General features: G+C 34.6%; 1 protein-coding gene and 1 pseudogene across 1 annotated transcript; one reads left to right on the forward strand and one right to left on the reverse strand.

Annotated features, from left to right (window-relative positions):
- Positions 1-16,135: 16,135 nt before the first annotated feature.
- Positions 16,136-81,954, forward strand: Si (sucrase-isomaltase). The gene is given in 49 exon segments (XM_048424806.3): positions 16,136-16,294; positions 17,213-17,327; positions 18,315-18,406; positions 23,465-23,582; positions 23,864-23,973; positions 26,101-26,252; positions 27,771-27,942; positions 28,493-28,592; positions 29,253-29,365; positions 30,372-30,497; positions 32,127-32,258; positions 32,342-32,461; positions 34,428-34,541; positions 36,526-36,610; positions 37,979-38,096; positions 39,333-39,504; positions 41,959-42,075; positions 43,575-43,729; positions 45,090-45,174; positions 45,892-45,948; positions 47,539-47,663; positions 49,176-49,264; positions 51,147-51,196; positions 51,990-52,160; positions 52,400-52,555; positions 53,856-54,059; positions 54,268-54,422; positions 55,164-55,332; positions 57,344-57,440; positions 57,547-57,659; positions 57,746-57,871; positions 59,127-59,255; positions 60,217-60,324; positions 62,049-62,111; positions 63,701-63,817; positions 65,199-65,286; positions 66,602-66,740; positions 68,526-68,598; positions 68,600-68,660; positions 69,585-69,619; positions 69,706-69,822; positions 71,805-71,953; positions 73,828-73,912; positions 73,994-74,050; positions 74,602-74,726; positions 75,917-76,005; positions 77,093-77,142; positions 77,337-77,504; positions 79,433-81,954. Coding segments are annotated over 48 exon segments (5,430 nt in total). The 5' UTR covers positions 16,136-16,294; the 3' UTR covers positions 79,502-81,954.
- A 13,868-nt stretch (positions 81,955-95,822) lies between these two features.
- LOC125394128 (large ribosomal subunit protein eL33 pseudogene) lies at positions 95,823-96,180 on the reverse strand (annotated as a pseudogene).
- Positions 96,181-144,179: the final 47,999 nt, after the last annotated feature.

The following is a 144,179-nucleotide window of genomic DNA, read 5'->3' on the forward strand; positions in this document are numbered from 1 at the left end:
CCCTCTTTGGTTCTTCTCCCAGATCTTGCTGTTCCCCTTCCTCCCCTCAAACAGCCCCTCATGCTGCTTCCATGCCACATACATTCTGCTGCCCTCTCTTGTTTCCCTTTGCTCCCTCTCTTTTATCTGTCTTCTCCTCTCATAGTCTTCTTCACACTCTCACTGTAATACTTTTAAATTATCTTTACTGGTGTGTGTGCGCGCACGCACACACACACTCAGGTCACACTGCAGAACTACTTGTTTTGGGCTTGAGTTTCCTCTATTGTCATTACTTTAGAGGCAGTAGCACTCTTGAGAGTGGCTATTGTAAATAATACAGACTAAAGTTTCATGCAAGAGCCATCTTTATTCACAGCATCAGACAATTTATAGTTCAAGGGTTAAGAAAGGTCACATGAGTGAAGTTTTCCCAAGTTCAAGCTGTATACAATCACAACGACCAGCAACACTTGGCAAAACATGTTTTTTTTTCATAGAGGCATATAAAGAATAATAGCAGCAAGAAATAATGAATAATCTGAAATAAATTCACTTTTATCTGTTCTACCTGGGAGGAGCACAAAAACACATTCCAAGAACAATTCCATGGTTTGAAGAAACTGAGGTCAGAGGACAATTGTCTTGTTCTCTTGAAGTTTTCTCACAAGCACTAAGAATTCTCAAATGATTTCAACCCTGGACCATGTCTTGACACTTCATTTTCTCTTATAGGGTGTGCCTAATCACAATGCATTGAATGTGTCTCTGGTTATGTCTTCTTTACTTTGCCTCTATTTAAAAAATTATTAAAAATAAATTTAAAATTTAAATATATTTTGATCATATTCTTCTCCTCCTTTGGTTCTTACAGTTCTCTACCCAACTTTTCAGTTCTTCTTCAAAAGCAAAACTCCAATAGAACAACCCCAATACAACAACAAACTCCCCCCCAAAAAAACTAAAACAGAAAACAAAACCCTAGATGAAAAACAAAAGAAACAAAAATGAAAATAAAACAAACATAAACACACTGAGCTATAACCAAATAAAAGCACACACATACACATGTAAAAAAAAATGAGTTCATTATATGTTGGGCCTGTGTCAGTCCATTGAAGACACAGTTAGAATTGCTCTCCCTCTCCCATCAGTTAGAAGCAATCCTTACATGGTTAACATTTTCCCTAATAGCTAGTCTTTCATTACATTGATTGATTGATTGATTCATTCATTCATTTTAAATGTGGTGATCTGGGAATGCTTAGAAACTGAATTAGGAGTTTCAACAAGAATTTGGAATTCCCAGAGCCATTTCATCTCTTCTTCGTCAGCTACTACCAGCACAACTGGGATTAAGTACCACATGGAGCCTGTCTCAGAACTCTAGTTAGAAACACCCGAATCCAAACCCCCCACTCTTCACCTGCTCATCTATCTTTCACTCTATCAACAAGCTCTTCTGGGACTGCTTGGAGTCTAAACCAACTTGAAGGGACATAGTGGCTATTATTAAGTAGGTTGTTACTTCTGATTTCTAAATATCTAACAGGGACTTCTAACTTTTCTGCTTTACTAAACTCTTAATATCGAAGTTCAGTGTGTGTTATGTGCTTTTCCTTCCCATCACTGGTAGGTACTTATGTTCTGTGCTTCTGATGACTAGGAAGTCTCTTCAGTTGTGGCTAATGATCTTTAAGAAATCTTTGAGACTGTGATTGTTGAAGTAACTCAACTAGACACTGATTGCAAAAAAAAAAATCAAGACCATCATGTTTAAAAAAAACAATGGATAAAAGACTAATTTTCAGTATGAATGAATACATTTAAATATAAACACTTTTTTAAAAAAACAATGCATTTTACGTGATGTTTTCATTTTAACTCTGAAGTCACACTGAGAATTTGAAACTTTTGGTGATCATTATATGGAGTGAATCACTTTATATTTTCCAATATTTTCCTTAGTGCTTTAACATTGAACTTATGCATACATACTTAGGTCTCATTCCTAGCTTTTGCATGGACCCTTTAACATGCACTAATTTGGTTACTAGCATTATGGAAAATTCTGGTACTAGCGGAAACCCAGAAGGCCCTAGTTGTTTGAAGTCAACATGCTAAAGTCCTGGGAAGGACTCAGAATTCCACCCATTCTGCTTGCCCCACTGTTTGGCTTTTTCTGTCTGTCACAGTTAACGCTGCTGTTGAGAGAAAGGAGACTCTCTGGAATGTTCGTCATTTCTAAGGTCCCAGGAACTTTCTTTTACCAGAAAGGATTTTAAGATGCTAGAAACAATACTTTATTCTCGGTGTTTGTTTGAGGTATAAAATGCTATACTGTATACTTTATTAACATGGTGATATTAAATAATGTTACTCTACATTAGATGCTGTATACACTTAAAACTGATCTATGTCGTCCTTTAGAACCCTCTCTAATATCATGTTTAGTCGACTTTACACATGTTGACATTTGACAACCTGTCTTTTGATTTAAAATTGCATTTCTTTTGCATATTAAATGTGATTCAGTGACTCTTAATTGTAAACATAAATAACCCAGAATGTTCTCATGAACGCACAACGATTTTATTATCCGTGAAAGCTGGTGTTTTCTTCTTCAGTACCTAATAGTATTGTTTGTGTTTTGCAAGCCTCATGTTCATCCATGATCAACAACAGTTATTTATTTGACATCTGAATTGTTTTCAGAGGGGTGTACAGTCTAATAACATGTTTTTCTGGTATATCAACAAAGATATAATGAAAATCACAATAGAATCAAACTAAATTTGCATCCTGTGACTTTTGAGACAGACATGTTAGTATCCTTATGAACCATGAGTTATATGTAAAATGGAAATTATAAGTTTTACATAGAAGAATTTGATATGAACTAGTGGTTCTATGAGGAGGACAACACATAATATTTATAGCTGTAAGCTGTCGGCTTGCTGTACATTGCTTTTATTATATTTAGGTATGATCCTTGTATCCCCAGTCTCTCCAACACCTTTATCATAAATGGGTGTTGAATTTTGTCAAATGCTTTTTCAGCATCCAATGAAATGATCATATGGTTTTTTTCTTTCAGTTTATTTATATGATGGATTACATTGATAGATTTGCGTATGTTGAACCATCCCTGCATCTCTGGGATGAAGCCTACTTGATCATAATGGATAATTCTTCTAATGTGTTCTTGGATTCGGTTTGCCAGTATTTTATTGAGAATTTTCGCGTCGATATTCATGAGTGAGATTGGCCTGTAATTCTCTTTCTTGGTTGTGTCTTTGTGTGGTTTTGGTATTAGGGTGACTGTAGCTTCATAAAAGGAGTTTGGCAATGACTCTTCTGTTTCTATATTATGGAATACATTAAGGAGTATAGGTATTAGCTCTTCCTGGAAGTTCTGGTAGAATTCTGCATTGAAACCATCTGGTCCTGGGCCTTTTTTGGTAGGGAGATTTTTGATAACAGCTTCTAATTCTTCGCGACTAACAGGTCTATTTAGATTGTTCACCTGTTCTTGGTTCAACTTTGGTATATGGTACTTATCTAAAAAAATGTCCATTTCTTTTACATTTTCCAACTTTGTGGCATATAAACTTTCGTAGCAAGATCTAATGATTCTCTGAATTTTCTCTGTGTCTGTGGTTATGTCCCCCTTTTCATTTCTGATCCTATTAATTTGCATGTTCTCTCTCTGCCGTTTGATTAGTTTGGATAGGGGTTTGTCAATCTTGTTGATTTTCTCCAAGAACCAGCTTTTTGATTCATTGATTCTTTGGATTGTTTTCTCTGTTTCAATTTTGTTGATTTCAGCCCTCAGTTTGATTATTTCCAGTCTTCTACTCCTCCTGGGTGAATCAGCTTCTTTTTTTTCTAGGGCTTTCAAGTGTGCTGTTAAGTCTCCAATGTGTGCTTTCTCCGTTTTCTTTATTTGGGCACCTATTGCTATGAACTTTCCTCTTAGCACTGCTTTCATAGTGTCCCATAGGTTTGAGTATGTTGTGTCTTTGTTTTCATTAAATTCAAGGAAGTCTTTAATTTCTTTCTTAATTTCGTCCTTGACCCAGGGGTGATTTAGTAGTTGACTGCTCAACTTCCATGAGTTTGTTGACTTCCTGGGGGTAGCATTGTTGTTGAATTCTAATTTTAATCCATGGTGATCTGACAAGACACAGGTGGTTACTAATATTTTTTTGTATCTGTGGAAGTTTGCTTTGTTACCGAGTATGTGGTCAATTTTCGAGGAGGTTCCATGAACTGCAGAGAAGAAGGTATATTCTTTCCTATTTGGGTGGAGTGTTCTATAGATGTCTGTTAAGTCCATTTGATTCAATACCTCCAATAGGTCTCTCAATTCTCTGTTTGGTTTCTGTCTGATTGACCTGTCCATTGGTGAGAGAGGAGTGTTGAAGTCTCCTACTATTAGTGTGTGTGGTTTGATGACTGCCTTGAGTCCTAGAAGAGTTTCTTTTACATATGTGGGTGCCTTTATATTAGGAGCATAGATATTGAGGATTGAGACTTCTTCCTGATGAGTTGTTCCTGTTATGAGTATGAAATGTCCATCTCCATTTCTTCTGATTGATTTTAGTTTGAAGTCGATTTTGTTAGATATTAGAATGGCCACGCCCGCTTGTTTCTTAGGTCCATTTGCTTGGAAGACCTTTTCCCAAACAAGAGTCCCAGGTAACCTCGGGTGCATGGGGGGGGGGTGGGAGGGGTGTTGGAAGGGGAGAGGGTTAGGGAGGAGGGAGTAGGGGAGGAATGGAGAAAGCTCGGTTGACCGGGATGAGGGGGAGGAAGGAAGGTTGAATATGGGAACAGGGAAGAATATATTTCAACTAAGGGAGTCATTTTAGGGTTTACAGGAGACTTGATTATATATGGGATCCCAGGTCCAAGGAGAGATCCCCAGATTGTTCTCTGGACAGAGGAGAGGGTGCCTGAACCGGCCTTGGCCCATAACCATACTGATGAATATTTTGCTTATCACCATAGATCCTTCATCTGGGGATGGATGGCGATACAGACGGAGACCCACATTGGAGAACCAGACTCAGCCTCCCAACGTCCAAATGAGGAGCAGAAGGAGGAAGAAAATGAAAAAAGGAAATAATGTCTGCGAGGGATGCTATCACCCACTGATACAAGGGGACGGATCTAATGAGAGTTTACCAAGGCCAGTTTACCAAGGACTGCGACTGAACGAGGACGTGATCCAACCAGTTTCTCTGAATGTGGCCGGATTCTCTGAATGTGGCTGGCCCGGAGTCTTTCTGAAAAGCCATTGACAATGACACTGGGACATGTTTCCTCTGCATATACTGGATTTTGGGGATCCAGTCTGCTTGGATACTCACCTTCCTGGACCTGGAGGGAGGGGGGAGGAACTTGAACTTCCCACAGGGCAGGAAACCCTGACTGCCTTTAGGGACAAAGAGGGAGGAGGAGAGGGAGGGGGGGGGAGTGGGAGGGTGTTGGGAAGAGGGGCGTAAATGGAAACTTTTATAATTTAATAAAATTACTTTAAAAAAAATATTTATAGCTGGATAAATGTACAGATAATGAACCCCATACTCTGGAATCCCAAGGCAATAAAATAAAATGTATCTAATGTTAGATTCATTTTAAAGTATTTTTAAAGGAAATTTATTTTACCTGATATATTAAACATAAAAGGCCCTGAAAACACACACACACACACACACACACACACACACAAAATGATACCATGAAAATTCTAAGAAGGGAAAATTCCTTGAGAGCTGAGTTTTGTATATGTGAATGCAGCACGGTTGTGCATGGGTCTGGCACCCCAAATGAGGAGATCAGTGAAAGCTTGTGTGAATGAAATAGTTTCTTTTTCCTGACATTTGACATTGGATCAAACTCAGAATTGGCAAGAGACATCTTTTATCCAGGAAATCACTCTGTTGACCTGAATGATCAAATTCTAATGACATAATTAAACCTTGAAGGACAAGAAGTGGATCTGTAATGCTTTCTCTAAAACTGGTAGCAAAAAAAAAACTTCTAGGAATGTTTTAGGAAAAAAAAAAAGAGAAAAAAATGTTGTAGAGTTTGACTCTAGAACCACTGACCTTGAAGAATGAAAACTCAATCAAGGAAAAGTTTACAGGGGAATGGTATATCTTTGTGTTCCTGGAGCGAAGAAGATGAAAATAGAAATAATATAGAGGATAAAGTTCAGCATACTGTAGTTCAGGTGAGGGGAAAAATAGAAAACCAGGTTTAGCAGCTTTCAACAAAGAGATGACAATTGAAGGATGAGTTCTCCCAGGAACAGAATTGTAAGGAAAAGCATGAGTCTAAAGTAATTTTAAAAGCCAATAAAACTTTTTGTTGATCTGTCTTTTGATATCTAGCTCAATATTCTCTTGACAATCATGAAAAATATGAAGAGTCCATGTTCAGAAAGCAAAGCTGCTGCCTCAAATACCTTTCTTAAAAACAAAGGCTTATATCAAATTCCACTTAAAGTAACATACTTTTAACAAAGAAGCAAGTTGTATATATGTATATAAGTTGTATATACATATATATATATGAGTATATACATATATATAATGCTAGTCACATCTTTTCTCTTGAGAAAAAAGTATTTAATCTAAATACTTGATCCCTTTGGCATAGAAACATTAGAGAAAGGGGAAATTTATCTTTATTTTCCAGAAGGGGCTAGAAATAGTTTTAGCCAAAATCCAGAATTGGATTTGAACATGAATTTTACATTGCTATTACTAGTTTTTGATAAAACTGTATTGTTTAGTGAATTCCTTGCTCTCACAGGATCTTTTAAAAGTTATTTCAATTTCTTTTATTGTAAATTGAGTATATATGTGTGTCTCTGTGTCCATTGTGGACAATGGGTGGAAGTGCCCGTGGAGGCCGGAAGGTTGTTGTATCCCTGCAGATGAACTTACAGGCACTGGTGAGCCACAAAGCAGGGATGCTATGAATCAAATTCAGGACGTCTGCAATAGCAATAAGCACTCTTAATCACCAAGCTCTCACCAGGTCCTCTGTTATAATCACTTAATCTGAATTCTATTATTATAAAAGATAATCATATTTACAGACACTTCTCGATCTTCAGGTGGTTGTATCTGTCATGAAGATAGTTATAATAAAATGCTGACTCTGCTGTCATTACTTTTTAAACTGCATTTAGTTTTTTTTTTTTCTTGACGTGTTTCTTATAAATGATAAAAAGAAAAGTTAAACAATGGTACATTTACCGTTTTCATTTTTTTTTCCTACAACAAAATAATTGGTGGATATGGCTGGTGAAACAGCTCAGTGGGTAAAATTGTGCTTCATGCTTGAGGTACAGTATGAAGATGAGCAGTCAGATCCACAGCATCCGATGAATGCCAGGAAGGATGGACAGCCCATCTGCAATCTCTAGCTTAGGGGAAAGACACAGGGTATGCCTTCAGCAAATTGATTAGCCAGGCTAGAGGAGTCTGGAAGATGATGTGGATTCAATATATAAGAGAGCAGATAATGGTGATAATCAATATTACCCGATGGTAACTACTAGCCTCCACATTTTCTCACACTCATGAACACATGTGCCCCACATGTGAATGTGTACACACACAATCATGTATATTTCACATATATACTCAGACAAAATTATTTAATATTTTAATCGAAGTTACATGAAGTTATATGATTTTACTTGTTTAAAGTTTTCAGTAAAGACTTTCATCTGAAGTTCACTTATGGCAATTTCATCACACATCACAAGTATACTAGGGATTTTAAATTTCTTGTGTGCTGTAATGAGTGGAATATATTGATTCAAAATAGTTGGCAATATTCTGTTAAACAAAAAAATCACTCATGTTAATTCCTATAAATCTTTTTATTATTGAAGCAATCTTTTTGATTTTACATACCAATCCCAGTTTCCTGTCCCTTCCATGCTCCCACTCCCCCCAACTTCACCTCACCCCATCTACTGTCCACTCTTCAGAGAGGGTGAGGCCTCCCATGTTAAGTCAGTTCCTATCACTCTTGACAGATGAAAACTCTGTCTTGTTGATTAGTAGAGTACTATGGCAAAGAAAAATATTTTTAAAAATTTAGAAGAAAGTAGCTGCTTTAAATTAAAAAACATGGAAAATGGTGAACTACATTTGTTGATTAGTTAATAAATTATCAACATAGGAAAGAATTATAAATGTACATGAAAAAATTATAAATATACATGACATGGAACTGATCATAGTATTTACATAGTGATAAAAAAGATAATGGCACCAAACAAATTTCATATTGCCTAATGACTATGGTAACCAAATTTAGAAAAAGAAATAACTTAAGAGTTAAATACATTAAATAAAGAGATAGAAAAAAACTTAAGATTATTAGTAAAATATCTTTAAATTGATTAGTGATAAATATTATATTTTAAACACTTATTGTCTTTCTCCCCTGATAGACTCTGTGAGACAATTATTTTTATAATTTAAAATGATATTTTATTTGTCTGTACCTAAAATAGAACATAATGTTTGAAAATTGTTGAATAATTATCAAATAATAAATAAAACCAAAACACAAACATGTTCCATTAAAATAACATTTTACTCTTTATACATCCTAGGAATATTCTAAGAACTCAGAATATGCATTAGCATCACATGTCTATAATAAAATGTAATTAATATATGAAATAATTAAAACTTGGCCTATTAATTGTGCTGATTTCACACTCACTTCTAGTGAATATTTACTTATGTAAATGAATACCTACTCTAGTTTAGAAAAATGAAGGATACAGTGTGGGAGGATGTCATTAGCATGGAAGGGGCTAAATGAAATATTTTCTGAGGTGTAATTCCAAAGAGAATTCAAATTTTCTTTTTAAGAGGTAGCTCATTTAAGAGGCAAGCTCATTGCAGCTTTATTCAAAATAGCCAGAAATTGGAAGCATTTCAGATGTCCCTCAACTGAAGAATTAATAAAGATAATGTGGTACATTTACACAGTGTTATATTACTCAGATGTTTAAAAAAGACGTCAGAAAAATTCAAGCAAATGGTTGCAACTAGAAAAGAATCCTGAGTGAGGTAAACTCAGACCAGAAATACAAGTGCTTATTAGCCGTGAAGTAGATGATCTCTGAACAACCCAGGCTGAAGTGAGGACAGGTCACTCTGAAAACTGACCGTGGCGGCTCGTTGCTGAGGGCAACGTGTGCACAGTTCATTGAATGTAGAGCAGATGAGCTTGTGTAGGTTTGGAGTCCATGCCCTACGCTGCAGGGATGGGCGGGAACTTGACTGGAGAGCCCAGAAACCTAGGTTAGAATCACACATGACTGTCAAAATAAAAAAAAAAAAAATCAATGAAACGTTCATAATGATATTCTGCTATACTCCTAGATTGGTGCCTGGCGTCATGCTCATCAGCGAGGTTTCCAGTGACAGCAGATGGGAGTGGGTGCAGGGATCCACAGTCAGACAGTATGAGGAGAATGAGTGTAACCTGGAGGTCCCCATCGGGTCCCTTTTTCGAGCAGCTTGGGGAATCTCACGGAAGAGGGAAAGGAATTATTGCAGGAGTCATCAGGTGTGACACCAGTGAACACGGCCCACAGAATCAACCAAGCACCACACACAAGGACTCACAGAGACTGAAACAGCAAGCATGGGGCCTGCATGGGTCTGCACCAGACCCTTTGCATGTATGTTATGGCTGTAGTTTTGCTTCTGTGAGACTCCTAACAATGGAAATCGGGGGGTGTCTCTAACTCTTTTGCCTACTCTTGGGACTCTTTTCCATCCATTGGGTTCCCTTCTCGAGCCTAAATATGAGGGCTTTTGCCTTGTCTTATTTTATCATGTCTTGTCCCATTCAACTCTCTTGGAGTTCAAGTCATCTCTTGGAGGCTTGTTCTTTGCTGAAGACGAAATAGGAGTAGTGAATCTGGAGGAGAGGGAAGTGGAGGGAGCTGGGAGAAGAGGACAGAGGGGAGGCTGCAGTTGGAAGGTATTGCATAAAACAATAATCTATTTACATAAATAAAAAAAAGAAAATTTCAAAAAGGTAGTATCTTAATGTTCTATGTTTTAAACAGATGTCGGAATTTTAAATACTGGATAAGACAAACATTTAGGGAAATCATGCCAAATTCAACAAAATTATGTATTGTAGCATTTATAATGCATATTTATCACATGCAATGTAGCCTAAACCTAAAGTTAATCCCAAACATTCTAACTTTATGTTGCAGCTAGAGTCTCTCAACCATTCTAAGAAGGATAATTATGAAGTTAGTAGTATAAGATTTACTGTGTATCTTCCAGATGAAAACTATAGGGAAGCCACTGGTCACATAAAGTGTCTTTTCAGTCTTTGTTTCATTTAAATTGGAGAGTTTTCTTATCGTTTCATAAAGAATTCTATAACCTGGGGCTTTTGTTCCTAAGAGAAGCTGTTTCATAGCCAACAAGCCTGTGATGAGAGCCTTACTGCTCTCCCTCTCCTCCCTCATGAAGAGCTGGCCTTTCCTAACACATTAACATGTAACCATGGCCACAAAAACCTCAAAATGCGGCACTTATTAATATGTGACTGGGAGGTTTTCTTGGTCCAATAGACATTCATTGGCTTAGAAAGCATATGGGCTAAATGATCCTTTATATCCCTGGAAGCATATTCTTTAAATGACTGTTAATGTGGACATAAAAAGCCTGTGTTGGGAGCTGGTAGATAGAACGTTAGAAATATCATACAGATGTAGTAATTTAAAAAGATTCTCTTATGCCTGTCAATATTTTACTGGCACCATCATCTAAAATTTCCCTCTGGTAACAAATGCTAGCATATGAGTGTTTTACAAGTTAAATTCTGTCTCTTTTTTTTCTATTTCTGGATTAAAACATGGAAATCAACTCAGAAGAGGAAAGAGTTTATCTGAAAATTTATAATCTTTCATGAACATTGTATGTTGACACTCTTTCTATGCAAGTTCTCTCTCTGTGTCTAATATGTAACCCTTTCTTTTCATTTTAAAGCTGCTACTATATTTGCAAGTTTAAGGCTAAAATGCCTTCAAAATCCAAAAATTTAGATTACTTCATCTTTCTTAAAATAATCTCACTTACTAGTCCCATCCAAAATAATTCTACCAGCTATAATGATGGCATTGTATGTATGTCACTAATTATCAGAAATGCAGAAACATAATTTATCTCTATCTTTAATTATTCAAATTTTTATTCAAAATATATTTTTCCATACAATTTATTCCGATCATGGCTTCCACTCCCTCAGCTTCTCCCAAATTCTTCCCACTAAATTGGAATCTGCGTGAATTTGAGAAGAAGAGATATGGAGATAGAGAACTAGAGTTGGCAGAGTTCTATTTCATATGAATTGAAAATGAGTTATCTAGAAACTTGGGTATGAAGCTTAGGAGAACAGTCAGATACTGAGATTGAACCTTACAGTGATCTATCCAGTGCATCACTGCCCAATAATCTTGGAAACATTCCAGTCCCTTTTAAATGTTGTGTTTTCTGAAAGATCTTTTCATGACAGCCAATTTTTTTTCCTTTAAAGATGATGACTTCTGGTACCCTTGTTGTCTTGGTCTTGTACTCCTTTTTTTTTTTTTGTTTTCCTCCTCTTCCAACAGTTCCCCCTTACCCTCTTTTTTCTTCTCTCTCTCTCTCTCTCTCTCTCTCTCTCTCTCTCTCTCTCTCTCTCTCTCTCTCTCTCTCTCTCTCCCTCTCTCTCTCTCTCTCTCTCTCTCTCTCTCTCTCTCTCTCTCTCTCTCTCTCTCTCTCTCTCTCTCCTTGTTCTATGCTTTCCCCCCTACCCTCCCTTTATTTTTCTACTGAATTCTTGCTTCACCCTTTGTCACTGTGGTCCTCTGCTTGCTCTTCCTGCTCTCCTCCTGACCTATACTTCTACCTTTTGTTCTTACAATCCTCCTCTGCCCTCTTCTCCCTCCCTCTCTCTTTCCTCCCCCTCCTCCTCACCTTTTTGCTTTCGTCCTCTCTTTTTTCCTTCCTCCCTTCTGTTTGCCTGCCTCTTTTTTCCCCTTTACTTCCTTGTTTGTGATGGCATGGCCTCGTGCAGGATCAGTGTCCCTTCCTTTTAACTTTGATGTAGACCTCTGCTTCTGGCTTCTGTACATAAAGCTCAAGTTCTTCAAATGCTGGGGCCTCCTGTCAACTTTGCTCCACTCTGAAGCTGGTTATTTTCATTTCGTTTCTGGATCTAATTTTGTAAATAGGAACTTTCTGATAATTCAGTGTTTTTAAATATCTCTGCATTATTTCTGTGAATGTTAGAATTTTGTTGCTTAATCTTTCTACAACATTAAGATCAACATTTAACTCTAAAGATTTTGTAACTATTACTGAAATATGCATATTTGCTATACACTATTTAACTACCATAAATTTCAAATCCAGAAAATTAATGTCTAAGCACATCTACCTATAAAGAGAACACTTTAGTGTAAATCTGTGTTGATTATAGTAAGTGTCACTCACTGCTATTTAACTTTAGTGTTTCCATCTTCTACCTATTTTCTAACCCACTCAAATTTGGGTTATTTCAACTTAGAGCTTTAGGGCTGGAGAGATGGGCAGCAGATACTGTTGGAAATGGTTAGTTTTTGTTACCTGGACACAAATTAGTCATTTGGGAAGCAGGGACCTCAATTGAAGAGTTACCTACACCAGATTGGCCTGTGGGCATGACTTTGGCAGCATTTCCTTGTTTGATGATTGATTCTGGAGTGCCCAGACTATTGTGGGCAAAGCTCTCCCTAGGTAAAGATGATCTTTTCCTGAATAAAAAAGTAGTTGAGCAAGCCAGGGAAACAAATTGGTAAGCAGCATTACCTCATGGGTTTTGCTTGAGATTCTCCCCCCAGGGTCCTCCCCTGCATTCTTGCCTCTCCTTCCTTCAATGATGGACTGTAAATTATAAGCCAAGATAAATCCTTGCCTTTTAAGCTTTCTTTGGCCTCTGTTTTATCACAGAAACACAAAGCAAACTAAGACATTGCTGTTGCAGAAAGAACTGAATTCAGCTCCCAGAACCCAAATTAGACAGCCCAAAACAGACTCTAGCACCAATGGGAATGAACAACTCTAGTCGCTGGGGACAGCCTCACATACCCAAGTCCCCCAAGGGCACATAATCAAAATTAAAACTTAATCTTTAAAATTCATGTTTATATTCCATTACAAAATGTGCTGTGGTAAAAGGTCTTGCTTGATGACTGCAATTAATTTGTTTTTATAATTTTATAAATTATAAAAATTTTATAATTGAATAAGTATCATGGTTTTATATGGACTAATCATCTATTAAATTCTAAACAGATTATTTAAGGTCATTGGTAGAAGGGAGTAAGAAGACAGATCAAATAACAGAATAGAAACAAAAGGATTCAAAAAATGCTCAATTCATAATATCAGGCAGGCGGGAATAACAGAAGAGAATGTACTAAAATGCAGCCATATATGTTTAATGATTTAGTTTACTTTAAAAATAAAATTTTCTTAGCATGCAAATTTTAGATTTCACAATGATATTTATGAAACAAATATTTTGTGATTTCTTTTCGACTCCACTCTCTCCCTTTCCCTTTCTATCACCCCACACTTTAGTAGCTTCCTGTACTTCACTTGTGTCCTATTGACCTTTCAACTGTGATCCTTGCCCTCCTCCTACACACACTTCAACGTTAGCTTATCTAGTATCAGGGCCTCCTACACTCTCACATGTCCTGATTTACTACGTACACACAAACATTCCAATTAGGAGCCACATATGAGAGAGAACACATGATTTTTATGTTTCTAAATCTGGGTCAACAGAGTGCAATTGGAAAAGACAAAAGTTCCTAATTAAAATATGTTCATATACAAAAGAAAAATGAAAAATAAATAATTAAAATTGTCTGTTATTCAAATTAAAAATGAACTGGTCATTGGAAGGTGCTATGTAAGGGAGAAAAACAGCTGAAGATTCTAAGAAGAATGACCATTACTGTCATTTTTAACCCCCAAAGGTTAAAAAATGTCACTTTAATAGAGGGATAGCCAATAACTGTCTAATTGGATGTAAGTTCCATTAAGTGGAAGGGAATTCATGTCTCACACAAAACAAATAGCCAATTATCCATGACCAAAAAGTTTATTGGCCCTGAAGAGAACCTATAACTTCCATTTTTTTTTAAAAAAATATAGATTATAAATTTATTATAAATTTTTATCTTCATACACACAGATTAGTTTAGATTTTATTCCTTATCCCCATTCTATTCAGCAAAACATCCTCAACTGGCCAAACTACAGAAAATAAGTGACTATAGGGTACACAGTCCTAATTTGTTCATCTACATTAAAACACTTACAGCCAAGACACAGAAAGAGTAAAAATAAAATTTTACTACAGTATTTGAAAACATACATATTTTGGTAGAACTATCAACTTGACAATAAGCAAGAATTCTATCTTTTCCTTTATTTGACTCTTCTTTCATCAATATTTTTTTAAGTTTTCAGAATAAAGTATCTTCTTATAGTAAGAAAATAATTCTACCCAGGTATGTGGCTTTTGTTCTTGTAAAGTGATTTTTACAAGAACAAGTCTCTCTCTCTCTCTCTCTCTCTCTCTATATATATATATATATACATATACATATATATAATATATATTTATAATATATGTTTTATCTGCAGCTTCCAAATGGTCATTGTTACCTTGGAACTTCATAGACTACTATGTATCAGCTTTCTATACATTGGTTACATTTGTATATTTGCTTCCTATGGGATTTGGGGAGAACTGATATTTTCCACATATGTTTACACAATCTATATGTAAAGAATGACCCTCTCAAGCTTTCTGTTGTATTGAGCTTGTTTTTCTGCTCATGGAGGCCAGTCCAGGGCAATCTCATCCTGTTTCCTTGTAACTATGGTTTCCATCTCTCCCCAGAGTCTTATCTACTGCCTTTTGTTGTTTATGTTCACATTTGCACTCAGATTGCCTGGAGAGGGGATTGCTCTTTACTCTGTGATTCTATTATTTCAATATTTCTCTGTTTAAAATGAAGTGAGAATGTGTTTGCAGAATTCCAGCAGAATGCAAGCATTAAAGTCGACTGCCCTTGTGACGGTCAGGGTGAAGCAGTGGTAACATACATATGATTGTATTCTCTCATTGAGCATAACATTAGGCAGTTTCTTTAATTCTTTTTACATAAAGAAATATATTCTTCAATAAATTTGCCCACAGAATCTGTGGTCAAGTTAGATCTCTTATATCATGTCCTATGCTCTCAAAAACTATAGTAATAATATCTTCAAATAGCAGCATCAAAAGTTTGTAAAGTTTGCAGTATGAACAGAAAAACATTTACATCATGGTTTTTTTTTTCAAAAAAGTTAGTGTCCTACATAAAAGAAATATATGTTGTTTAAGCCCTACTTTTATATATTCTTCTTATGAAATTCCTAAGTTATGCAGTCTTTGGACTTGTAATATACATGATTAACCCTTATAAAATTATTATTTTCTAATATAGAATTATCTTTTATTGTTTTCATCCAGATGTATTTGAGTTTAATTATTTCTTTATACAGTGAAAAGCAAACATAAGAATGAACTAAATCAAAATCTGCAAAGAAACAGCTTTAGTGCCAAATATGAAGACAATGTCAAAAACATAGAAGTGGTTATGAGTCCACATACCTATTCCATGATTTTCCAAATCTTCTCCAGTCATTTGAAGACTTGTGATGTAAAATATTAGCTCCAACCTTTGATTTATCACAGTAAAGAAAATTGCCAGCTAAGTATTGGTCCTTGAAAATATTTTATAATCTACATTGGTCAAACGTTTTTAAATCTCATAAAATGAGATACAAATTCATAAATCCACATCCAAATATTGAAATAAAAACAGACTTTTTAAAGGGAAAAAGCAGTTTCAAACAGTGATAATGTGCTGTTTCAATATGTCCTACTATCTAAACGTCAAAAGCTATCTAAAAATATGGTTATTAATTAACATGGGATGGGAGAGTGGTTTATTTATGTAAACTACTTTCAGTACTAAGGCTTTAGCAATTGAATGTTGAACAGAAGAACATTAAAGGTCGATATGCTTATGAAAGTGCAATAAAACTTTATGAGTAGTCAATATATACCTGGGCAATTTTCTTTGATCATTACTTAAACAGCCTTTCCAGCTCCAACACAGCACAGCAAATAGGACAGGCTATGAGCTAAGGTAAGTCTCCAGGTCTCATTATATCTCTATGCTATGTTTCTAAACAAATATACATTTTCTTTAACTATCTTAGAAATATTTCTATCTGCACTTTTTGATAGCCAAATAGTAAATTTTTCATTCTAAATATGTCGCGTGTTCTAAAAGCAGAGGAATAAATTCAAATTTTGTAAGATATAAGCAGTTTTTTTCTAGCTTGTTCTAACGGTTTTAGTTCAAATACAGGTGGAATCTTGGTTTTGTTTAAGTAATTTTATAGTATAAAATAGATTTGAAAATCTAAAATAATACTGCAAAGCTTGAGGCATAGAGAAAGTATTTTTTAAAAAGAATATCTTCATAGGCAGAATAGATTCTAGATTTTACAGCATATTCAATTATTGCTACAAGAACCATTCATTAACACCATCAAACCACCATCTAATAAGGTATTTCACTTGTAAAATTGGTTGTAAATTGTAGCTTATGAAGTTTTGTTCCAAATTTGCATGATCTGTAACATTTTTGTTGCAACTTTCACTCACAAAATGGATCATTTTAGCCTCTAGAGTTTTTGAATAGTCATATATGATTTGATCTTTGTCTATAATTTTTGTTCTTGTTTTCTACATAAAGAAAGGTTGTTGTCATGGTACTATGCATTTTCACATCTTTTTTGTTGTACTGTATTCAATTTTTGGGTATATATATATTTTTTAGATTAAAATGTAACTAGGTTACATCCCCTATCCTTTCCTCTATCCCAAAGCCCTCATCCCCACCTCTTTCCAACTCACTGCAGCTTTGTTTTTCACTGTTGTTATAGCATAAATTCCCACAGCTTTGTTTGCTTAGAAATTAATATATAAATATTCATAATTAATTGTGCCTTACTGATAAAAAATTTATATTTCTGCAAAAATTCCTTTCTTTCCCCAGATGGCAAAGAAATTCAGCGCATTAGAGATCACTCTGATTGTCCTCTTTATCATCGTCACAATAATAGCTATTGCTCTAGTTGTTGTCTTAGCAACAAATGTGCCTGGCGTGGACGGTAAGCCAAACTATCCATTTAAGCAGCCAAGGGAAGTTAGGGGAATGTTACTACAGTAGCTGTGTGTTGACTGCTGGGAACTGTGAGAGGTGCCTGCGAGAGGGAAGCAATGGACTAACTTTCTCAAGTTACAAGTTGCCTTCTTGCTTCCATAACTATGTAAGAAGACCAAAGTAATGTTGCCTGGCCAGTGAATAATCTAAGGAAATCAAAAGTAGCTTTTAAGTAATTTATGAAAAGTGACATGAAACATGAAGTGCTCAGTGTATATTCTGAAATAGCTACAACGTTTTCTGTCCACTGGAGTCTGATGTTTGTAATAGAAAGCACTATAGTTAAGGGATCTGTGCACTTTTACATTAGTGGACGTTCCAGCATGCATTATTTAAGAAAGAGAAATGAGGCAAAGAAGTAAAACTTGAAAACAGGCGAGATAATTTGCCGATGGGTTCTCCCCCGCTTCACACCATCTCATCACTCAATTGTGAGGATGCCAAGATTTTATATTTGGTTTTCAAAAACTTGAATAATACATGGATGTTATAGAGAGAATTCTCTTTGTCCTTGCTATAACTGATGAAACAGAGAGTCCATGACTAAGTACAAAGATGGTGACTTGAAGCTTTGGCTTTCTATTCAGATTTTCCTAACATAATCACATTGTCATTTTCTATTGGTCAAATAGGAGAAAAGGATGTTATACATTGTACTTCAAACACTTGTTACAGATCTGACCAATGTCATTATCATATTGCTTACAGCTTTATAAAGACAATATTCATCTCTACTAGATATGAGATCATGCACACAATTGTAAAATATTATTTAAACCTTTTGTTTTACTGACAAATGCTTCAATTTATCGGTCTTCTAGAATCAGAAGTTGATTTAATTTTAATTAGATATAAAATGAACCCATCCATTTGTTAAACAAAATATTAATTACTTGAGAAATACATAAAATAATTTTTATATTTTTTCTTCCAGTAATAACTCCAAACCTTGGAAAGTGTCCCACTGAGCAAGATGATTCTACCAATGAGAGAATAAACTGCATCCCAGATCAAACTCCAACACAGGTCTGCCAAAATTGTTCTGGATGATTTTAGAAATATATACACCGTTATGTGCAGATAACTGTTCAATATAAGCTAATTTGTATTATTAAAGATCTAAACAAAAACATTACTTATGCTCCCATTATTTCTCTATATAAATACATAAAAGAATTGATATTAATAAGTCTGTTTTCGATTCTTTTGTCAATTCAAATTAAGAGGTTAATATCCATTCATACTTACCAAACTATTGTTGATATTATACGTCCTCATGAAAGTTTCATTGCTTTCTTAATGTATAATCATTGTTAGTACAGGGCCCTTAAATAACACTTGAGAATTGTTTAAACTACATTATTTGGTGTGTAATATTTCACACCAAGAAGTGGTGGCAAATATATTTAATCCCAATATTTGGGAAGCAGAGTTTTTCAATTGGATATCTGTGAGTTTGTGACTAGTCAGATCTATAGAGCGAGTTCCAGGACTGACTCCATAACTGCTGAGAAACCCTATCTCAAAAGTCCCCAAAAGGAAGAATTTCTAGAAAATTAAATACTATTCACTTTCTAACTATATTTATATGTTAAATCTATGACAATTAGCAGAGAAGCTGATAAGATTCATGTAACCATACAATGACCCAGACTTTTTAATTCATAAAATTTGTAAAAAGTCAATAAGTATTTGACTTTTATATCCATATTTGACAAGTTCTATAATATTTGTGTTTGAATCTCACTTCAACATTCCCTATCAAACAAAATGATAAAATATTGACAGACCTTTAATTTACACAAGATTTTATTTTTACGTTATCAGAAACTAAATAAATAAATGAAGTATTAATCATAATAGTACTTATATTACTATCTCCTATTGCTCACCAATGAAACAGCTAAATAGATCAGTGATTACTGTTACAGATGAAAAAAAGGTAATATTCTGATTACTATCTCAATACATAATTGAAGATTAACACTCAATCCTTTTAGGAAGCATATTGGTCTTCTAAGAAAGTATCATATAAAGAGGCAGTGATTTAGCTTCGATGCGATCTTTAGCTCTTTATTGTTATTCAATCCATTAAGTTGCTGAAGAATATTTTTATTTTCGTGTGTTTAGTAATGAAATAATAGTAATAAAACTAAGCTAATGAAGTAAACTCTACTTCAGCAAATATATTTGCATTTGTCATTAAAAAAGACAAAATGGGTCCAACATATGTTTCATGGCTGTAATTCCAGCTACGAGAGAACCGGAGATAAGATGATCATAAGTCTGAGGAGTGCCTGGGGAAATTAGCCAAGAATATAAATCCATGTCCTCAATACACCCCAGTGGGATTGTGCTTACATAGCATTGTAAGGTCTGGGCTTATCCAAAGTACAGGAAATGAAGTCGAGGTAGAAGGAGACAGCAACACAAAGACAGTTTCTTGACATTTAGATAAAAAAAAATAAACTCAAGCTTAGTTAAAATAGTTTAAAAGAAATTACATTATCAAAATAACTCTCCCTCATTGAACTTTAGACATAATTGGAAATTCGAAGAGCTTCTCAAGGCTAAATGAGTATGTCAGAGGAGTTCTGCAAGTGGGTGCAAAGTTCAGTCTTAGCTCGTGTTCCATAAACTCAGTAGGCATTAGTCATTAACTAGTATAATAAATGATTTCAATTAGATAATTTTAAAAGGGATTTTTTTAACTACAAAATGCTGATAAAGCAAATGATGGATGAATAAAAAATAAAATGTGCCAGAAATCAAGAATATGGCCTGAGTATTCTTTCTTCTTTCTCTCACTTAAATTATAATATACATTGTAAATGTAATATTTATTTAAAACTTATTATATGAATTTTTACAATATTATTTTTATTCACGTATTTCCAATAATGTTTTCTCAGTAATACCTTGTAAAGTCTTTAAGACACTTGAGCTGTAGTTTTCCACTCTCTTTAGTGACAACATAATACAGTAGTTTATTAACTTAAAGTCTATATTTTAATCTCTAAATATAAAAATTAGCATTTAAAGATATATTATTTAGTCCAAACAAGACATCTAAGATTGAGTTAGTCAAAATGATTATTTTATGTTTATTTCCATAAGTTTTTTCATTATAAAAATTCTTTTGGATTTTATACTTTTGAAGATATATCATAATTGACTCATACCTAAATTTAAAATATGAAACACTTTGTGTATACAAGGCACACATACTCATTGTTCAATAAGGACAAAGTATGGAAGAGTAAAAATGGTAACTCAACAGCTATCTTGTCATTCAATATTTTAGTTAGCTTAGGCTGTCATAACAAATATCTCAAAATTGACAGTTTCTGCACCTTTTTCCCATAACTCTGGAGACGAGTTGTCTGAGACAAAGTAGCCATTTTCTCTAGTTTATACTGAGGACTTTGAATTTTCTTAAGTATATATGCTTATTTACAACATTCCCATCCCTTACTTTCTTTCTACTAACAACATTCATTCCCCTGCCATTTTCACATTCATGCCTTCTTTTTCTTTAATTGATACATATATAAAACTAATTGAATGAATACATCCTCCTGGGTCCATTTAGAGTTGCTTGTCTCTGCATGTTTTCAGAGCTGATTGTTTGGTATTAGATAACAAATTAAGGGTCATATCCTTTAGAAAGACTCATTGCCCCTCTGTCAGCAGTTGCTGACTGCCTGTAACTTTTCATCTAGGAGTGGGACCTTGTGAGATTTTTTTGCATCCAAACTGGCATATCTACTGCTTGTATTACGTTCTTCACTTGTGGGGGTAACCGTATTGTCCAGATATCATGGGTGTGTCTTGCCTGTCATATTTAGAAGACATTGTGCCACAGTAGAGAGATCTTGTTCTTCTGGAATCTTAGGTGTAAGGGTTGGACTGTACATATATTAGTTGGAGCTAGGCAACACACCATTGTTTTGATAAAAGATGGCTTCCTGTAATGGCCTCTGTCTGCTGAGAAAGGACACTTAATTCATCAGAAGCAAATGATCTACCTCCCTGGGGGGTTATCTAGAGAGTACTTACTACTAGGTTTTTTTTAGATAGAGTTTCTTGCCATCCCCAAGGAACATTTCTTAGTATGCACACCAGAAGGAGGGAGCTGTTTTTATAAAGACACCAATATTCTTGAATGAGGCTCCATGCTATGACTTTATTGAAACCCCTATTCTTCTTTAAAAGTACTATTGCCAAATAAACTAATATGGGAAAAGGAGGTAAGGCCTGCCTACAGCATTTGAATTTGAGAACATAATTTTGTTTATACCAGTGATTCAACTAAGTATTATATTAGGCATGCAATAGAATTCTGGTTAAAGCATGTACATGTACTCAAGACAAATAATTAAAAAGAATTAAGGATTTTTTGCAATTATATTTATGGTATTTTACTGAAATTATGACTACTCATGGATTGTCAATGCTTTTTAACCTGAACTTGTCTTTTAAACAAATCAGAAAAAAACATGAAATTAGAGAAGTAAACAAAAGTATTGAAAAATTTAAAACAAAAGAAAGATTAAATTCCACAAATAAACTAAAATTAATAACAATTACCTTTAACGTTCTTATTGTTTTTAAAATAACACTATAATGTATGCATGTGGTTAGTGACATTGTGCTTGCCAAGGATTTGTGTCAACTTGAAGAGTCTGAAAACTGTATGTTAATTTGCGAAAGTGTTTTTAAAGATCAGTTTAGTTCCGACTGTAGACTTTATATGGAGAATCTATGCAGAGGGACAGGCAGAACAACTGAGTGAAGGTTAGAGCCAAGGGTTGTCAACACTTCCCAGAGTCACTGGGAGTCTTGGAAAAAAGGAAGGTTCTCCTCAGCACCCTCAGAGGAAGCATGACTTCATGGACACCTTGAATTAGGGGGGTCTAACCAGCAGGGCTTTGAAGGAATTTATTTCTGTCACCTTTAACCACCTTTCATTTCATGGCTTTTATGGTAGCCACAGGAAAGTAGTAATAGAGTGTCTTTTGAAAAATTTGCTATAATTTCATTTTGCTAACTTTTCACTTTGTCAGAATATTCTTATGCTGTGCTTGGTTTTTGTTTTTTAAGCATAACCTCACACCTTTTCATATTTTTCCATCTTTGTCTGGTTATATTTTTTGCTTGCAATTAGTTAAAATAAAACACCTGAATCTGCTATGATGGCCATTGTTCTAATCATTTTACAGCATATATAACTTTGTGTTGTTAAGGATGTTTCGATAGGTTCTGTAACTAGAGATAAAATTGTTCAAATAAAGGCTTACATATTTGATATTATGAGAAGTACCAACTGATACTTTTGCCCTCTTAGGTGTAACGTTTAAATGTGTGTGTGTTTGTCCATGGAACCATTTTAATGTGATATGAAGATAGGAATTTGATATAGACTTTCTGTTGATTAGATTACAGCACTTGAAATACTGTTTTCACAAAAATAATTATGTGAATATTATACCAGTATTCATTTTGCCAAAATGTTTCATAATTGAAATATGACTTTTCAATTCTGTTTTGACAATGCTCAATATTACCATGCCATTCAACATTTTATGTATGCCCGTACTTATGGCTTTTTCTAATTTTTATGTTTTTCTCATGTAGTTAGTCAAATCACTGTAAGTCAACATTTTGTAATGCTTATTAAATTACAGTAATTTGTTCTGACTTTAATATTCCTCAGCTACCAATATGTTTAACTAATTAATGGTTGACAACTTGTTATAAAACTTTGGGCTGATACTGTGACGAAGAAGCAGTAATCTAGCACGTACAAGATCCTGTTTGTAAGCCCTCGTCATTGCTATAAGTTACAGGGGCTTGAACTGAATCTACATTTTCATTCATGTCAATTCACCTGACTTTGATGTCTTGTAAACACAAGTATTCAAATTCTTCTTCACTGGTATAATGACGAAGGGACAAACATAATTATGAGAGGGTAAAGCGTTTTAAAACGTGCTTGCTGAAACTGATAATAGTTAGGAAAAACAGATACTAGTACATCTTATTACAATGCCATTCATGTTATTTATTAAAATATTTTCCCAGGCAAAATGTGCAGAGCGTGGCTGTTGCTGGCGCCCATGGAACAGCTCTGACATTCCTTGGTGCTTCTTTGCAAACAACCATGGCTATAGTGCTGAGTCAATAATCACAACAAATACAGGTAAGGAGTGTCCCTGTCATGATCGTTCATGGCATGTTCTGAGTAGAAAGAGTCTATTTTAGTTTTTCATGAAAACAGTATCTTCAATAGAGTTCCAAAAATACATACAGCAAAATTTTAAAAAATTATATTAAGATATTTTTATGGTTTCATCATGCAATATAAAAAAGCAACAGTTATTTGTGATACTATTAGAAAAATATTAAACTAGATAAATTAGTAATAAATGTTAATATTTATAACTATTCCAAACGTATGTGCTTCCCTCCATTTTGTTTAAGGACATGAAGCTACATTGAGCAGGATTGCTTCTCCTACTCTGTTTGGTAATGACATTACACGTATTCTCCTCACAACTCAGAGACAAACCCAAAATCGTTTTCGGTTCAAGGTTTGACTTTTACTATTTCTAAAAATTTATTTCTGTTCATTTCATATGTGCAAATTTTGTCTGTCTCCGTGTGTGTGTGTGTGTGTTCACTTGAGAGCAGTACCCATGGAGGTCAGAAGAGGCCAATAGATCTCTTAAAACTGAAGTTATAGAGGTTATGAGGCACCATGACTATTCAGGCATCTGAATTCAGGACCTCTGTAAGAACAACATGACATATTAACAAGAGTCATCTCTCGAGCCTTTGCTTTTAAATATTTCTAGAAAGATTTTTGACATAAAATATACTTGAAGAACACACTCCCTTACCATGTGTTGTCCACCATGGGAAAAGTTTATCTCTAAAAGATGACTACCAAACTAATTACCCTTTTATGTGTAATTCTCCCATTGAAGACAACTTCAATAATAAAAGTTTCTTCCGTAGTTATCTTTCAAGAATTCAAGTAACATATTCTATTTAAAATACTTATGTTATTGTCTTCAGAAAAATTTGTGCCCAATAAATGTTTGTATTAAAAAGGACATGTAACTGTAGTCTCTGTAGGGTTGTTATTAAAAGCATTTTCATCCTTTATCCAGTTTGTATGTATAGATGCATTGTCTTTGTGAATGTTTTTGCACTATGGGTATGCCAAATACTTACTGAAGCCAGGCATGTTTATCAGACCCTGGAAAAGGAGTTATAGATATCTGTTAACAACCATGTGGGTCCTGGAAATTGAATCTGGGTCCTCACTCTATGAGCACAATAAGTGTACTTACCCACCGAGAGATCTTTCCAGGATGTTAATTTAAAATTTGAGCTGATAGAAGTTAACAGTGCTTTATGAAATCAATGGCTGGAACTACATTCTTGAGTTTAAAGAGAGAGACTGCTGGCTTATAGAAGGGGGCTAGTCGTGGATGTATGTACTCACATACACACATATAATTTGAAGAGGAAAAGGATGATTGTGCAATTTTTTTAGGAAAACATTCAAAAATTTAAAAGACTTAAATTATTTATATAATATGTCAGTTTTTCACTGAAAAGATAGACCCCATGTGAATGAATATGCTGAAAAATGATATATTACCACAATGTATGTCAAACATATCATTAAAGATGTTTCTGTATATAGTGTTTTAGAGACAAAGTCTCTCTGTTTAGTTGTCCTCCTGACTGTCCTGGAACTTGCGTTGTAGAGCAGGACAGCCTTGAGAAATCTGCACTCTTCTACCTCCTGAATGCTGGGGATAAATGCATGAGCCCCCATACCCAGCTATTTCAAAACACTTTATTCACTGGGGCAAAAGATGAAATAAAACTAGCAGACAATTAACAGATGAATAGATAAATAAAATTTTATACCTTATATACATATACAATTTTATATATAATAGCATAGATAGATAGATAGATAGATAGATAGATAGATAGAATGCTATTCCATTCTAGAGAAAATAAAATCGCAAAATTTAAAAGGATAATGGGTGGAGTAAATACAGAACAGAAGTAATAAACAGCAGATATGAAAGAAAAAATACAACTATTTGTTTTCTAGTTCTAATTCTTTCAAGATGAGGATACATGCATAGAAAATATTCTGTCCCGCCAGCTTAAAATCCCATGAAAACCTTCCCAGCTTCTGTTTAATGGCTATTTATAGTCTAGAGATTCATTGAGATGCATAGATTTAGGGTGTGGTGAATTTCACTGTGTGATTTTTTTCATTTGTTGGGTTTTTAATTTATTAAAATATTAGTTATTTAAAAAATTAAAATAAAATATTCAGTCTTCATTGGAATATCTATAGAGATAGGTACTTAAGGTACTTAAAATAATAAGCTTTAAAGGATAGTTTTAAATTATACTTAGTGACAATATCTTTCTTATATTATCAATAAATATATTTATCCAACCATATAGAAAACATCTTAACCAATTAAATATAATTAATTCTTAGGAATTTGTATGGTTTATCCTTACAAAATCATTCAAATGTTACATTTATATTGTGGTATTAAATAACATATGTGTGTGTGTGTGTGTGTATGTGTGTGTGTGTGTATACTGCTTGCATGCAGTCAATCAGAATTGGGAGTATCTCTATAACATACTGTTTATATATAAAATCTTGACAGATTACAGATCCAAATAATAGAAGATATGAAGTTCCACATCAGTTTGTACAAGATGTTCCTGGAATCTCAGCTGACAATGCACTTTATGATGTTCAAGTCACTCGAGACCCTTTCAGCATCAAAGTGATCAGGAAAAGCAACAACAGAGTCTTGTAAGTGATAATTTCATTTTGCCTTTACATCCGTTCAAATAGGTGGCCAATCTTATTCTGTTGCCAGAGGATATGAACTTCTGATTGCCAGTGCCATTTCACAAAGGATATCCCAAAAGTGTCAGTAAGGATCTATAAATACTATGCTGATGAAATAGTTTTGGTTTCCATGAAAGAAGTAAACTAAAATACAATTTTGAAAATATCAGTTGACCCCAACTGAAGGCAGAGATGGAAGAAAGTGCTGATACAGCTTTACATTGTCAATATGACTCATATGTAAGAATGGCTGCTCTGTACGTTACGCTCATTATTTCCTCTTTTCTGACAGAATATTCAGAATTAATATTAATATTAATATTCAGGTTTCTATTCAGTTCGGTGTTAATTTATAAGGTAATATCCAAAGCATTTGCTTGCATAGATCAAGTTAAAGACAAGTTGAATACTTCCATTTAGAATGCATCATCTGGGTCAAGCAGTTATTGGTGCAAATAACTTAGTAATTTACTGTAAAAATTTCAGCCTTTATACAGGTAGCATTGCATACGATGTGCTCATGCACGCACGCACACATGCACACACACACACACACACACACACAATGTGTGTAACAAGAATTAATAGTAAAAAGGTACAGATTTTAAAGGAGGTAAGGAGAGGTATATGAGAAGGTTTGAAAGTAAGAAGGAAGGAATGATGATGTAGTAATTATAGTATAATCTCAAAAGAAGAATTGCTTTTAAAATAAAAGAAATAAGTTTTAAATATGAAAAAGTGTGGGTACAGGTAACGTTGAATAGTGCTGAAAGTCAAATCTTATGACTAAATAGATTTGGACATTTTTACAATTTGCTTTGTGATAGTTCCTAAAAAGTACTTAATTCTAAGCAGAGAAGTCCAACACTGAAAGAGAAATACTTTACTGAATCAATTACATGTGAACTCTAGACAATTCTAACCATAAAATTGAGAAACACAGTGATTCTCAAGTTGGATAAATGGTAGAAGATACGGAGACTTTGATAATGAGTGAGAAACGAATGATATGTTTTCAAAATTTTGACATGACATCTTTTATTGACTATCGAAACCCTGATTTTGCAATTAATTTTATCATAAATGAAATCAGTAGAATGGTGCAGTCCTAAACGCAATAAACACAGTTCGAACCTGGGTTATACTCTTTGAGAACAGGACTTGCATTATTTATGTATGTATACATCTATTATTTATTCATATGTAAGTTGCTTCTGGATAGCACGAGTGTTAGTGGTAGTGATATTCTGAGACCTGAAGAGGATTAGAGAGTAGAGTGCCTGGGAAAAACTGTATTGATGGAAACAAAGTTATGTTGATACCATAAACAAGTTAATTTGTGGGACAGTTTGGGTTTTCAATAAATGACTGCAGCTGAAGGCTGACGCTCTGAAAATCATGGATGATGTCTACCCTTAACTAAAAGGAGGAAATATTTCTTCTGTACACAAACTATTTCTTTTTTATTTTGTGGTTCAGGTTTGATACCAGTATTGGTCCACTGGTGTACTCTAACCAGTATCTGCAGATTTCAACCAAACTTCCAAGTGAATACATTTATGGCTTTGGGGAGCATATTCATAAGAGATTTCGTCATGATTTGTACTGGAAAACGTGGCCAATCTTTACTCGAGATGAACTTCCTGGTGATGTACGAGATTTTCTTGGCTTTATACATTAAATCATTACATTGGAAAAGCTGATACATTTATGTCATTTGACAATACTATTTATGTAAAATGGTTTATATATAAAACAAGCAAAAAAAACATAACTTTCCTTTTGCCATCATTTTTTGGACTCGCCTGCACCATCTCAGGTTCTCATGTTCTCTTTACAAACACACTGCAGAATCTAAGATAGACAGCTTTCTGTGTGTCCTGTAGGAAAAAAATTGGATCCTGACAAATGTATATATTTAAATGGCTTATTCAAATGTATTTAATTTTAATAAAGCAAAGAGAAGCAAGTGATCTATTAATACATGTTGTCTCTTTTGCAAACACGAAATTATTTACTGAAGTACATTATATTATTTATATACTATAATCCTTTATGTAATATATAGTAAGGGAAATTAGTATAGAGCTATAGGAGGATAAATTGAAAAAGTAAGCAAGTTTTATGTAAATCCATTTCAGCGTATTTTTTCTTAACTTTAGATTCAGTTCAAAATTTAATCTTTGAACTTCACCTTTCAGAACAACCATAATCTCTACGGGCATCAGACATTCTTCATGGGCATCGAAGATAACACTGGAAAGTCTTATGGTGTTTTTCTCATGAACAGCAACGCAATGGGTAAAAATAATTTATTTGATAATATGTTTACATGAAACTTATCTTAACATGTTCAACTACTATTTTGATTCCCATCATAGATATTTGACTTCAAAATAAACAACTTTGTAAATAGCAACAGCATGTGAAATTTAATTGGAAGGTTTTAGAATTAGGTTTTAATTGTGAATATTCCTGTTTGGGAAAGCATACCTTGTGTGCTTTGTGAACAATTGTTCAGCAAGAGAAGTGATTTCCATAATTATCCAGTCAATTATTTGTATAATGTTAAGTTAAAAAATTAGGATTTTTTTTAGAAATTAATGTGTGGTTATACAATGTTTCAATTAATCTTAAATTGCAATAATTAATTGAGATATGAATTTAGCAAGACGTTTGATCTTGTTAGGAGTCTGACCCTCTATGTTCTGCTCTGCATTTTCCAGAGCATCCTTGGCAACTCTGAAGAGGGAAACCTTGGCTAGCCTGTCACAGGCCTTACAAGCAGCATTCTGCTTTCCCAAATTTATTCTTATTTTCGGTAGCTTACTTTATATTAATAATTGAACATTATGTGCACTGATATGTCTAACAAGATGCTCTTAAATGTGTGTGACAGTTGTTTTACCATTATGGACACTTCTCAAATTATGTATATTTTTTCCTATTTCTACTTTGTAGAGGTCTTCATTCAGCCAACTCCAATAGTTACTTACAGAATTACTGGAGGCATACTAGACTTTTATATATTTCTTGGAGACACACCTGAACAAGTAGTTCAACAATACCAAGAGGTTGGTTTCAGACTGAGTTTGTCAATTATTTTCCTACAACAATTTGCTTTATAAGTTCTTTAATAATTTCTTGTTGCATGCATAGGACTTCTTCTCTACATGTATGTTTCTTAACAAAATTTAAAGACATTAGCTGATTATCTTCATTATTTCCATGTATAATGATATCTGAATATATGTAAATGTATATTTTTATTTAGATTAATTTTTATGATGAGATAGCTAACTTCACAAGTAATATTTATTTGAAACATTACAGAGTAAAACTTTATTTAGTCATGATATCTTTGATAAAATTTAAATATTTGATTGACTTAAATAAATCAAAAGAAAGTATAATATTTTGGAGAATAGAAATTGTCAATGAAAGTATAGGTCATTCACAGTTTTGATCAAAATAGAAAATGAATGAATGACAAAAAAGCATACTTTTGTGGTATAATTTCTTTTTTACTATGATTTAGTTCTTTTTTATTTTAATTTATTTTTAAAATTTTCATTTACATTCCAATCACAGTTCTCCCCCACTTCTCCCTCCCCTTAAGTCCACTTCCCATCTACTCCTCCCAGTGGCATGAAATGTCAACAAAGTCAGGCATTTTAAGGTGGGGTGGGACCAAGGCCTTTCCTCTTGGAGTGAGACTGACCACAGCATCCCCACATAGGGAATGGGCTCATCCAAGTTAGCTCATGCACCAGGGATACATTAATTCTTGTCAGTAATTTTCCATGATAGACAAATGTTTATCTTGCAAATGTTATTTTCCTGGGGGTTTCTTTAACACAAAATACAAAACTTAATGTGGGACAGAACAAAAACTTAATGTTTTATGAGAAGGTTCTTGGAGACTTTGAGGAGAAACAGAGAATTTAGAGGGGAGTCTGTATTTATAGCATATAGTTCAGCGAATACTAGAAGGATTGTAGAATAAAGAGCACATTATTATTAGTAATCCCAGAGACATTTCTCTTTGTTGAAACTAACTGACTGCCCTTCCTCCTCAAGCTCATTGGTCGACCAGCAATGCCTGCATATTGGAATCTTGGCTTTCAACTGAGTCGCTGGAATTACCAGTCACTAGATGCAGTGAAGGAAGTCGTCAGAAGAAACCGGGAAGCCGGCATTCCATATGTAAGGAGAAGGAAGGTTGCTAGGGATGGGGGATAAAGGACAAGCATTTTAACATAACAGGAAATGATGAAAAGTGTCAGGATACTTGAATACATAAAGTATGTTACATTGATGATCTAGAACATTTGTAATTATAAAAGTGATACATGGTAAATGTATTCTACATTCTTATATGATGTCCGTAGGTTGATTGAATTCATTTCCTTTTTTCTTTTTTGAAATTATAATATGTTTACATCATTTCTTACTTTCCTTTCTTCCCTCCAGACCTTCTAGTTTATACCTTCTTGCTTTTCTCAAATTAATGTCCTCTTCTTATTTGGTTAAACATATTTTTTGAAGATATTATCAGGAGTTTTATCAAAATGAAAATATTTGTTGTCAATTTTTAATACAATTTCAGAAAATTCATAAATGAGTGCTGTATTTAATCATTTGCCCCCTCCCTCTCAGTCTTCTAATTCCTTCTGTGTTCCCACCCTTTCTTCTCAAATCCATAATTTCTTATTTAATTACTGCTATGTACATAAAAATGTGTATACAAATACATCCTCCTGAGTGTATTTAATGTTCCTATGTGTATTTAAAGCTGATCATGTAGTATTAAACAACCTGTTCCAGGGCTTGTCCCTGGTCTCCTCCAGGGAGGAGGGAACTGATTTTCCCTCTCTCAGTTGCCATTTTTCACTAGAAATCTTCACTTAAGTTTGGGTTTTCGTGAGATTTCTACCATCAATGCTGATATGCCAACTGGCACTGTCATTGCGCAGTTCAAGCTTAGATGACCATATTGTTAAGATTTTATGGTGTCACATAGAAAGACATTATCTTACAGCAGATGTCCCAGACCTCGGACTCTTACAGTCTCCCTACCCATTCTTGTGCAATATTCCCTGAGTCTGTAGGGATTGCACTGTAGATGTATCAGTCTGGGATGGGAGCACCAACATCAGTTGTCCGAAGCATTTTCAATGATTGTGGATTGCTGCAAAGGTCTTCACTGGCTCCAAAAAAAAGGTTTCTTTGCTTAGGAGTAAAAGGTACTCTTATCTTTGGGTATAAGGAATGCAGTTAACAATTATACACATTTAGGTATATATATTTAAATGTGTTGAATAAAATTTTGTTTCTTAAATGTTTTATACACACACACAGATATGACATGAATGAAGCTCATAAATGACAAATGTCAGTTAATAGCAGTTTAAGCCTTTAACATGTGAAAAAGAAATAATCTAGGGCTAAGAGAGTGGTTCAGTAGTCGAATACTCATTAGCTTTTATAACCAGCACTAAAGAGAGGAAACAAACTAAATGAGCCATGTGAATGAAAGCAAACAGCTTTACAAAAGTGTTATTTCTTCTTCGTATAAAATAAACTATACATTAATTTATCATTTTTTGAAACAATGTCTCTACTCTGTAGTTCAGGCTGTCCTTGATTTTAAGGACTTCCTACTTTACCTTTCAAATTTTGAGATTAAATTACACTAGACTGCTTTCCTATGACCTTGTTGAGTTCGTTGTTATGTTACTTTCTCTCTGTATGAAGCAAATGTTTGTGCTTAAAGATTGACATTACCAGAAAGCCCTTTCAACTCTCCCTGAAGCACTCTTTGCTAATGTCCAGGATGCACAAGTCACCGACATTGACTACATGGAAGACAAAAAAGACTTTACTTATGACAGTGTGAATTTCAATGGGCTTCCTGAATTTGCTAAGGATTTACATGACCACGGACAAAAATATGTTATCATCCTGGTAAGGATAAATTAGTAAAATATTTTTATTATTATACAATTGTACATTAAAATATTGCCTACAGAATCTTATTAATTTATCAGGACCCTGCGATATCTATAAATCCACGTGCCAATGGAGCAGTATATGACACATATAGGAGGGGTAATGAACAAAACGTTTGGGTGAGTGAGGCAGATGGAACGACACCACTTATTGGAGAGGTAAGTTCTCAAATCCATTAAGTTCAATTGACTCTGCATTCCAATTTTGCAAAATTGTTCGTGTATGTGGAGTGTGTGTGTGTGTGTGTGTGTGTGTGTGTATTCTTCTTTGGATTTGAATTTCAATTATGCAAGGATATTTTACTTAAATAAACATGCATTAGTCTTTAAAGGAATCTAGTTGTAAAAAGTAGATAGCAGCAGGTCATTTAACGTGAATATTTAAAATCAAAGCCAATAAAAAACAAATCTGATACACTGTCTAAATATTTACAAATATTCAGTAAGGTTTGCATAGATAATTTAATATAAAATATTTGCAAGTACAAACTGAGTAATTGTATACTAGGCACTGACTTTTATGAATGCCTTTGAAACCTCAAAATAACATGCATTTATTGAAATTACTTCAAAGGAAGAAAACTGAAATTTAGAAAATTAAAATGAAATTTCAAATATCACAGAACCAGTTTTGAAGGAATTCAGAATGTGCCTAGCTTTTAGATAAATGTGTATTCATATATGCATCTGTCTGTCAGTAAATCTGTATGTATATGCATATGAGTTCAGGCTTATGTGTGCCAGTAAAGGTCAGAGAATAACGGGGTGTCAGTCCTTGCCTTTCACCCTGTTTGAGACAGAGTCCTTGTTTGCCGCACTAGCTCTTTCCAGGAACTTGCAAGGATTCTCTTGTCTCCTTCCATCTCACTTTACGAGTACTCGAATTTCAGACTGCTCTGGGAATCTAAATGCTAATCTCATGCTTATGTGCCAAGCACTTTACTGACATAGCCACCTGCTCAAGCTGTGATGCATATATTTTGGCAGAATATTCTTTATAGAAGTCTACTCTTAAGTCTTTTCAATAGCAAATATTGACTCTATATGTGGAGTTGGTATTCATTTCTGTGGTTTTAATAAAACGAAAGAAAACTGCAAGAGGAAATAGCGATTTTCAAATGTGTATTTATTAAAGTATTATTTATGATATTGACAAATATCCTACCTATCCTTACTGCAGTTACTAAGCTTAAATTTTTAGGGCAGCATTTCTTTCCAAGATTATAGGCTCCACAAGTGCCAAACATGACCTTGCTGTTGCTACCCCCGTAATGTTTCATTATGTTTTCTTAAAACTTTACATTTTGTTCCTGAGCAGATTAGCAAACAATTGTGTTTATATGGTCTTAACTATATTTCCTTGTCTTAATTAACAAAAATTCAGTTATTCTTTTTTAATGTTATTATTGAGTGAATATACAATAAATTATAGTTTGAAAAAGAATATATAATCAAGAGATAAAGTCTTTGATATCATAGGGTCTGGTCTTTGATGCCTTAAATGTAAATTCCTGCCAATCAGGTTTGAGGAGTATGACCTTGAACATCCTATTTGATTTGTCTGTGTGTCATGTCTCATCTGCAAGATGGATTTAATTAAGATACCTTATATGTAAGATGATGATAAAAATTTCTCTCTCAAATTTCCAGTGAATATTATATTAAAAATTATAAAAATTTTTAGAACACAGAAAATGTCTAGTGTATACTGTTATAATAATGAAATTTTCTTCTCTAGAAAGTAGATGTGTTTAGATATGTAGAAACATGTCTTCAATTAATGAAGCTTAGATATATTACAGTACTCTGGTTTATTATTCTAATCTACAAGGATATTAAGAGTTATGATTACCTCTATTCCTTATGGCATCTGTTTCCATTTTTTCTCTTCTAAACACTTAATGCTTCTCTTTTTATATTTACTTAACAATTTTCCATTAAGGGAGTTTAACATAATGTCCAGATAATTTTGAATGTGAACTGCACATGCGTCATACATACCTACTGAAGTACGCTACTAGAAATACAATAAGGATATGGTTATTAAGTACATGTGTGTGAAATACCACTTATGTTTTAAATTCTCTTTTATTCATGTGCTCATGTGGATGAACTTTTCCTCTAGGTTTGGCCGGGATTAACAGTGTATCCTGATTTTACTAAACCCCAAACCATTGAGTGGTGGGCAAATGAATGCGATCTATTCCATCAGATTGTGGAATATGATGGGCTTTGGATTGTAAGTAGCTATTGTAAACAAATAGTTCGATTTGGGGATCCCACAATGATTTATCCATAAATACACACACATGCTTTATATATCTTTATATAGAACGTATTCTAAATAAAATTTAAGTATTTTCTATCACTTTCTAAAACACAAACACTATCCATGTGGAAGAAAGGAAGCAAAAATTAAAAGTGTAAATTTAGATTTTTTTTCTTCCCAACTAGTGGATTTGAAAAAAAAATTAATTTTTATATGAGGAGTTATATCTTTTTGATCTATCATTTTTATCTAAGAAGACTGATTTGGGGACAGACCTAATAAAATTAGTGAAATTTCAAAGCGCATATGAAAATAACCAGTGAACAACTGCGCACGGTGTACCACTAGTGCCCACCTTAGGAGGCTTCCCTTCCAGTAAGTGATGGACAGGACCAATCTAAAATTGCAGTGGCCTGTATTTTATTTCAAAGCAATTAAAATTTAATTCCTAGATTATTTATACATCTATAAAGTCACTAAAGAAAATTATAATGTTTGGAAAATTCTTGGAATGATTATTTGCTTGTTTTCCTAATTTTATTTAATCACAGCTCGGTCATTTACAGATCAGCCAGATGAAATTCAAAGTAAACCTGTGTTTATTGTGACTTTAACTTTACCGGCGGACAATAATACATTCAAAACACTAATTTTAGAATAAAATTCTTATAAGCCAGAACACACACACACACACACACACACACACACACACACACACAAAACAGAGGTTTAGGAAAAGCATAACAGCTCTGTAAAGCCATAGCTATTGTAGATGGGTTTTCCTTGATTGTCTAGATCTGTTACCATCTTAATGGGCTCACTGTATATATAATTACCTAGTCATTAATTTACCTAATCTGTAGTTAATTTTTTAACATACTTGAATTATCCGTGTATAAGCTCATCTGAGGAAGACAAACAGGGGAAGTCGTCTGTGATGTCAGGATTCCTGTGCAGACTTTCATAGAAGCATATAGGGAACGTTTATTATAATTCTACGAGGTCACACTGTTTATACTTACTCAGCAGAAAGAATAATCAAATATCTACGAAGTGTTTTAGGTTCATTTTCTCACTAGTCTCCAAGTCAGTAATTTCCTACTACCATTCAGAAAACAATGCTTATTAGAAAGCAATTATGCGATACTTTAGTGACAAGGTTTGGTTGCCATCAGTTGTGTGGTCCAGATTTAAGGTGGATCTTAATTAAATCACGTCAAACAGTGTAATTAAGAAAAATTCCTCCCAGCTGTATTGGACTGCTTGAGCTTTTGTTACCTACAAGTGTAATCCAATTGACAAACAAGAATATCACATCACATATACTTTAAAATAATTTCTCAACACATTTTCAAAAATAAATGTGATTAACACTTTCTTAGAAGAAAATTAAGATAACTTAAGGCTCCTTGGAAATCTTTCAGGTTTTTTATGATTCTCCTACCATCCCATGCTTCCATGGTTTATGACAGTTTGCAAGCTGCGGACTAAGTGAATTATAGGTATCAGCAATAGGCTGAGTGCATGATGAAATCTAGATACCTGCCCATCAAAGGCAAATATGGATAAGAATAAATTTGCTGGGAAAAAGTTTAAATAAATCACAGTGAGAAGATTGAAACAACTCTCTGAAAGTTGTTTATTGAAGGCACGGTGTGCTTTGTGTAGATTTATAGTTCTGTAAAATGAGAGTAATTTTTAATATTAAAAAAAATCCTTTTCTCCAGTCTAAGGTTCCTGTCCTATCATATGAACCCTGTTTTTATGTCTGTCATGTATATGTATCTGTATATGCCGTATACACACATACATATACATGTATGTATGTATGTACATATGTATGTATGTATATAATCAATGAGATAAACAATTTTAATGATTTTTTTAAATGGCATAAGAAATCTGTTAGTATTCATTTTTACCTGATACTATTTTTCCTTTTCTCTCCACTTAGGACATGAATGAAGTTTCCAGCTTTATTCAAGGTTCTTTGAAAGGGTGTGCTGTCAATGAATTGAATTACCCTCCATTTACTCCTGGTAAGTTCCATTTTCTTACCTAATTACCCATAGTTAAGACAAAGCTTTTGTTAACTAACAAATTCTAAAATACATTTCTAAGTCATAAACTGTTAAATTTTTGAATACTAAAGTCACTGATTTTTCTTTTCCTTTATCAAATATAATAAGTTGTGATTACATTGCTATAATACTTATTTCTGTATATATTGTTTGCACATATACATGTTTTCCGGTTGACAGATGAAATGCTTAGGGTCTTGTTTACTCTTTTCTACCTTATTTATGTTGATTCTTTGCTTGTGTTTTACCTATATGTACATGTTTGTATATTTCCCATGAAAGCATGTGTAAAATAAGATTCTAATTTCTTCATCTATCATTCTGCATCATATTTTGTAAATTGTATTTATTATTATGTTTATATGAATGTTTGCATACATGTTCATGAGCACATATGCAACGGAGAAGAAGATTTTTGCTTTTCTCTCCTCTCACCCATTGTCTGTCCCATGGAGGAAAGGTTTCTCTTTGAAATTAGGACTCACATTTTCCCACATACCCTAATGACTCTTGCTCTGACTCAGTGAGTTGCAGATCTGCACTATATACATATATACATACACACACACACACACACATATACATATATGTAGAGAAAGAGAGAGAGAGAGAGAGAGAGAGAGAGAGAGCTTGCTATGTGGGTGCTGAGCTTTAAATCCCAGTACCCAAATTTTCATTGAAAGCCTTTTTATTTATTGAGCCAAACTTTCTCAAAACACATTTTGAGACAGAATTTCTTCATTAAAGCTGGATGTCACTGGCTGGCTGTGGGGAGGGGGGAGAAAGAGAGAGAATTCTGCAGACCCAACTGTCTCTACCCCTCAGTACTAGGTGGACAGCTCATCCTCATGTGTACCTTGCATGTGGGAGCTGGAGATTTGAACTTGGGTACTCATGCTTGTGTGCTGAGTGCTTTGTTGACTAACTCATCTCCCCAGTTCCTAACCAAAATCACATTTAAGTCAACTTGTGTAGTATGAATGACTAAAATTCATATTTGCGGAAATTCTCTATGTGTGTACATTGCAATTTGCTCATCAATGACCCTTTCTCATGGGTTTATTTATTATTAAAACCATAGAAGATTATTTAGTTAAATTAAATTGCATTAAACGTAATTAATGTGTAAAGTATTTCCACTTATTGTAGAGAAAATCATTTTCCAGTCTCTACAGGAATGGGATGCATGAACATAATTGGATATTGTTTAACTAAATGTAGTCTTCTGCTATTTTTGATCATGTGTGGGAGAACGCATTAGAAAATAAAGATACAAATGCCATCCTAAAATAACTCACAAGAATTTTTTATGTTGTTTTCTCAAAGATATTCTTGACAAACTTTTGTATTCCAAAACCCTCTGCATGGATGCTGTACAGAACTGGGGGAAACAGTATGATGTCCACAGCCTGTATGGGTATAGCATGGCCATAGCCACAGAGAAGTAAGTGAAATTTCATCAAGAAATGGAATAACTCATTTTGTTTTGATTATTTGTGTGTTTCTGGAAGCCCAACAATTTATATAGAAAGTTTCAAGAGTAAGAAATTAAAAAAAAAATCATGGTAAAATTCCATGGTATTAAAATATCTTTCTCCTTTACTAAGATAGATGTTACCAATATTTGTAAGTTAGCAAGATTCACGTAATACATGTATTGAGAAAAGATTGGAGAAATTCATAGATGTTTCCTGTAAAATTTTGGTCTGTTTACTTTTTACGGAAAACAGTAATAAAGTTTTGGATTTTTAGTAATCACGAAATTCTCAAGTGTCTTAAGAAAATGATGATGCAATAACTGCTCTCTAGTTGCCAAAATTAAGTGTTTCAGTTTACTTAGTTTCTAAGCAGTAGAGCATAATAGAATAAGAAACATGGCACTAAACACAACCAGGCAACCAGAGCTCATTGAATTCCTTTTCCTAAGCTAGCACTGTAAAAGGTTCGACAGACCAGTAACTGATAACACTCAGACCATAGCGTCAGTATAATATTTGCAAGTGGAAGTAAGGGCTCAAGTGTTCATGCTTTGCTGGTGGCAAATCATACAATGTACCAAAACTTTTTTTATATTTTCATTGTAATGTTTATACTCCTCTCTGTGCACACCCACAAGTAAGAATAATAACAAATGAAAAAGTAGTTTATTAACTTGAAGTGGGGGACAAAGGATGGTACTGGCTGGAAGGAGAAAACGGAGGAGGGAAACATTATAATTCTATTTTAATTAATAACATTCAAAATAAATTAATAAAAGCTAAATGCAGTGTGAAAGTAAATTATTGGAGGAATAAAACAGCTATATCTTATGGTTTGATATAATAGAGCTTATAATGTACAAAAAGCACATAAGGATACCATATTTTTATAAAGTGAGTCTGATTGACATCATACTTTGAAGTACTTCTAGCTTTTTTGTTTCTTTCTGATAATTTTCCTTTGAGAGAAAATTGTCTTTTTCAAAGATGTCCTTGTTATGTGTTTGATCAGAATTTGTTTAATTGAGCTGCATTGTGGTACCTAAATGCAAAACAGAGGCTAAAAATTTTATAAAATTTTCTAAATATTATGTCTTGTGTAAAATGATCAAACATATATTTGAAAGCAATGCGTTTTAAGTTAGTGAACTCAAATTTACTGTTGGAATAGCACTTATGTTTTAACTTGGTTATATTTTTAGGGCTGTGGAAAAAGTTTTTCCTAATAAGAGAAGTTTCATCCTCACCCGGTCAACATTTGCCGGCTCTGGAAGGCACGCTGCTCACTGGCTCGGAGACAACACCGCCTCCTGGGAGCAGATGGAATGGTCCATCACCGGAATGCTGGAGTTCGGTCTATTCGGCATGCCTTTGGTAAGTTGGCTTAATACTAGTCAAATGATAAGGACAAAGCAATGTTCAAAAGTTTTAAGGGAGAGAGAACACAGTAAATTCTAAATATGAACCATGGAAAGTCTGAAACTAAATCTACAAAATTAGCATAAAATTCAGAAAGTCAAGATTATATAAAGCCATCAAAAATCTATAAAGTGTATGTCTAATGATTGTTCAGTTTGCTTTCATATACATGAATAAAATGAACACCCCAAACCCAATGAAACAAAATAGCTTCCACACACAATATTGAATTTATAAGGTAAGAAATACATTATCATATATATTCAGCCAAAGCCAAGGTGAATTTAAGAAAAGGTAGAAAACTCAACTAACTTCTAAATGATAGTAATTTGGTGTTTCTAAATAAATGCTTGTTTGTTTTCAGCGTAAGAAAATCTTATATTCCTAAATACTAAATCAAAATCAAAATAGGTGAGCATAGTGGGCAGGCCTGCAATCTCAGCTTTAGGAAAGCTATAGATAAGATCAGATTATACTTTTGAATATCAAGTACCTTGAAAAACTGGACTACATAGCAAGGTGTTTGTCTTGAAAAGTAAAAATAAATAAAATGAAGCAAATAGATATAGGCAAATAAAAACAAAAATCAAAGACACAAATAGTTCAAATTCTAATTAGTGCATAAACTTAAATATAGGAAAAAAAAGCAATTAACTTAAAATGTGTAGTAATGAAAGACAGATTATTTCAATGAAGCAAAGTGAAATATAATAAAATATGCAAAAGAGATTATTAAAAATTCAAACAATCATTAACTCAAAGCATGTGCTATTTAAATAAAATTTCAACAGAAAAAAATATTTCTTAAATGAAAAATACTGATATTAACAATAGAAGACATTAATTTTGAGTTACTTTTATTAAATTTTCATATATGTTACTCTAGTTTGCTCTTATTCATTCCTCCACATTATTCTGCCTATTCTTCCCTTACCCCAATCTTTTTTATCATTTGAAAATTTTATATCTGCCTATAATGCCTTTTGGTCAAATCCACTTTCTATTTCTTTCCCCCTACTTCCTCCTCTATCACCTCCAACTTTTCCTTATATTTTTAAAACATAACCAGTCTATTTAGAGCACTCAGCATCTATGTTGGCGTAGGGCAATCTACGGAAGCACAGAGAACCTCTCACTGGTAACATCCCTTAAGAAAACTAACTCTCCCTCGATAATTATTTACCAATAACCCCTGAGGCAGAAGTGGGACTGCATGGGCCACTCCCTCTGTCCTGGGTTTTCTGGCTCAGTCTATCGTGTGGGCCTCCTTCCTCTTCTGAATAATGTATTGCTCATGTATTCCCATTCCTGCCTTCTCTTTTTGCCCTCTCGCTCCTCCCTGTTAAAAATTTATAAAGGTCAAAAATTGTAAAAAAAAAAAAAGTTACTAAATAAATTGAAGAGAGAGACCACATTTGCAAATATGTGCTATGCTAGAAACACAAACTTTCCCAAATTGAAATCCAAACACACTATACGTGATCTTGCTCTGTCAGATAAGGTAAGAGTCATGAACACACTGAATATAATCTGTGGGTTTTCAATCAGGCTTCCTATTTTTAAAAATGGCCCAGATTCATGTATATATACATACCTTATAAAAGCCCCACCAACTGTACCTATATTAGGAAAGTATCAAATATTCCTACAGATGATTAATTATACATTTGAAAAAATAACACTATGTTACTTCTTACATATTCTGTAAAAAATCAATATCAAGTAGATAAAAATATGTGATTAAGGTAAACTTTAATCATTTTGAAAGAAATTTGTAGGAGTTTAATTTATAACATGTTAGAAAAATAGTATTTAAAACAGAACAAAGTATATGCAATTGACAGAGTATTTTGCTAATCAAATAATATCTTAATGATTAAGAGTAGAAAGCAGCCAGCATACTACAAAATTATAGTTTCACTTTATTTAATCATAAATGATTAATACTGAATTTACAATGCCCAGGGTAAATATATAGAAATCAAGAAAAGAGAACTTTAGAAAGTGTGTTTGACAGGCAATACTAAAAGAAAAACCTCCACATTCATGAACACTTCAAAAGATCTTAACCTAAACAGAAACCAAATAAATTAAAGCTAAACATTAGTGAGACACATTTTAGGTAAATCAGTGATAAAAATTAAGCCTGGAAAACAAGTGTTCTGAAAATTAGCACAGAATTTAGAGTGGAGAAGTAAAGGAAGGAGGGAGGTGGTGGGAAGCAGGGAATAAAAATAATGTGGATAGATATAAAGGAGGATCAAACATGGAGAGAAGGTCAGTTCAGAGGATGTGTTTGAAAACAGTAGAACAAGCAGACAACAAGCAAAGGCAATCAGTTGGTGCATACCCTGGGATGTAGTAGTCAAAGTGGACTATCAACACTGAGTAAGAGACGCACTTCTCTAGGTTGGAGCAGACATCTGTGGGTTTGTGGCTGATACTACAGAAGAACTCTGCAGAAGATGGATGCAACTTGGAGCCTTTTATCCGTTTTCTAGAAACCACAATGCTGATGGCTATAAGGTAAGGGACACTCGTTCGGCGTGTTCTCTAACAACTCGATCTTTAGAAGGAACTGTGACATTTAGTGCACAATCGTCACTTTTACCAATCGTCACTGACCACAACTGGACTTTTAAACAATGTCTTTCCATCAATATAATGTGGTAAGAACAAAGTATGTAATATGTTTTATAAGTGAATATTTGAAATCCATTTCTCAACATCAATATATTTTACGTGTAAATGTAAGCAAAGGAGAGCAATCACAACACAAAGTGTAGTGATGCCTTTTGTCTTAGATTTTAATAGTGCACGTTTCAGTTTATTTTATAAGAAAATATAACATTCTAAGCAAGAGTTCTAACTGTTTTTTTTTATACAAAAGGAAGGCAGAAAATTCAAGACACTTATAATTTGAATCTTCAAGCCAGTTAGGAACATGCAATTTGAAAAAATACAGTGTCAATGTTCACATGTTGCTATCATACAAAATCTTAGTTCCATCCATCTGGGAAGCATCAACTGTACAGTTCATACTATAAGGAAACTTAAGAGAACAAAGGCAAAATGGTACAAAGGAGACTCCAAACAGATCTACTGTTTTAGGTCCGGTCCTCATGAAGCTGACAGAGAGTGGCAGTCATAGAGGGAAAATCATAGACCAGCTGGGTTCTAACAGACTCTGCTAGGTCACTGGAAAGATATTAAGGTGAACAGGATTCCTGGAAAAGCCTTGAATCTTCCCAAATGGGTCACTCACCCGAAGCCTACGGTGTATTATGTGGCTGGGATTAGTAACAGTAAGGGTGATGTCACTGTAAATTTACAGGGAAACCTCAGTAAATTCTGTAGCCATGTAGCAAAATGTAAGCAAGTTTTATTATTGTGGCCCTATTTGGTACAGAGAGGCAGTAATTTTCTAGGTAGAGGATCTTTTGGTCTCAGAAGGAGAGAAAAGCTGAAGTTTGCTAAGTGGCCCAGAAACTGTTCCATGTGGTTCTATACCTGAAGGTGTTTTCTGTCCCTTCTGAATTCAGGAGCTATAGAAAGGACAGAATTCTTTAGTAAATTTCACGCCTGTGCTTGAATGGGTTGTATACATCCCACTTGTAAATGTATGCCATGTAGTTGAGTACAAATTCAAGTTTAGACATGCCGTTAGAATTGGAACAAACCACAGATTGTTTGACTAAGGTTTAGAGAACAAGAAAAGTGGAAAACATCATAAAAGAATGAAGAGTTTGAAAGTTTCTATTTGGTCATTTTTCACCTTTTAAAAAAATAAGTTTAAGTGAGAAATGTATACTTTAAAAGAGAGTTTAATTAAAATATAAATGAGGATACAAACCCTGAAACATCCAATCATAAAGAGGTTATGATATAATAGGAATGTGTTTAATTTTTCATAGAGGAGCTCACATATAAACAATTTGCTTTAAACAATAATCAAAATGCTTCAATTTCAAATGTTTATTTTCATTTTCATTTCTCATTTTAATGTTTTTTGATATATCATACAGGAGCAGGATCCTGCAGTTTTTGGACAAGACTCTCTTTTGGTAAAGACATCAAGGCACTACCTGACCATCCGCTACACCTTACTTCCTTACCTCTACACTCTGTTCTATAGAGCCCATGTGTATGGAGAGACAGTTGCAAGGCCATTTCTTTTTGAGTGAGTAGTGGGAATTTTGAGTGAGAATTGTGATTTAAGGGGTTGGAAAGCGATCTCAGAGGGTTAGAGACCTCACTCAGCAAACGGGGAATATAGTTCTAATCCCCAGCACCTATGCAAAAAGCTAGAGACAACTGCTTTTGAAAGGATCCACATTATTAGGGGCCACAGAGAGAGGTGATTCTCCAAGAACTAGCTGGTCTGCCTCTAGCCTATTCTAGAGGGTGAGCTCGGTTCAGGGGGTACCTTGATCAAGGCAAAAAGGAAGACAAATTTCTCGCATCTCTCCATGTAAGAATGAACATGTGCACTTTCAAACTCACACGCATGCACCACATACACATACATTGCACACACATGCATACACCCACAAAGCCCGTACACACATCATAGCACATCCACACAATCCACTACATATACAAGCATCATACACACACATGACTTATCCATGTCATAAACACAACACTTTCATACAATTTAACACATACATACACATTTATGCATGCTACCACACATGTATCATAAAACACAAATACATTACAAACATTTATCACAAGCACAGACACATAAATACACATAAATCATAGTAAAAAGAAGGTACATTTGAACACATAAGAAAACACTAACAGAAATAAATCAAGATGCAATGTGGATCTGTGATTATTTTTCCAATTGTATAGAAATGTTTTAGATATATGCCATGATTGTGATAAATATAATTAATATTCTTGGAAGACAAGAATAAGCTACAAATGGCAGAACTTATAAAGAAAAACACATAAAAGTACATCAGGAATACCAGAAATATTTAACGTAAAAAATTACTGAAAATGTAACAATCATGTATTGTAAAAAAAAATCACCTAAATGCTAAGCAATAATGTGGTGTAAGTATAAAAATGTACATTGTCTACATGTTTGTATGTTATAAACAAATATAGTGATTCTTAGGGAATGACCTAATGTTTCTTATAAATCCATATTAGATTGCTTGGTAAAAATATTAAAAGATCATGAATTAATTCTAGAATTTTATAAACTTTACTAATAAGAAAATAAAAAGCAAATTGCTTATTAAATATTAAAAGTCACCAAATATCTGTGGTAGACTTCTTGGGTTTTTGAGTGTAGAGCTGACGCATGCCTACCATTCCTTTCTCCCTTTCCTCCCCCTCCTTTCCTCTTTGCCTGTCTTCCTTATTGCATGTTGTATGAACTACATTAGAATTATTGCTTAAGAATGACAAATTTAACAAATTTAAGATGATGATTCTCAGGGAAGAAATAAAAACATAAAAAAATAATTAATTTAGCTTTTTGCTTCATAATAGTATATCTTGAATGTTATCATTGTTCTTAGATTTTATGAAGACCCAAACAGCTGGATTGAGGACCTCGAATTTCTCTGGGGCCATGCACTACTTATCACCCCTGTTTTGAGACAGGTAGGCCTCATGCATGTATTATATTTATCGCTTAAAGACACTTTTGCATAGCAAAAATTTTCCAATGTTATGATGAATCTGAATAACACTTACTACTCATTGAACTGTTTCAAGCTCAGAATCCCTCACTGAAATTTAAAATGTCAAAAGATTCTGACACTTATGAAGTTATTTGATACCTTATAAAATATGGAATAAAGAACGTAGCAAGGCTGTGTATGTGATCAGCTTTGTATTGAAAAGTTTATATTTATTGCATTACCTCAAGGCTTATCCCAATGTTAGCTTATACTTAGGGAGACATAAAAACATTGCAGCTTTGCTAAGACCTAAGTAAAATAGCCATGGAAAGTAACTGACCTTAAGAACATGTAAAACAAAAAAGTGGAGCAAGATTTATGTGTCTCCCATTTCTAAGATCTGGTGTCCATGTGTCTATTTAGAAACGAGCATTTTATATCATAGCAATCATGTGGTTTATTGCACAAGTGCATACATGAATTATAATTGTCACCTAGAATCCATATGTTACATTATGATGTAACGCTAATAGTTCAGAACTACTGAAGTATAAAAACAGGGAAGTACTTTTTTCCTCTAGAAAATCTAAAACAATTCTTGACCAGAATTTTAAAAATTTTAATTTCAAAAATGTGCATAATATCTTGTATATAGTACTATATATTGTATATTTACACCGATTTTTTTTTAATTTAGGGAGCAGAATCTGTGAGTGCATACATTCCTGATGCTACCTGGTATGATTTTGAAACAGTAAGTATCCTAAATATGCACTTATGCACATTTCCACACACACAGTGTATCTGCATATGTTTGGGGGGAGTTCCCAGAGTATTATAAAAATGTTTCTGAATTCTAGAGCTGTGTAAAATTTGGTGTACTGTTACTCTCCATCTAAGAGCCAGGTTTTTGATATGAAGCTATATTTTATCAAACAAATACATTTTTTGTTTCAATAAAATTAAAGGAGGATTATGGAAACCTATCTAATTCTGCTCTCCTAATTTACATTTGCCTCCTTGCCAGAAGAATTGAGCAGACTTACATGTTTTTAAATAAACGAAAAAAATATAATCATTATAAATGTTTTTTATGATCAACTAGAAAGGCCAAAATAATAGCATCCACAAATTCATATATACAATTCTTTTATTTATTTTTCGGAAGTGAGTGTTCCTAAGACATCTTCAGCTTTAGAAATATTTACTTTTAAAGTGACTATATTTCCCGTATTTGTTTGACTGATGAGGACTTTTGTTCAAACAACATTTGAAGAAACTTTCTAAAGGCAAAAAAGCATCATATTGTGTATATCACTTTCCTGTTATTTATGTCTTTATTATTTTAATTACATATATTTATGGTGTAACATAATGACTTAATGCGAATATGCAATGTGCAATGAACAAATAAGTTGATACCTGTATCTCAAGTACTTTACATGACATTTTACTTGAAACATCAACAAATGTAACCATGTATTAGTTAAGTGTAATATTTCATAGATTTTGTTCATTCGATACTGGTCAAACCAATGCCATTACCATTTCCACTTCCTTACCCTTCGTTACTTGCTGTGTACTGCCTTTGAACTCTCCTGTTAATAATTGTTATTGCTGTGAAATGGTAAATTTGTAATTCTGATCCTTATTTTGGATGAATTTATACTACTCTGGAAAAGAAAAATAGTACCCATTTATTACTTACAATTGTGTTTTGTTATCTTTTACAAAACCTCCTTCTATTTTCCCTTCTGTAAAACCACACAGAAGTTCCTCTAAAATCTACTGATAGGCTTGTCTTATAATCCAATTATGTTGCTTTGGAAGGTATACATGGCAGTGTCAGGAATGTTTCAAAATGTACGCTCACTCGTGGAAGAATACATGAAGAAAACGTGATATATCTACAACATATCATCATTCACACATTAAAAGAGTGAATCCTGTCTTCTGCAGAACAATGCGTGGGTCTAGAGTGCAATCTGTTGAATGAAAGAGCCACGCTAAAGATAAATGCCACACATTCTCTCTAAAATTTAGATACCAGTCTGAATGATGAAACATGATTAATTAGAAGCATGATAACTTTAAAAGAGAATAGAAAATAAAGGCATAATGGTTAATTATTGTAGGCAGGAAAAATTTTCTCTACATCCCATTTTATATTTCAGAAGAAAATGAATGTATTTTTATACGCACTGAAAACTGAATGAAAATTATTTTCCCCATAATAATAAATGAATACATAATAAGTAAATAAAATGTATAAATTACAATTGTTATGAAGTAGAATTTAAAACATCCATTAGCAATAAGAATACTGTTTATTCTTTAACTACAGGGTGAAAAAAAGCCATGGAGAAAAGAAAGAGTTGAAATGTACCTTCCAGCAGATAAGATAGGATTGCATCTGAGAGGAGGTTATGTCATCCCAACCCAGGAACCCAATGTAACAACAACAGCGAGGTAAAGTGAAGAACCATTGCATAACCTTAGGACTCCTAATGCTTTATTTGTTGTATGCAGTATGTCTGGTATCCTAGACTACAAGCTTCACGTATGCACCGACTCACATTTTTATAAATTTATAACTCAAGTGTCTGGCCTCTATTTTCTCCAACTGTTTATTGAGAAAATACAAGTGAGTACATCACTTACGCTAGCAGTTTCAGAGTTTGGTTTCCTGAAATTGATTATTTTTGCAACTGTTTCAGGACAGTGTTCTCAAAAATCAGTCATCATCCAGAACTTCCTCAACAAGAAAATGAAACTTTAGGGAATGTTTGTAACATATTCTGTGTAGAGCATTTGTCAGGACCCTATAGCCTCAAAAGAAGCATCTTATGGTAATAGAGCATGAAAAAGATATGTAATTGACCTCATGATTAATTTCCATTCTAACCAAGCTTACATTTGAAATTATTACACACTTCTTTTAAGATTTAAAACTATAACTCTTTTAGTTAGGTTTACTATTGCTGTGATGAAACCCCATGACCAAAAGCAAGTTGGGGAGGGAAGGGCGTATTTGACTTACATTTCCACACGGTGGTCCAGCACTGGAGTAAATCAGCAGGTCAAGCAGGGTTGAAAACTGAAGGGAGAAACTAATGCATAAGCCATAAACCGGAGCTACTAACAAGCCTGCTCTCCATGGCTTCTTAAGTCTTCTTATAGAACTCAGGATCACCAGCCCAGAGATGGCTCCATGCACAAGAGAATTTGCCTTCCCACATAAATAACTAAATAAGAAAATTCTTTACAACTATCCTATGGAAGAATCATTTGGGACATTTTCTCAATGGAGTTCCCTCCTATCAGATGACTCTAGCCAGTGTTAAGTGGGCATAAACTTAACCAGCATAGCTATATTTCCATATCTGCAGGATAATTAATGTGATTTAAGGTTACATTGGTTGAAATGAACTTTATTATTTACTTTTAAATTTTATTTGAGTGTATACATGCTTGTTTGTAAGTATATACAACCTATGTGTGCAGAGCAGAACACACAGAGACCTGAAGAGGGTGTGGTTTTCTGATGACAAAGTCACGGTTCTTGTGGCTCCCCTAGATAGGGGTACTGGTGACCAAACAGTGGTCCTTGTGAATAGTAAGAGTGTTTTTGAAACTGAGCAATCCTTTCAGAATCCTATACTGAATATTAAACACATTTAATTTTTTTAGTTGTAGTTGGAATGTCACATTGTTTAGATTTGGCAGTTGTCATATCCTTCGGTGATTATATAGCATCATAATTACATATTACACTTTTGTTTGTTTACATGTGTATGAAGTATGTTTTTACTCATAATCGAATATTTCCATCACAAATTATAAATGCAAAATATATAGAGAGATGTCAGTGCTCTTAAATTAATCCACAACCAAAAATTCTTCAGTTGAAATATATTTGTTATGGTATAATTTGATTACAAAGTTATTTTTAATTCTATACAAACCTCATTTTACCTGCAGCCGTAACAATCCTCTAGGCCTTATTGTTGCCTTGGATGATAACGGAGCAGCAGTAGGTGATTTCTTCTGGGATGACGGTGAAACTAAGAGTAAGTCTTATTGTCATCTATTCTGATGATTTGCTGATGTACCTTAATTCATACAGAGTGCATTCCTAATTATGTTTTTATGTTTCTTTATGAGATTTGACATCACTATTTGACTTGTATGGGTGGTTAACCTATCAACGTTCTGAATTAGGGCAAAGTAGAATATCTTTGATAAATGCATGCGATTTCTATGTTACATTAATACTTTTAATTTGATGCAATTTGCCAAATTTTCAGTGTAGAAATTGCATCATGTCTTTGAATATTTTGGATAATTCATTGTAATCTTTAAAGATAAAATTTTATTGATGAAAATGAAAATAAAACCAATAATTTCAGATGTAGTTAATTAATGTTAGTGTCAAATAATTTAAGGTAAAAAACATCCTTTTCCATTATTCAGAATTCTTTAGTTTACAGTTTGAGAATTTAGTACAAACAGAAATCAAATAATGAATAAAAAACATGAATCTGTTTTTATGTTAAGTAAATCATGCCTATTAACTTTATGTTTTAAGATTTAATTAAACCTTTACAATCCTGTTGATATTACTATGATTTATTTATTCTAATAGTTTTATTTTTCTATGAATATAATCACATATATTTGAATTTATTACTTTTCAAATATCATTAAATTTTATTATCATCAGTTTCCTTCAAACTTGGATAGTCCTAGTCTTCGGTTTCCTTCTAACAATGCCTTAGGATTCTTTTAGCACACGTATGATACAGGTATCATTGCTTTATTACATTTTCCTCATTAAATGTTAGTTCATTTACAGGTTAAAATTAGGTTTCAGTATCTCTCTACATTCGTTCCATATTCCAAAATAATGAAAAATAATAAATAAAATGATGTGAAATAGAATTTGCTATATCAGGTCTTCACAGAAAAAAATAATCTTATACTTGATTATAGGATATAAATATCACTTGAAATAGTAATTTATAACAATATATCACTCTCTATAATCTTTGCTATTGCTTTATTAGTGGAGACAGGCTGGCTGATATTCTCAGTCTCCTATTCTACCTCTGCCTCTTAAGAACTGGGATTATAGGCTTCAGCTAATACATCTGATTAGGATAAGTTCTGTTTTCTTCTAAATTTCTAGTATTTTACTATTCATGGCAAAACTAAATTATATAGTATATTTAGCAATTTTATTGACAAGAAAATGAAATAACAAAAAATTATATCATTTTTATTTGAAAAATATACATCTGTATATTATATTTTAATTATTTTAATTTTATATTATGATATATCTACATCATAATTTCAATTTTTTTCTTTTTTCTACCTCAAATCCTTCCCATACAACCCTTCTGGCTTTCCTTCAAAATCATGGCTTCTTTTTTCACTAATTTTTGGGCATTTATACTTAACTACATACATAAATGCTTATGTATGTGTGTGTTTGTGTGTGTCCATATCTTCTGCTCATTGTGTGTCTTTTTACTTTGCATACATGTTTTTCAGGGATGACCATTGTATACAGGATAACAAATTAGTGTCTTTTTCCATGGGAGAAACCTTTCATGCATTCTCAGCAATCTTTAGTTGTCTGTAATTCTTTGTGTAAGGTTGAGTCCTCAGAAGCTTTCCGCCACGTACATGATATACGTTAATTATATTCACTATGCATTGTTTTACTTCAGTTCCTCTTGGAGCTGCCCAAGTAATTTCCTTCTAACCTTACCTCTGTTTATTCTTCTTATTACAAGCATTTACATTTATTAGAAATGTAAAAGTAAACAAATTCTTTACAGTGCTTCGTTATTATAATTATAAAATAACTAAGTACTATATAAATGTAAAATAAGAAAACAAAATTTAATTCATTTGAGCTGATCACTACTTATTTTTCAATTTCAGATACCATAGAAAATGGAAACTATATATATTACAACTTTGAAGTTTCCAATGTAAGTTTTTTAAAATATATGTATTTTTAATGTCTAGTTTATAATTTATTATAGAGTACTTCTGGGAAGTGCTTATGTTTCTCTTCAGTTTTCAACAAAATTCAGATATAATAAATAGTTGAATGAATTGTTAAATTTAAATTATTACATTATTAACAAAGAAAACCTATTTTTCTAATATTTTGTTACTTTAAAAATAACAAAGAAAACCTTTTTATTAACTATATTAGATTAAATTTTTAATGAAACTGTGCATTGTATCACTTGTACTTTTTAAAGCCTATTTTAACATCGTTTTGAAGTAGTTTCTATGTATTCAATATGACTTAATACTTAATATGTCAATCAGTGATAATTAATGTTCATTTGGCAATAAGGATAAGATTGTGCACAAGTTGGGAAATAATTTTATGTCAATATGTCTTGAAACGTCAGTCAAAGTGAAAATTCATGTTGACTTGGCAATAAGAATGAAAAATATTTGCACATTTAAATTTCTAAAATAATCCTGAGTTTTTACACAAAGGTTATATTTCTTCATTCTTTCAAAGATTTTGCATTATCTCTTATCAATATAAGGGCTAGATTATGAGCCATTATATATCAGTGATCTCATATTCTATTTCATTATTCTAAGTTTTGTGGCATGTGCAAAAAATAAGTTACATGCGCAGTGGTAACTGGTGGGATGGAATGGCAGACAACTCAGCCATTTCCTTTCTCCTATTCTGTCCATCAGACTGGTCAGTATCAAAGGACTTAACAGCAAACATTGTATACTGTTTTTCCTCAGAAAAACTTGGTTGCCACTTGCAATCATTCATCATATGAACAAGGCATATTCCTCGCGTTTAAAACAATCAAAGTCCTTGGGTTGACCAACACTGTAACCGAAGTTAGAGTGGGAGAAACTGCCCAGCAAATGAACGTTCATACAACTTTCACGTTTGATGCTTCCAATAAGGTAAACTGGTCAATTTAAAATGTTTGCTATAATTTCTACCTTCTCAATACTCATTATGAAGCTCTGGCTACTCAAGTCACATGCTTTTCTCCCCCTCCTTACTTTTCTGTTCTTCAAAAAATTTATCAGAGTAGTAAATAATTTCAAAAATTTACTGGGTTTCTTGTACTTCGGCATCCTTTTAAGTTTACACATCATCAAGGTCAAGAATTAATCATTAATGTTTTTTTTTCCCACAGGTTCTCTCAATCACAGATCTCAACTTTAATCTGGGAAAAAGCTTTGTAGTAAGCTGGAATGATATTTTCTCAGACAATGAGAGATTCGGGTGTTATCCAGACGCAGGCACAGCAACACGGGAAGTTTGCCAACAGCGAGGCTGCATATGGAACGAGGTAATAACCGTCTTTTGGTGAACAAACTCGTGGTTTTCATATCACTTATCAGGGGGAAATTTACACATAAATTTTAATATCAGCAACATATGTGTTGTTCATTTATGAATCATTTGACATTTGAAATTTTCACACTTGATAGACGATCAAACTTTAGATAAATTATGCTGAAAGACATAGCTTAGCAGATGGCAGACAAGGTGAACAGATACATTACTTTTCTAGCAGAATGGATGATAAGCTTCTTCCTTACCTAATAGCATATTGCGGACCTTATAATGTAATTTGATAGGTGACTGGCTAAACTGGCAAGGCATTTTGTCAGTAGTAACAAGTATTTTAAAAACAAAATTTCGATCTATAAAACTTTGAATATGTGACACTACAGAATGCTCCAGTTATTTTGGCCATTCCAAAAATGATGGCCATGCCTTGCAGGTGTTTTAGTGTCTTAGTCTGTGCTCCAGGACAGAGGGACCTCACTTGCTACACTTATTACTCAGTTCTCTGCCTTTTCTAATATTTTTTTGAGTTTTGAGGGCAGTCAGCATTTACTCCATTAAAACAGGTAATTAATTTTTTTGTTATATTACTAAAAATAGGAAACATCAATCAACTTTCCAGGGGCTTCTACTTATGTGAAATAAGTCATAATTTCTGCTTCCAGACAAATCCTCCCTTCCCTTTTTGTTTAACAAGAAATGCTTAATGTCTAGCTTTAGAAATAATTAGACACAGGATAGGTAAAAAGAAAAAAGATGAACCACAATTATTTAATGTTCATGGCTATAATTATTATTTTCCTTTCGGGTATCTTTACTGTCTCAAAGAACAGACACAAAATATCTTTGTTTAGAGTTCTGTTTAAAATCTTGGTAGGGATGCCACCTGCAACTTTCCAATGAGCCATAGAGGATACTATATTAGTATCGACAGAAATGGGAGAGAAGAAACTACAATTTTGTATTATATAGTTTTCAGAAAGAGAAAATGACAGCATGATAAGCCTAAAATTAAATACAAGCAAAACTTGTCATAATTTTTATAAAACTGCATAATTAATTTATATTATTTTGTATTGAAAAGCAAGTATTTGATCATTTATTTCTACTGTTCTAACGTTAGAATCATTATGCAAATGTGTGATTTAATTTAGAACACATCTCAAATGACTGGTAGAATTTTTTGTTATGAGTCACATGAATTGTTTCTAAGCTCAGGTGAGGTCTTCCTGATTTATTTTCCAAGTTCAAGGACATAATGCTTACACTTTCTGATGTTGATCATATATTGCTTTTAGGTTAGTATGCCATCCATGGCACCTGACTGCTACTTTCCGACAGACCACAATCCCTATTTGTTAACTTCAATTCAGTATTTGGCAACGGGTATAACAGCTGACCTCCAGAGGAATCCTGCAAATACTATAAGGCTTCCATCTAATCCCATCTCCAATCTCCGTTTGGAAGTAAAATATCACAAAAATGACATGTTGCAGTTTAAGGTAAGTTTCATATAAACTTTATTTTTGGGAAAGATTAAGCAATTTAATATTATACGTGTCTTCATTAGAACCTGCATATGCAATGTTAGATATAAGACAGAGTTGAAGAATCAGTTCTAAATGCTTTTTTTAACATATTATTGAAAACATGCACTCTATTAGCAGCAAGAACAAATTCTACTGTGATGTCACTGTTTCTTTGCCATAGATTTATGATGCCCAGAATAAGAGATATGAAGTTCCAGTACCAATAGACATTCCAGAAACCCCTACAAGCTCTTATGAAAATAGACTCTATGATGTTGAAATCAAGGAAAAGCCTTTTGGCATTCAAGTTCGAAGGAGAAGCACTGGAAAGCTTATGTAAGTGACTAAATTATTTAATACAAAGGATGAAATTTTTAGTTTAAAATAGCAATGTAGCAACAATTGGAGTTGTATTTTCCAATTCTAACACTTTTTAAATAACATTCTCATAAAACCATATAAAAATTTCTCTAAAATTTTATTTATTCTATAGGTATGATTGCTTTGGTTACTAAATACTAGATTCAGTATTATAATAATGTATAGCAGGTTTGTCTTAAAATACATAATGAATGTATATAAAAATAAACAATTAGGAATGTGTTATGTAAATGTATTTTAATATAAAATGTAAATGTCAAACTGTAAAATGCAAAAGTATAAAACTGTTTAGAATATGAGATCTGTAGCCTGACACTTATTGATGAAAAAATATGAGAAACATCTGTGTTAATATTGTGGTGAATAAATGTATTTAAAATATCACCCTGTTTTTACCAATTTCATCAAAAACAAAAGCATTTGCATTTAAGCTCTCAATGAATTTTTTTAAAAGATATCAGGATGCTATCATGTTGTATTTCACTCAATAGTGCATAACATATTTTACTTATTAAGCCTTTAACTTGGTCAAAAGAAAGTATAAATTACAGTAGTTGTGGAAATTCATTTGATACCTGGATGTAATTAAGGGTATGAGAAACAACTCCTTTTTGGATCGCAAAGATAGAATCAACATTATCGTCAATTAATTTTGCACACATTTGCACTGACAGCCTTGTTTCTTTTTCCTTTCAGCTGGGATTCTCGCCTGCCTGGATTTGCCTTCAATGACCAGTTCATTCAGATATCTACCCGTCTGCCATCACAATACCTGTATGGTTTCGGGGAAGTGGAACACACAGCATTCAAACGAGATTTGAACTGGCACACTTGGGGGATGTTCACAAGAGATCAACCTCCTGGTGTAGGTACCAATCTGTGGCTACCTGATGAGGCAGAGAAGACAGGGAGGGGATCTAGTTCGCTCCTTTACCGGGTAAAAAGGTCAAGATTGAAACGATGAGAACGGTGCTAGAGATTTGCAGAGCTGCTGCAGTGGTTTTCTGTGATATATTATAAACTGTTTATAAACAGTGTTATGATAAATCTTTGGAAAGAGTAGAGAAGATACAACTTGTTGAGTATTTGGAAAAATCAAGTTGAACGATTTTTAAAACTTATACTCAATGGTTTTGTTTTTTTAATTTTTGGAAATGTATTTATTTTGAATTTATATATGTTTAAAAAAAACTGGCTGAGGCTGATTAGTGCTTTCCATATGCACATGGGCGTGGGATCATCTAGTGGAGCATGGGGAACCTACTAGTGGCCTTTTGTAAAGATTGATTCTCCCTTCCTGCCACACATTAATGGCCACTCCCTCTCTAAGCTGAGGGTGGCAGACTTGGGCTCCCCTGCCTGGTCCATAGATGGATCCTTTGCAGACAAGGGCAGCCACTGTGAGTTCATGTTTGTAGCACGCATGTTCTTTCGAGAGGACAGCATGTCACAGAACTCTTCTCCATTCTGTCCCTTGCAGCTTTTGTGCCTCGTCTTCTCAAATGTGATCTGAGTCTTCTAAGTGAAGTTAGAGCTATAGATGTCCTATTTGTGACTGAGCAGTCACAGCTGCTTACAATAACCATCTTGAATAGTGATACATTTGTGCAGTAAACACAGCTACCCGTCATGAATGATAAATTTCGATGACCAAGATTGGTAGCAGCTCAAATATATAGATATAAACATTAATTTAAAAAGCAATTTGACAGCATGCTCATTAGAAAAGCAACATCTCTAGGTTCTCTGCTAGAGCCTATGACTTTTCTAGCCCTAATTTTTGACCATGTCTATAATAATAGGCCTGAAATGCTCCTGTGGGCAGACCTCAAGGAAAACCAGGACAGCACCTGCTCACTTCCATATACTAGCTTGTTGCTATTGTCCAATGTGTAAATCTTGCCAGGTGAATCAATATTGTATCATGTAAGTTCTAGCAGTGGGCAAGACTACTGATGTCTTTTGTAACCTCAGAAATCTGAATAGTACCTTTCAGCATATAGGTACTAACCAGTTTCTTACCTTACCAGCCACATAAAACAGAACATACTCAATATTCTGGAAATAACTGCTCACGGTATTTATTTATTTGATAACAAAACACATTTTCTTAATAGTTAATTCATTGAACAATAAATATTAATTATAACCATTCCAAATATATCATAAATAATTATGTTTCAAACATTAGCTCACCTTCATTTTTACTTGTAATTGCTGCTTGAAAGATACTTTTAGGAACAAATAAATTGATGTTGCATTTATTTTTGTGGTGATGTGCGCATCAGTTGCTACCTTTACTGTATTGAAATTGCATCAGCATCTATTTGAAGGAAGGCTATATTAAAATCATTTCCAAAGAACTCTTCAATATTAATATAACAATTATTTGATTGATAATTTTATCTTGAATTCACATTCCAGGAAATTACTAAAATTCAAGTTTGGAAACAAAAATTACACAGAAGTTTGTTTCTTTATAAACTTTTTCTTCTTGACAGGTTGAGTATTTTCATCAGTTTGATTATTTCCAGGATGCTTTATTTTGGGAAAAATGCTAACTTACAGATAAAGTGAAATATTTAACTTTTTGAAAGAAACATAACTACTGTAGCATCAGGGTTTTTTGTCAGTTATTTTTGCGTAGTCTATAGATGTCCATTTTTTCATATTCATTTGCATGCTCTATGAGAATAATAGTTTAAACAAAAAAGTAATATATTTAGATGAAGAACTACATTTACTTATTCAAGTACTGTAGCCTACTAATCAGGAATACCTTAACATCCAAACTCAATCATAATAAATTTGAACAAACTTTATTTATTTTATACTTTATTTTTCCTAAATAGACATTATGTTTTTCTATGTTTCAGTACAAACTGAATTCCTATGGATTCCATCCTTACTATATGGCTTTGGAAGATGAGGGTAATGCTCATGGAGTTCTGTTACTGAACAGCAATGGAATGGGTAAAGCTATTTTTGTTGAATTTCCTATATTAAAGGGGTAAATGTTATCCAGACAAATAGGTTTCTCACATATAAAGAAAAATTAAGTTTTATTTTGTATTTTCAGATGTTACATTCCAACCAACTCCTTCTGTAACATACCGCACAATTGGAGGAATCCTGGATTTTTACATGTTTTTGGGACCAACCCCAGAAGTTGTAACACAGCAATACCATGAAGTATGATTGTATATGCATTTAAAAACTATAAACTTTTATTTATACTGTAAAGTACTTCTTTCATATCACTCATAATATTTTTGTAGGTAATTGGCTATCCATTCATGCCACCATACTGGTCTCTAGGATTTCAATTATGTCGTTATGGATACAGAAATACCTCACAAGTTGTGGAATTGTATGAAGGGATGGTTGATGCTCAGATTCCTTATGTACGTATACCAATAAATATATTCTTTAAAGACAGAAGAAAATACTTAGACGCGATATTCTTTAGAAACAAATTAAAGATTTGGAAATAATAGTCATGTTTTGGTAGCATCTTAACAGTTGCATGTGGGATTTTTATATATTTTTGTTGGACACTTAAGGAGTTATAATAGTCCACCTTTATCTACTTTGCTACTTTAGTGATATCCTGTCTTATTCTAAGCAAATAACTTCACATTTTCCCCTAAGTTATGGATTGTATAGTTGTACATAGTATCTTTATGTTTGAGTAATCTGTAGTATCACTTAGTGTAAGAAGTCTGAAAGAGCTTGACTTGTCACTGTGTGATCTGAGCCTTAAGATATGTAACTGAAGCACACAGAGCTAAATGGTAGGCTTTACAGAATATGTTCTTTCCACACTGCTTAGAAATCAGTTTACTTTTATCAATATAAAGAATTCTAGTAACACATAAATATTGCAGGATATAAAGTTTCTATGTAAGTGATCATTTTACATTATGAACCTTACTATATGAAATTGACATTGATTCTATGTTAGAATCTAATAGTTGTAACTGCATTATTATCAGAAAATTAATTGCATACATTAAAGGGTCAGTGTATTTGAGTTGATATTTGAAATTGGGGTTTATCCAGTATTATCATACAGGGTTTTTTTTTTGCAAAAACTGAAATAATTAAGGGTAATTTTGATTAAGAGAAAATGGTTGGAAAATTAGTTGAGATTCATTTGAAATTTGATAGTTTAAATATATTTCCAAATATTTAAATGTAAGCAATGCATTATTTAAGCAATTTCAAAAATCAATTTGATGTATTTGAAAGGAAAATTTTCATAATAACTGATATATTGTAAATAATTTTCCTTTTGTCTCTGATATAATTATCTTAACTTTTTCCCACATGATTTATGGTTAACATGGGTACAAAAGTATTTCTTTGAGTATGCATTGAATTTCAGTTCTTAACTGACCATATTACCATAAAATCATAGCCTTAAAATATTTTTGTGTTTGCTTCACATGGAAACCAATATTGTAGTCTTGCTGATTTATAAGGTTTACTTCTCCAATTAAATTATTGTTGAAACATTGACAAAACCAATCATCTCTATAAAATTGTTTTTAGTCTATGTTTTCCTTTTCCTTCTTTAATACATATCTTTATATAAAGGTGAAACTAGGCATAACTTCCAACGAGCTCTTACCAAATCATCCCTGTTACCTATTTTAGGATGTTCAATATACAGACATTAATTACATGGAAAGGCAACTAGACTTCACAATTGGTGAACGATTCGAGGGTCTTCCTGAGTTTGTTGATCGAATAAGAAGTGAAGGAATGAAATACATTATTATCTTGGTCAGTATTTATTTTTATATGAATTATATTCTTTGTTTATATTTTCTCTTCTAATATGAGGGTATAAAAGCTTTTCAAAAAGAAAAAAGAGTATAACATTGAACATCTTCAAGACCTGGAGATGACTTAGTAGTTAAGAGAGTTGCTTCTTTTTAAGACCCAAGCTTTGATACCATCACCGTCTTGGGCAGCTCACATTTACCTGTAACTTCAGCTCCAAGGGAAGTTATAGAATACAATAGAATACTCTATTACGTGTATATGTGGCACACATTGTGTGCACACACACACATACACAAACACACACATACAAGCACACACACATAATTTAAATTATAAAATAATAAAAATATCTACTTTTGAACACTCCTCCTACCTATTGATTTTTTTGTATCAAAATTTTCTTTTATTTACTTAGGTTCTTACCATCTACCTTGAACTAAGGTAGATGTGTAAAGATTTATGTCAAGTGATGGGTAGTAAAGGCAAATTGTGTTCCAGTTACCACCCAAGTCAAAAATTGGCTTTGGTTTCAAAGACTAGTAGTAGATAGTTTTTGTCCCGAAGTAATTTCCAGATGTTCTTTTGAATTTGTTCTGTTGTTTTCTTACAGTTTGGCTTTCTCTGGGTTGAATAAAAATACTCAGTGAAAAGAATAGTTTGTGATTATATTTTAGTGGGCAAGCCATACAACCAGGCAATAATGAAACCAAAAAGCGTTCAATAAGCTTGCTTGAGTTCCTAACAGATTTTTTTTTTAGAATTTCTTAGAATATACCTGTGGTATTGATGTTTGGTCATTTCCTCAATTGGTGGCTGAAGATTATAATAGTACAGAAAGATACACTTCTCTGAATACAGAGAAAGATACAGTGTCTCTGAATAGCCACCCAACAAGCTATAGGTTAGCCCAATACATAGTTTGTTTTGATTTTGTTTTATTATTTTGCTTTGATTTTAGGATCCAGCGATTTCAGGAAATGAGACAGATTACCCTGCCTTTGACCGAGGAATACAGAAAGATGTCTTTGTCAAATGGCCTAACACAGATGATATCTGTTGGGCAAAGGTACTTACTATTTTTAACTTTAATAATTTTTGAAATGCTAAATATATTATTTCCTTAAATATGTTAAAAGAATGTTTTGTGTGACAGAAAAGATTTTATAGCTAAAATATCATAAGTACAATCAGATCTAAGTCTGAATTATTAGGCATAAATATAGAACTCATACAAACCCTAAAATCAAATTTTTTCCTCACTCAATTGCAATTTATTAAATTGGACAAATATTTTGTGTTTTATGATGAGACTTACAATAGTGGAGTGACTGCTCTTATGCTCTGCTGGGACAAGTGCTTATGCATTTTTACTTTTGTTAAAAACATGTGCAGCAGTTTGGGGATTTGCCATTGTTTTGCTTTGAGAACTGAACTTAGAGGTCAAAAACGAAGAAGGAAATTCAATCATTGGACACTGAGATCGGAGTGAAGTACGGCAACATCTGGATTTGGTTTCCACTTAATATTAAGCAAGCAAAGGGAAGTGAAGGGAAGAAAACTCTTAGTGACTTTTACAGCAAGACCAGACTTTCGCTGTTCTGTGAAGGACATGTCAAAACCAGTGGGACAGCAATGAGGATGCAGAGTAAAGGGCTGTCAAAAATCACCGGCTGTGTAGCTGCCAGTGGGAGAGAGGGAAGGCAGGACTTGGCCACACCTGGAAACTTTTCCTGTGTGAACTGTGGGCTGGGATAGGGAGAGCTAAGTCAGAGAGCCTCTTTTTGCAGCCTTCAGGACTTCATAGCTCATTGTAAATGTTAGGAGTTTCCTGGGAATTCTATGAATAACATATTTCCTGGAAACTTGGGCTTGTTTTAGGTCACTGGGCTTTGGCCATTTTTCTTTAATATTCAAGAAAAACATTCCCAACTATACAAAAATGACATTTAGGAACAGAATAAATTTCACAAATTCTTGTAATTGTGATATAATCTACAGTTTATATTTTTGATTTTTGGGCTCTTTTTTTCTAAATTACTAATTTCTGGTTGTTGTTTTTCATTGTTGTCACTGGATCAAAACTTATGTGTAGTGATATTAATAAAATCCCAGTGTCAGATATTGGGGTTCAAACTGAAGACCAGAAAAGTAAAGCAGTCAGCCAATGTCTCTTATCTCTATACCTCAGTCCTAAAATGAGGATCCTGACTCTAGGAATCCTCAGAATGAGACTGAGTCTGAAATCTGTCCCATTTAATATTTCTCTTTTATGCTGGGATTATAGGCATGCCCCACTAGTGTCTGGCTTCTATGGCAAAACAGTGTTGCTACTGGAATTAAAGGTGTGTGCCACCACTGCCTGGTCTGTATGGCTCATCAGTGTGGCACACAGATTCTGGTCTGAGGTAGAGGTTAGAGCCAGAGGTTAGTTGCTTTGCTTTTCTGGTCTCCAGGTGGAACCCCAGTATCTGTCTCTGGGTTTTTATTAATCATGCTGCAATTATATTAATTATGAAAGTGGTGGAGTTCAAGTGCATTCTAAACACAAATTAATCACATTGCACCTATGGTAGTTAAAGGGGAGGCAGATGAAGGAAATAGACTAATTTTCATCATTTTTTTCCATTAATTCTAAAAGAATTGTAAAATGAAATGGGTATGATATAACTATAGAGATTGGAAAGTCAAGGATTGGAAAGATAGAGTATGCCTCTAATAACATATTCCTAATTTATATAGCAGTCATACATTCTTATTTTGAATTATTAATTCACTTATACGTTTTGACAGGTTTGGCCAGATTTACCTGGTATTGAAATAAACGAGAGTATATCAGAAGATGACGCTGTCAATGTAAGTTCTGTGTACATTATAGCTAAAAAAAATCAGAATTTGGAATTTAAAGGTCATATTAGCATAAGATTGAATTTGAATATTTTCCTTTAAGAAGAGGAAACTTTAAAATATTTTCTATTGAATTAAGTTTAATCAATTAATTTTTAATCAAGCTTTTTCAAGATATGAAATTTTAGTAGTAAATAGATGAATCAATCATATGTTTTATATTGTTTTCATAAGAGTAATATTTAAGATTTTTATGTTACCTTTTAAAATGGCCTGCTCTCTTCTCGGGCAGTGGGACGCAGCCTGTCCCTCCCGAACAGTTTTCATAAGACAGTACTATTTAAGATTTTTATCTTACCTTTTTAATCTTACCTTAGCAATGTTTAGTATTAAGATACATCTTATATGAAAAAAATTTTACATACCTGGTTATTAGATTGATATCTTACTTTTTTCCTTGGGTACCTAATATCACACGGCATAATACTCCTAGATTCTAGGTGATGACAAATAGAAGCATTATCATGTTTATCTCAAAGAAAATAGGTTTTCATACACAAAGGACAGAGATTTATCGGGCTCCCCCATTCCCAGCAGATATCAGTTGCCAAAAGCTCCAGCACGTGGTTGGACTTGGTGCACATTGCCCCTCACTATGTCGGGATTTCATCCGACTTGAACTTGCACAGAGATTGTGTAGGCTGTCAGCACCCCGTGATTCATATGTGGAACTGCTCTATTTAGTCTAAAAGGTTTGGGTACCCATCTACCACCTCTGAGACTTCAAATCATTCTGCTTATCTTCCACTGTGATCCTTAAGCTGTGCTCTCTCTCTCTCTCTCTCTCTCTCTCTCTCTCTCTCTCTCTCTCTCTCTCTGTGTGTGTGTGTGTGTGTTAGTGCACGCGTGTGTGCGTGCATGTGCTTGTACATATATGTGTCCGTGTGTGTGTTTGTGTGTGTTTCAAGACAGGGTTTCACTGTGTTGTGTAGCTTTGGTTGTCCCGGAACTCACTTCATAGACCACCCTGGTCTTTTATTTATTTATTTATTTATTTATTTATTTATTTATTTACTTACTTACTTACTTACTTACTAAAAATTTCCACCTCCTCCCCACCTCCCTTTTCCCTCCTTGTACCCACCTCCCCCTCCCTCTCTAGTCCTTAGGGCAATCAGGGTTCCCTGCCCCAGGGGAAGTCCAAGGTCTTCCCCCCTCAATCCAGGTATATAAAGGTGAGCATCCAAACAAACCAGGCTCCTATAAGTCAGTCCATGCAGTAAAATCAAAACCCAGTGCCATTGTCCTTGGCTTCTCAGTCAGCCTTCATTCCCAGCCACATTCAGCCTGGTCTTGAATTCTCAGAGATCCACCTGCTTCTCCCTCTTGAGTTCTGGGACTAAGTGTATGCGTCACTACCTGGTAAGCTGTTCTCTTATCACATAAGTTTGGGAGATGCTCTCTCTCTGGGAACTTTTATTCCTTTCCTAGTATTGCACATGTGTAACTTGACAATCTGAAGACAGCGTTCTGTTCTCAAATTCATGCTCTGAGACTTTTCAGTTGCTGAGTGTGCCTCTCAATTTTCTTTTATTCAGGCTTCCAGAGCACACGTAGCATTTCCAGACTTCTTCAGGAACTCCACATCGGAGTGGTGGACAACAGAAATTTATGACTTCTACAACAGTCAGATGAGGTTCGATGGCTTGTGGATTGTAAGTGAGCTTTTATGATTTTATTTTATATTTATTTTATAGCAGTTTTGTATCTCTGATAATTATTATATTTTCCTGTGCAGGTTAGCTCACTCTTTTTTTTTTCAATCTTTTTTTTTTGCTGAATTTTTTTATACAAAAGAATGGTTAAAATATACCTTTACTAGTTTAATATATATATATATGTATGTATGACTGTAACTTTCTGGGCTTCTCAACTTGAATAAGCAATCAAAATTGCCTATGTTTCTGGTTACAAAATCATATTAATCACTTATTTCATTCTTACCTAATGCAAGAATGTCACACTCAAATATTAAGCTTTTTTTTTTAAAAAAAGTGATGCCTTTCAAACAACTTTCTTATCTTTGTCAACGCTTAGCTGTATAGTTTTGAGATGGTATAAAAAGAATCTATTTCTCTACAAGTAAATATTTAATTCAGGAGAACATACATGATGCTTGTCTAGGTTTCTAGAATGCCATCGCTTGCTCTGATGCTTTGCAAATGAAAACTTGAATTGTTTTAGTTTTTAAAGGAGGAAAATGTAATGCAGGTACTGCTGTGAGCATATGCATGGGATACAAAATTGCCTAATATTCGATTAAAAATCAACATCTTTTTGATATTCAAATATTTGACGTATGAGGAATGTTTTATAAATATAAATAAATATAAATTATTCATATAATAAAGAATTATACACTGATCAGTGAAGACTGTTCTCAGGTGTGGGAAGTCATTTCATAAAAGTTATTCAGGTTTGTGTCCATTTTTCAGGATTACAGAGACTAATCCATGTGCTCAGTAGAGAGACTTTTTGTTTCCTGGCTTTTGGGCTGAGATCAAGCGTAGAGAGGCCCCTTGACACTGTCTACATTTTATGCTACATCTTGTATTTTAAATAATCAAACAGCTGATTTCTCTTTGAAGAATGGTTAGAGGGGGGAAGGTTTTAAGATATATGATATTATAAATTTATATCATGGAAGTATTTTAATCAATTCACTCTTACATGCATTATCTACAGTAAGGAATACAGTATTTTATATTTTTAAAAATTAGGCAGTTTATAGAAATCACTTTAAGGATTCTGAACTAAACAATTCATCTTGATGAAATGTATTATAATTTTGAAACGTGGAGCAAACAAAACACTTTTCAAACCCAATTAGTTTATTTGCACTCCAACACTCCAAGTTGATTTTCTGGAATATTCCACCCCAGGTATCCCACTGCCTCAAGATCACACCACTTCTGTTTCAGTCTCCTGAGTTCTGGAATTGCAAACTTGTGTTACCTATCAAGGTTTTCAAATTACAGTTTTCAATAGATATATAGTAAAATGCTTCAAACCTCTTATTTTGTTTTTGTTTTTCAGGATATGAATGAGCCTTCAAGTTTTGTAAATGGAACAGTTACTAATCGATGCAGAAATGATACATTAAATTACCCACCTTATTTCCCAGGTAGAATTTGATGACTATACTATTTTATAATATGGCAACATTGTTTTTATTGTGTAGGTAGACTTTAAGTTGCAGTAAGTGGAAATTAATTATAAATTATCAGTAGTCAGTCTCACAGTGAAGTATGCCCAACCTCAGGTCCAATATTTCATAATTCCACACTGTACTGAGTAGAAAAGTAAATGTTTTCTCTGTACTCATGATTCTTAATTTAATTTTTTTGTTATGGTTTCTTCAGGATATTCTATCTGAAATAATTGGATACATGTTGCTCATTAAAAATTGTTTGCAGTAATTATTCATAGGAATAGGAAATGGAAAAAAAAGTCTCTGTTTACCTCTGGTATGGTGACAGCTGATGTCTGAAAGGAAGGCACAAACAAAATTTGTTGAAGACAACAGTGGTTTTGGTTCTGAGATTTGTACTTCAACTGAATTCTTTTAGTGAAAACATACTGAATCAGTATTTTTTTATTTAAGTGAATAAAAAGCAGTAGACCTTTCATGGATAGAGGTGGCTTAAAGATTGAGTGCCTACTGTTCTTCCAGAGAACTGCAATTCTATTCCTAGCACTCACCCAGGGCAGCTCAGACCTGGCTATGAAACTCCAGATCCAGAAGATCCAATGCTTCTTCTGACCTTCATGGGCACTTCTACTCATGTGCATATGCACATATACACATAACTAAAAATTAAAAAAATAATCTTAAAGATTGTATGTAACTGAGCAGGGCGGTGGTGGCGCACACCTTTAATGCCAGCACTCAGGAGGCAAGGTCAGGTGGATCTCTGTGAGTTCGAGGCCAAATTGGTCTACAAGGGCTAGCTAGTTTCAGGACAGACTCCAAAGCTACAGAGAAACCTCGTATCAAAAAAAGAAAATTCTATGTAATTGACAATGTACTCATGTTTCAGATTTTTATACAAACATAAGACTCAGTTATTACTGCACAGATCACTATAGAAACTTAAATTAGTATACACAAAGTGTACAAATGATTAAAAATCAATAATTATTTGAAAGCTCATAATTTGTTTATCAAAAATAAATGCGTGGATGCGATTTTATCATTGGAGGGAAGGAAAGCCTGTTTTATTGGGCACATCAGGTAGATCACAGTGGTGTATTGTGTTTCAGAATATTTATAAGGACAGGTTTTGCATATATTCACCATAGCAAAATATTTAAAGTTTTGGGCGATCATTACGCTAAAGACTCTGAGTTGAATGTGAATCAGTTTACACCCGATTAGAACGTTATCTCGCTCTTCATGCTCTTCAAAGTGTTATTCTATTTTCCTTGGTTTTCCCCAGAGCTGACGAAAAGAACTGAGGGGTTACATTTCCGCACCATGTGCATGGAAACGGAACAGATTCTTAGTGATGGATCATCAGTTTTGCATTACGATGTGCACAATCTCTACGGATGGTCGCAAATGAAACCCACCCTGGAGTAAGTAATGTTCATCATTTTCCTCTCTGGCTTTCTCGTTCATTTTTATATTGATGATATCAGCTTCAAGGTTTCATATTTCAAGAGTCTTGCCAAATTTCTCTCTTTTCCAATTGTTCTTTGTAAATTACTTCTTTCTTCGTAAGTCTTAGAAAAAAATCATTTCTATCTATCAATCCGTTGAGTAATCAATCAAAATCTGTCTTTCCTCATTATATTCTTACGGCTTTTTATTTCCTTCATTGTATTCCAAAGAATACTAGGCTTTATTTATTTATTTTGCTGTCCAAAATATGCTTAGCACAATATTTGGAGAATAATGTTGAAGTACAAATGAGTAAAATAAAAGCCTGAGTAAATTTGTAATTTAAACTAATTATTAACATAATCCAGTTAGTCTCCCATTGGCATTCAAAGAGTCCTTCAGAACATACTTGATCATGTCAAGTTGGTAGCTAACACTAACCATTACATGAATAACAAAGCAGCATGGTGAATTGTTGGAGATAAGCAGATCATAATAATCCCTGTGTTCCTTGCTGTAACCCAAAAGATATTTAATTCTAATAAGGAATTTAGTATTAAAATCTAGTTATGCATGTGGGGTGTCAACTTCTGAATTGTTGTTTGTTTGTTTGTTTTGTTTTCAAGACTGGGTTTCTTTTTGTATCCCTGGCTGTCCTGGAACTCACTCTGAAGATCAGACTAACCCTAAACTCACTGCCTGCCTCTGCCTCCAGAGTGAGGTGATAAAAGGCATGAACCACCTCTGTTCATCATCCTGACATACTTTTAGAGTTTTCATTCATATAAAGATTTTTGAGTATCACCAATTTTTTTCAGTTAATCGAACATCTATGTATATACATGTTAGTCAGAGAAAGGGAGAGAGCGATGAGAAACAAATTGAATAATGACAGAGAAAGGAAAAGTGAGAGAAAGAGTTGCAGATAAAATAAACTAACATATTGTAGCATTACACTTTAAACTAGAATATATTTTAATATGCACAATTCATCAAGGCTACTCTCTCTAAGGCTAGAGAAGAAAGAAAAGACTTACTACAAACAAATTTGTATAATGCATTTTCTTGGTAAGATTTCGCTTGGGATAAATTCCACTAATAAAGTACAATGACTCTTTTTTGAAAAAAAATCCATTAAATTTGTCCATTCATCATTTACTGTAAAGCAGGGGAGGCCTTAGCAAATATATTCTTCAGATTGATACATGTAATAAAAGTGGCAGGTTTTAACTGAGGAGAGCCGCAATGACTTATCGCATCTATACTTCTATTAAATGATACAAATTTAAGTAGAATAAAATTCTGTATTTGATTAAGTTGCTTAATTGATATAATGTATAGTTAACTTACATGGATTAGAAGGCTTAGAAAGGAAATTTTTACATTACATGTGTATATAACTCTAGCAAATGTTAGGAGGGAAGAAAATGATCTGTCGTGCCTGGGAGTATTTTAATACAGAGTGAGTGAAGACACAGCTGTGAAGAGCTGGCTGTGATGGGAAACCTGACCATAGAGTAGATACTGTGCTTTCATGGAAGTCGTTTGTGTGGAAATATGCCAGATGTAGTAACTCAAGCCTCTAATCCCAACATTAGGAAGACAGATCTCTGAGTTCAAGGTCAGTTTGGCCAACAAAGCAAGTTCCAGGACAGCCAGGGCTACACAGAAAAACTCTGTATTATAAAAGAACAACAACAAAAGAAATATTTCAAGAAAATAGCTAATGTAAACATGCAACTTATGTCTTCACTGTACAGTGCTCTACGGAAGACCACTGGTCTGCGAGGGATAATCATCTCTCGGTCCACATATCCCACGGCTGGTCGATGGGGGGGGGCACTGGCTTGGAGACAATTACGCAAACTGGGATAATTTGGAAAAATCACTCATTGGTATGTAATATTTATCTTCTATCATATCATTGTTTTTTAAAATTTTTAATAAACATTGCTTTGCTTTGTGCTAGATACATATCACAGATAAATTGTAAGAAGCAAAATAGTCACATAATTTTATAACACAGGACATCAGGGAAATATCCCTAGACAGGAAGGTATAACAACCAATATAAGTGATCAGAGAAACAAATGACTGATGAGACTCAGCTAGTTTGTTTGGATAAACATCATCAACCATTTTGGACCCTCTTTCTTAGTTGAAGAAAACATGATGTTGAAGAAACACTATTCTAAAGCTAAGAAGGCAATCTTAGACTTCATCTGCTAGACAATAAATTACTGAGAAATGTTCCAGAAGGAAACCCATCAAACTAAAGTCTTTCTGAGAATAGATACCCAGAAAATGTCTACATCATTTCAAACCACCAATAAATAGTTGCTGTTTTGATTCTCTACTTAAATATCATCGACTAATGAGAGATTCATTAAAAGCATATTTAGAATAACTCTTTACCAGAGAGCTGAGTAGTTACATGCATTCTCTTTTGTTGAAGACATCATTTTTAATATTACTTAATAAGAATAATTATATTTGTTTTATATGGTATATCATGGTTAAATAATAGTAGAAAGACAATTTATTTTTCAAAATGAAACTGGGGAAAACACTACTGTTTTGTCTTGATTAACCATGGTGTGCTTATATCTTACTTGTGTTTAAGTTATGTTATAGTATTACTGTCTTAAAGCATATGCTCTCTTATTTTAGAAAATATAATTAACACCACTGAGGTCAACAAGTATGGTTATTAGGGAATAATCCATTATTATAACAAAATGTTTCATTTAATAAGCACTTACATTGAAGGGAGCATCTTTATTAGTAAAATAAAAATATATTTTATTCTAATTTTTTAGGCATGCTGGAATTTAATCTCTTTGGGATACCATATGTAAGTAGATCTTTCCAGTTTACATTTGTAGTCTATAACTATTAAGAAACAATAACTATTATGCATTAAATATAACTATCTTTTAGGTTGGAGCAGATATCTGTGGTTTTTTCAATGATTCAGAATATCATCTCTGTGCTCGTTGGATGCAAGTTGGAGCCTTTTATCCATATTCAAGAAACCACAACATTCAATTTACTAGAGTATGTAGTTACTACTTTGTCTTTGTTTTCTTGTATTTGTTTTTCCCCTACACAACCTTAGATTGTTTGTTGTCTTTGATTCAATCATATTTTACTTGACAAAGTTTTAAATGAATTCTTTAAATATTTTCATATTATGAAATATTACTTAGTTCATCTTTAACTTTACATCATTTAAGACCTATAGTATATACAGGGCACATGCTTAGATCTGGAACACACATACTATAGCTGGTCTATAAGATTTTGGAAGAGTTAGGAGAATATCCTACTGTAGAACTTATTCCACACTCGGACAGAACAACAATCAAAAAATCAGCTTGAAACTAAATTGATGAGAAGCGTGAGACATTTGCAATAATGAATGAAATGGGAAGAATTAAAATCATTTATTTAAAGAACAAGTTCATAAATTGAGAAACAAGAAAAGATAGCATGAATTTTAAGAGCAAATTTCTGTGCAGTGCCAAACACTGCGAGTTATTAACTTATTGGAGGCTTATTTTGAGTGCATAATACAGAGCTTAATTTCATGGAGCACTGTGAACAGTTAGAGCCAATATCCTACTAAGTACTAGTTTGTATTAAACTTTTAGTTAATAGTGCAGAGAAAAAGGTAAACTGAGCAGAAAACATATCAGTCAAGGTGGACAACAGACATAGTCCAAACATATTTCCTAATCAACAGATGTGTGCTGTGCTGAGAAAATTTTGTGCCATCTCGATTTTGCTTGAGCTAGAAGAGGTGAATTTATTGTCTAAATAGTCAAAAGTGCAAGGATACAAAGCAATTTAGGACTACACTTTAAAGCAGTTTGAAAGATAGGCAAACTGTGAAGAAATATTTTGAAGAAATTTGAAAAATATTGTAGAAACTTGTTACTAACATAGAAGATTAAGACACTAGAGGAAAAGAGCAGGAATTTTAAAAAGCCCAAGTCAAAAAGAAGTGATTTAGGGACTAAATTATTATTTAGGATATTCACCTTGTTTAAGTAAGAATTAATGTAACAAAAGTTAACACTATATGACATATATATCAACAGAACAAAAGTTGAGATTAAGTAACTTGACAATAGCCTATGATTTTTGTCTCTTTCTACTTACATGACTATGAAATTACTAAAATATATTATGTATCAATAACTAACAGATTATACATAGGATCACACAAAATTTTATATTTGTTGGGCTAGTGTAGTTTTAAGCTTTTGTTTGTTCTAATAATGTATCTGCCAGGGATAACACCAGGTTATCATTTCAGCTTTATTTCCCAAATCTAATAAAATTGGAATCTTCATATGCATGAGGTAGCTCCAAAAGGTTCCCCAATGATTGTTATCAACAAGCATGAGAGGTGTTCTTGGCAGTTGTGAGGGACTGCAGTTTGTATACAGGACAATTTAACTGTACAACAATCACTGTCCCTTATGTTTTCCTTAAATGAACAATAATATTTTTATAAATTCTTGATACTACTTCACCAATATTACTCTTTTGAATTGAAATGTATATACCAAAGAAGACTGAAATGTTATCAATCAAGATTAGTATACATACTCCTCCTGTATTATTAGTACTGTAATCTATTCATTTCACATATGAATGAATGGCATGTAAGGCCAGCATAGTGAACTTGACTTATACCTTGGTGTTTCAGGTCACTTTTATGTAACAAACCATGTAATTTCCTTGCACATTCCAGCATTGAGTATTACCATTAGCTGACGATGCATTTATTATCTGTTAAAATATGGGCTGTATTTTGTGTATATTTACTTATGTTTGGCTTAATTTGCATTATCTTTTAAAATACTAATATTGCACCACCTTCATTCGATATAAATGATGTAGTATTTAGGATTTTTGTAAACACAGTTCTTTGCACATGACATTGCTAATCATTTGTTATTTTTATTCTTCAGTTTGACTGTTAAGGTTTAAACAATGAAACATGGCTGTTTCATTATGTTTTCTTTCAGAGGCAGGATCCTGTTTCCTGGAATGAAACTTTTGCTAACATGTCAAAGGAGGTCCTAGACATCAGATACACCTTGCTGCCCTATTTCTACACGCTGATGCATGAAGCCCATATCCATGGTGGTACTGTCATCAGACCCCTAATGCATGAGTAAGTACAAGACCTGTTTGATTCTTCCACAAGCAGCTTTCATTTGCTTCAATCATCTATCTAAGTACAATATTTTGTAGTTGCTTTGCTATATATTTTGAGCTAAGAGAGCATTTATAGAATAAGTATAATAAACCTTCTAATGTAGACATTTCTCAGAGAAATTGTCCTAATGATTAAAAAAGTAATACTTATTTTAAGAATACCTCTTTAACTTATTCATGAAGCATTTTGCTTCTCAGCTCTCCAACAATTTTAACTGAGTAGTTAAATGTAGTGGCCTGCCAAATTTTATTATTGTCAAAGTAATAAAAATCACAACTGGGCAATATAATTAAAACCTAGTACTCAAAATGAACTTATCAAAATAACAATTTTCACTTGTAGGCATTCACTTTGGTTAAAGATTAAAAAAGGTGCCAAATAAGAAACCGTGGGGGTGATCAGCCATTAATGGGACACTGATATAGTACCTAACCTTCCCCAAAGCTCAGAAATTACTGTAGGAGAGGTGAAAATATTGCAAGAGCCAGAGGTTATGGATAACTACAGCAAAACACACCAGCAAGGCAGCTGTGCATATGAACTCACAAGGCTGGGACAGTGTGCAGTAGGCTTGTTCAAGCTCCAGACAGACCAAATCCAAGCTTGGAATGGGAAGGTAGATAGGAAATCCTACTCTTACACTTAAGATTAATCCCCTTGGCATTTTTAAAATTTGAGAGTTTGGTTATGGATTCTGAACATTTCCTTTGTCCTACTGAAAGTACTTCAGTCTTTGTCTCATGGGGACTACCAGAAAGGGTTAACCCCAACTGTTATTTTACCACTTCTCTTGGTTGCTAATAAAAGAAAAAAAAAGCAAAATTTAAAAAGGGGTTAGTTGTGTGATTTCACTAGCATGAGAAATGGAAACATTTGCTAGTGTCTATTTCCAAATTTGTAATGTGTTTTTCAATGTTAGAAATCAACTCACATAAGGAAGAATCTTTAATGACATAATGACATGGCATACAATATGAAAAGCTCTAAGGCAGGCAATCTCCCCTAGTCCACCACGCTGACATTTTAATTTTCATTATTTGGACTAAGTACTCCCTACCCAGCAGTGTGTCTCCTAGTTTCTAACGTCACATCTTAGTACTTTAGCTGTTGAAGTGGCATTTCTAAATCACTGGGCCGCTCTTATTTTTGTTATTTTTGTCTTAAGAATGTTTACACTTTGGAAACAGGATTTTACTTTGAATACTTGGAATTCATTCTGTAACTTAGGCTAGTCTTCCTCTCATGGCCATCTTCCTGCCTCAGCTTTCATTATCGGATTATATATGTAAACCTACAGAGCTTGTCTTTAAAAATACCCTCTTGGGGAGGGATGAGGTAGGGCGGGGAGCAGAGAAAAATGCAGAGCTCAGTAAGAATCAATAAAAAAAAACCTTCTTTTAAAATTTAGAAAGAAATAATAAACATCCATATAGTGAAAGTTTTATAAACTTTTGCAGGCTGTTTATCATCTCTGCTTCCAATTTTGCTGATCCTTTACTAGACAAAATGGATACTTAAATACCTGTATTAACTCCCCTATATAAACTCTCCATTATAGTGACATGTTATTATAGTGTTCAAATACTTCTTAACAATCCTTTTAATTAGAACATTTAGATATAATTTGGTTTTACTCAGAAGTAAATACTGTTTCACACTGTGTTTCAAACAACGAAGAAGTTCTTTGTTTTAACTATATATGAGCATAGTTTTTAGTTGAATCCACGAAAGCCTTTTGATCAAACTGGTTTCAGAATAAGCATTTTAAGGTGTTCAGAAGAGAATCAATTCCTTGGCTTAATTGAAAACTTTGTTATTCTTTTGTGAAGGTTCTTTGATGATAAGGAAACCTGGGAAATATACAAGCAGTTCCTGTGGGGTCCAGCTTTTATGGTGACCCCTGTCCTTTATCCTGTAAGTGTGATCATGTATTTATTCATAAAATGATTTGATTTGATTTCAGATGATTTCAATGACTTTCTTCTTCAATTCTAGGACAGGACCACTGTGGACGGCTATGTACCAAATGCTCGGTGGTTTGACTACCATACGGTAAGTTTTATAACAATTCTTAGAAGTTAACTAAACTAAAATGTATATTTGAATGATTATATGAGAAGCTCTGAAACTGTTTATTTTCCAATAAAAAATTCAAAGTTGGTAATGTGCTGTTAATTATTACTGACAGCAAATTAACATATCATGGAACAATCATTTATTATACTCTAGTGTGTTACAGAGGTATTGTTTTGTTTTAGCAGGAAAACACAAAAATTTATACTATATTACAAACCTTTGTTGCTCTTTTGCTTAGAAAATTTGGCCACCATAATTAATAGAGTGTTTCATATTTTGTGACCTTGCAAAATTCACACATTTCTGCATTGGAGATCTTGAAAACAAATAACAAGATGAGGATGAAAATGTAACCAGGATCTAAGGATACACTTTTTAAAAATGATTTCTCCTTTAAAAAAAATCATGTTGTGTTTTGTTAGTTTTTAAGTAGAAAACTGTAACACTTGACTACATGAATGTATCTTCTTACATTCTTGCATTACTCTTTGCTTCATGTCCATTCTCCCCATCCTTCTCCTTACCAGGGGGAAGATATAAAGGTCAGAGGAAAACAAGAAACCTTTGAAGCTCCTTTTGATAAAATAAATCTACATGTCCGAGGAGGTTACATTCTACCGTGCCAAGAACCTGGGCAGAACACATATTACAGGTAAGTGAACTGGTTTCAAAACGGCCATTTCATTCTGTAATATATCCTTCTCCAAAAGTCAGTAGTTAGAAAGAATCTGCCCTTTTCCCCTGTGATCCTTCTGCAATAACACAGGTGCTTAATCATAAGCAGGAGACAAGGCAGAAAAAGAGGCTTTTGATGAACTTGAGTTTTCCCTGCTCCTTAGTCCCACTGGGATGCCCTAGTGTCTTCCTGGTAGATCCTGCGGTTACATACCCATCCTTAGCTTGGACAAGGGCATTCTTTCTCTTTAGTATAATGAGCAGTAATATATGAATAATGACAGTGATTAATAACATTTCAAGGTCTGACGCTATCTTCCAAAATCACCTACTTAAAAATGTATTTAAAATGTAATTCCAAAAGAAAATTGCTAGTACCTCTCCACATGCAACATGCATAAATGTTGAACACTCATTAAAAAATGGTCTTCTAGTGACATTTCCCTTTATAAATAAGCTTTTCTGACGAAACACAACTAAATCTTCATGACTTGGTGTATGATATGCAGAGGTATTTGCAAACTAAAACTTGATCTTTTGGACTACTGCCTAAGAAAGATCATTATATCTTTATTTTCAAGTATGACATGAAAATAACACCTCATAAAAACCTTTTTCTGGGTTTTTTAATTAATTTATTTTTTATTTTTATTTTTTGTATTTGAGGTAGTATCTCATATGTAGAGAGACATTGTACTTTACTTGCTATTTAGCACAGGATAACCTTAATCTTCTGATCCTACTGTCTTTTCCTTCTTGAGTGCTAGGATTTCAGGTGTATTCCACCTTTCCTAGCGTCTGTAAGAACAGCGTCCACACCCAGGGATTTATATGTGTTGGGCCAACTGTCTAAGTGAACCATAATACTAGAACTAAAAACAATATTTTCCTAAGACTTTCTAGAATACAAATATGAATTAAAGAAAACTAAAAGGATGGTTTAGAGGTTTCAATGTATTTGTTATTTCATAGCCTCTTTATTATAAATACCCCCACCGTATTTGATGAACCTGCAAGGACATATCACTACTATCCAGTGTCTTAGTTTTCTCTGTTTAGATTAATGTTTTCTTAACTTCTATTCAGTTCATATTCTTATATGACTAGGATATCATAAAATATCCTATTCTGGAAACATGGATAGAATTACTTATTTCTTTCTTGTAGTCGACGGAATTACATGAAGCTCATCGTTGCTGCAGATGACAATCAAAAAGCACAAGGAACTCTATTTTGGGATGATGGGGAGAGTATAGGTGAGTTTCCCATTCCCCAGATGAATGGAGCTGACAGCATGCATCTTCCCTACTTTGTGTTTGCTGTACTTAAAAGCTGAGCACAAAGCTAGACAGATCATTTACAGTTAAAAGTATATAATTGCTTGAAACTGTGCACACAATTATAAAAAACTTAAAGGCTCCTCTCTTACTTTAAAACTCCTTAATTCCTGTATTGAAAGGTAAACTAAGTGAAATGTGTGGGCGGGACTTACTTATAGCAGAAGTCAACACAGTGCTGTTTACATTGACATGGAAGATCAATAAGCCAAACATGCCATGTTCTGTGTGCATAACTGATGCCCAAAACTTATCTCTAAAATCAGCAGATCTCTGAAAAGCAGAATGAAATGTTTAGTCTCTTTGCTGTGTAACTATTGATTTTGTTTTGTCTTTCTTTTTGCCTTTCTTTTTTGATATTCAATAAGTTTTTGTTATCATTATTTCTATTTTTATCATAACATAGGAAATAATCTAAATTTTTTTTCATAATTGTGTCTCAACATCTCAAGAAATAGCTAAATCTTCCAGCATGCTTTGCACATATTTTGTTAAGAGTGCATATTCTGAATGCTGTGAACATAACTGAACATTAAATGTACTTATCTTTAAAACAGGAGAATCTGATTTCTGTCCCAAGAACATACCCCTCTTTTTCCCCAATTCATGGTATTGTGTCCCTGAACTCCTACAGTGAAGAACTGATTTCTTCATGTGTTTGTCTTATGGCAGATTGCCTCTTTCTACAATGAGAACAGCAGCAAAAGTAATGATCATTATGATAACGACAATACATGTCTCTTACAGTGTTTCTGTTACTGTATCTAAAATTTGCCACACAAAAAGTCTTTTGTAAGTGTTAGCTATATTTTTATTGTGGTTTGATGGACTTCAGATAAAGTCATGGGTCTAAATAATGTTTTTTATGTTTTGTGTGTTTGACTTTAGCTAGAAATGCATCAGTAGAATATGGCTCCATTTTTAGCTAGAAAGAAAAATAAGAATGCTAGTATTTACTACTGTTCTTTGAAAAATAAAATCACTTCATATTTCTCTCTCTCTACAGACACTTATGAAAGAGGTCTATATACCATGTTAGGATTCAATCTAGATCAAGTACGTAATACCTTCTATAATCAACTGTACTAAAAATGTGTGGAGTTTTATTTCTGTTCATTATATAAAACACATGACTTAATATACTCGAATCACTGATTTGCTGCTCATTTTGGTTCACAGCTATGTATTTTTCTGACTATTTACTTGAATTTTTAAATGAAGTATTTGTTTCTTTGTCTTTGCCTTTCTAGACAACGTTAACAAGCACTGTACTGCATAAAGGGTATATAAACAAATACGAGATGCTACTGGGAGACATCTATGTGTGGGGGAAAGGAACTGCCAGTGTCTCTGACGTTACTGTGATTTATGATGGAAATACACTAAAGGCTAATGCCACTCAAGACGCAGCCAAAGAGGTGAGTGACAGAAGCATGCCTCTGTAAAACATCTGTGTCATTGCCAGGACAAAAACAGAATGACAATTGTTTTTTCATTTTAGTTTTTGAGACAGGGTTTTTCTGTAGCTTTGAAGCCTGTCCTGCGGTTACAATGGCTTTTTATTTTCCACTATAATTTTAGATCTTTATTCTAAATTTGGCAAATATGTAGAAGTATGTAGTCTCTCAAGTTCCTTCACATCCTAGTTGTATGAATTTGTGACTCAAAAGTGTGGATTTAATGCAATATATTTATTTAAGAAATCAGTTAACTGTGTTTCCTTTGATTAAGGTCATGTCTTCATGACTATAACTGTGAAGAAAACATACTTTTCAAATTTGATATTGTACGAAAAGAGCTAGCAATCAATCAATCACTTGAAGTACATTTAATTAACGAAGTAACAGGTTGCACAACCTCAACTTAAAGACAGACAGCTATGGACAACCTTAGATGAGAGTTTAATGCACCGTGGCTGTAGCTGTTGTACCTGAGCCTGAATACTCAGTGTTGATAGTGAGGTCTCCTTTACATTCTGGATTTCTGCATCAACTTAGAATTTAGTTTTTCTACTACTTTGACATTAAACTATCCTAAATTTCTTTATATTAGCATGGGGAGCAGTTTGGAGTATTTGATACCCTTTCTTTGTAAAAGTTGATAATTTAGTCCCTCAAACATATTTTGCTTGTAAAAATTGTACTTGCTTATAAAATTCCAAGTCAAAATGATACTACTTTAATAATCCTTTGGTCAGTAGTAGAAAACCAAGAAACAGTTTCCCTTCCAAAACAAAGTGTTTCTCCACGGTACAGATTTTAATGGTCATTAATTACAGTTTAAAATAAATTGTGTTGTATTTCCTATTTTTAGTTACATTGAAAAATGATGATGTATTTTTTATATTTTCCTGGGTTTAATTTAGTAATGGTAAATAAATTTCATATTTTGATACAAAAATTAAGGGCATAATGACAGTTGAACAGGACCAGAAGAGGGATTATAACATGTGCCATTTCAAGTTCATTTGGGACAGTTAAACTATCTAAAAGCATACTCTTTCAAAAGAAGTTTGCTTCATTGATTACAATTCTTCGAAATAATAAGTTTAAATGCTAAGAAAATTACTTCAATAATTTAAAAAAAGACATTCATTTAAAATAGCAGCTACCAACAGTTCCTTATAAGTCTATGTCAATAAATACCATGCATGAATATGTACACCAAAATTACAAGTATCGGTTATCCACTACCAAATAGTCATACCTGAAAAAATACATATGAGTGACATTATACAGACTGTGAAAATTTTATGTAGATATTTAGGAATATTTTGTAAGTAACAACAACTAATGAAAACAGAGGCCATGAATTTGACAAAATGGATGTTATCATCAACTAGACAGATCCCAGAATCACCTAAAAAAGAGTCTCTATGAGATATTGTCTAGACTAGGCTGGCCTGTGGGCATGTCTGTGGAGTTAGTCTTGATCATGTTTATTATATGGGACGACACAGTACACGATTCCATCCTGAGCCTCTCTGTCTTAGACTGTATGAAGACAACGTGAGTTGATCACTAGAAAGAATTCATGTAGCCATTATTGCTACTATTTACTGGGAATGGGATGTCACTTGCTCTTTTAAGTGGCCAACTTAAAAAGTTCTATTTTGACTTCCTGGCTATGATGAGCTCTAAACTGTGCTGTGAATTAAAACACCCCTGTCCTGTGAGAACCACACACACAGAAAAAATTATGTATGATTACTGTTTTCAATCAAGGAAAAACTGTAACTGTTAACTTACAGATAACCTGAGATGGAAACAGTGTTTGTTTTAAAAAAATGACAGGAAAAATAAAATTGTAATTAAGCATTAATTGTGATTTCACTTTCTGTTTTTAGATACTGATAATTAACATGAGGCCGTTGAATGTGTTCCTTGATGAACCAATAACTGTCAGCTGGTCATGAAGATTACCGTCACTTCGAGTTCCTGAGGAGGAACAGATATCAGATTCATAGTTCAACTTCAAACATGTCTCTCTTCCTGAATTCTTACATATTTTAAAACAGAATTATAGTAGTCAGTATCTAAATATTTCTGTATTGTGTACATCAAAAGAAGTGCTAACCTATTCTATTAATGTGAGCTGGATGCCACTGTGTTGCAGGTTTAACAGGATCTGAATAATTATATTTATGTTTTAAGCAACAACTAAACCTGTAAACTTGTATGCATGTAACTAGGATATGATTAAAGAAAGTAATTTTTAAATTAACAATTTCTGTAATATAAATTTTATATGATATATTTAATTACATTAATGACTTATTTAACAAATTACAATATTTAATTTTGTATTATGCATATTTCATTCCAAGACAGAAGATAAAGGTATATAAATACATTAAGATGTGTTTTTTTTTCCCCTTATTTTTCTAAGAAAATTTCTCAGTCGTTTTGGGATACTGAGTTAATATAGCATTGTGTTTGAATCAAGAACATCAAATTTTCACAGTTCTTGGGTACCTATAAATCATTCTGTGTAGAGAATCATCTTACAATGACGGTTGAGAAAGGAAGCATCTTCTCGACCTCTTCTTTAGTGGGCATTAACAATTTTATGAGAATTTCATCTTCATGACCTACTCCCAAAAGATCCATGTCTAAATGTCATCACATTGATGTTTGGAGTACACCAATGTTGAAACTCCTGTGTTTAATACAAATCCTTTTCTTTGTTTAGTTTCACTTCAGAGACAAGGGAAAAAAATAGTGTTGTCTATTCTTAGGCATTCAGGCTGTAGGGCTCTCATTCTTAAAATAGATTTCCATTTGTCTTTGAGTTTTCAGGTTTTAATATAGCTACAGTAATCAACACAAAGACTGGAAATGAAAGGATAGAAATTAAGTCAGTGGAACAGAAGACAAAAATATCACAGAAATCTGGAAATTGTAGAAAGACAACTTGAATGAAGATTTGCTTTTCAGTTTTTTTTTTTTTTAAAAAGAACCCATACCTGAAATTATGGTGTGTTTTACTTAACATGTTACCTCAATAATCATTATTCCTGAGGAGCCGACTCAAGGAATGTAAGATGTTATAAAACCTTTTCAAACTTTTAAGGATATTTCTTCTTTTATTGTAAATAGATTCTTTTCTCAAAGAACATACCGAAGTTATAGTTTTCCTTCCCCACATAATTACAGTTACTTCTCCCAGCTCCTTCCCATACCTCTTCTCTCCAGGTCCACCCCTGTTCTGTCTCTCATTAGAAAAGAACAGGCTTCTAAGAGACAACATACCAAACATGGCAACATCAATGTAATAACATGAAGCAAAAACTATCATACTGAAGTTGGACGTGACAACCTAATGGGAGGAAGAGTCTCAAGAGCAGGCAGAAGAGACGGGGACCTACTTATTTTCAAAGTTAGGAATCATATAAAAATAATTAGCTAATAGCTATAGTATAAATGCAGAAGACTTGATGTGGACCCATGTAGACCCTGTGCTTGCTACTTCAGTCTCTGTGAGTTCATATGTGGCTTTCATAGTTGGTTCAGAGTCCCTTGTATTCCTGGTACCCACCATTCTCACTAGCTCTTACTACCTGCTTCCTATTCTGTTGCATTCTCCATGTTCTTAGGGTAGAGATTTGATACAGATCTCAAATTTAGACTTTCTCTTCACGTAATGTCTGGTTTTGGCTGTGGATATTTACAGTTAGTCCCATCTGCTGCCAGAGGAAGCTTTCTGATAATGAACGGATAAGGAATTGATGAGTATGGCAGAAAATAATTTGGAATCATTTTCTTGATTATTATTTATTTTTAGACCAGTAGTGTTGAGATTTTACCGTAGTTCGCTGAGCTATCTAGTCTTAGGTTCTTGGGTGCGCAAGCAGTGCCAGGTATAGATTCTTTCTCCTGGGATGGGCCTTAAGTCAAATCAGAGAGTGTGTGGCTAATCCCACCAGTTCTGTGCCAGCATTGCCTGAGCATATTTTGCAAACCAGTATTTTGTGGATCAAAGGTTCTGTGCCTGAGTTGGTGTCCATATTTCTCTTTAGCTATCCTATAGAGTACCTTCCCATACCAAAGAGACTATAACGTTAGGGTTTTTATACAATTAACCTTAAATCTTCCATGAACTATTTAGCTGAAAGTTGAAAGCTATTGTGACTATGTGATATTTACAGATAAGTAAATTCTAAACACTTGAAAGCAAGTTTATTTTTGAAACAGACATACCATGTCTCCAATTAGAGGTATGTAAATTAAATTTAGACATTATATATTGTTCTCTTTTCAAAAGATTTATTTTAGCTTTTAAATACTATATATTGTATTGCCTTAAAATTTGCAAATGAAATATTTACACATACATTCCCCTTACAAAATTAAACATACTTTTTCATTATGTCTATGTGTGATTATGTGCATGTGTGTGCAGCTGCTTGCAAAGACTAGAAGAGGGTAGTACATTCTGGAGAGCTGGAGTGACAGGCACATTTGAAGCTTCCAAACTTGAGTGCCGAGCCAACCTACAATACGTAAATTATACACTTTAATTATATATTTGTGTCATCTTTTTTCCAAGTCCCAGACTGAACACTTTCTGGGAACATGAAGTATTCACAGGTGTACCCTTAACACTTTGAAGCGCACTAAACACTGGGTAAACAAGCAAAACAATTTTAGGAGTGACTTAAATGGCCCGTTGAAAGGTTTGTAGTGCAAAAGTTTGTAGGTTCACCTTAATTTCAACAAAGACCCACGTTAGTAAATTCAGTAAAAAAAAAGTATCACAACAAAAATGAACATTTATTTTTGCTTTAATGCCTTTTTTTGTACTTGGAAAAGTTGGGGACAGCAAAACAAAAAGTATTTTCTTTAACCAAAAAAAAAAATGTATTCACAGAAAAAATCATTACTTTATGTAGACATTGCTCCTGTACTCCATTTCTCAGCTTCCTCTAGCTTAAATGATAAATATTGGGCTGGAGAAGAGACTTCAGTGTGCAAAGTGCGCTGGTGTTCTTCTAGAAGACCAAGATCCTAATCCCAGCACTCACTTGGAGGCTCACACAGTGTGTATGTCTGGTTCCAGAGAATCTGTTGCCATCTTCAGATCTCTGTGAGCACTGTATGCATTTGGTGTATGAATATATATACAGGTAAAAGACCATACACATACATTTTTAAACTAAAAGTAAAATAAAGTTTAAATGATAAATATTGAAGAAGTAAAACTATTTCTGTATTTTTTCAAAGATGAAGTTCTCTCCTCAGTTAGTCAGTGGGTGGCTAATCCCACAGGTTCTGTGAAACCATAGCCCTAGTATATTTCTCAGAGCAATATTTTTGTAGTTCATAATTTTGTGCCTGGGTTGGTGTCTCCATTATGCTTTTGGTAGCCTAAAGAGTACCTTCCCATGTCAAAGAAACTAGAATGTTGAGGCTTAGTTATATGGCAATTCTATATTTCAGCTTTTGGAGAAAGCTTCACACCGATTACCATAGTAATTATGACAGTTTAAGTCATATGCATATATACATATATACATATTTCTATATCTATATTACTTTATTTGTTGAAATTCTTACATATGTATGCAGTGCATTTTAATATATCCACCCGCATTCCAACTATCCTGTTCTCTCACTCCTCCAAAACTTTCTGTTTTAGATTCAAATCCACTTTAATTTTAAAATTTAATTTTAATTTTTAATATTTTATTAACTATATTCATCCTCTGCTTCTGCCTCTATCTTTTTTCTAAATTAAGTACTGTTTTCCTAGACCTCTACCATTTTTTTTTATCTTTTTCTATTTTTTACTAACTCAGTGATTTTAAGTTTTACTATCAATATACTCCTGGGTATAGGGTCATCTAATAGAGTGTGGTCCATCTATCAGTAGGCACACAATCACAGAAACAGGGCTATTTCTTGGAAACAAAACATTAACTGTTCATAAGTCCTCATTTAGAGATGGGAATTGTAAACCTCTTCCTAATACATGCTAGAATTTTGACTTCGTGATCCCGTGTAAGCAATCACAACTTCTGTGAGTTTATAACTAACAAGATCCTGTCATGTCTAAAAGACAGTTTTTAGCTGTCAACACAGGGGATCATGCTCACTTCCAATGTTATAGGTTGCTAAAGAAAAAGCCCAGTGGTAGATCCAATATCTTTTTCCTTGGATTGTTGGCCAGATGTATCCTATAGGACTCCCCATTCTCTGAAACAATACATCTTCAAAGACAGAACAAACCCCGACCCTAATAATGAAAACACGGTCTATTTCCATTGCTCTAAGTTTACCATGAGAACTTGATAATGAGACACTATTGCTTCAGATACAACATACTTTGAATACAGGACATGGGGAAATTAAGTTGGTATTAATCAGGAAACAGTCATCAAGATAGCTTTCACAGTATAGGAAAGTGTTGTGCAGGCTTCTGGATGCACAACATGAACACAAGTCTTATTCAATAATGAACTACAATAATGGCCTTCATGGCAAGATATGTCCATGGGTACAACAGTAACATGAATGTTATGTGGACTATTACCTGCCTTCTCATTGGATTTAAGTTAGATTATACAGGAGAAAGCATAAACTTTGTCCTGAAAACCTGGTCAAGAACATATGATTAAGAAGCTCAAAGAACCTAACATGAGCCTACTACTAGTCTGTGATGTGTATCTTGTATTAAACTACTCTCTAACTTACTCTTTATAGATTAGTGTAGTTCCTAGACCTCATCAGAGAAATTCATTATGATAATGAATCAACTCACAACTCTCCAAAAGACCAGAAAAGAAATCCCCAATGCCTCCTAATTATCAAAACTCTAAAAATACTGGATAAAGAAAGAATGTTAAAAGTTGGAAAGAAAAAAGGCCAAGAAACATACAAAAGGAAGATCTATTAGAATTACACCCACTTCTCAATGGAGACTCTAAAACCAGAAGGGCTTAGGGAGATCTCTTGTAGACTATAGGAGACCACAGATGCCAGCCCAGATGATCCCCATCAAAACTTTCAAACACCATAGATGGAGAAAACAGTATATTCCATGATAAATAACACTTAAACAATCAATATCTATCCGCAAATCCAGCCCAACAGAAAATAATAGAAGGGAAACTCTAACCCAATGAAATTAAGTACATCTGTGAAATCACAGGGAATAAGTACTATCACACCAGCAAAACCAAAAGAACAGGAACACACACAAACACATAAACACTGCCACCACCACCACTTGTAGCATGAATAATAAAAACCCAGAGATAGAAATTGGTGTTCAACCCGCAAACCAGAGAAGCAAAGCAGCCAAGTCATTAGGGAAGTCTTACTTCTACCAAGGCTGCGTGACCACAGACTAAGCAGACAACCTCTTTCTCCTCCCATTTTATATTCACTCTAGTGCTGTGATTAAAGGTGTGTGACTCCCTAGGGCTGGGATTAAAGGTGTGAACAGCCACCACCCGGATTTGTTTCTGCACCAATTTTGTGTAGCCCAGGATGGCCTTGAGCTCACAGGGATCCATCTGATTCATCTGCTGCATACAAAGAGCAAATCTCAACATCACAGGTAGACATTCTGTCAGAGCAAAGGGTTGCAAAAAGATTTTCCAAGAAAATTTCCCTAAGAAATTGTTATAGCTGTTCTAATATCTAACAAAATGACTTCTAACAAAAATTAATCAAAAGAAAAAAGATTTGCTTGCCTCTGCTTCCTCAGTCCTGGAATTAAAGGCATGCACCACCACTGTCTGACTGTTAATTTATTTATGTGACATGTATGTGTGTGCAAGTATGTATGTAAAGGTGTGGGTGAGTGTAGGTCAGAGGATAATCTCATCTACCATTCCAACGCCATTCATTTTATCTTTAAGACAGTGTTTACCATTGATCCCAAGAGTATCCATTAGTCTAGAATGGCCGGCCAGAAAGTACCCAAGGAACCTTCAATCTCCACCTATCTGGCGCTAGAACTGAACTGCAATTGCCTACTACCCTGCTTGTCTTTTCTATATGGATTTAGCTCCCAGGGCAAAGAGTATACATACCTATGTGATCATAGAAGAACACAGTATGGTAGTTGGATGAATTTCACAATGTAATAGATGGATGAGTTTTAAACTGAAAGAGATTAGATTAGATTAGATTAGATTAGATTAGATTAGATTAGATTAGATTAGATTAGATTTTCTTCTAAAGATGGAGGGATGGCATATAGGTTACTGCCCCTCCAGAGGACCAAGATCAATTTTCATTGTCTACTCTACAGTTCACAATTCCAACTCAGGGAAATCTGTTACCCTCTTCTGACTTCCTCAGGTACCTGCATACATAGGACATACATTCTCTCTCTCTCTCTCTCTCTCTCTCTCTCTCTCTCTCTCTCTCTCTCTCACACACACACACACACACACACACACACACACACACACATGCTTTATAAGTGAGATATTTTTAAGACAGCTTGTCTTCTCATCATTACAGGGATATTGTAGTTAATGATAGATACTTTAAGCTGTAGAGGAAAAGGTAGACAGTCTTTCTAAGATTAAAAATAAAACAAAAAAACTAATTCTCTCTATATATAATATATGTATGTGTAGGGAGTTTTTTGTACTCTATCCTCAGATGAGAACGTTTAGATACTTGCCTACAGGTATCACCTTGGAATTAAAAAATGGTCTCAGTAGATAAAAGAGAAGTTTATCTATTAAGAGTCTTTTTACAGGAGACACTTGGCAATTTCATACAAATGTCTGTCATATAAACACGTGGAAAAGGTCATTAGGTAGAGTGTAACATCAAATATTAGTGGGAAATAGTTTTACAAATTTAGATTATTTTGTTATTATGCTGTTTCCAATATAACAGTAATAACACAATTCTCTTCTACGTTATATATGGATTAAAAGCAATGATGATCGAAAAGTACTGAGGTGGGAGTCTGAGAAAATGCCCTTGAAGCTGAATGTATCTTTGTCATATTCACAGACACCAAAATTTAGATATGTACAATGAGCTCAATGAAGATTAGATGTTCTACTTTAAAAGAGTTCAGAATGTAATGCTAATAATAAATATAAGACTCGGGTTTATTTCTATTAACTTGTTTTATCACTTTCAATCTAGGTGAATTTGTCTAATTGCTTGGTCCTGTGTCTCTAACTCTACCAGAACACACAGGCATAGTCACCTGTTAATTAACAAATAGCTGCCATTTTAAGTGGTCAATGAATTGTGGTCATTCTCATTTTTAATATGTAAGTGTTATTATTAATATGGGATATTAATTCAATGGCTGGATACATTGTCTTCTTTTGCTTGCCATAGGTGAGAAGGAAATATAGAGCGTAGTATACAAACCCAAGATGTTTATTGCACTGTATGTGTAGGGTTAAATGGAGAAAAGAAGATGAACTATGTGCTAAAACACTTGCCAGAGTATTTTCTCATGATTTCCCATTGTAGACAGAGTGCACTGCACACCGTTCACTTGAAACCTGGATGAACTACTGCACTTTGAGCAAGTTATTAATATGAACACACTGATGCAATCTTTAAAATGTCTTATATAATATTATAAAGAGAGTAGGAGGCTTCATTAATGTATGCTTATTTTATTACAAGAGGTTTTCATGCATCTCTGGATGGTTTAGAACTGTAGAACCCAGCATGGCTTCAGAGTGGGAACGATCTTTTTGTCTGTGTCACTAAGCAGCTAGAATGCCAATTATGTGCTACCATGCAGAGCTGTATTTAGTATTTGCCATTATGTTTGTTACTTAAGGAAAAGTTAATGCATTGCTTCTTGCAACTACAACTAAATTGTGATAAGAGTATTATTTGTGATCGTTGAAAATCATAACACTCAGAAATGTTCACTATCTAGAGAGTTCAGTATTTATAAATTCAGAGGACATAAATGTTCTTAATATATTGTTTAACTCCAGCAATAGTATGTGAGCAGAAAATAGTAATATTATTTACTTACAGTTTGTTCTGTTTTTCATACAGATACAACTAATACAAAATGTGTGTTACAATTCTTAGGAACTGTACAGACTTGTAATTGCAACAGTGAAGGTGTTACAGATTAATAAGAAATGGTCACTGCAACAGTTTACTTAGCTTATTTCTGTTATACAATATTATTAGGCTATCTTTCCCCCTCTAATAAGAATGCAATGTGATCCTTCCATCTAACTTTAATTTTCCTTTGAAAACTTTGAGAACTTGCTTAATTTTTACCTTTAATAGTAAATGAACCTCAGGAAATCTATTCCTAAGATTCAAATTTTAATATATGCAAATTATAATGAAAATGTAAGCTGTATTTTTCACACCCACAAGAACACTTGCTCAAGCCCACACTAAAATCACCAAAGGAGCAGCTCACATGGAGACACCAGAGACAACCTTAAAGATGAGAATGCATTACAAGCTGGTCTCTATTCTGAAATAAATGTGACCCTTCCCCCATAAATGTCCAAGAATGTATGTGACTGGGATTTATGCCACCATGGAATGGAAAATTACCATGCCAGAGACTCTTCTTGTCATTTCTGAATTATCTAAACCAAAAATGAAGATGAGAGTTTTTATGACATTTCATTTCACATATTTACATTTTCCCTTCTGGTTTGAATTTCAAGGAGTTGCTCTGAATTATTTAAATGCTATCAGGCTGTCGTTTTAGACTCTGAGGAAGACAAATTCCCTCTTAGTCACTAACTAGAAAATATTCTTCTAAGGCAAAAGATTTGAGGGCAGGTTCTGGCATCAGGGTTGTTAAACAAGGTAGCAGCAAAGGGTAGGTAGATACTCATTTCTTTGAGACCTTCCTCCCCATCTCTCTCCTGTCTACAGAGATATAAAAGATCATCTCTTTGGATGTCAGTGTGGCGATTTCTCAGAAAATTAGGAAACAACCTTCCTCAAGACCCAGTAATACCACATTTGGGTATATATCCAAAAGATGCTCAATCGTACCACAATGGCATGTGTTCAACTATGTTCAGAGCAGTATTGTTTGTCATAGCCAGAACATGGAAATAACCTAAACGCCCCTTGATTGAAGAATGGATAAGAAAAATGTGGTTCATTTACACAATGGATTACTAAACAGGAAAAAAAATAATGACATCTTGAATTTTGCAGGCAAACGGATGGAACTAGAAAACATCATTTTGAGTGAGGTAACCCAGACCCAGAAAGACAATTATCACATATACTCACATATAAGTGTTTATTAAACATAAAGCAAAGAAAACCAGCCCATGAATCACAATCCCAGAGATCCTAGACAACAATGAGGTCCCAAAGAGAGACATACATAGATCTAATCTACATGGGAAGTAGAAAAAGACAAGATCTCCTTGGTAAATTGGGAGGATGGGGACCTTGGGAGAGGGCTGAAGGAAAAGGGGGAGTCAGGCAGGGGAGCAGATAAAAATGTAGAGCTCAATAAAAACCAATAAAAAAACAACAAAAAAAATCATTTATATTTTAATATCCAAAACTACCAGATAAATTATCATAGTATGAGAGAAGATAGTTGTTGAGTCACTAGCTCTAATATTGCTTGTCTTTTGACTTAATAGTAAATGAACATCTGGAAATCTATTTCTATAATTCAAATTTCCATGTGCAGAAATTATAATGAAGATTTAAGACATATTCTTCAAATTCATACTAAGATCACCAAAGGAGCAGCTCATGGGGAGATACTGGAGACAACCTGTGTGACAAAGTGGTCAGCCCTGAAATCACCCATATAAAAAACAATTCTTAAATAAATATCACTTTCTCTGTCTGTGTAATGTTTACTTGCATGTATATGATTTCAGGTTTGTTCATTGATGTTAGATAACCATTCAGCAGGCTCTTTCTTGAAGAAGATTGTTATTATTTCTTCAGATCTCAGCATTCTTAATTGCCTTTTGTTCTTCACCAACAATTGGGGTGAATAGAGAGCTTGTCCTTCCATTTTAGCTTATCTGTTATGTCATATTTGTTCAGGTCTTACTTAAGCATCACTGTTTGAACTTCATGGGTGTTATTTCTCAAAGATGCAACCTGACAGGAGATTTAACTGCTCCTTTGACTCTTCCATTGTGTCTCCTACTTGCCCAATATGCTCTTCAGCCTTAAGACCTTTTAGTTTTTCAACATTCAGTGAACTTTTGCATTTTTATATCACATTTGTTTGCTACTTATTTGTTTTAGTGACAGAACCCCTGTAGCCCTGGCTGCCTTGGTGCTTAAGATCCTCTTGCCTTTGAGGTTCCCATGCACCACTCTAGAAATTATATCCAGGGTACTGCAAAGTCCAGTTTTACCATCTAAACAAGGGGAAACTAAACTGAAGAAAAGCCAAAACTATTTTTTTTCTACCTTTGCTTAGGTGATTAGTTTGTCAGTAAAATCCATTGGAGATATTGGACTTCATGAGAGCTGATTTTTGTTCTTGAAATATAGAAAATTATTTGAATAGATAGGTAATAAGTCACAGTATAAAAGGCAAATTTCAGGCGCTGTCAGTATGCAGCCACGTCATGTTGAAAATTGTGGTATAATAGATTGCTCATTTTTACCAAAAGTGAGTTAGTAGTTAGTACGTTGGGATTTAAAATACCTAGTTTTACAAATTGGGTCAAATTAAAGAGATATTTTTGTTTATTTCTAGTTAGTCTTTCTGGAGGCCAAAGAAATGCAGGCCCATTTCCATCTTGTCTGATGGTCAGTCAGAGAGTTTGGAGAATGACAAGCTTAATTGCACATCCCAACTCAGGATGTGATTACTTGGTTCTTTTGAAATTAAGATAGCTGCTTTCCATCCTGACAGGTGGTCAGGATATGCAAATGTACTTCTGCTCCTTCTTTTGTAACTATGAGGTCACCTAGGGAAAGGCAGCCTTCAGGGTGTGAATAAATGATTCAGAGCACCTTTGCTACCTAGACAACAGAATGCTAATGATTTGATGTCTCGGAGTGATAAAGCGATTGACTGTGTTGAGTTATCCTTTGTATCAAGTTAATAAAGCCTTTGGTTACCTTCTCCACCCCCTCCCCCACCCAATTTATACTGGGTATAAAAGTTGTGGAAAAATAAAAGCTGCTGATTTCAGGATTTCAGTCACTGGAATACCCTCTCAATACTTTCTATGGCTTCTGTCATTTTATTTTTTTTATGCTTTTTCATATTCTTTACTAGTATTTCTAAAATTCCCACACCCCTACTCTGATAAGAAGTATTTGTGTCAAGACCAGGCCACAACACTCTTCAATAAAATCTGAACAGTAGTTTTGTATACTTCTTTGTTTTGTTTTCATTTAGTATTTTTTTGTCATTTTTGTTGGATTGGAATTGTGGTGTGTGTGTGTGTGTGTGTGTGTGTGTGTGTGTGTGTGTGTGTATTTTGCCTTTTTGAGAGAGAGAAAGAAAACTAAGTTGTGTGGGCAGGCAGGTGATGAAGACCGGGGAGAGGTTAAGGGAGGAAAACTATATTATCAAAAAATATTGTATGAAAACAAACGTTTTAAAAGACAATAGCAGCATTGTGATGAAAAACAATGAGAAACTGTATAAATTATAGTTAAAGATTCCTGCTAGCTCTCCAATGAAAAATCTAGGAGTCTAAAATATGAAAGACTGTCTGAGAAGAGGATCGACCTGTTGAATAACATGGCAAAGGGTACCAGGTAGAGGGAAAAGATAGATAAGGAAAGAAAGAAGAAGGCCCCTTGCAGTGATCTGAACGTAAGTGTAATTATTTAGCCTCCCATAAGGCCGCACTTCCGGGTCCTAAGGTGGACCCTTGGGATCAGGGCCCACGCGACCCACGTGGGTGCATGCGTGGTTACCTTCATCGGCGACTCATTTAACCCCCTCGTGTGTGCATAAGTGGGTCACCGCCATCTGTGTCATCAGCGTCTGACGTGTTCACACAAAACCCCTGTGCGCATGTGCGAGGCGTATGGCCAGACCATCTTTACCCCAACACACACCGTATCCTCGGGCTTGTGAGCACACCTCTTCTTTAATAAACTCCTAAGTGTGTTTGCTTTTGTCTGGTGTCCTTTTCTCACTCACGTTGGGCATTTCAGTAAGGCTCCCATAGGCTCATGGGAGTGGCACTATTAGAGGGTGTGACCTTGTCAGAGGAGGTGTGGTCCTGGGAACGAACTGGCATTGTAGTATAGATGCTCAAGGCAGGCCCAGTGTCACTCTCTCTTCCTGTTACGTTTTTGATGCAGATGTAGAACTCTCAGTTACTTCTCTAGCACGGCTACCTAAATGCCACCGTGTGTCCTGCAATGATGACAATGAACTAAACCTTTGAATTGTAAGCCTACATCTAAGATCCTGTGTGATCCTGGTGTCTCTTTATGGCAAGATAACCTCCTGCCTGCCTTCAAAACCTCCCACTAATGATAATCAGCTTATTAAAATTATGTGATTATGTCTTTTATCTGTTTGTGAGAGTGGCTTTCTTGTGACTTTTTTTTCTTAAAGGATTTACTTCTTGGTAGTCTCACAGTGACAATCATTGTCAAGTGAAGTCAAAGCTATACTGAATTAAACAGATAAGTTTTATTTTTCAAAATGATTAAAGAAAAATTATTTTTTATAATTTTTCTTCTATAATCAAGCATATTTTTTCATTTGAATTTAGAATGTAAGAACAACTTAACTTAAATCTTACATTTTTAATGTAAAACTCTCAAGCAGCTGTTAGAATGCTGATTTCATAAGAACATACATAAAAATAACTGAAAAAATTTCTGAATACTGAATACCAGTGTTTATTTAGATACAATTTTTTTAACCTTTGAAATTGTCCCCCATATTTTGAAATAGTAAATACTACAACAATAATATGTTCTGTTTTCTATATTTACCAATTAATGGGTTCCTATTTTCTTTGTAAAACCTTTTGTCTTGTATGGGAAAAATTGTTTTTTCTTAGTTACATTTTTATTGCTCTGATCAGCCACCATGACCAAAACAACGTACAGAAGAAAGAGTCTATGTGGGGCTTACAGTTTTAGATGGTTAGAGCCTGTGACCATTAGGGCAAGGGTGCATGGTGAAAGACAGGAAGGTTTGGAGTAGGAATGATAGCTGAACCATTTCAAAGCACAAGGCAGAAAGAACTAACTGAGAATGTCATAAGCTTTTAAAAATTCAATATCTATACCCAATGACATACCTCTTTTTACAAGGCCACACCTCTTAATTCTTTCCAAACAGTTCCACCAGCAGGGAACTAAATATTCCAATATCTAAGACTCTGGCACCCTTTGTTAATCAAATAAATGCTGTCTTAAAGACATAAAGAACAGAGACTATTATAGTTAGCTTCCTCACTGGCTGGTTCTCTGAAGGTCAGTGGTACCTGGCAGCTCTGGAAAGTGAAAGCAGCATGCTCTTCAGACAGGGCGGATAGGCCCATCCATCTCCCAAATCATCCTCTTCTCCTCCATTCATATACAGGCTGGCAATCCATGGATATCATCCAACCATGGGATATCAAACTGCACTGAGATCAGGCACCCCCTTCTTCGCCAAGGTTGGATGAGGCAATCTGGCAGGAGAAATGGGTCCCAATGTCAGCAAACAGAGTCACATACATCCCCCACTTTCCCTTCTGTGGATAATAGTGAATAGAAGTAGTGAGAAAGGACATTTTTATGCTCTCATATAAATAGAAAATATCTAATTCCAGCTAAAAATGGTTTTTCATATTCTTATACTTTATCAATCTGAAGCTGTTTTTACATATTATTATATTTGTGGAATATTTTTTAAATCTGAGTGTTGAGTAGAGCATATATTTTCTTATTTTCTTAAGCCCAATCTGCAAATTCTGTATAAATGGAAAATTGAATCAGTTTAAATTTGGCTTTCAACTATACATTTGACCATCAGCTGATAACTAGATTAACAACAGGTTTTAGAGTCAGTTGTCAAAGGACAAATCTAACTCACTGGACTTCCGCATTGTGAAATCATGTAGAAAGAGACCGTACAGGGACATGTGCTATGTGCTTCTTCAGGCAGTTCTTTGGTCACCCACATCATTTTAGTTTGGGTAGAAATGTTGTCCCCAGGAGCCCTTCATTTCCCAACTGAAAATCTTCTGTTGGGAAATCTCAGATCATTTCCAGTGTTCTACCACCAAACAAAAGGAACACAATGAAACTCAAACTCAGAAAACTATAGAGGAGAATGAACATACCTCGGTAGGCAGATGGGGTGACAGATGAATTTATACATCCTCTTGGCTAGGCTATATTGTTTGGTCAAATCTTAGTGAAAATATTGTTGTGAAGATATTTTGCAGGTGTGATTAACATTGATAATTACTTGATATCTGTATTCTATATTTGGGTAGATACTTAGTTATTCTGCATGTTCTTATGAGTGGATGTACATAACCACAGCATGCTGCCAGGGAAGTTCATGGAACAGCTTTGCCATCCCTTTGACCAAATGGATAACAGTGCTTCTATGAATAACAATTTCAGATTTAATTGCCTCTGTGATTTTTACCTGCTGACCCATCTCACCAGCTCTTTTACATTAAGTGAATATTGTTACTTTCATGAGACAGGTAAGATTCATCCAGCAGTGTTAAAGTTTTAAATTCTAAAACCGATGTCGACAGAAAAGGAATTCTGTCTCAGATTGCCCATAGAAATTTGTTTCAATTTTGAATTCAACCTCAAAATCACAGAGGTAATGTATAAATTCAACTATCACAGTTTTAAATTTTTAGTATTTTGTATTTTCATTATTACAAGTTTGAAATTGGTGACTTCTTTCATTGATTTCTTTATGTGAAGGAGAGTATTTTTAATTCATTTAGTCCTCTTAGTCCGATGTTTTGTAGAAAGTTAGCAAATAGTGGCAATTCTATTAAAAATAAGAACAAAATTAAGTTCACATTTTGAAAGCTAATTTGTACAAATAGTTTAGCTTGAAAACTACTGTACACATTAATCTTTATTCCTATTCAAAGCAATTTTCTTAAGAATTGTTTTTGGCTGGTCAAGACAGGGTTTCTCTGTGTAACAGCTGCCTTGGAACTTGCTTTGTAGACGAGGCTGACCTCGAACTCACAGCGATCTGCCTCCAGAGGCATGAACCACCATGCCCAGCTCAGAAAATATTTTTAATAAAAGCAAAATTTTTAAATAAATTTTATTTATGGTTCATCCAATTGGATGCATATTATTTTAGATTCTTCAATAAAATTATAATTTTGGTGGAGAATTGAAATCTTTTAACTAAATATGTTCACAAAATAAATAATTTTAGAAATTATATGAAAACTAGACTAACTCACTGTGCTGCAGGTGATTCTGGGATTTCATTATTTTGCATATTGCAGGTACCACTAAATTCTAGTTTGACAGTGTAACTGGAGTTTTATGTATTTTGCATGACAGAAAATAGGGCACAGCACAACTCTCTAACACAGATGTCATGAGAAACAGCAAGATGTGCCTTCCCTTTCCCACCTGAGGACATGCAAACATCTCCCTCTGTGGAAAATTCACTTCTGGCAGTAGATATGTGCTCGGTTTGAAAATGTGGTGGCTAACTCATTGTATTTAAAAAACAAAAGAAAATTGATTAGAATTCTGGATGGCCATCACTCAGACTATAGCTGGTATTAAACTGTAAATGCAGCTCACTAGTTAGCAATCTCTGATTGTTCTACATAGAAAAAGATATTTGCAAGGGGGGGATGGGAAAAAGACAAGAGAGATCTAAACACCTTGCACCACAAAGGAATTAAAAAACACATTATTATAATGTGAAGTACACTATAACACATAAATTTAACATGAACAGTCGAAAAGAGAGCACCTCATGTTGAAGGAATGAACTGAATGAAGAATGGAACTGAGAAGTATAATACCATTCATTATACCATAATGTTGATGTAATTCACGCTGAAAAACAAAGGACAATCATCTAAAGTTCTAAATAAAATTATTTTTATAGAACGTTAGCTAAAAAAGATTAGTAAAATGTTCCAATAGAAAAAAAGGATGATTTCATTTTGTAAAACTCACACATTTAATTAAAGTATCAGTTTTGTAGACTTTATACCAAATGATCACAAATATCGGCTTCCAACAATACCAATTTATTGTTATGAATTCTTTCCACTTAATCACAAAGGCTGATTCTCAAAATGTTACAAAACGTAGACTAAAAGATATAATTTTTTTTTTACTTTTATTTATTTACTTTTCATTAAATCCGGGATGGGTACAGCATCACACGGTTTCTGTGTCCAATGGCCTTTGCCGGAAGGTTGCTTCGGAATTTGACACGGACCATGCCACTGTTCCCATGGGCCCGAGTGACTTTCCCCCAGACCACTCTGGTTTTGTTTGGTTTGCCTCCAGGTGTCACTGTGTTGTTTTTCGCTTTATACACGTAAGTGCATCTCTTGCCCAAGTAGAATTCAGTTTCATCTCTGGTATAAACGCCTTCAATTTTAAGAAGAGCCGTGTGCTCTCTCTGGTTCGGGAGACCTTGCATACAGCCAGCAAATGTGGCCTTGCACCACAGCCTTCCAGACATATTGTCTTCTAGAAGTCCTGTTCCCAGCAGGCCTCCACAGACGCCAAGATGGCCGAAAGCACAAGATATAATTTTTTTGCTTTGTAATGTCATTTCTGATAGTCTCTATTTTCACTGCCCTCAGCGAGTTTGTTGTCTAGTAGGATATAGGGCCTAGAGGGGCAAAAACTGTATCCCTCTATGACTGATATATAAAGGTTGTGTGAAACAAGCAAGTGTGGAAAATGGAATCTTCCATCACATAAGTTCCCCTTTTCTCCCTGCAGACCCCTTAGAAAACACTCTCCACTCTTGCAGGAGACCTCTGCCTTTCACTGTTCTAATGAAAGTGGAATCTGTCTCCTAGGAGGCGGTACTTCTCCTTCTATACTGCCTCCATCAATCCCCACCTAAGAGGAAGTGTATCCTGTTTGTCCCAAAATAGATCTTCTGACCTTCTGACAGGTGCCTTGGTGAGTATTTTCAGCCTACAGGGACCCCAATAATGGAGAAAATGGTTCACAAAGATTTATTTTTCTATCCCTAGAGCTGTAGAAGCCCTCTTCGACCCATCATATTCTACATTTTTTATAGGGCGCAGAGAGTAGTGTCTCTGTTCCTATATATGTAACACTTCCAACAGTTAGTATATTTTTACCTCAGTTAAAAGGGAAACTTTTAACAAAGGTATCCTTTTTCAGGTCATTAAAAAAAAAGTAGCAAGCATTTACGTGATGAGAGGAAAGAAGACACAGCGCAGCTCAGACTTAATTTTAGACTTGGATCTGATTCAAATTTCTGTACCTTTGATTTTCTTATTTATTGCAACTTATCTGAGTCACTCAGTAGTTTATGTTTACATGTTAACATCTAAGATATTTCTGCTAAAATCTTGTGAAAAGTTAAAGTACTTTAAAGATATAAATTAGCAAACTCCTGGAAGGACAGAATAATAGGAACAGCCAAATAAAGCACTGGTACAAGATTGGAGTTATGAGCCTCAGGAGTTGAAGTAAGATCTTTGTGCTTTATCTTCAACATCATAGATGACTCCTGAATACTTTCATTATTGTATGTGCCTATGCACACACAAAAAGAAAGACAGACAGACAGACACACACACACATGCACACACTCACGCAATTGTATGTGTGATTGCAGATGTGTGTGATGTGGGTCTGGGATATGAGTGGAGATGGGTTGAAGAAGGAATGAAGTTGGAGGACAGCAGTCAAGAGTCAGTTCTTTCTTTCCACCCCGAGTTCCAGAATGGATCAGGCCACTAGCCCTGTGGATATAAAGGAGAATTCCTAAAAAGAAATTGGTGGCTGAGAAAAACTTCAAAGATTGAAAAGTTCAACATGTTGTCGATGGCCTACTGAGGATTTCCTTGGGGCTCTCTCTAGCCCTCAAAAGAGTCATTATCTGCCCTTGGCCTAGCCAACTTAAAACGAAAGAGTGAATAATGCTATGGAATGGTATCTGGACCTATCTGCCTTGCTGTGACCTCCTTCTCTGATATACCCACCAATGTGTTTTCAAATCGCCTTGATTTATGACTTTTGTTTGTTCTACTCCAATATAGACACTGTGAAACTGCCTCTATGCTAGAATTTAGGACCAGAAGCAATCTCATTCCTTGCTTCCAGGGTCATGGCCACTCAAATCTGGATCCAGAATATACTTTATTCCCTTTTAGGTGAGACCTGAGTTTTGCCTCTGATGTTTTTGTGTGCTTTGCATAAGCAATTTTCTATGCATAGCAAGTAAACACTTATAAATTTTGGTCCTATTATACCTCTTAATAAATATATTTAACACAAAGGAATAGTATATTTGTGTATCAAAGTGTAGTTTTCTTGTAAAGATGAGATATTTTACTAGTTTTCAAAGGATGAGAATTTTTTTTTACTATACAAATATAAGGAAATATATCTGATAAAAGATAACTTTGCCACAATCCACAGACCCAGAGAGACTAGGTAACAACGAGAGTTCACTGGGGAAGAGGGTGCCCATATATCCCTGGGAAGGGGAAATAGAAGAGATTTCTCGAGTAGGCTGAAGGCAGGTAGTGGTAGGAACATAAGCAATGAAACTGAGACAGGGAAATGCTGAGGTGGATTGCTGGGGGTGGCATTTTGTGGTTGGTTGGAAGCCTCATATAAGGGAAACTCCTATGAATCTATGGGGAAGACCTCAGCTTAGACACTTAGCAATAGTGGATCAGTAGGCTGAACTGGCTTATTGTCGGCAGAGCTTCATCCAGCAACTGATGGAGGCAGAGGGGGAGACTCACAGCCAAACATTAGGCAGAGTTCTGGGATTCTACAGAGGTGAAAGAAGTGTTGGAGCCAGATGGCTCAAGAACACCAGTGAAAAGCTCACACAATCAACCAGCCTGGGCTCATAAAGACTAAACCAACAATCAGGGAACATGCATGAGACTGGCCTAGGCACTCTGCATGCATGTAACAGTTGTGGAGTTTGGTCCTCTTGTAGGACTCCTAACAGTGGGAACACTATCTGTCTCCAACACTTTTACTGGCTTTTGGGACCATACTCCTCATACTGGGTCACCTTGTCTAGCCTTAATACATGGGGAGGGGCTTAATCTTACTACAACTGGATATACCATGTTTATTGATTTTCTACAAAGACTTACAAAGATTTCTCTTTTTCTTCACAGAGTGGCAAACATTTTAGGGAAACGTATCTATGAAGTAAATATTTCACATTTTTACTATTTTGAAATTTCAAGAATATTTGTGTCTGTATTCCTAATGTCATTTTAATGGATCACTATTAGTTTGAATTTATTCACTTGGTAGGGTCATATTTTATTTATAAATTTACAGCAGTGTGCCTACTTAAAGCTGTAGAACAAATAGACTGCACCCTCTGTATATAATATCATTTGTTAATAATTTGTAGAAAAGTATATATGAAATATTTCTATCTTTCTTACTAGTCATTGCCACAAGTGAGTCAGTTGGATGGTGGCCTTTCCTTCTCTGAAGATCTTTCTGCTCCATTAACAAGAGGAAAATGGAGATGAGAGTTTAAGTATCTTTTCTTCGGAACAATATAGAAAAGCTTACCTGCCACCTATGGTTTATATTCTAACAGGTTTGTATTTAGTATTTGAAAGCAGTTTGCACACAAAGTTTATATAAAGTAATTTCCAGATATCACATACATATGGTTCATGAAGCACATTTTAAACAATACTAGGCTGCTATACTCTTTTCCTGATTATGTAATCTAAAAACAGTGCACGCTTATATGATTTCACTGAAAGTCGGCACCAGTTAGCATTATAAAGCATGTCAACTGCTGTAGTTCACAACATTTTCTTGCTTAAATAATTTCAGAATCATTTTATACTGTTTCTGAGAAATACTCAAATGAATGCAAATATTAATCCAAACAGAAGTTTTCTGTTACATACTTTACAACCTGCAACAAAATTCTGCATACAAATGAGATGTAAGGGAGTTGTATATAATTTTGGAATATGTGCAAAATACTTCCGTTAGTGGGTTTTAAGTTATTTTTCTTGAGGGTAGTGAAATCAAGAATTATAAGTAATGAACTCAAGAATTAGGAATGATATGAGGTATTATCTTTGACAGGTTCTTGAACTGTGATGTCATAAAACCCAGAAAAATAAAATAATATTTCTGACAACTAGTGATATCTCAAAAATATAATTCCTTTATATTTACTTTGAGCACTTAGTACAAAAAAATCTGAAACCTGTCACCAGTACTTTAGTACAGATATATGCATCTGTGGATATGGGATTTAACCTTATTACAAAAAGGAATTTTAGTCACTGCTCTCTGGAAGCAATTGTCAAGGCAATATACCATATCCATAATGAAGTAGATTTAAGCATTAGTGTTAAAGGGATGGTGGTTGAATTCAAAGGAAGAATTAGAATTAATGATCATTAATTCATGCAAATATAGTGAATTTCAGGATGTCATTTCATTCTTAAACTACATGTTTGAGAAGGTATTTTTTTCTTTTTTTTATCAATTTATAAAAATTTCAACTTCCTTCACTCCTCCCAATACCCTCCCATTCCCCCCCCCCCCCCCCCCGACTCTCTCTCCTCCTCCCTCTCCAGTCCTAAGAGCAGTCAGGGTTTCCTGCCCTGTGGGAAGTTCAAGTTCCTCCCCCCTTCCTCCAGGTCTAGGAAGCTGAGCATCCAAACAAACTAGTATCCCAAAAGCAAGTACATGCAGATGAAACAAGTCCCAGTGCCATTATCAATGTCTTCTCAGACAGCCCCCATGTCAATTTTTATGTCGCTATTCTTTTGAAGGAATCAGAGAAGACACAGGGTTTTCTGAGTCGATGTTCACAAAAGCAGAGAGAAGACTATTTTATGATAACAAATGCCACTACAAAGGACACATCCATGTCTCCATTCATTTGTCATTCACACTGGCTTATAGTACATTCTGGTAAAGAGTATCCAAAAACTGACTTCTCAAGAAATATACGAGTATGCTGTGATAGCCAATAATTATTCAGATTGTCCTAAGTACCCTGTGAACATTTATGATGTTATTATGTTTAATACTCATTCTAACTCATCAGGATAACTAAAATCAAAGTATTCTTTACATGTGATAATGCGGGATCAGGCACTTTAAACATTCATTTGCTAGCATGACACATTTACAGTTCTAACCTTCGGCTTTCTTCTTAACAGGGGAATTTTCCTTCCCACTTATTTCTGTCAGTTTTCATAGTAAAGCTTATTTTGTGTGTGTTTACATACATATATATTTAAATAAGAATTTTTTTGTATGTATATTTGTGTATTCCCATATGTGTATATATGTAGTGTGCGTTTGTGTGTGTCTCTCTCTGTGTATACAGCAGTGAAGATTTTACTTGTAGGAGCCAAATTAAGTACTATTAAAACCTGAGACTGGCATAATGGGAAGAGACAAAGATTGCAAATCTTTGTGGGTCTTTCACAGGTGGTCTCTGCACAGTAAGGCTGCTTCTGGCACTTATGGAAGTTATGGAACTTCCCTTCCCTGGTGTTTCTTTATAGACAGTCATGACCATAAAGTTGACTGAATGACAGCAACCCATGCTGCTAAGGCAGATTTCTCTCTTTATTTCTACAAGCCCAGTGAAATCCCTTGCCTGTGTCCTTAGATTTTCCACTTTTAAGAAATTAAGCCCTTTAATTCGGGTGAAGTTAACCAGAGTAAATTCTCAGAAGCATTATAATATGGTTCTCTCTCTGAATTTCTGGCAGAAAAGCATTTCTGCTTCAAATCGGCATTTAAAGTATCTAAGTTCATCTTTGTTACATTTGAAAATTATTTATAACATAATTTATACTCTCGATCAATAACTTTAATTTAAAGTTGAGAAAGTGTATGAGCTCCAAAACTAAAGTGAATCAAAATTTTATAAATAAAATCTGGGAGTTTTCTATTTTCTTTCATCATTGACAATGTGGTAACTTAATAACAAATATATACTACTTATTACCCTCCACAAAATGCATGCATAATGTAGATTTGAACTCCATTTATGAGCATGAGTAAAATGCATTTAAGGAAATATTCCTGAGTTGGGTGATACTGAGCTCCTCTTTTCCAGATAACTTCAAGAAAAGAAATAAAATTCCATTGAGTTATGTGTTTATACTAAGAATCACATTCAATATATAAAATGTATCTGTATTTTAAATCTAGACTTTTTACTGTCATTGGAAAAATATGTATATCACTGTGAATTATCCACAGATAGAGTGTAATATTCATATAGGTCTCAAAAGTCTGCTTTATTAAATATGTGTGTTTTCTAGTCATTTTAAGTATTGGGTGATACTTTTTGGCATCTTATTTATGCTTTCTAGAAAATAAGCAAAAAATTAGACATAATAGTATCAATTTTACATAAGCTATGTTGCTAACATCTAAAAGTATTTTATTAGCATATTAATAATCTTTCCATTCTGGGATTAAATTATATTTTCAGCATGCATAAAAGGCAAACATATTTAATTAATCTTTTTGTCCCCTAAATTAGCAAGTAAAAATGATCAAGCTGTGCTTTTAAAATGTCAAATTCTATGACACTTATAGAGCATAATAAGTCAGGTGTTTACATGAAAGAAATTAAACTGAAAATAAATAAAGTTAGTGGAGTGAGAAAAGCAATTTACATCACTATATTTAAGCATTTATGAATACTTCAGGCAGCAGAAATGTCAGTAATAAAAACTGCATGAATTTTAGATGCAAGTGGGATATTAATACAGCGTCCTAATGTTCATAATCTTGTAACATAATATGAATTTGTTATTATCTCTCATAGTAATATGTATGGGAATTATTTAAAATAATCTACTAAGGTGATTCTATAGTTTTCAGTTTGTATTATCTAAAAGTAAAGATACTTTGGTGTATGGTGTGGGAAAATTGTCTGTATTCTGTCAATCATATTTTAAATAAATGCTGATTGGCCAGGCAGGAAGTATAGGCAGGTAAACCAGACAGGAAGTAGAGGTGGAGCAAAGAGAACAGGAGTATTCTAGGAAGCAGGAAGCTCCCTCCACCAGTTCTGCCCAGACCACCGGAGAGGAAAGGTGTAAGCTGCCCCGTTGGAAAAGGTACTGAGCCATGTGGCTAACGTAGATAAGGATAATGGGGTAACATAAGTTATAAGAGCTAATAAGTAGCCTGACCTAATGGGCCAATCAGTTTATAACCTAATGTAGACTCCGTGTGATTTTCTTTGGAACTTGCCGGTTGTGGGGTATTGGTCGGGACAGAAACCCCAACAAGCTGGCCCTCATGCTACAGGTGTATCTTTACAATTGAACTTACTGCTGATTAACAGGATAATTGGAAATACTGTCACCCTTGAAACTTTTGACTTTATAATGGTTTTATTATTTTTAATATTGTTTTCTTACTTAATGTTTAGTATAACTTATGAGTTGTTTACACAAATTATATGATATATATTTGTATTCTGTAACTAATTTGTCATAGGCAGCATTATGTATATTGATTTCTTATGGATATAACAGTCATATGTATTAATGAATAGATTGTAATAGTAGGTAATAGACATTTAAATTAGTTACTTTCCTTTCTCTTCCTTGTTTCCTCCTTTCCGTCTTCCTTCCTTTCTTCCTTCCTTTCTTTCTGTTTTATTTATTTATCTTTTTGAGATAGGGTTTCTCTGTGTAGCCCTTGCTGTCCTAGAACTTTGTAAACAAGGCTGATCTTGAACTCAGTGTTCTGCCAGCCTCTACTCCCAAATACTGGGATTAAAGGTGTGTACCACCACCACCCTGCTTAAATTAGTTAATTTTCACTTTAAAATTTAGTAAAGATACACTGTTAAATGCACAAATGTTAACCATTTCACATGAATAATTTTCATATATGTTTATATTCATAGAGCAATGCAAATTAAAATAATGGAATCTCAACCATCTTTCACTAATATAAGTTTAATGATGCCTGGAAGCTGTAGTGAAAGATCAATTGTATTGTACAATTAAAATGTAGTTCATATAGTTGCTCCTTTGAGGTATAAAACTTGAATTAATTTACAGGGAAGTAAGATCCCTTAATAGGTAATATTGATGAAAATTAGGCAGTTAAATTTGGAAGCCCTTATAAGGGTAATATGTAGTTGTGATAGAATTTGCCTTTGAGAATAAGATTTAAGATATAGAATATTATTTACAGAAACTTAATTCAATTCCTTTCTAGTAACAGTAGATGAATAATAAGAGATTATGTCCAATCAAAGATTCATAGCTCTAAGGTCCCTTCTGAATTAAGCAGAAGCATTTAGTTTTGAGCAAAATCTGATTTTACCTGATTAACTTTCAAGAGGAAGTACTAAGTGAAAATAATGGGTAATGATTATAGGCCTTCTAACCGCACTGGGGAATACTGAGCCCTTAAGCAGGAGATTCTATTTGTAAGATGAACTCTGGCACGATAGTGAAGTGCAGCTGTGATATTCGTTAACTGAAATGAGGAAACACATTAGGGACAAAGTTTGAATTCTCATTATGCAGCTATTAAGAGAAAGGTCTATCTGAACTCCATAAAGGGTGCAGACGGGTATATCATGGAGTTCAGAAGGAGAGTGCTTGCCTAGCCTGCATGAGACAAAGGGAACCTTCCCACATAATTGGGAGGGCAGAAGAAAAGAACAGGAAAGGAAAGATGAAAAACCAGCCATGGTGATGTTGTCTTAATCTGACTCCTTGACAACATCCCCATGACTGATTTTTCATTCCTGTTTATAAACATTATTTTCCAGATGTTTCCAACAGAAACTTTCAACACCATCTCAAGGTTACCTTCTACATGGAACATTAGGATGCCTAATGGTGACGGAGTCAGGTTTGACTAGGATGGGTCAGGTAGTTCTAGCGACAAAGCCCTTTGTTCTTGCTATTCTATAGTAAAGTGTCAGGACAGATGAGGGAGCTTAGATAAGATCATTTCCTCATTTACAAAATGCCAAATCAATTATACTGTAAGGTCTAACATATAATGTAGTCATGATATTTTTAGTGATAACATAGCTACAAGTAAAACACAGATGTTTCTTTTCACTTTCAGATTATTAGAGTATGTGGCACCATGTTCAATCAGATAATGTTAGTGATTTTTCAAAAGTGAAGGGTTCCTTAAAATGAAACAATCTAATATTTTATTTTTTAAAAATTACTATTTACATATTGATTCACTGTCTTCATCACATGAAAGACTTGAACCTGCTACTGAAGCTCACTACAAACTTTATTTCCTGCTCTCATGCCTTGTTTCGTGATGTCTTATATGAGGGTAATGGATCCTAATCCCATTGTTGGGTAGCATGTTTGTGTTTTAGTCCCAGTGATCTGAGGGTGATGGGAAGATGCCTTTTAAGTCCTGTTAAGATAGATGATTATATAAAAAGCAGTGGCAAACTCCTCCTTCTCTTCTTTAATTTTTCTTTGTATTTCAGTTCAGTTGCTATTTTACTGGGCAGAAAACACATAAAGTAGCATCTACCTTCTTAACAGTTTTAAGTATTCAGTACTTTAAGTACGTGGACATTGAGAGACAACTCTCTCGATGATTTCCTGTTGTAGGCTTAGAATTCCAGTCTCATTAGACATCAAATACGTGTTTTCTACTTCCACATCCATTCTTTGCTAAAGCGTTACTTTAAGTAGTAGAAATCTAAATATTTGTCTTCCTGTGGCTAACTTTTTACTTATTGTCATATGTTAAAGGTCAATTCATTGTGTATGAGAGGAGAGAGAAAGTGTGTGTGTGTGTGTGTGTGTGTGTGTGTGTGTGTGTGTGTGTGTGTGTGTTACTGGGATTAGATGTTAGTTTATCACATAAGCTAGGCAACCACTTGACTAGTGACCTCTATTCACAGTCAAAGTTTCTGTATTCAGTCTTCCATCAATGGATATTTAAGGTTATGTTATGCAACATTTTTGTCATTGTCAATAATGCTGAAATGAATATGAAACTGAGAGTATCTTTCTGATGTCCTGAATTCAAATATTTTAAATAAAGATAATTATTTTAGAAAGATAATTCAATTATTTTAAAGATAAAGATTTATACATTTATACATTACCCATTTTCAAAAATTCATTTACTATGACTGTTTGATTTTACTTTGACTATTATTGTTAATTCTGCTATCTTCTATACATAAAATCATGCTCCTTAGACACATTTTCTTCTTTGTATAATGTTAAGTACCTAAGACAAATCCTTATTGACTTTTCTTGAATAATTGTTCTACATATAACAACTTTTAGTGGTACAATTTGTCTGTCTTAAGTGTCTATCCATTTTCTAAGTTCTTCACGGTACAATTACTCATAAAGCCTTGATAACATTTTTATTTCCATAACACCAAGTACAATGTCTTGTCTGTTACCACTGATTTTATTATTGATGCCCTTTTCTCCTGTTAAGGCTAGTTAATATTTTGTATATCGATTTGATATTTTAAGAAAGAACTCATTTACTGATATTACCTATTGATTTTGCAAGGTATAATTAATTTATCTTTACTTTGAAACTTACTCTTTCCCTTCTGATAAATTTATGGAGTCTGTTATTTTTCTGGTCCTTTGAACACCCAGGTTACTTATTTTTCATAATCTTTTCTACTAACCCCTACTGCTATAAATTCACTCTTAAAGCTGCCTTTCTCTATTCAATCATTTTGGTATTCCATGTTTTTATTTCTTGATAAGCTGCATTTAGTTTTTCTTTCTCATTCTGCTTGGATCCAATGAAACACGTGCTGTTTAGTCTACACATATTTTAAATTGTTAGGCTATTCCTCCTGACATTATTGGCTTCACATTTTATCAGAGACCTTTCCTGCAGAAATCAGCTGGGGGTACCCTGAGTGAGGGTTCTGAGGCTGAAGGAGGGAGAACTTGAGCCAAGGAAGTCAGGACGAGAGGAGTGCGCCCACCCACTGAGACAGCGGGACTGATCTAATGGGAGCTCACCTAGGCCAGCTGGACTGGGACTGATGGAGCATGTGATCAAACCGGACTCTCTGAACGTGGCTGACAATGAGGCCTGATTGAGAAGCCAAGGACAATGACACTGGGTTTTGATTCTCCTGCATGTTTTGGCTTTGTGGGAACCTAGTCTGTTTGGAAGCTCACCTTCCTAGACCTGGATGGAGCAGGGAGGACCTTGAACTTCCCACAGGGCAGGGAACCTTGACTGCTCTTTGGACTGGAGAGGAAGGGGGAGGGGGAGTTGGGGGATGGGGAGGGAAAAGGGAAGAGTTGGAAATTTTTAATGAAAAATAAAAAATTTGCTGAAAAAAAAAAAGAGAAACAAAGACAGACACATAGGGTAGGGCAGAAGGTCTGAAGATTAATACTAAAGAGCCCCGAGTTTATTTCTCAGCTAGCATATATACTAAATATAGGCACAAGGCATAGCAAAGAGCAGAACAGTCAGTCAGTCACCTCCCTGCACCGTCCTTGGAAGGAAGCTCAAGCAGGTGCATTTTCGCAATAGAAGAATTCAGTTAGTAGCAAGCAGCTACCAGTCACTAAACACGAGAGCCTCCTGCTGGTATCTTAATTATCTATTATTATAGATATACCTATACCAGCCCATATCTTAATAGATAATGTGTTCTTTCTCATGGGCACAAATGTTCTTTCCCGTGGGCTTAATCAGAACTTTCTCACAGTACTCAAGGTTACTGGAAAAAGCAGAGGAGGCAAGCTTGGACTCAAATGACGTTTTAGAGTCAGAAATGACTCCAGATGGGAACTGAGTCACCTGTGGGCTCCCACATTATTTTAACTCTGATGTGGCTGGAAATGATATTTGAGAAAACTAAATCTTAATTTTAATGCTAATGCTTCCTGAAAAGTGTTTTGGATTATAAATAAAATAAACTCTTCTATTGGGTGGGGTTCTCTGTATCTCTTAGTTATGTTTGGTTTATACTTCTTCCCTTGATCCCCCTGCCCTCATTTAATGATTCTCTGGATACCCCCATTCATTGTCAATAATGAGTTTTTAAAATCTCCTATTACTGTGTTACAGAAATCTTTTTAATTTTACAAATGTTTGTTCTATGTATTTGAGTCCTATAATACTAAAAATGTACTGGTTATTAATCTATCTTCTATAAATCTGTTCTTTTTTCTAATACCATATATATTTGTCATATAATTATAATATATTGACTTTTTATAAAATTCTCACTTTTTTATCACAGTTGCTTTAAAAAACTGTATTGTCTACCATTTGTATGGGATGTATTTGTTAAAATATCTCATTTCCAGCTGAAAATGTGTTTTAAAAATTTTTATATTTAATTTTTATATATTTATAATCATAAATTTATATTAATAATTTACACATCTTATATTTAAAATTGTAAATATAAAGGTCTTATTAATGATATGTAGTAGAATTATTTTTCTTGAATGTTGTTTTTTATTACTTCTTTGAGAGTTTCACACATGAGGTTCTACAAATTCACAGTCCCAACCCCTTCTGATCTCACACCCTTTCCTGAAATGTCATGCTAAGGAGTCAGAATTTTACAATTTTCCTCTCTATCTATCAGTTCGTGCATTCTCTCACCCTATCCTCCTTTATTTTCACTGTTTTTTGAATGGAAAGATATGCTCCATCCGACTCAGCTGACAAAGAAGAGAGTGATTAGTCTCCCAACCTGACAGCCCAGACTCTTGACCCTAGGCCTCAGGACAAGTCTCTAGAACCCTCCTCTACCTATCTCAGCTACACTAACCAATTGGTAGGAAAGACTCCTGTGGGCAGGTTACTCCACCTCACACCAATGGGTATCCTGTAATCTAAAGTACCAATCTGCCCCCAAGTATGTCAATTAGGAAGAAAAGTCAATAAATCACTTGAAGAAAGTAAAAAAAAAAAAAAAAAAAAAAAAAAAAAAAAAAAAAAAAAAAACCACCAAGAAAAAGCAAATAAACAGGTGGAGGAAACAGGTCAAGATTTAAAAATTGAAATAGAGGTAGTAAAGAAAACACAAATGGAGGAATTCTGTAAATGAACAGGAGCTACTGATGCAAGCAGAACCAACAGAATGCTAGAGATGGAAGAGAGAATATCAGGAATTGATGATGTGATGAAGGAAATACGTTCATTAGTCAAAGAGAATGTTAAATCCAACAAATTCTTAACAGAAAATATCCAGGAAATCTGGACACCATGAAAAGACCAAATCTAAGTATAATAGAGATAGAAGCAGGAGAAGAATACCAGACCAAAGGTACAGAAAATATATTCAACAAGATCATAGAAGAAAAGTTTCCCAACCTAAAGAAGAAAATGCCTATGAAGATAAAAGAAGCTAACAGAACCAAATAGACTGAACCCCTCCCAAAAAAAGTGCCCGTGCCTCATAATAATCAAACACAGAATATAAAGAATAAAAAAGAATATTAAGAACTGTGAAGAAAAAAGGCCAAGTAATATATAAAGGAAGACCCATCAGAATAACACCTGACTTCTCAATTGAAACTCTAAAATTCAGAAAATCCAGAACAGATGCTATACAGACCCGAAGAGACCATGGATACCAGCCAAGACTACAAAGACTACAATACCCAGCAAAACTTTTAGTTACCATAGATAAGAAAAAAATATTCTGTGACAAAACCAGATGTAAACAATACCTATTCACAAATCCAGCCGCACAGAAAGTAACGGAAACCCCAATGTAAGGGAGTTAGTTAGCTATGTCCACATACACACAGGCAATAAAAAAAAAATCCCACAATAGCAAATCCTAAAGAAGGGAAACATATACACATTACCATAAAACACTCCAGGAATTAACAATCAGTGATCTAATATCCCTTAATATCAATGGATTCAATTCACTTATAAAAAGACACAGGCTAATAGAACTGGATACAAAAAAAAAATACATCCTTCTGCTGCACACAAGAAACACACCTCAATTTCAAAGACAGACATTACCTCAGAGTAAAGGGTTTGACAAAGGTTTTCCAATCAAATGGACATAAGAAACAAGTGGGTGAGGTTATTCTAATATTTAACAAAATAGGCTTTAAACTAAAGGTAGTCAAAAGAGATTAAGAAGGACATTTGATATTCATCGCAGAAAATTCCATCGAGATAATGTCTCAATTCTGAACTTTTATGGCCCCAAATACAGAGGCACTCACATATGTAAAAGAAACAATACTAAAGCTTAAATCACATATTGAACCCCACACACTAACAGCAGGAGTCTTGAACAACCCATTCCCACCAATGGGTACATCTTCCAGGCAGAAAATTAACAGAGAAAAAAGGGGACTCAAATTATATCTGATTTGAGTCAGATATAATGACTCAAATGGACTTAATAGACATTTATAGAGCATTCCATCCATACACAAAAGAGCATATCTTCTCAGCTTCTCATGGATCCTTCTCCAAAATAAACCACATACTCGGTCACAATACAAATCTCAACAGATACAAAGAAATTGGAAGCAGTGCATGTATCTTATTGGATCACCATGGCTTAAATTTAGAACATATCAATGCAAACAACAGAAAGCCTGCAAATTCATGGAAACTGAATGATGCTCAACTGAGTTATCACTGGGTCAAAGGAAGAAATAAAAACATTAAAGACTTCCTAGAATTTAATGAAAATGAGTGTACAATATACCCAAAAATATGGGACACTATGAAAGCACTATTAAGAGGAAAGTTCATAACACTGAAGGTCTACATAAAGAACATGGAGGAATCTAATACTAACAAGCTAACAACACACCTGAAAGTTCTAGAACAAAAGAAGCAAACTCACCCAGGAGGAGTAGATGCCGGGAAATAATTAAATTGAGGGCTGCAACACATAAAATAGAAACAAGAACAATAAAAAGAATTAATGAAACAAAGAGTTGGTTCATCAAGAAAATCAGCAAGATTTAAAACCCTTATCCAAACTAACCAAAAGGCAGAGAGAGAATATCCAAATTAAAAAAATTAGAATTGAAACAGGGGACATAACAAAAGACACTGAGGAAATACAGAGAATCATCGGGTCACACTTTAAAAACATGTACTTCACAAAATTGAAAATTTAAAAGAATGAATATTTATCTGGATAGCTACCACAAACCAAAACTAAATCAAGATGAGATAAGCAATGTAAATAGACCTATAATCCCTAATGAAATGGAAGTAGTAATTAAAACTCTCTCAGTCAAAAAAGCCCAGAACCAGATGACTTCAGCACAAAATTTTACGAGGATTTCAAAGACAAGCTAATACCAATACTCCTGAAATTGTTCCAAACAATAGAAACAGAAGGAACATTGTCAATTCCTTTAATGAGGCTACAATAATCCTGATACCTAAACCACAGAAAGATGCAACAAAGAAAGAGTACTGCTGATCGATCTCCCTCTTGAACACTGATGCAAAAATACTCAATAAAATGCTGGCGAACCAAATCCAAGAACACATTTAAAAAAATTCATGATGACCAAGTAGTCTTCATCCCAGAGAAGGAGTGTTGGTTCAACATATGAATATCTATGAACAAATATATTTGTATTCATGTAATCATTATTCATAATTATCTTCTATACTGAAGGCTCTCCAAAAATTTAAGCATTCTGTAACATCAAAAAATTATCTAGAAATATACACACCTTTAGTGTCATTGTAAAACAAGTCACTTCACCTCTACCTAGTTTCAAATCATTAGTGGTCATTATGGATATATGGACATAGCAATTTTGTACTTCAGTAAGTAATTTTAAAGATGAAGCTTTTCATCAATATATTTGTGAAGTATGCAATTACTTAATTTTATTACTAATAATTACTTGTAAGGTCTTTGAATGTTGTCATAGTGTAGTTAATCTATATTCAAGATGGCTATAGTGGCACATGCCTTTAATCCCAGCACTTGGGATTACAACAGGCAGATCTCTGTAAATTCGAGATCAGCCTCATCTACAGAGTAAATTCAAGGACAACCTGTCTCAGGGTGTGTGTGTGGGGGGGGGGGATGATGTACCACGGACCCTCCCACATGTTGACAAAGCTGTAAACAGCTCAACATTTGCTAAGGGAGACACCCTTCAGACTTGCCTGAGGGAGATTTTAACCTATTGAGCCATGTGTAAGTCATGCAATGAGCCCCAAGGTTGCAGCATTTGTGAATAGTCACATTTCTTGGGGTGCACTTTTCAGTGACAGATCTTCACTCTTGCTCCAGCCGTAATTTCATACTCCTATATGTATTACAACAAAGTCATTGGAATCCATTTGGGCTTCAGGAGAAGTCACTTTGGTCCACGATCAGTTCCCTGTCTGAGATGCATAGACAATTGTGTCACACATCTTCCCAGGGAATGTTTCACACATCACCACCAGGAATATGACACCCACCTCATATATATATATATATATATATATATATATATATATATATACATATATATATATATGTATGTATGTAAAATCTTGAAAGTCTACAATGCAAACTACAGTCTGTTGTCAAACCCTTTAGAAACAACCCACTTGAATAATGTGTGAGTCCATCTTTTGTTTATAAACATACAATTTAACTTTCTGTCTCTTAATCAAATTACTTTAGTTACAGAAGAGACAAGAAGAAAGCATTTCTCGCACCAATTCGCGTGACATATGTTGTGCTGTATTATCTTTACCTTCTAAATATTTATATTTTTGCTTCTTTGTTTATATTCAATGTTCTGTTGTATTGTGATTCCTGATTTTCATCCTATTTTTGTTGTGCTTCTTTTCAGACACAAAATATCATCTCCTAATTTTTTTCCAGTTGTATGCAGTAATTTTTCCTCTCTTGAAGCAAAGAAAAATTTTTTACTACAGTATGTTATAGGAGTTTTTCCTATGTTTTTCCCATCCTATAATTCATAAACATCATAAAAGAAAATGTAACCCTTTACTTATTTTTTCAATGTGTTTATCCTGAAACATCAACTTCGGCTCTTGAACAAAGATACTGAATGGAAATATTTTATTAAATTTTAGTTAGTGCTCAAATTCCCTCAATAGCTTTGCTGATAGAGAATTAGCATAGGTTATCTTGACCTACAGGGTATCAGGCTTGATACATGGTAATATATTCTCTCTTATTTCTTTGAAAAAGGGCAAATGGACAACCAAAGATGATTTAAATGATGAGTTATCCATCTGAACGAGACTTCTAAATTGTTGTTCAACTCATCAAACTTTTACCTCTGTGATCATTTTTTTCTCTTCATATTATAATAAATAAGTGATATTTATTTGTAATGGGATAAATTGTAATGACTATATAAAATTATTTAGCTTTAAGTATGGTTGAATCTTATATATTATCTGTGCCTATTATAATCACAAAGGTCCATATAGAAAAAAAATGGGAAAGGAGAAACTCAAAGAAATGAACAACGGATCAAGAGATGAGGGACAGAGAGAATTGTAGGAGCTGGCATACTGGCTTTAAAGATTGAGGCAGGTTCTACATGAGGAGGCAGGGGCAGGGAGAGGGTGAAGAGGTGCCTCTCACGTGTTCCAAAGGCAAAGAAATTGATCCCTTTATAGAATTCAGGATGAATGTAAGACTGTGGACACACTGAAGCTAGCCCCTGTGAAACTTCAAACCCCACGAAAAGCTTGTGGAAAGGTGTTAAAGTCTCAACAGGCGATAATACAGGAGGTGGGAAACTAATGCAAAGGTCAAGTGAGCTGAGAAAGAAAATGAATGTGAGTGAGCAGGAGACAGAGATGGTTTTGTAGACTTACAAAGGAGGGAAACTTTCTGGGAGGCTGTAAACTTTCCAATAGTCCCCATGAGAGGAATCTGCATGCCAGGGACGCATTATCTGTTCTTACTAAAATATCAACGGGTGTCATTCTTTTTTTTTTTTTTTTTTTTTTTTTGCCTTTTTATATAAAACATGTTTTAAAGTGACGTTGCAGAAGCTGTTAGGGTGCCAGGTAGGGAAATGTGCAATCATCTCCAGACAAGTTCCGAAGGAGCTGGAGGCCATCTGTGTGGTTGTCCTCGGCTATTAGCCCTGCAAGAGGTATACTCCACCATTAAAGATCATTTGTGGCCTTTCCCTGTTGCACAATTATTTTAAGTTTCCTTAGAAAGTTGTATGTGTTACTTCATAGCTTATATTTTATTAAGAATTGGTGATTTTAATACATTCATGAATTTCTCGGTTTCCTGGTTTTCTACACGGTAACAACTTCCAAGTCCCTTTCTTGTGAAGCAGCTGAGAGCTCATTCAAGCTGTGTCTTTGTCACAAAGAACTTTGGAAACAATACACTGTCTTTCCTTTAAAGTTTTTACTTTTCAGTCTACTCTAACAGTGCTTCGTGTTTGGTTGTTAGCATTCAATCCTGCATCCAATATAGGTACCTCCTGATTTCTGACCGTCCGTTCTCCACCACGCAGGTAATTTCTTTTCTTCCTCTTTTCAAAAGGCACACACTATTAGAGAAACCACATCGATATGCAGGCTGAGTCTCCAGAATTAGATATTTTCCCCCAATAAAATCTTGTTTACCAATGTTTTAGCCGGCATCAACCATTATCTGTCTTTCCTCCTTAGTTTCAAAAATTCAGCTTTTTTTCTATTACCTAAATAAAAGCAATACATTAACATGTACATCTACAATAAACATGTTCTTATAACAGTTTTTCTATTCAAATGTCATTTCTATCAAGATAGCTAATTTCCAAATCCAAAAGTAGTTATTTGTGTCTTCCTTCCCTTGAATCTTAAAACAACTGTATTCACAAATAACTTAATTTCTAAATTCAAAATATTCCACAAGTCTTTCCAGTTTCTTTCATATATGGTTTGCCATCATTTCAGTCCAGAAAATTTTGCTTAGTTCCCTATCCCCTACATAGGCTTGTAAAAAAAAATAAAGATCACATTTGAGACTTTCTTAAAACACTACAGTTTGATCACATTGTACACAGACCAAAATTCATATTTCCCTGCCAGCAATACAAGGTTCTATATGATCTGCCCCTTGTTTCACCCCAAGGCTCATGTCAAGGTCTCAATTATTTCCAGCTTTGCCCTCACCCTTCCCCCTTTTACAGTCCAATGAGCTGTTTCCTACTGGATATCCTCCACTTCTCCTTTGGGAGCTTGTGCGGAATGGTTTCCTTTCACCTTCGCTTGACTGTCTTCATGGGACACTAAAGTCTTATTTCACTTTTCAGAGAGGAATTCTCTGTATACCATCAAAAAGATTGATCTTTCACAGCTGTTGTTCTTTTCTTGCTTCTGGCTTCTCTCTCTCTCTCTCTCTCTCTCTCTCTCTTTCTCTCTCTCTCTCTCTCTCTCTCTCTCTCTCTCTCTCTCTCTGTGTGTGTCTGTCTGTCTCTCTCTCTCTCTTTCTGTGTGTGTGTTTGTGTGTGCGCACGTGTGGTCTTACTCAAAGAATATCCTCAGTCTCAACTATACTGCAAATCGCCATTCTTATCTTTTAATTTGGTTCCTGTACTGGAAGAGAAATCATGCGCGTTCCATTTTTCAGTAAAGACACTGTCAGCAGTTTCTAATTCTCGGCAATAGTTTGTGAGGAAGGAAGTGCAGCCTTGACTTTCATCCACTGCACTTGTTTCTCACATCAACAAAGGGATAAACACCGCCTCTTGGGAATCCTTGCGCAGTTCTCCATCTCAGTTCTCAATTCTCTACATCAAATATGCACTCCAGCACAGAGCATCATTTATGTTGGCTACCCAAAAGATTGACTTCATCCCTATAAAAATCCCATTAGGATTTTTCCATTTCTCTTTCTATGCCAGCTTTCCTACTTTCCTCAGAGACTGCCAGCTTACACTTGGTTCAAAAGTATCTTTAAAAAAAAAAATCCTTTATTCTATTCTCATCATGTTTATTTTGTACACAATTCTTTTAAAACACCAGGTTTCTGCACCCTATTATCTGAGACTTCCTATCAGATAAGGTGCATTCTGTCCTATAATTCACCAGCATGCATCTCAAAAGAAATTGGCTTAGCTCTTACAAGTAAATCCCTTTCAGTGATTATTCTGGTTAGCCTCCCTACACCGTTTGACTCAGTCATGCTGCATAACCCAGAAAGGTATTATAGTACACATTTTTCTAGGAGAAATCACTATGGTGTAATATGTAAATAGGTTTAAAATGCACATTTTTTTTTATCACATATGTGTTACTGGCTAAGAGCCTGTGCTGTCTAGTTTGATGTCAATTTGACACAAGCTGTAGCTATCTGGGAGGAGGAAATCCCAGGTGATACAATTTCTCTGGAAGATCAGGCTGTAGGCCAGCCTGTGGAGCATCTTCTTAATAATATTGATTGATGTGAGAGAGCCCAACCCGTTGTGCAACCAGTCCTGGGGCTGATGGTCTTGGTTTCTATATGAAAGCAGGCTAAACAAGCTATAGAATGCAAGTCAGTAAGTAGCTCCTCTCCATGGCCTCTGCATCAGCTCCTGCCTCCAGGTTCCTGCACTCTTTGAGTTTCTTCCCTGGCTTACTTCAAGGATGGATGGCAATGTGAAAGAGTTAGACAAATAGGCCCTTTTCTCCCAACTTGGTTCTTTATCCCAGAGATAGAAACCCAGATGAATACAGAGATTAATCAGAGTCAAACTAGCAGTCAATGTCATTATTTTATAGTCTCCCTAGACAGTTTCTAAGTGTGGGCAAGGCAGCATTCCCATTTGAGATGCCAGAAGAGAAGGATTCACTTAGATTTCATCCATGTTCTTGGTGTAATTGCTTATATCCATGGGTATCCCGAAAGGGCCAAAGCTCCTGAAATGCCGCTGATCAGAGGCTGCCTCTGGTGCTAGAGACAGTCCTCTGCTTATTGTCAAAGCATGCTTGAAAGTTCAGCACTCCTTGGTGTGCTTGCATTATTGGGACTGGATGACATGGTACAGATGCATGTCCTTTCCTTTTTGCTGCTCTTAATCTCCCTAGCACTATCAAACTAGCAAATACATGAAAATCTCAGTTTTTAGAGTCTGTTTTTTCTTAAAGACATTGCCAGTTTATACAGATATATAAATATCAAACATAGCAACAAATGTCATTTTCTGACAGATCTAAAAATATAAATAACTCTGGGAGTAAAATCAAAGTTATTATTTTCAGTTTAGGACTGATGTTGGTAATATGGAAATTTGTGTATTGTGGAATGTGTGTGTGTGTGTGTGTGTGTGTGTGTGTGTAGAGAGAGAGAGAGAGAGAGAGAGAGAGAGATGGGGAGGGGAGAGAGACCTGTACAGAAGCAGTGAAACTTTTCTTTAATCAGAAGGATTGAAGGACATCAGTCTCTCCTCAGGAGCTAGGACTGTGTGCCCAGAGAGAGGGACCATGAGCTTCATAGAGCAGTAAAGGGAGCCTTGGATGAGAGTTTTTCCAGTAGTTTCAAGGCTTAATGACACCAGTAAATGTGCTCTATCAAGTGCTGCCTTTTTTTGTCAGCAAGATAATGTTAGGCATGTGCTGAGTCAGGAGTTTCACAGCTCTTCTGAGGTTCTTGTTTTTAAACCTTCTGTCATTTCCTGATGTCTCAAAACACATCCATAGATGTACCAATATTCATTATAAATTTTTTGGCCTATGTTCCTACAGAAGACCAAGAAATGCAGAAATGCACTTTGTCATGCCAGCTAATACTTGTAGAAATTGTTCAGCTAGCACAAAGATCCCTTCCACTGGTGGCTCAAATGAATATCCTTTGGTTAAATAGTTCTTCACTTCCTAATCCGACTCTAACAATGAAACTCCAGATTAAAGTTGCTAGTACTCTTGACCCCAAATACTTGAATTTCTTTGGGAAAAAACAACTCAAAACAATTAATTCTAGATAAGTACTAGAAATCTGTGAGCTTTCAAAGTCAGGTACACCTCCAGAATATCCAAGGTCATGATGAAATATGTATTTACATGATTAATCTATTTCGCAAGTGAAAAATAACGTGTGGTTTGGATGGAAATAAAGTAAAATGTGCTTCTTTCTTCTTACCTGCCTGGTCTCTTCTCTGTAATTGAGAGGTGGTGATCATTATTTTTGCTCCTAATTTTCAGTTGTCTTAAGTTGAGAGCCACATGCAGAGAAGGTTTGTGTTATACTAAGCAACGCTATAGCTTGCTGATAATGCTTAAGTATTTTTTTTAACAAAACTTAGTTTGAGAACGGGTATTAGTTACCAACAACCAAAGTAGAGAAGGGGTATCTGAATCCTTTATTATTAAAGGGATATTTCTGTTGGTATTTCAACCATTATTTATGGAGGTATGTAATATTTTGACTAACAATATTTAAAGATTGAGCAACTATATCTAATGAGGGTGGTGAGGTTCCTGAGAGTCATCACAACATGGCAGATGACATCACACGACAGGAACATGTGCAAAAGATACTATGTGAAAGGAAGGAAATTGTGAAAATATTCCCTGTTCACTCATTTTACAAGGTAGAGTCTCAATAGCTAACCCAATCCTGTAACAGTTGCATTAATCCTTTCCTATGGTTATACCATCATGACTTAACTTTTTTTTTAATTCTCGAATATGTTACATCTGTACCAGAGTTTCCCCTTCCTTCTCTTCTCCCTGTCCCTCATCCCATCTCTCCTCTTCCCCATTCTCTCCTCCTCTGTTTCCATTCAGAAAAGGGTGAGTCTTTTAGGGATATCAACCAACTTTCAATAAGACTAGGCACTTATCAACTTTCAATAAGACTAGGCACCTCCCCTCATATTAAGTTTGGAAGAGGCAACCCAGTAGGAGAAAAAAGATCCAAAGGAAGTCAAAATAATCAGACTACCTCTGCTCCCACTCTTAGGAATTCTACAAGAAGATGAACCTACGCAACCATAACATACATATAGAGAGAACCTAGATCAGACCCATGCAGACTCCCTTCTTGCTAGTTCAGTCTCTGTGCGTTCTTATAAAACAAAATGAGTTGATGCTATAGTTTTCTTGTGGTGACCTTGACCCACTAACTTCTTCCTTCTCTTCAGAAAAAATCCAAAGAATGGATAAAGAAAATGTGATACATTTACACAATGTAGTATTACTCAACTGTTGAAAAGAAGTAGCATCATCTGTAGGTTTCAGTTTGTCCTATTAACCTTGTCCTTTGCCTTAAAGAAGCTTTTCTGTTTCACGATAGCCCATTTATTAATTGTTGATTAATAACACAATTGTTTGTGTTATTGTGCTATTGTTGTTCTGTTCAGGAAGTTGTCTCTTGTGCCAATGGGTCCACAGTATTCTTGACTTTCTCTTCTATCAGGTTCAGTGTATCTGGCTTTGTGTTGATTTCTTTGATTCACTTGGCTTGAGTTTTGTGCTGGTTGATGGATACAAATCTGTCTCCATACAGCAATCCAGTTAGACCAGCACCATTTGTTGAAAATTCTTCTTTTCCTTTGGATAATTCTGGGTTTTTCTTTATCAAAAATCAGGTGTTCTTGGTGTGTTGATTTACATCTGGGTCATTGATTCTATCTCATTGGTCTACTGTTTGTTTTTATGCCAATACCATATGGCTTTTATTACTATAATTCTATAGTAAGCTTCAAACCAGGAATGGTGATATCTCCAGAAATTCTTTTATTGCATGGGATTGTTTTAGTTATCTTGGGACTTTTATTTTTCTATATGAAGCTGAGTATTGTCTTTTCAATGTACGTAAAGAATTGTGTTGTAATTTTGATGAGAGTTTCATTGAATCTATAGATTGCTTTTAGTAAGATGGCCAATTTTACTATGTTAATCCTACCAATCCATGAGCATGAGAATCTTTCCATTTTCTGATATTTTGTTTAATTTCTTTTTTGAAAGACTTGAAGTTTTTTTGATACAAGTCTTTCACTTGGTTGGTTTTAGTTACCCCAAGATGGTGTGGGAGAATTGTCTGTATTCTGTCAATCATATTTTAATAAAACGTTGATTGGCCAGGCAGGCAGTATAGGTGGGAAAGCCAGATAGGAAGTAGGGGTGGAGCAAAGAGACTGGGAGTATTCTGGAAGCAGAAGCTCCCTTAACCACTCCTGCGCAGACCACTGAAGAGGCAACATGTAAGCTGTCACGCTGGAAAAGGTACTGAGTCATATGGCTAACATAGATAATGATAATGGATTAATATAAGTTACAAGGACTAATAAGAAGCCTGACCTAATGGGCCAATCAGCTTTATAACTTAGAGAGTTCTCTGTGTGATTTTTCTTTGGGGTTTGCCGGCTGTGGGGTACCAGGTGGGACAGAAACCCCAACAAGCCGGCCCTTCATGTTACACCAAGATATTTTATTATTTGTGACTACTATGAAGGGTGTTTTCTTTTTAATTTTTTATGAGCCCTTTTCTCATTTGTGTATATGAGAGCTACTGATTTTTTTAAGTTAGTCTTATATTCAGCTACTTTACTGAAGGTATTTATCAGCTGTAAGAGTTAGTTGGTAGAATTCTTGATACCACTATTTTATACACACACACACACACACACACACAAATACACACACATGTCACCTGAAAATAATGATATTTTGATTTCGTCCTTTCCAATTCAAACCCTATTTTCTCCATTAGTTGTCTTATTGCCCTAGCTAGAACTTTAAGTACTATATTAAATAAATATGGAGAGAGTGGACAGTCTAGTCTTCTTTCTGATTTTAGTGGAACTGCTTTGGGTTTCTCTCCATTTAACTTAAAGTCAGCTATGGGTTTCTGTAAATTGCCTTTATTATGTTTAGGTATGCCTCTTGTATCTCTAATTGCTCCAAGTGGTTTTTTACTTTTATTTTTTTGTAAAAGGCTTTATCAGCATCTAAGGAGGGAATCATATTTTGTTTTGCTTTTTTTTTTAGTTTTTTTATAGGGTGTATTACAATGATAGATTGACAGAAGTCCTTTTGTTACCCCTGGGAACATCACATAAACACTTTGCAAATGGAGCTCCTTATGGTAAAGCCCTTTGGAGAATTCCACCCACCTGGGAAGGACCTGTAATAACTATGCACCCTACCCCTATGCTTATCTTAGGGAGCTTATGGGCTTCAGGGCTCTCTAACGTGAGCTGTTCTTGTTCTTATGGTGATTCTTAGTTTTACTTTGTCAGTTGTAATTGTGGTTGAGTTTGCTGGGAACAAAAGCTGATAATTTTTTAGAAAGTTTCTACAAAGGAATTAAGCCTCTCTGCAGTCTATCACAGAAACTGGTTTTTCCCATCGCCACTGGCTGTCTTTGCAGTCATTCTGAGAAAGCAGGAGAAACTCACTAAGGTTAATGATTCTTGCTTACTTAACTGTCCTAAAAAAAGAGATAACTATATTCCAAAGAACTTCAGAACTTGGGGGATGATTTCTTAAAAGATGACGTTAAAAACTTACAGGAACATATAAGGAAAAGATAAAGGACACGAAAGGTCAGACATCTCTCAGGTTACAGGACATGAACAGTTACATATTTTTTCAGTTAAAACTTCTAGTGGTAGCTGCCAGGAAGAATAGAAACTCGGCTTCAACAGTTAAAAAGTTAGATAATCATATCCATTTTTAGAATTTCTAAAGAATAGGATTACTACAGTTTAGCACATAAAGGTGATATGCAAATTATTTAGAGATTGACTTACACCTGAAAATAATATCATAGGTATGGCATTAAACTGATTAAATAACATCCTGTGTTCTCCCAATTTGACTCTCTCACCTAACCTCTTCCTGCATAGCTATTGGTTACTCAGGTCTTTATTAAAAATGAGAGTAATATTTATTCATAGTATATAAAAGGATTATTGCACAACATTTCCCCCTTTTTGTCTCATTAAAAAGTAAGTTTTAACTTTAACATAGTAAAACTATATAGAACAAAAACAGTTATCAAATAAGAACTACAGCTACAATGTCCAGTTAAGTTGTATTTGTCAAAATTAGAAAAATATTTTATCATCTATCTTTTCAGTCTAAAGTTTTATAACTAATTTACCTTTTAACATAATTAAGGTAATATTTTAGTCCAATTGGTGAGTCTTTTACTCCAGAAAGACCCCAGATGGTTATAATATCACGCAATGACAGGGATATCTGGCTGCCTAGATATCCAAAGTTCCTCTGTAATATTAGAGCATCCTACTTTGGCCTACAGTCCTAGTATTACTGACAGACATTTTTGAGAAACAGGAAACTTAAAGGTCTTCCCTACCTTATCTTAGCAAAGTTTTGCAGTCACTCTTTTCTGCATCCTGCTGTTCCAGTTTGTACAACATACTGTCAGTATTTGAGGTGATAGCAATTTCTATGTCCAGTGGTTAGTTCTTACCACAGAGAATGCAAATTTCTGAAGTAAATTGTTACGGCCAGGAACAGATATGAGTCATTATCAAAAATAGTCTTAATAAGACATTTTAAATACCATTTTCAGTAGATCTTTGAAGTGTTTGAAGACCACTTATATATCTAAATATGTTTGGTTATGACCTTGAAATCATGCCTAACAAGACTACAACCTTGAAAGCTATGCATGACTAACTATAAAACTACATTTCTTTATTATCATAAATAGGTTTTGAGGACTAAAATGTCATATTGCATAATTAAACAAGCTTCATAGGTACAATGCCTTAAACAAAAATAGAAATATACATACAGTATAACAAAAATAGATTTAAATTTACATCAAAAAATTGAAATCCACACCAATGTAAAATATTTAAGAATAGTACTTGCTTTTTAAGTTTAAAAGTAGACTCAGTAATATACTCTTTTTTTTCTATTAGTTCTATATCCTCTACCTTTTCTTTTTAGAAAGAGATCCCTGAATCTAATCTCTTTAGTTTAACTTTGTTCTTGACCATGACCAGTGATAATTTGTAACTAACCCCCCCCCAAAAAAAAAACAAAGACAAATATCCATAATTCATCTTTTGGGAATGTGGGTATTATTTTCACCTGTAGACTGGTTCTTTTTATCTGGGGGCATTATCATCTTTGGGGGACCCTGAGAAAATTTAGTACAATGGTTAAGTCTTGGTTGAATTAGTCCATGAGGCTGGTATATCTCAGCCATCAGCCTTGAAGCTGTTCTGGATGCAGAACAGTGAGAAAATTTTAACAGAGTTTTTTCAAGATACTGGATATCTTCAGCTATTTGTAGTTTGTTCTAAGTTTGTCTCTTTATGTCTGTAACAGTATATTCAGGGGTTCTCCCATTATTAAACATGATCATCTTCAAACTTGAACAAATCTACAGCCTTAGTAGTTTTGTTTGGGAATAAAAGTAATAACTCTTCCCCAAGCAAAACATCTTTTAACTTACATTTTGAAGTCAAAACTGTTTACATATATAGAGATTGGTTTAATTTAGCATCCTTCTTAATCCAATGTCTCTTAGCAGCAATTGTTTGTTAATCAGCAATCAAAAAATTCAAAGACAACACAATAACATACAGGATCCAGACTTCTGGTGTATATTCCATATTTATGTGGATTTTTTTCTTTTATATTTCTTTACTCCTTTTTAAAAACACATTACTTTCTTTTTTTAGGTTATTCTTTTTATATGACTGTCAATATACTTTCTAATTTCTCTACCAAGCCAATGTGCAGGTTGAAATGCAGTGTAAACACTTTAGAGGTTTCTTTTGTCTGGATCTGTCTTTATTGCATATCTATAACATTTTCTGTCTTCATGAGCAAAACTTGAACAGCTATGCAGACTGTTCATTTTAACTCATGGCTTGTTGGCAGCTGACTTCTCCCCACTCTCATCCCTGAGAGTTTAGGCTTAAGGAGGAATTAAGGGTGCCACATTTTCTGTCCCAGCTTTGGGAAGTTTCTATGTCTACATTGCCAATGAATGCCATGCTATGCCCTACTCATAAACCCATTCAAGTGTTTGATAGCAGGGCCATCAAAAGAACCACACCTCTACATACCAGTAGCACAGATCCTACCCAAGAGACAGTGATTACCAAAGAAGCAGTGTTTGCCTCCATTTTTGTCTGTTTAGAACCTTGTTTTAAGCTTTCTCAGATCTTATGTGTATGTAAGTGTTAGATTTTGGGTGTTACTCATAATTTTTCATTGGGGTCACCAGCTCCTCAATAACTACACAGAGACTTATTAATTATAAATGTTTGACCTATAGCTTAGGCTTATTTCTAGCTAGCTCTTACAATTTAAATTAATCTACATTTATTGTCAACTGTCTACCACTTGGTGGTACCTTTTTTCGACACAGCATATTCATCTCTTGCTTCCTCTGAGCTTCACTGGCAACTTTGCCCTTCTCTTTCCAATGTTTTCCTGTTTGACTTTCCCTCCTAATTTCTCTTTGCCTAGCTATTGGCCTGTTAGCGCTTATGGACAACAAAAATAATAGATATTCACAGTATATAGTAGGATTATTCCACAGCAATTATCCTGTATTATCCATTCAATTCTTTAACCCTGATGTGATTTGTATTCTTCCTTATTAGTTATATTTCTTGGATGTAGCAGAAATGTGGACTATGTTTTGAACCCAAGTTGTTAATCTGTTTTTTTAATAGCAAAATTGAGATTATTAATGTTGATTGTTATCAATGAACAATATTCATTAATCATTGTTAGATTTTAATATAGTAGGGTGTGTGTGTTTTCTTTTCTTTTTATTTGTTGGTCTGCAATTATTTATTGTTTGCATTTTCTTGGGTGTGGTTAACCTCTTCCAGATGAAGTTTTCCTTCTGTACGACTGATTTGTAGATAGATACAGATTAATCTCAGTTTTATCATGGGTAATCTTTTTTTATCCATCTACTGTTACCAAAAATTTCACTGGGACTAATAATCTGGGTTGACATCTATGATCTCTTACAGTTTATACACTATCTGTTCAGTTGTTATTCAAGTAGGTCTTTCTTCATATATTATTGATTTTTCCCTTGATGCTTTTATTAGTTTTCATTGTTCCTTATACTTAATTTTTGCTTTTTATGTCTAAAGGTACTTTCTTTTCTGGTTCAGTCAATTTGATATTCTGTATATTTCTTGTACCATGATACTTATCTTTCTCTTTGGATTAGGGACATTTTCTTATTTGTTTTTTTTTTTGGAAAATATTTCTTTTCTTTAATTTGTGATTCATCTCTTTACTCCATCCCTATAATTTGTAGATTTTTCTTGTCATATTTTCTACATGTATTGCACTGGAGATTTTTAGACTTAACATTTTCATTTGACAGTGATATTTACTTATTCCATTTTATCTTCAATGCTGAAATTTACTCTTAAGTCATGTTATTCTGCTGGTTCCTGATTCTCATTCTCATTATTAATTTCTAGATTTGTCTCATTGTCAGAATGTTGTCCAAGAATAGACTTAAATGGGAAGATTTCTGAGTGCTTGTGAGAAAATGCCAGTTAAACAAGTGTCTTGTGACCTCACTTAATTTAAAAACATAGCATTTTTCTTGTGTTAGGCTTTCATGTCCCACGCAGGTGCAGTGGACAGGGGTGAGTTTACTTTAGATTATCATTATTACTGGATGTTGTTATATGTTCATATGTTACTATAAAATATGTTTCTGTCAAGTGGCTTTGTCACATGCAGCTTGTCCTTGTGATAGCACACATGACACATGTGACTCCTCTTAACTCTTAGAGTATAAACAATCTTATGCTATGAATACTGTTGGCCATTGCATGAGACTTTACTTCATTTATCCTCTCTATTCTCCCAGGTCTCGCAGCCTCTAAAATATGAAACTCCTCAGTTTTGGTTTTATATATTTATTGTACTTCCAAGTACTTAACTATTACTGTAGTTAAGTGTACTTTTATGTGCATAACTATTATATCCATTTCACTCCTTATTTGTGTTTTCATAAATTTCATTGAGGAATTTTCAAATGTCTCTTTTAAAGTCCTCTATCACATCCATAAATGTATTTTAAAGTCCTTGTCCGTTTCTTCTGCTATGTTACAACCACAGGTCTCTGATAAATTGTTGCTAGAATAGAGTGAAAACTTGATGTCCATGCTGTTATTGCTTTTATGCTCACACTGATATCTATACCTCTGAATTTGGGATGAGTTAATTCTATGTGTTGATTGATATATGGCCCTGTCTTTGTTGCATAGGTACTTTATTCTTTCATTTCTGTTGCCTTCTCTGAATCTTAAGAGGTTGTAGTGGCTGTGTGCTTCCTGGTAGGGAATTCTGAATTTCCTATCAGGTTGAGCAAATACGGGTTTTGTATACAATGTGTTTTTAGGTTTTCGGAACTGACAGGAATATGGATGAAATAGAAAAAAGAGGGAGCTGAGTTGAATTTCAGGAGGGAGGAAAGCAGGGTCTTCCACCAAGGTCTACTTAGTCCCCTGGGAGGGTAGAGAGCAGAAAGGTCATAACAGGTAGTCTGCTGCAGAGCTGGAGATGAGACTGGGGCACTGGATTTAGAGGAGAGATTGGAGAGGGAAGGTCTGAAACTTTCCTTCCTGCTTTGCTGGCCTAGGTTTTCTTTGGAAGTCTTGGTTGGCAGATTCCTAGGAAGTGCCTGCTGCAGTTGGGGGATTGGACAGCAGGATCAGGTGCAAAAATAAAGGTTGGAAAAGAAGATCTGCTTGATCTGCTGGAGAAGGGACAAAGAGGACTGGAGGGTGCAGAGAGAGGTTTGCTACAGAACTGGCATGAGGTTGGGAGATTGGATTTGGAGAAAGGAGGGAGAGGTGAAGATCCGCAGTTAACAAATCTGCATCCATCTCCATCTGACAGAGTCCTACAAGTTCTCAAGGAATCTGATGGCATAATTTTAAAGGACATAGAACTTATAATTTAGGGAATTAAGCCTAACCAAGGAATTAAATGGAGACAAGCTGTATTCAGACCATGGTATATACTATTGAATTCTTGTGGATTGAAGTTAGAATTGTTGATATTCATCTACAGTGAACATTAACAAATAATTGATTGTCTAACATGGTAATTTTGAGAAGTCCGGCCAGAAAACAATAATTAAGGAATTGGCAGAGTTATTCTGTTATTTTTATTAACAACTACTGTTTTATTCCAGCAACTTTTGTTAAAAAAAAATGCCCACAATTGCTTCTTTTGTCTTTTAATGCTGCAGAGTTCCAATGATACAATTTGTTCCTACATTTTGGAAAGTCAACAAATGAAGAAAAACTATTAAAATTGGGGGTATTTAAAATCGCATGCTGATATTTGATGGCTTAGAAATGCTGTGTGTGTGTCAGTGTGTTTATTTTGGTTTTGTTGTTTCTCTGTCCTGTCTCTGTGTTATCAGTGTGTAAGAAAGATTACATATGAAATGATGTATATGTCTATACATAATTTGGGATGCTGAAAAGACAAATGGGTTGAAGGCTGGGTGCTTTGCTGGGCACCACTAGTGGCAGAGAGATAGGAAAAAGACCAAAGCTGTAGGTTTATACAACCTACAGGACTGAGGTTACTGTCTCTCTTTCTTTGGTTTCTGTCTATTTTAACCTTTGTACTGATGTGAGATTCCCCTCTGTAGGTTGTGAATATGTTTTATTGTTATTGGTTAATAAAGAAGCTGCTTTCAGCCCATGGTTTAACATAATATAGCCAGGCAGGAAAAGTTATATTGTGAGAATAGGCAGAGTCAAAGAAACATCCTGTAGCAGCCAAAGGAGACAGATGCCCCAGAAACCTTACTGGTAAACCAGGAGACTCACAGTAAAATAAATACAATAGAAATGGGTTCATTTAAGATGTATGTTTTAGCTTAGAAATACACTTAAGCTATTGGCCAAACAGTATTGTAATTAATATAGTTTCTGTGTGATTATTTCAGGTCTGAGCAGCTGGGGAATAAACAAGCAGCAACCGACTATACTGTACTATTATAAAATTTTTTACCCCAAGCTCCAAATAGCTGGATCTAAATGAGTATGGACTTGAAGCCTCTAAAATAAACATCTAACAAAAAATATAAATTGAATGTCTCAGGAATTCTATTATAATAATAAACTGTGCGAATATAATTGCTTATTTTTGTTATTAAGTACTGCATATAAAAATATGTTGGAATTCAAACACAACCCTTCAATTGAACAAATATTTATTCATTGCATTTACCAATAATGTTATGAAAAATAAATGCCATAATGTATTATTCTTGCCTGGCTATTTTACATTTTTTTCTGTATAACTAGTGTTTGGAATTGTGAAAATTCTAACAAGTAAGCTACTTTTAAAGCTTTACAAATTTCTATTACATCACCTTCTCATTTTCTTTTTTTCCTACAGCCCTTCGCTGTCCCACAGACACCTCCCATGTGATCCCAATTCTCAAGTGGATAGCGTGGTTTTGTTTCTTTATTATGGTATATATATATATATATATATATATATATATATATATATATAGGAACAATTATATAAGTGCAAATTCTAAGTTAGTTTTTATATTGTTTTTTGTGTCTATATGATTTTTTGACTTATTACTTTTTACCTAATCACCAATGAGAGGCCTTATCCAGAAAAGATTATTTCTTCACACGTACACATACGAGAGAGAGAGAGAGAGAGAGAGAGAGAGAGAGAGAGAGAGAGAGAGAGAGAGAGGAGACAGACAGAAGAACATTTGATGTTTTCTAGATTAGGTCATTAGTACTATGAGACAAACCATTGTAGTCAATTTTGATATGTGTTTAAAAAAATGCTTAGAGAAGAATAACTCTTCAATTAGCTGGTCATATATGTTTAATTCAGTATTATAACCAGAGAAGTGATTGATTGTCTTACAAAATGAAGATTGTTTTAATTGCTTACAAATGATATTATAAGAAATGAAGTTGTTAGTTCAATTGTACCACAGAAAGTGAAAGGTTTGAGGCAATCTGAGATTTGTTAAATGACAGATTCTTTCAGAAATATTGCTATATGAATTACAAGCCATAATGCTGAGAACTGAGTACTATTTTTTCTAATATCTGTCATCAGTGATCTAGCTTTTTTTCCTCTGAACATTTTAGTATCTAAACAAATATAAACATACTTGTTTCCTAAAAAATCCATTTACCTGTAAACTTCATTTTTTTTACAGATTAGTACTTCATTTTTTTTTACAGATTAGTACTATTCCATTGTATAAATATATCACATTTTCACAACCCATTCAAAAGTTGATTATCATCTAGCCTGTTGCATTTCCAAGCTGTTGTGATTATAGTTATTAGAATAAAAGCCATATAGTTGGGAAATGTGGTAGATCTAGTTCTAGATTTTTGAAGAGTCTCTGCATTGAACTTCACAATACTACACCAGTATGTACTCTCATCAACAGTGAGTAAGTATATCCCTCTTTGCATATCCTCAATTGCATTTGTCATCACTGAATATTTTTAACCATAGTCATTCTTTCTGAAGTAAAATGAAATCTCAAAGTAGTTTCATTTACCGTTCCTGGGGTGTGAACAAAGTTCATTTTTTTTTAAAAAAAAAAAAAAAAGCAAAACGAACATTCTTAGACATTTACATTGCATTTTTTGAGAAATCTTTTTAATTCCATGCGTTTTTAAAAATTTTGGGCTATTTTCTTGATGCTTAGTTTTCTAAGTTCTTTGATTATTCCAAATACTAATTCTTGATCAGATGGATAACTGGTGAATGTTTTTTTCCCCCAAACTTCAGATTTTTTCTTTAGTTAAATAATTGTGTCCTACACTACTTTTTAGTTGCATGAAATGTTGCTTTTTAATTATTGGTATTAAAAGCCTGTTGTGCCAATAGCTTAGTCCAGTGATTCCTTTAATGTATTAATGACTTCATGCACACCCACTACCTCTTTATTAGAGTTAGGTTGTCTTAGGTTGATGTCTTTGAGTTCATGCAGCGTGAGAACTTAGAGCTAAGGACTAATTTTCATTCTTATACATATAGCTATCTAAAGTGACCAGCATCTATTGTGAAAGATGCTATGCCCCAGTTCTACTGTTGCCTTCTTTGTCAATTTTCAAGTGTGTGTAGGAGAGATTTTGATGTGGGTTCTCAATTGTATTCCATGGAAGAAAGTGTTATTGTGCTTCTTGATCAATATCATTTTTTTTTCTTTTGTTTCTGTAGTGTTTGAGACCAGCTTTGACAAAAATACAGTTTACCAAGTCAGGAGTGTGGGACTCAGAAAAGTTATTAAATAGTATGAAAATGTAAATAAAAATAATAAATTGACACATAGGATAATACCAGAAGGGAGTTTCAGTGAATATTGAAATCAATCGCCTATGGTTAATTTTTCATACACTTTTATACCCCAATACAAAAGAGGAGAGAAGGCAACAAAAGACTTCTTTAACATGATAAAAGGAAAACTCAAATAGTTAAATGCCCAACACTTTGAGACATCAAGTCATTAGCATTCTATTGTTTAGGCAGTGAAGCCAACCTAGACCAAGTATCCTGAAGGCCGCCACTTTCTAGGTTAAACCACCTGTTACAAAAGAAGGAGCAGAAGTAAGCTTGCATATCCTGACCATCTCTCAGGATGGAGTGGTTCTACTTGTATGAACCATCTTAATGTCAAAAGAACTAAGTAATCATATCCTGAGTCAGGATGTGTAGCTCTTGTCAAAAATTTTGAGCAACCTCCAAACTCTCTGACCATCAAACAAGGTGGAAATAGGCTCACAATTTTGGGCCTCAACACTATCTTGCAATGTAACCTGAAATCCAGGATGGTAATACTTTCAGCAGTTTTTTTTTTAATTAGCTGGATTTGTTTTAGCTCTCCTAATTCTTTTGTGTGCCATATTAAATTTAAGAACATTTTTCAATATATGTGAAGAATTGCATTGTAAATGAATGTGTCTGGAAACAATCATTCTTAGTGTAATATCTGAGATACAGAAAGAAAAGCATCATCTTTTAATTTTGTGAATTTTACCTTTCAATATTCAGATATACATGTTTCACTTTGAAACTTATAGAGGTCAGAAAAGTAGTAAGAGACCATGTGTCTAAGTGCTGTCAAAGGACTACAGGTAGACTGTAGATTTTTAAGGGGTTATAGAAGAATTTTGGAAAAGTATTAAATTTGCATGGGGAAATGGAACAATAGGGTAGAGAAGGGTGTGAGGGAGGGCCAAGTAATACTAAAAACCTTTTAAAACATCATATGTGAAACTACTCTTTTAGAAGCAAGTGCCCTTGGTGATAGGTATGTTTGTATGTCTGTAAATGTATAAAAAGAACTAAAATGGAATTAACTTATCATATGATGATGATAGATATATCAACTAAACACTTCTGGATAGCAAATATTAATCTTAGGACTATAATGGGTTGCTTCTTTTGGAATTGTTCATCAGTGAGGTCTTATACTGAAAGACCTGGATAAATCCAGATCCCCCTAGCAGGAAAATAGAGCCAAAAATCTAGCAGGAAGATAAGAATCAGAAATCTAGGATTAGCCAGTTTCAGGGTTTCAGGAACTAGCTGAAGATAAAGGTAGATTGCAATCTTGAGAAACAGGGAGATTCCCCCTAGTAATTATCACCCCCTAGTAATGATCATTGGTATTTTTAGAATAGGAACTAGCTGATTATGACCTTGAGAATGATCTTGAGAGGCAGGGAGTTGCCCCCTTGTAATCATCACTGGAATTTTCGGAATTTTCTGTGACACCCTCCCTGTCCCCCTGCTTTTGGATTACTAGGCTGTGTGGTTTCTTCCTATAAAAACTACTTCTCCAGGTCACTCGGGGTCGAACTCTTCCCCTGCTTGGGTTATGAGTCTAGGCCCCAGTGCACTGGTTTCCGTCTTGTCGTCTTGTCATTAAACCTAGTGTGATTGCAGCAATGAAGGTCTCTTGTGAGTTACTGGGGGAGTTGCGTTATCACGAGGCTTGAGTGAGAGTCTTCCAATATCGGGGGTCTTTTAATACATCTCCCCAAATTACAAGCTCTTTCTTATACTGTTATTCATATCCTGAAACTTGATGGTAAGACCCTATTGCTAAAGACACCACATAATTGATTTATAAAATATAAAATATTCAAGATGGTGCTCACCTGGAAGATTCTTCCTTAGTCTAACATTCATAGTGCTGAAAGTTGCTTTACACACTTCTGGAGGAGAATACTAACCATCTGCCTCATTCAGCTGTGAGCTTTGTGAGCTACAAGGACTACTGCTCTGACAAAATGTGACTGCTGTAGGACAATGGTCATGTACCCTGTATAAATTTGTCACTTGTATTGTTTTAATAAAATGCTAATTGGCCAGTAACCAGGTAGGAAGTATAGGCAGGACAACCAGGCAGGAAGTATAGGTAGAGCAACAAGAACAGGAGAATGCTGGGAAGAGGAAAGGCTCAGTCTACAGTTGTCACCCAGACACATAGGAAGCAAGATGAGAAAATGACTCACTGATAAAAGGTACCAAGCCACATGAATAACACTAACCAGACTTATAGGGTAGTGCAAGCTATAAGAGTTAATAAAAGCCTGAGCTAAGAGGCTAACCAGTTATAACTAATGTAGGCCTCTGTGTGTTTCTTTGGGACCAAATGACTCTGGGACTGGGTGGGACAGAAACCTCTGTCAACAAATGGTGTCACTGTGGACAACTCTAGCCACATAAAACCTGAAAGAGCTTGGGAAGATAATTCTAGACACAAAGGAACAGAGTTAAGCACTGCTCCTTGTTAGCAGTATTTTCTTGGGTGGGCTCTGTTTGCTAGAAGCAAGTGTGACTCATTTAAGAGAGGCTTCCTGACTCAGGTTTAGCTGCAAATAACTTGCAGTCCTTTTAAAAGGCTCTACCACAAAGCACTTAAATGGTGTTTATAAAAAGCTGAGAGCATGTTTCTTGGTGGTGACACGGACCTTGAAACTCCACAGAGTTGTGGCAATAAATGTGGCTCCCACCAGTACCTCTGCTATGAAGGTAGACTCTCAGAAAGCTAAGGAATGTGGTGGATCCAGTCACTAAAGTTTGCAACGGATTTAATCAAAGCCATAACGCTGACTCATGTGTTCAGAAAACTTGATATAAAATAAAGATAGATTCAGAGGAAGAAAATCTCTAAATGATTTACAGTGTGTTTAAAAATATATGTAGGCTTGAGGGAGAAAAGAAAAAAATAAAGTCCTTTAAAAAAGAAAGAAAGAGAGTAGTTGGGTGTGGTGGTACACACCTTTAATCCTAGAACTTGGGAGGCAGAGACAGGCAGATCTCTGTGAGTTCAAGGACAGTCTAGTCTACAGAGTGAGTTTCAGGACAGCCAAAGATACACAGAGAAACTCTGTCTCAAAAAACCAAAAATTAAAAATAAAAGATATAGAGTTTAAAATAAAGCCATGTAAAGATAGAAAATAGGCAAAATATCTGGATACTGTATGTCATTTTGTTTTCTTTGAATTGTTTGACAGTTGAGGAAGGAGTAACAGCTACTAGAAGACATTTGATTATAAATGCTGCTGGATTAATCCAACATACGTATTTTGAAAATGGCTTGACTTCAAAATTTAAGTCAAAAGATATGTTACATTGGAGAAGAGGTTGTACTTTTGTTTCCACAGGAAATGAGTAGCTGTGGATTCATTTGGGGTTAAGAAAAATCAGGTTTGATCAAGGAAAATCCCTTGAAAAATCTCCAATGGAAGCAGATGTCCCAGATGATCCAACACTTCAGAGGACGACTGCTGGAGTTTCCTCTGAGATCAAGAACATCAAAAACAGCCTCAAGACTGCTACCTGAGATGATCAAGAATCACAGAACACTCTAGCCATGACTTGACCATAATCCTAAATTTTCTTTAGGTCCCTATAAGATTATTAGTGCCCCCAATCAGCAAGAAGCAGCCTAGAAATCTACACCCACAATCCCAAAAAATGGATTATGGATATTTTATTTGTTTAGAGTTTTGGTTACAAGTTGCTATGGATAATGGTCATGAAGAAAACTAAACAAAGGAGATTAGATTCAGAGTTTTTGTTTTGAAGAAAAAAAAAGGAGGAGGGAGTGCAGGGTGAAAAGGCAGGAAGTATAGGTTGGGCGATAAGAACAGGAGAATTCTGAGAAAGAGGAAGCCAGATGAAAATAACTTGCTGATAAAAGTTACCAAGCCACATGATTAATACAGACAAAAATTATGGGTTAGTGTAAGTTATAAGAGTTAATAAGAAGCCTCATCTAATATGCCAGCCAGTTTATAATTAATGTAGGCCTCTGTGTGTTTCTTTGAGGCTGAACGGCTGCAGGACTGGGCAGAACAGACAGACTCTGTCAACACACAACCACTGGTACAGTAGCAGCATAAATGTCATGAAAGTTAGCTCTTTGAAATTGGGTGCAAGTCCTGCTCTGTAAAATGAATCTCATATCTAGTACGGTTAAAAAGCCAAGAACCTGTTGCCTGATAAATTACAAGCCCCAGGGTAAGGTTATACTATTATTTTGGTAAAAGAACATATAATCCAACTTAAAATGACTTTTCATTATACTCATAGATTAATGCCTTTTTCAACTTTTCAGAAAAATTTCCTTTTAGATTTCTATTCTTTTTTTGTCTTGCTATTATTTTGCGATTGATACAGATTAATAAAGAAATCCACAGCTAGTTAAGGTGCAGAGAATAAGAGTCTGCAAAATGGCCATCCCTAAATATGACATCCATGCCCAACCCTTTGTGGAGAGAGATCATAAAAACTGTAAGAGGCACAGGTGATGGATAACTATAAGAAACCAGAATTCCAGTCATAGAAGTGTTCCTGCACATATAAATTCATAATGACTCCAACAGTATGCCAAAGTGCAAGCCAAATAAAATCCCATCTTAAAGACAGCAACTGGGCACAAATTCATACCCCTTCTTGGGGATACATTGACTATTGATAACTTATGGGAGGGTTGGAGTTGTTTTTCTATAAGGGTGGAACCCCGAATAAGACAAACATGTTCCACTGGAAGGCCATATATCCAAAAAATTATAGGCAATACTATTTGAACTTGATGAGTTTGTTAAAAAAGGTCAAAAGTTGAGTGGACAGGCAGGGGGGTTGAGCTTAGGAGAAGTTGAGGGAAGAGAATAAGTATGGTCAACATATATTGTATGAAAAGACCAATAAAATTGAGGGAAATTTGAAACAAAAATATTTTTGTTGGCAACAAAATTGTGACCAAATAGAGACATCATCCAAATGATGGCTATGTTTTTCTGTCTTTGATTAATAGTTCTTATTTTCTATATGTTTGTGTTGTTTTGCTTTTCAGCTTAGAAATGCAAGCTATTCAAAACCTGGAAGTGTGCTCAGCATGAGGAGAAATAAAGTCAGCAAGAGATACATTTGCAGACAGTAAGGCAAGGATACCAGCTATTTAGAAAATGGCAATGAACAAAAGTAAGAGTTATTAAGGATTTACAGAATAATGGCAACGCAACAGGCGAAATCCAATGGGGTAAATCGAAGTATCAGCCAGTTGACCCATATCTAAGCTGTATCAACATGAAATCACCTACAGGACATCTAAGGAAATTTGCTATCCAGGCTGTTTGAGTTCAGACACCAGTTCTACTACTTGCCAACTATATGGGAAAACTGCTGCACGCTTCCATACCTCAGTTTCATTTCTGTGAAAGGAGACAACGGAACATCTTTATTCATCAATGCATGCTAGCAAACATCTGCATGACTGCTAATACGAGAGAAAATATTTAGATTTTTATCAAGACTCTACACATAGGAAAATAAACTACCGTTTAATAATTATTTTAGAATTTCATATTAATGCAAGTAGTAAAAAAATTCTAGTTAGATATCTTATTCAAGGAATAAGTTATAGTTATTAGTTTTGATTATTGTCTTTTGTTTCAGAATGAGATGGTATTCAGGCTTAGTCATGACTCAAAAAGTCAGCTAATTTAAACAATTATTACTTTTTAGAATTTTGCAAAACATAATATTAAGTTAAGTTACACTAGTATGAAACCAACCTCCAAGGCTTAGAATTCTAACACAAACATGAGGCTAATTGAGAAAAATAAACAATGAGCATGACAGTGTATGCCTTACATAGCATACAGAAGTTCAGGACAAAATTCAAACCAACTTAAAAAGAATTTACCTAAATCATAAATAATGAACTAAAAGAATCATGCCTATTTCGTTAGATATTTATACTATAGGCTTATATTTTATTACACTATAGGCTTATATTATTTACACAATATTATCCAATTATTATTGAGCAATAATTTGAAAGGACTTTATAATTTCATTTGAAAACTTTACTTGCACCTGTTGTAATAAAAATATTACCTCAGTTGTATCATTGTTTATGAGTAGGAAGGTTTGAAAGTATCTGTGCACATTACAAACAAAATACAGAGAATGATGCATATAAAGCAGAGTCAAGGTGTGTGCCTAAGGCTTGTGTCTTTATTTCTTTAAATCTGCCAGTGAAATCACTAACATTGTGAACTATCTTACATGGAGACATACTGAGAATTAAACATGAATCATGTATAATTAGGTAAAAACTCCTCTTTTGACTTAAAAATTCAGATAACAAAACTCCAGTATCTCTGGGTTCCTTTTGTGTATTTTAATTTCTTAAAGTAATATTTTATGTGGGTCTCTGTCTCTTTCTCCATCCATTGCCAGACGAAGGTTCTGTGGTGATACTCGAGATATTCATCAGTGTGACTGTGAGTCAAAGCCAGTTCAGGCACCCTCTCCTCTGCTGCCCAAGGACCTAGTTGGGAACATCCCTGTGGACACCTGGAATCCCCTCTAGAGCCAAGTCTCTTGCCAATTCTAAAATGGTTCCCTCAATGAAGATATCTTCTTCCCTGCTCCTATATCTGCTCTTTCTCCATCTTAGCCCTCCCATTCCCCCAAGCTCTCCCCAATCCTTCCCTCCTCTCTTCTTTCTCCCCCTTTCCCCTTCTCCCCACTCCATCCCCATGGACCCAACTTTTCCCCGGCGATCTTGTCTGCTTCCAATTTCCAAGAGGATCTATATATGCTTTTCTTTGGGTTCACCTTATTATTTGGCTTCTCTAGGCTTGTGAACTATAGGCTCAATATCCTTTGTTTATGGCTAGAGTCCACTAATGAGTGAGTACATACCATATTCAAATTTTTGGGTCTGGGTTATCTCACTCAGGATAGTTTTCTATTTTTATGCATTTGCATGCAAAATTCAAGATGTCATTGTTTTTTACCGTTGATTATTCCTCTAATGTGTGTATGTTCCACACTTTCTTTATCCATTCTTCCATTGAGGGGCATCTAGGTTGTTTCCAGGTTCTAGCTATTACAAATAATGCTGCTATGCTCTGGACTGAGCTCCTAAAGTCCAGTTGAAGAGCAGAAGGAGAGAGAAGATCAGCAAGAAAATCAGGACTGCAAGGGGTTGGTCCACTCACTGAGAAAGTGTGCCTGATCTAAGGGGAGCTCACCAAGGCCAGCTGGACTGGGACTGAACAAGCATGTGATCAAACCGAACTCTCTGAATGTGGCTGACAATGGGGGCTGACTGAGAAGCCATTGATAATGGCACTGGGACTTGTTTCTACTGCTTGTGTTGGCTTTTTGGAACCCTGGTCTATTTGGATGCAAAGCTTCCTAGGCCTGGATGGAGGGGGGGAGGGCCTTGGACTTCCCACAGGGCAGGGTACCCTGCCCTCTCTTAAGACTGGAAGGGGAGGGAGGAGGGGCAGTGGGTGAGAGAGAGGGGAATGGGAGGAGGGGAGGAAGTTGAAATTTTTGAATGGAAAAATAAAAATATAAAAAATAATATTTTATTAATTCTTCTAGAATTTAAAACAATATATTTTGATTGTATTGCCCCCAGGCCCTTAGCTCCTCCTCAATTAAGCTCCACCTTTCTATAAACAACTCTGCTTTTCTCTCTCCCTCTCACACTCCTGTCTCTGTTCTATTTATTTATTTTTACGCGTTTCAACTCCAGACATGATTTTACTCTTGGGAGTAAAATCAGACCAGGAATGCACGTGATATACCAGATGTCACTCAGTTAAAGAAAGCTGATTCTGTCTTTCCTAGCAACTATTGAATGCTAATAGTTCACTGCTGGAGTGGGATTATGTGGCCACTCTTCATTTTTATGCTGTGATTTTGTCTGTTGAGCTTGCACGGGTCTTAGGCATGTTGTCACTGTGAGTTCTTGTAGACATCTGCCCTGCTGTGTCTAGAAAATACTCTTTCCTTAAAGTCATCCAACACTTCTATCTCTTTCTGCCCCCTTTTCTTAAAGATACTTGAATCTTGAGGTGAGGTTCAGAATGTAATGCACACCATCTCTCTCTCTCTCTCTCTCTCTCTCACACACACACACACACACACACACACACACACGCTATTTCACAATCTTATCCAGCCTGTCAAAGAATTTGCAGTCCTAGTCCAGTATGGTCAAGCAAAATTTTTATTGGGTTTACTTATAGAGCATGGATGAGGTGTTATTTCAGTTACATAGGTAACCATAAATCAGTCACACTACCAAAAATTCCCAGTATAAATGATATCTTCTCTGTTGCTGCATAAAAGGAGGCCCCTGCTTTAATTAACCTCCCATCCTCTATATTCTCTATGATCTTGCCAATAAGGTCATATGCAATTAGGGCAGATTTGTACAAAATAAACAAGGAGGTATAAGAAAGAATAGCTGAGATCTCACCAGTCAAGAGGCCTGTTGTTAAGCATCTTTTGTCTGTAGTCACAGGTGTTCTGATGAAGATGTTCGCTCTGATGATGGAACAACAGTATCTACAAAAGTGCTCTTGGAAGTTAAAATAATATGAGTATACCGACACCCAATGTCCAGTTATACCATTCTTCTGATATAAAGCAAATAGCAATTCTTCCTTCAGAATTTTAATTAAGACCAGATAAGAACGGCTCACTGGGTTTTGCATAAATTGAAACACTCTAAAAGGCTATGATTAGAATTTGTTATGTTGTCCAAACTAACCAGGGAAATAAATCAAATTGATCCATTACTATAACAAATATATGTGTGTGTGTGTGTGTGCGTTGTGTGTGTGTATATGCATATATATACACATATATATGCTGTCTATCAAACAACACTTAACATTAAACTTTAAGCATATTTAGAATAATAATACTATTTTGAATGATCTCATAAAGCTCACTTTAAATTTTCATTTTATTTTATATTATATTATTTTATGTGTGTGAGCATCTGCCTGCATGTGCATGTCTGATATCTGTAGACATCAGATGAGGGCATCAGAATCGCTAGATCTGCTTCTGGAGATGGTTATAAGCTTCTCTGTCTGTGCTGGGAATGGCATCCAGCTTGTCTGAAAGAGCAATAAGTGCTTTTCACTGCTGCGCCATCTCTCTAGCTCCCCGAAGAAATATTTTTTTGTTTTCATACTATGATTTTTGATCTCCAAAGTTTTCTAATAGTCTCTTTATCAAAGAGGCAAACAGGTTGCTTGTCCTTCTTTGTCTGTGGTTGTTGGCTGCCTGGGTCTCTTTGTATTTATTGAAATACAAATGAAATGCTACTACAAGACAGTGAGCTCCATTATCCACTTCTTCAAAGTCCCTAATTCAAAAGTGCAGATACTGACTCAGTCTCATACATAATTGGTTTGATTTGAGGGTTATGAATTTGGAGGCATGGGATTCATGTATAGCATACCTCAGTTCTACTTACTCAATTATGGTACCAGAAGGAAAAATTAATTCTTGAAGAAGAGAAAGGAAATAAGTAGTAAGAGTGGGTCAGACCCTGACCGAACTGAGAGATGGGCCATGCGGAACTCAGAAGAGGATTATTTCAGCACAGCTCCCGTTCTAAGAGTTGTTTCTGTCCCCGCTTTAATTCTTGCGCCATCTCTCCTACTTAAGTCAGAACTGACAGATAGTGATTTTCTTTGTGAATAAAAAAGCAGGTTTACAGGGTTCAGATATTGGCAACTGAAGACAATGACACATTCAGGAGCAAAGGATCACAGGTCACTCACACTGCTTTATGCATATTCAGAAAACACCACTTTTACACAGCCTGTTGTGTTTAGTTTCTTCATGGTTTTGCTGCAAGCACCTTCTACTCTCCAGAGGTGAGGACAAAATAGTGTTTGCCAAGAAGGCTAAGGGACTATACAAAAAGACCTGAATTCCACGACCTGTTCATTTCCGTTATCCAGGGGGATGAACGAGAGCTGTCTGTTTCCCTTCAGCTTTGTCTAATAGAAAGAAATAAAATATCTCCTTTTTTTGTAGATCATCTCTTTCCCTCCTCCCATTAGATTTCATGGGGCCTAAGTGTTGGAATCATGTTAGCAATAATGAAGTTTTACAATTATGAGGAGAAAGTCAACCCATAGCAAGGTTACAGATATTTTGCAGTTCTCCACTGATGAGAAGGAAGTTTTAGAGCACACTTCTCTTCTTTAATGTGAGGATTTTAGGACTGTAAGCTATAGATGCTTCCATAGGATGAAGTATCCGATCCTACTGTTATTTGGGAGTGGGAAAATTTCTTTCAAAACAAGGCTTATGCACAATACATATTTGATGAGGTTGTAAGAGGAAGAAGAAAGCAAAGAATTCATTCATTCATGAAAACTTCTCACTAATTTTCCTAAAAGGGAGGACTACACATTCAGGGTATAAGGAGCAAAATCCAACCCCAAAGCGTTTTTAGCCCCTCACAATCACCGAAAGCCTTCTGAAAGCCCAGCTGCGTGTTTCTTTTAATTATCTCAGGATTCACTGCGCCGCACATCGCAAGCTCTCCTTCTTGAATAGCATCCTTGGGTGATGCAGCTGGGAGCGAAGTCAGCCGAGCCCTGATGCAGCTGAGCAGTTGAAACGAAGGAAATCAAATGTGAATTCTGATGAAGTAATTTCATCTTGAGGCTTTCAGATTTCTTCCCTTTTAAATTTCAAGGAAACAAAACCTCAAGTTCAGCTAGTTCACTGCCTACCCCGTGCCAATTTGCATTTTCAGATAATAGAAGTATTTTGACTAAATGAATATTGAAAACAGAATTCTATTTTCTCACCTAATGGTGAGAATGCCTTTTAGTGTATCGAGCCTATAGTAATTTTCTTCTGATAATATAATAGCTGACCTCATTTGTGAAGTGAAGCAAACCTGTTATTTTTGCTATTGAACTTCATCATTGCTATAATTACTCATTACAAAACGGTTACTTTGTCTCTAGCCCATCATTTATCATATGTTCAGTTTCCATATTGAATTCTATTGTTACATACTTGGAACATAAATGTATCCCTTGTGTTCAGCTTTAAAAGCAAGTGTAACATATATGCTCTTGATTTGTGAAAAGTTTCAGGAAGAACAATAAGCAGGGCCCAGTGGAGAAAGTCTTAGAGTTGTGAAACATGCTAACTGCTTTGAGATTTCTCTCTGGATGAAGGCTTGGCCCTCTGAGTAGGTAACTGTTCATTTGGTTCCCAGAAGATAATGTGTTAAAGACTGTAACATATGGTATGTACACATTAGAAAAAAATAGAAGAGTCCTTTACTTAATGCCATTGAGTTTACGTATTTTAAAGACATTTTCAATTTGAAAGCTGTATTGAAGTATTGAAAACTCTTTTCTTTAATTCTCAGACACCTTTGGTAAAGCCAGTGTCTTATAGTTTGTCAATTAACAGTCTCCAACAAATAACCATTTAATAACACGGCTTTCACTAATGCTTTATAGGTCTACCTTGAATTATATATTTTTTAAAAAGTGATTAAATGTGACTAATTTGTAGAAAAAGTTATACTTTTTCCTAAAATTAAAAGACATTTTTCACATTTCTGGGAATATCTGTAGATTTAAAATATAACATATCACCTTCAATAATGCAGTTATTAATTGCATTTTGTTTTTACTCATCATAAGAGATTGTGTTTCTCTACTTATGGTGAGTGGCTAAAGATAAAGGAAAATAAAACAAAACACCTGTTATGACTACTATAAAATCTAAAAATATTATTAACAATCATTTAATTTTCACTTCTGTGAAATTTATTATTATGTTTTTGTTTTGTAGGCATATAAATGTCTTGTCTCCCCAAAATAAACAACAGCATAACTCCTATGTTTTATTTCTGATTTCTGATTTTATTTAAAACTTTCTGTTTAGATTAAAATCCAACCATAGGACCTTTTCTACCCAATATTAAAGCAGTAGGCAGGTCTTTTCTCACTCTCTTTATTTGTTACATTGTTTCATTGTTATGACCAAATACCTGAGCAGAAGCAATTTAAGGTGGGAGTATTTATTTTGGTTTAGAATTTAAGAACAGTCGCAGTTCATTATGGCAGAGACTACATGAAAGCCGGGCTGGGAAACAGGCTGATAACATTACCTCTCTAGTCATGAACAGGAAAATGAACACTGCCGCCAGGCTCTGTCTTTCTATTCAGTGTGGGGTCTGGGCCCACGTAATGGTATGACCTATACTTAGGCTGTGTCTTCCCACCTCACAGATAAGTCCAGAAACTTGTGTCTTAATTGAATCTATATCCTGTCAATTTGAAAATCAATATGAACCATTATTCCTACAAATTATACTTTGTAATTAGGAGAGATAAGGAGTTTGAATAAGTTACAATTTAAGTAAACGTGTAAAACTTATAATCATAGATTAATATTGCATTGTCTAAAAGCACACAGAGTTCATTCACATTTATAAATCAAAGTTCTTTTATGTAAGATGTCTCCTTTTAGAATTTGCTTTCCAATGTAAAACTGAAAACACACACACACCTGGAGGTGTTAGCCGTAATTAAAGAAAATACTACTAAAATGAAGTGTTCTGGGTGAGGATATTGGTGGGAAACATCAGTTTTAGCAAATAATTTCATTCATTTTTTGTTGGCATTTGGTTCAGAATTTGATAATGAGTTGGTTCTTCCATGAGGAAGTGAGTGTCCTTGTGTTAACAGCACTCACTGTAATTTAATAGGCTCGGAAACAAGACACATGTCTCAAAATTTCATCACTTACATGAAATCAAATTAAACCAAATGCTTCATTTCAGTTCTCCATGAGTTATGAAAGAAACCAGAAGGACAGTTTGAAATATATTCATGATTTTGGGATACATTATTCAGATCTTCATATTAATTCTGAGCATATGCCAAAGAAACACCGAGTGCTCATGTAATCATTTTATTTTCAACATTTAAATCATTTTAGAAGCTTGTTTTTAGTTCATGAATGAATAAGTTCTGCCTGAAAAATAAAAAGTAATTCCAAAGTTAGGTTCAATCTTTTTCAATAAGGTGACAATATCTTTTCCAACAACTGTACCTGACAAAGATTTGTCCAAGTTGTTTCAAACATGCTAAGGAGAAATTGCAGATTTACATTTAAATAGTGATGGGGGCTGGAATGATGGCTTGTTGTTTAAGAGCACTGCCTGCTATTGCAAAGGACCTGAGTTTGATTTCTAACAAATGCATGATATCTCACAACCACCTGTAAGAGGATTATACTATAACACAGGTTCTTCCAATTTTAGAAAAAAAAAACCTCATTGCTGTATGAATTATTAATCCAAATGAGAATAACTCTATAAAATAGTATGATAACCTCTATTCTAATGGGAGTTTCTGAGGGTAAACAAGGTGGTGATAACAAACAAACCTGCAAGGTTTGATGATCCTGTTTATGCAATTACTCCATTATCTCTTGCACTGATTATAATCTCATCATAACAGTGGGAGAAAATTTGGACTGAAATGTATTCAGATGTATCTTAGACTACTGAGAATCCAGGCTGTATTCTAATAGTCAGTGGATGTATAGGAAGATTCTACTTTCCTGGTATCCTTGGTCGAGTAGGAAAATTGAAATGTTAAGGAGAGTCAGGGTTGGAGAAATAGCTCAGCAGCTGAACGCACTGTCTGCTCTTCCAGAGGACCCAAAGTTGATACCAAAACCCAAAGCTTACAACTGTCTGTAACTCCAGTTCTTAGGTACCTAATATGTTCCTCTGCCCTCCATGGGCACTGCATGGACACATACACAAGCAGGCAAAACACCTATACTCATAAAATTAAAAATAGATAAATTGAGAAAAAAAAAGAAGAGCTAAATAATATTTCTAAATTTTTGTATCAGCTATTAACTATCAGGTACGGACAGATACTTTACTATAAATTATGCCCAGATGAATTGATTTGCTGTAGGGATTCACAGTTGTGAGCCTGTTCCACCTTGACTGGAGGCCAGAGATTTTGAAATTTTTTTTCTCTGTCAAAATTGCTGATAACAGGCCTGGCTACAAAGGACAGATTCTGACCTAGGATGTGGTTAATTAGTATGCTGGGTTCAGCAGTAGATCTGCTCCACCTGGCCCAAAGGTCAGAGAATTTAAGTCTATTCCTTATATCTCTTCCTCCTTTGGAGTGAAGTATA

This window comes from Myodes glareolus, chromosome 20 (genome assembly GCF_982192425.1).
Source record: "Myodes glareolus chromosome 20, mMyoGla1.1, whole genome shotgun sequence".
Classification (NCBI taxonomy): domain Eukaryota; kingdom Metazoa; phylum Chordata; class Mammalia; order Rodentia; family Cricetidae; genus Myodes; species Myodes glareolus.